At 38.9% G+C, this 122656-nt stretch overlaps 1 protein-coding gene across 1 annotated transcript; it reads right to left on the bottom strand.

Moving 5' to 3' along the window:
• Positions 1-37239: 37239 nt before the first annotated feature.
• Positions 37240-119373, bottom strand: LOC126075019 (prostaglandin-E(2) 9-reductase-like). Its single transcript, XM_049882083.1, has 9 exons — positions 119232-119373; positions 83442-83609; positions 81737-81853; positions 81035-81112; positions 78148-78270; positions 64875-64984; positions 63119-63284; positions 46820-46902; positions 37240-37436 (listed from the first exon to the last, which is right to left on the bottom strand). Exons 1-9 carry the CDS (start codon positions 119313-119315, stop codon positions 37394-37396), a joined length of 972 nt encoding a protein of 323 aa, XP_049738040.1. The 5' UTR covers positions 119316-119373; the 3' UTR covers positions 37240-37393.
• Positions 119374-122656: the final 3283 nt, after the last annotated feature.

Genomic DNA, 122656 nt, shown 5'->3' with positions numbered 1-122656 from the left:
TGCGTGCCAGGGCTGCATCCTTTCACCATACTTGTTCAATCTGTATATCTGTCTGCTGAACAGATAATCCAAGAAGCTGAAGTATATGAAGAAGACGGGGCCTTCAGGATTTTAGGAAGACTCATTAACAGAGATATGCAGATGACACAACCTTGCTTCCTGAAAATGACAGGGACTTGAAGCACTTACTGATGAAGATCAAAGGCCACAGTCTTCTGTATGGATTGCACCTCAAGATAAAGAAAACAAAAATCCTCACAACTGGACCAGTAAGCAACTACATGATAAAAAAAAAAAAAAATTGCAGTTGTCAAGGATTTCATTTTCCTTGGATCCACAATCAATACCCATGGAAGCAGCAGTCAAGATATTAAACAACAGATTGCATTGGGCAAATGTGCTGCAAGAGACCTTTCTATAGTGTTGAAAAGCAAAGATGTCACTTTAAGCACTAAGGTGCACCTGACCCAAGCCAAGGTGTTTTCATTGCCTCATATGCATGTGAAAGCCGGACAATGAACAATGAATAAGGAATACAGAAGAAGAATTGAAGCCTTTGAATTATGGTGTTGGTGAAAACTATTGAATAGACTATGGACTGTCAGAAAAACGAACAAATCTGTCTTGGAAGAGGTACAGCCAGAATGCTCATTAGAAGCAAGGATGGCGAGATTATGTCTTACACACTTTGTGATTGTGAGGATGGGGCACCACTGGGCAGTGTTTCCTTCTGTTGTGCATTGGGTTGATATGGGTTGGAAATGACTTGTACGTACCTAACAACAACAGTGCTGTTGGAACAAAAAAAATACCACAAGTGGGTGGCTTCAAAAAACAACAAAATTTTTTTTTTGTTACTATTCTGGAGGTTAAACATTCAAATCAGGGTTTCAACCACGTCAATTCTTTCTCTAGGCCTCTGTGCTAGTTTCCTGTGTCTGCACGGGATCCTTGGTGTTCCTTTGCTTGTACAGTCTTCCTCACATGTCTTCTCCCTGTGTGTGTCTCTATGTCTATTTTTGTTTGTTTGTTTGCTGTTGTTTGTTTTTCTTTGGTGAGAAAACATGCATAGTGGATTTACCTATCCATCTGTTATTCTTAGGATTTTTTTTTCTCCATTTATATTTTTAAATTTTTGTATAGTTTATTTTGTTATTATTTTATATATACAGCAAAACATACACCTATCCAACAATTTCTACACGTAACATTCAGTGATCTTGATTACATTCTTGGGGTTGTGCAATCATTCTCTCCCTCCTTTCCTGAGTAGTTCCTGCCCCATTTGCATAAACTCATTTCCCCATTATGGTTATTATCTAATCTTTCAATTTTCTGTTGTCAGTTTGACCCCACATAGATAGATCTTGGAAGAGCATAATGCTCAAGGCAGACATTTTTTACTAGTTAAGCTAAACTGTCATTTATTTTTAAGAAGAATTCAAGGGATATTTTTGTTTTCAGGTTTAATATTCTCAGTGCAATAGTTTCAGGGTTTTATCTAGCCTCCATGGCTCCATTAAGACTGGATTCCATGAGAATTTGAAAGCCTGTTCTGCATTTTTCCCCTCTCCCCGCCCCCCCCCTGCCTTTTGATCAGGATCCTTCCATAGAATTTTTGATCAAAATATTCAGTAATCATAGCCAGGCACCATCCAGTTCTTCAGGTCTCATGGCAAAGGAGGCAGTTGTTCATGGAGGCGGTTAGCGACACATTTTATTTCTTTCTCCTATTTCTGAATCCTTCAGCTGTTGCTCCAGATGAATAGAGACCAATTGTTGGGCCTTGGATGGCCACCTGCAAGCTTTTAAGACCTCAAGCACTATGAAATGAGCTAGGAGGTAGAACAGAATCCCTACACATGTTATTAGGCCAATTAACGGTGGTGCCCCAGGAAACCATGACCTGAAACCTCCAAACCAAGGAACCAAATTTCATAAGGTGTAGAGTTGTACATAGTAGCTTCTGCAGCTACTCCTTTTTTTTTTTTTTTTTGTCATCCTTGTAAACATATCTATCACACAACATTTTGCAGGTGTCCAACGTATTGACAGCAATTCATCAGCTGTGCAAACCTACCCTTAAGCAATGTGATTTTACCATCACTGTAAACCAAAACTCAGTGCTACATATGTAAAAACTGCATTTGTCCCTCCCACCGACCCCTAGTAATCACTCAGAGATTTTGGTCTCTACATTTACCTGTTCTAGTCTTTGTGTATATGAGGTCTATTATTAGTTTTTTGAGGAACTGCCACCCTGTTTCCCACAACGGCTGTATCATTTTGCATTCCACCAGCAATGGTGAAGGATTCCAATTTCCTTACATCTTCCCTAACATTTTTCATTTTCTGTCTTGTTAGTTTCAGCAATCCAGTGGGACTTTAAGTGTATCTTATTGTGGTTTTGACTCGGACCTAACTAATGGCTTATGAAATCAAGCATCTTTTCGTGCGTTTGGTGGCCATTCGAATGTTGTCTTTGGTGAAGTGTCTGTTCCAATCCTTTGCCTCTTTTATGATTGCCTTGTCTTTTTTGTTGTTAAGTTGTTGAAGTTTTAGATATATTTTGATTATTACATTCTTATTGGATATATGGTTTCCAAAGATATACTCTCATTCGACAGCTTGTCTTTTCATCTTTTTCATGAAGTTTTTGGATGAAGAAAAGTTTTTAATTTTTATGAGGTTCCATTTATCTCTTGTCTTTCCATTTCTGTCTTTTGTTCTTTGAGTTTTTCTTATTATATTAGATAATTCATTGTGAAAATGTAGGCCCAATCACCTTGCTCCTGCATTTTCTTCTAATAATTTTATGGTTTAAGTTCCCACATTTAGGTCTTTAATCCATTTTGAATTTATTTTTGTGTATGGTGTGAGGCATGGATCTTGTTTTATTTTATTGTATGTGGAAATCCAATTTTCCGAACACCACTTTTGAAAAGACTCTACTTTCCCAACTAATGAATTCAACACCCTGTCAAAATCATTTGCCTACATATGTGTAGGTTTATATTTGTACTCTCAATCCTATTTCATTGGTCTATGTGCCTATTGTTAACCAGTACCAGGGTGTTGTGATTACTGTAGCTGTATAATGTTTTTGATTTCTTTCTTTTGATTTCTTGACTGCTGCTTCCATGGCTGTTGATTGTGGATCCAAGTCAAATGAAATCCTTGACAACTTCAATCTTTTCTCCATTTATCATGATGTTGCTCATTGGTCCTGTTGTGAGGATTTTTGTTTTCTTTATGTTGAGGTGTAATCCATACTGAAGGCTGTGGTCTTTGATCTTCATTAGTAAGAAGTCATCTTCACTTTCAGCAAGCAAGGTTGTGTCAGCTGCATAATGCAGGTTGTTAATGAGCCTTCTTCCAATCCTGATGCCCCATTCTTCTTCATATAGTCCAGCTTCTCGGATTATTTGTTCAGCATACAGATTAAATAGGTATGGTGAAAGAATACAACCATGACGCACACCTTCCCTGAATTTAAACCAATCAGTATCCCCTAGTTCTGTCCAAACAACTGCCTCTTGATCTATGTAAAGGTTCCTCATGAGCACAATTAAGTGTTCTGGAATTCCCATTCTTTGCAGTGTTATCCATAGTTTGTCATGATCCACACAGTCAAATGCCTTTGCGTAATCAATAAAACACAGGTAAACATCTTTCTGGTATTCTCTGCTTTCAGCCAGGATCCATCTGACATCAGCAATGATATCCCTGGTTCCACGTCCTCTTCTGAAACTGGCCTGGATTTCTGGCAGTTCCCTGTTGATATACTGCTGCAGCCAGTTTTGAATGATCTCCAGCAGAATTTTGCTTGCGTGTGATATTAATGATATTGTTCTATAATTTCCACATTTGTTTGGATCACCTTTTTTGGGAATAGGCATAAACATGGATCTCTTCCAATCAGTTGGCCAGGAAGCTGTCTTCCATATTTCTTGGCATAGACGAGTGAGCACCTCCAGCGCTGCATCTGTTTGTTGAAACATCTCAATTGATATTCCATCAATTCCTGGAGCCTTGTTTTTCGCCAATGCCTTCAGAGCAGCTTGGACTTCTTCCTTCAGTACCATCGGTTCCTGATCATATGCCACCTCTTGAAATGGTTGAATATCGACTAATTCTTTTTGGTATAATGACTCTGTGTATTCCTTCCATCTTCTTTTGATGCTTCCTGCATCATTTAATATTTTCCCTATGGAATCCTTCACTATTGCAACTTGAGGCTTGAATTTTTTCTTCAGTTCTTTCAGCTTGAGAAACACCGAGCGTGTTCTTCCCTCTTGGTTTTCCATCTCCAGCTCTTTGCACATGTCATTATAATACTTTATTTTGTCTTCTCGAAAGGCCCTTTGAAATCTTCTGTTTAGTTCTTTTACTTCATGAATTCTTCCTTTTGTTTTAGCTGCTCAACGCTCAAGAGCAAGTTTCAGAGTCTCCTCTGACATCCACCTTGGTCTTTTCTTTCTTTTCTGTCTTTTCAGTGACATCTTGGTTTCTTCATGGATGATGTCCTTGATGTCGTTCCACAACTCGTCTGGTGTTCAGTCACTAGTGTTCAATGTGTCAAATCTATTCTTGAGATGGTCTCTAAATTCAGGTGGAATATACTCAAGGTCATATTTTGGCTCTTGTGGACTTGCTCTGATTTTCTTCAGTTTCAGCTTGAACTTGCATATGAGCAATAGATGGTCTGTTCCACAGTCGGCCCCTGGCCTTGTTCTGACTGATGATATTGAGCTTTTCCGTCGTCTCTTTCCACAGATGTAGTCAATTTGATTTCTGTGTGTTCCGTCTGGCGAGGTCCATGTTTATCGTCGCCGTTTATGTTGGTGAAGGAAGGTATTTGCAACGAAGAAGTCGTTGGTCTTGCAAAATTCTATCGTTCTATCTCCGATTTGTTTCTATCACCAAGGCCATATTTTCCAACTACTTACTTACTTTGGACATGTTGTCAGGAGGGATCAGTCCCTGGAGAAGGACGTCATGCTTGGCAGAGTACCGGGTCAGCAGAAAAGAGGAAGACCCTCAAAGAGGTGCATTGACACAGTGGCTGCAACAATGAGCTCAAGCATAACAACGATTGTAAGGATGGCGCAGGACCAGGCAGTGTTTCTTTCTGTTGTGCATGGGGTCGCTACGAGTCGGAACCGACTCGATGGCACCTAACAACAACAACAACAAACAATATGCTTTAAAGTCAAGAAGAGTGTGTCCTCCTGTGTTGTATTTCTCTTTCAACATTGCCTTAGCTGTTTGGAGTCTTACCATTCATATAAATTTGAAGATTGGTGTTTCCATTTCTGTAAAAAAGGTTGATAGAATTTTGATTGGGATTTTGTTGAATATAATTATAGATCGCATTGAATAGTATTGACATCTTAACAATAGTAAACCTTCCAGTCCTTGAATATGGAACATCTTTTCATTTATTTAAGTCTTCTTTAATATCTTTCAGCAGTGTTTTATAATTTTCATTGTATACGTCCTTTATATCTCTGGCTACATTTATTCCTAAGTTTTTTTTTTTTTTATGGTATCCTCTTAGATGGTATTGTGAGTAGAATCATTTCCTTAATTTCCTTTTCATATTTCTCATTGCTGCTGTCTAGAAACCCAACTGATTTTTGTTTGTTGACTTTGTATGCTGCAACTTTCCACAATTCCTCTATTGTTGTTATTGTCGTTAGGTGCGGTCCAGTCAGTTCCATCTCCTAGTGAACTTATGCACAACAGAATGAAACACTGTCTGATCCTGTGCCATCCTCACAATTGTTGCTATGCTTTAGCCCATTGTTGCAGCCACTGTGTCCATCCATCTCACTAAGGGTCTTTCTCTTTTTTGTTGTCTGTCTACTTTACCAAGCATGATGCCCTTCTCCAGGGACTGGCCCCTTCTGATAACACGTCCAAAGTACGTGAGACAAAGTCTTGCCGTCCTTGCTTCTAAGGAGCATTCTGGTTGTACTTCTTTCAAGACAAATTTGTTCATTCTTTCGGAAGTCCATGGTAGGTTCAATATTCTTCACCAACACCACAATTCAATGGCATCAATTCTTCTTCAGTTTTCATTATTCATTGTCCAGCTTTCATATGCATATGAGGTGATTGAAAACACCATGGCTTGGTTCAGGCACACCTTAGTCCTCAAGGTGATATCTTGCCTTTTCAACACTTTAAAGAAGTCTTTTGCAGCTGATTTGCCCAGTGCAATCCATCCTTTGATTTCTTTCTTTCTTTTTTTCTTTATTGTGTTTCAAGTAAAGTTTACAAACCAAGTCAGTCTCTCATACAAAAAGTTATTCACACCTTGCTATGTACCCCTAGCTGCTCTCCACCTAATGTGACAGCACACTCCTCTTCTCCACCCTGTACTCTCCATGTCATTTAATCAGTTCCTGTCCCCCTCGGCCTTCTCATTTCCCCTCCAGACAGGAGCTGTCCACATAGTTTCATGTGTCTTCTTGAACCAAGAAGCTCACTCCTCACCAGTATCATTTTCCGTCTTATAGCCCAGTCGAATCCCTGTCTGAAGAGTTAGCTTTGGGAATGGTTCCAGTCTTGGGATAACAGAAGGTTAGGGGCCCATGACCTCAGGGTTCCTCCAGTCTCAGTCAGACCATTAAGTCTGGTCTTTCTACAAGAATTTGAGGTGTGCATCTCACTGTTCTCCTCCTCCATCAGGGATTCTCTGTTGTGTTTTCTGTCTGGGCAACCGTTGGTTGTAGCAGGGCACCATCTAGTTCTTCCAGTCTCAGGCTGATGGAGTCTCTGGTTTATGTGGCCCTTTCTGTCTCTTGGGCTCATATTTTCTTGTGTCTGTGATGTTCTTCATTCTCCTTTGCTCTGGCTGTTTGTGACCAATTGATGCATGTTAGATGGCCACTTGCTAGTGTTTAAGACCCCAGATGCCACTCACCAAAATGGAACGTATAAAGTTTTCTTAATACATTTTTTATGCTGATTGACATAGGTTCCCCTGAAACCATGGTCCCCAAACCTTCATCCCTGCTACTCTGGCCTTTGAAGCCTTTGGTGGTATTTAACAAACTTGTTATCTTTTGGTTTAGTCCAGTTGTCCTGACCTTTCCTGTATTGTGTGTTGTCTTTCCCTTTACCTAAAATAGTTCTTGTCTACTATCTAATCAGTGAGTACCCCTTTCCCTCCTTCCCCACCCTTGTAACCTTCAAAGAGTATATTCTTTTGTGTTGAAACTTTATCTTGTGTTCTTATAATTGTGGTCTCATACAATATTTGTCCTTTTGCAACTGACTAATTTCACATTGACGGCAGTGGGTTTTTAGTGGGTTAATTTCACTCAGCATAATATCTTCCAGATTTCTCCATGTTATGAAATGTTTCATGGATTCATCATTGCTCTTTGTCGATGCATAGTATTCCTCTGTGTGAATATACCATAACTTATTTATCCATTCATCTGTTGATGGGCAACTTGGTTGCTTCCAACTTTTTGCTATTGCAAACAGTGCGGCAAAGAACACGGGAGTGCATATATCTGTTTGTGTAAAGGCTCTTATTTCTCTAGATTATATTCCAAGGAGTGAAATTCATCTCTTCTGACAAGCTGCGACATTGATGGAAACAGGAAGAAAAATTAATGCCCAGAATAATCTGTAGCTGACCACATATCAGACCAGAAGCCCTGAGTGAAGCCTGTCTACCTTCTCATTTTATCCATGTAATAGCTGTGGCCTGGTGAAACTGGGACCCCAGTGAGTCCCCCAGAGTCATACAGGAAGTGGGGATGTGAAAACCCAGGTTGGCTCCCACTAAATCTGGGGTTGTTTTCATTTGAATCTTGAACTCCAAGACCCCTATCCTTACGACTGCTGATGCCAAATCCCAGGACAGGGATGAAGTGGCCATCATTTAGTTTCACACAATGACCTTTGAGATTCATCTTCTGTCATTCTCCTGACTAAGCAGAGCCTGTTTTCTTCCCTCTGCTTTCCTCAGAGATACGAGCAACAGGAATGCAACACTCCAACTGCCCTTGTCAGCTGTTATTTAGTAGCATATAGGAGTGGCCAAGGTCAAAGCAGTATTCCATGGAGTACAGACATACTTGTCCCCACTTGACTAATTTTATTTTCAAAGAGAATTCTTAATTGTTCTATAAATGGGTAATATCTTAGGTTAATAAGTTTAGTCTTCAGATCTACCACATATTATCTTAAATTATTAGAAGATATTCGCTGAGTAAGTACCGACCGTGTTAGATTAGAAACCTCTATATACTAGGTCTCTCTCCATTTTTTTTTTTTTGCTGCTACTTATGCCCCTTCTTGACTGTGTACCATTCAAAGCATTTCAATATCCCAGACCACACACACACACACCCCACTACACACACATTCACGAAATTTAAACATATGGTTCATTAGCTATTTTCAAAACACGGACTCTCAATAAAGAATCAAAAGTAGAAACTAAAAGAAAAACTATTTTAATTTTCCTGTCTACAAAGTTATATTTCTTTCTGCTTTCTCTATTCTGCAATAAGAATATCCAGTCTTGGCAAGCCTTCAACAAAAAAAGGCAGTCTGGCATGGTGCTTTCTGAATTGTGAATGATTAACATCATTTTGCTTCCTGGAGTATAAATGATTAACATCATTCTGCAAATGCAATCAGAGCCCTAGAGTTTGCTTCTATCTTTCACCCAGTTATGTAGCTTCTAGAAAAGTATCATAAAGTAGCCAAAAGTGAAGACAAATATTGTATAGAACTTATGATCTTGCTCTGCAATATTCACAAAATAAGAAAACTGGAAACAATTGAAATTGCTATGAATTTGGGGGAATGCTAGGATGCACTGACATAAGGGAATATTGTGGAGCCAATAAAAATGAAAACTATAAATTTGTATTTAGGAGGAATTTAAAAATATAGAACAAACAGATATTAATGTGTTGATAGAAAAACAGTATATATTGTGCATATTGAATAATGTCATATGGTGACATACTGTGAATTAATGGGAGGTCAAAGCCCCAAACTGTTAACAGCAATTATACCCAAATGTAGGACGCTTTGTGATTTTTTATTCTCCTGTGGATACTGTCAGAGTTTTGTATAATTATTATGTGTCACATTTTTGGCTACCAAAAGTGTTTACTTGTAAAGAGAGAAAATCTCTACACCAGAATATCTGAACACAAGGGAGTTTCCTGGTAGACGCCCAAAGCTCTAAACTTTATCTCATACTACCTTTGTTCACCTGACACAGACCTCACTTACTGATCTTTTGCCATAATTGAACTTCTGATTATCACCTCTGATTTATAAAATTTGGCTTTCAGAAGTTTCTTAGCATTGACCTGTGGTGGACTAGAGACTGTCACCATCTCTTTTCTCTCTTGAACTGAGAATTCTTTTGACAGCCTTTGGTTTTAGGGTTTGAACATATCCAGATCCTGGTGTCTTTCAACTGGCCTAGCTGGGTGTACCAGAGTTGGTCAACATCTCTGTTGGAATGGATCTGGCCTTAAAACCAAAATTTCCTGCTTCATCATTCCACACCTAGCAATTCCTGGATGTCTCCCTACCTTCACTAGTGGCCTCTGCTTCTGCTCCGATTTCTATGTGACTTGAATTTCCTATAGAGTACATCACCAATAACTGTAGAGATTCTGTGTATAGGCTGATCCTTAGTTCTATGAGCAGCTGTCATGAAATGTCTTGGCTATTTATCCACTTTCTGCGATTCTCTCCTGTCCCCCATTTCAGAGATAAAATCCCCTCCTCCATCCCTGCCATGTTTCCAGGAGAAATGAAAACTTAGAGCAGGGATTATAAACTCTGCAGGCTTAAGGGGTAGCTCGAAGGCCAATTTAAAGCACTGCATTAGTGAAAATACTAATTAATATGTTTCACCAAACAGATGCAGCACTTGATTTATGCAGTGCTCGTCTATGCCATGAAATTTGGTTGACAACTACCTGGCCAATCAACTGAAAGAGATCCATATTTGTGCCCATTCCAAAGAAAAGTGATCCAACAGAATGCAGAAAGTATTGAAAAATATCATCAATTTCACAGGCAATTAAAATTTGTTTGAAGATGATTCAAAAATGGTTTTAGCAGTACATTGACAGAGACCTGCCAGAATTCAAGCCAGATTCGGAAGAGAACGTGGAACATGTGATACCCATTGTTGATGTCAGATGGATCTTGGCTGAAAGCAGAGAATATCAGAAAGATGTTTACCTGTGTTTTATTAACTATGCAAAGGCATTTGACCATGTGAATCGTAACAAATTATGGATAACATTGCGAAAAATTGGAATTCCAGAATACTTGATAGTGCTCATGAGGAACCTGTATTTAGACCAAGAAACAGTAGCTTGATGAGAACAAGGTAATACTGCACGGTTTAAAGTCAAGAAAAGTGAGTGTCAAGGCTGCGTCCTTTCACCATACTTATTCAATCTTTACATTGAGCAAATAATTCGAGAAGCTGTAGTATTTGAAGAAGACTGGGACATCGGGATTGGAGCAAGACTCATTAACATCCTGAGATATGCAGATGACACAACCTTGCTTGCTGAAAATGAAGAGGGCTTGAAGCAAAGACTGATGAAGATCAAAGACCACAGCATTCGGTATGGATTATACCTCAACGTAAAGAAAACAAAAATCCTCACAACTGGACCAGTAAGCAGCATCATGATAAAAGGAGAAAATATTGAAAACATAAAGGATTTCATTTTCCTTGGATCCACAATCAACACCTATGGGAGCAGTAGTCAAGAAATCAGATGACGTATTGTGCAAATGTGCAACAAGAGCCCACTTTATGGTGTTGAAAAGCAAAGATGGCACTTTAAAGACTAAGGCTGCACCTGACCCAAGCCATGGTGTTTGCATTGCCTCATATGCGTGTGAAAGCCAGTCAATGTATAAGGAAGCCCGAAGAAGAATTGATTGAAGCCTTTGAATTATGATGTTGGTGAAGAATACTGAATATACTACGGGCTGCCAGAAGAACGACCAAATCTGTCTCCCTAAACATGTTATTAGGCCAATTAACTGGCATGTCTCATGAAACCATGTCCTGAAACCTCCAAACCAAGGAGTTTGGTTGAGGTATATTGGTGTGCACAGCCACCTCAGCACCTACTCTTTTTTTTTTTTTTTCATCCTGCTTATAAATATATGTATCACACAACTTTTGCCAAATCAGGTTTCTGTAGGTATACAACTTATTAATAGCAATTAATCAGCTGTGCAAACTTACCTTTATGCAATATGATTTTACCATTACAGTAAAACAAAATTCAGTTCTACGTGGGCAATATTTTACCCAGCCTGATGTCCTCAAGCTACATCCATATTGCAGTACACATTAAGATTTCATTTCTCTTACTGATCGAGCAGCATTCTTTATGTATCTAGCACATTTTCTTTATACCTACATCCGTTGATGGACATTAAGTTTGTTTCTACCTTTTGGCTATAGTGAATAGTGTTACAATGAGCATTGGTGTGCAAGTATCCATTTGAGTCTCTGCTCAAGTCTTTTGAGTATATACCTAGAAGTAGAGCTGCTGTTTTGTATGGTAGTTCTATTTTTAGTTTTTTTGTGGAACTGCCACCCTGTTTTCTACAATGGCTGTACCATTTTGCATTTCCACCTGCAAGTTAAGGGTTCCAATTTCCTCACATCCTTGCCAACATTTTTTGATATCTGTCTTTTTAATCTTATCCTTCCAGTGTGAGTATAGTGTCTAATTGTGTTGATTTGTATTTCTCTTATGACTAATGAAATTGAGCATCTTTTCATGTGTTTGGTGGCCATTTGAATGTCCTCCTTGGTGAAGTGTCTTGTCTATTCCAGCCCTTTGCCTATTTTATGATAGGGTATTTGTCTTTTTATTGTTAAGTTGTTGAAGTTTTCTATGTGTTTTAATCATTAGGGTCTTATTGGATATGTGGTTTCTAAAGATATACTCTCATTCCATAGCTTGTCTTTTCACTTTTTTTTGTAAAGTCTTCTGATGAACAAAAGTTTTTAATTTTTATAAGGTCCCATTTATTTCTTTTCTTTCTATTTTTTGTCTTTTGTTCTTTGTGTTTTTGTTATTATATTAGATAATTCATTGTTAAAAGCTAGGCCCAATCATCTTGCCCCTGCAATTTCTTCTACTAATTTTATGGTTTAAGTTTGCACATTTAGGTCATTAATCCATTTTGAATTTATTTTTGTGTATGGTGTGAGGCATGGATCCTGTTTTATTTTACTGTACATGGAAATCCAATTTTCCCAGCACCATTTTTGAAGAGACTCTTTCCCATCGCATGGATTTAGCACCCTTGTCAAAATCATTTGACCATGCCTGTGTAGGTTTATACTTGGACTCTCAGTCCTATTCTATTGGTCTATGTGCCTATTGTTAACCAGTACCAGGTTGTTTTGATGACTATAGCTGTATAATATGTTTTAAAATCAAGAAGAGTCCTCCTATGTTGTGTTTCTCTTTGAACATTGCTTTAGCTATTTGGAGTCTTACCATTCCATATAAAGTTGAAGACTAGTTTTTCCATTTCTGTAAAGAAGGCTGATGTAATTTGATTGGCATTGCATTGAATCTATAGATCACTTTGAGCAGTGCTGATCTCTTAAAAATAGTAAGTCCTCCAATCCTTGAACATGGAACATCTTTCCATTTATTTAAGTCTTTAATCTCTTTCAGCAGTGTTTTATAATTTTCATTGTATAGATCCTTCATATCTCTTTCTAAATTTGTTCCTAAGTATTTTATTCTCTTAGATACTATTTGAGTGGAAGCATTTCCTTAAATTACTTTTCAGATTTCTCACTGCTGGTGTATAGAAACCCAACTAATTTTTGTTTGTTGACCTTGTACCATGCAACTTTGCCAAATTCCTGTATTAACTCTAGAATTTTCTTGTGGACTTTTTGGGCTTTTCTGTATATAAGATCATGTCATCTGCAAATAGAGATAATTTTACTTCTTGTTTTCCATTCTGAATAGATTTTATTTTTCTTTTCTTATTGCCTTGGCTAGGACTTCCAATACAATATTGAATACAAGTGGTGAGAGCAGGCACCCTTGTCTTGTTCCCAATTTCAAACGGAAAGATCTCAGTCTTTCTTCCTTAAGTATAGTGGTGACTGTTGACTTTTCATGTATGCCCCAAATCATATTTAGGGTTTTCAATCTTCTTGAGGGATTTCATCAGGAAAGGGTGTTGGGTATTATCAAATGTTTTTTGTTCATCCATAAAGATGAGCATGTGGTTCATTTCCTTTGTTCTAATTGATGTGGGGTATTACATAGTTTGATATTCTAAAGTTGAACCATCCCTTTATTCCTGGAATAAATCCACTTTGTCAGGTTGTATGACTCTTAATATGCTGTTGGACTCTATTTGCCACTATTTTTTGAGGATTTTTTGCATCTATATTCATAATAGATAGTGGCCTTTAGTTTTCTTTTCTTGTGTTATCTTTGACTCATTTTGGCATCAGGATTAGGTTTGCTTCATAGGATGTATTGGGGAGTATTATTTCCTTCTCTATATTTTGGAAGAGTTTAAGCAGGATTGGTGTCAGTTCTTCTTTAAATGTTTGGTAAAATTCTGTGAAGCCACCTGGTCCAGGATTTTTGGTTTTTTGTAGGGAGGGTTTTGATCACTGATTCAGTCTCTTCACTTGTTAGGTCTGTTCAGACATTCTATTTCCTCTTGACATAGTTTGGATAGAAAACCCTGGTGGTGTAGTGGTTAAGTGCTACGGCTGCTAACCAAAGGGTCGGCAGTTCGAATCCACCAGGCACTCCTTGGAAACTCTATGGTTCTACTCTGTCATATAGGGTTGCTATGAGTTGGAATCGACTCGATGGCACTGGGTTTGGTTTTGGTTTGGTAGTTTGGGTAGGTTGTTTACTTCTAAGAATTTGTCTGTTTCATCTAGGTTATCCAGTTGGTTACTGTACAGTTGTTCATAATATTCTATCATAATTCACTGTATTTCTGTTGGGTCAGTAGTAATATCTCCTCTTTTGTTTCTTCTTTTGGTTATTTGCATGTTTTATTCTTTGTCAGTCTAGCTAATGATTTGTCAATTTTATTGATCTTTTCAAAGAAACAACTTCTGGATTTGTTGATTCTCTCTATTATTTATCTGTTTTCAGTTGTATTTATTTCAGCTCTGATCGTTGTTATTTCCTTTCTCTGGTAAATTTAAGCTTAGTTTTGTATTCTTCCTCTAGTTCCCAAAGTTGTTAAGTTAGGCTGTTGATTTGAGATCTTCTTTTTCATGCAGGCATTTAATGTTATAAGTTTCCATATGCAGAGCTCCCATTAGTATTTTTTGTGGGGCCAGTCTGGTGGATATGAACTCTCTCAGGTTCTACTTGTCTTGGAAAATTTTAATTTAACCTTCATTGTTGAAGGACAGTTTCACATGGTATGGTATTTTTGGTTGACAGTTTTTTTCCTTCAGCACTTTAAATACATCCTTTGTATTTGCATTCCAATATTTCTGAGGAGAAATCACACAATCTTATTGGGATTCCATTGTATGTGACTATTTGCTTCTCTGTCACTGCTTTCAGGATTTTCTTTACTCTTACTTTTAGAGAGCCTAACTATGATGTGTCTTGGTGTAGATCTCTGAGTTTATCTTGCGTGGGGTTCTTTGAGATTCTTGGTTCTGTAGACTCATGTCCTTCACCAGATTGGGGAAATTTTCTGTCATCATTTCTTCACATATTCTTTCTGTCTCTTTCTTTCTCTCATCGCCTTTTGGATTTCTCGTGATGTGTACAATAGTTATCTTGTAATTTCATTTAACTGTGCTCAGATTTCTTGAGCTTCAGTTCTTGTTGCTCTTCAGCCTCTGTATTTTTTACTATTTTATCCTCTAATTTGCGGATTCTTCTGCCTCATTAAGTATGTTGTTAAATTGTTTCATTCTGTTTCTCTTTTCTGTTATTGTCCCACTGAGTTGCAATATTTTGTTTTGGTTTCTTTTTATCTCTTATTTTGATCTTCACTTTGTTTTCCTAGTTTCTTTTATATCTTTGTCTATCTTATCCCTTAACTTTAATTATGTTTAACATCATTGTATTATATTTGTATTTTTTTATTCATTATTGGAACTTCTATAGATGCAGTTTCAGTCTCTTCAACATGTTCATTTGGATGGGCCATCATTTCTCTTTTCTTTGTGTGTCACGTATTTGTTTCAGGGTGTGGCATTGGTATTTTTGAGGAGGTTAACTTTCTCAGTTCTCCACAGAATTTGGTGTTCTTACCCATAATATTTTCTGCAAAAAATCTTAGAATGATGGAGCATTCATCCTTTCCTGGGGCCACCTCAACAGTTCACAGTAGTTGGTGGTCCACGTGGTTGGGTGGGGTAGAAAAGTGACAAATGGAGAAATAATTTTCTTGCTATATGCCACTCATTCTTTTTTTTTTAATAATTTTTATTGAGCTTTAAGTGAACGTTTAAAAATCAAGTCAGTCTGTCACATATAAGCTTATATATACCTTACTCCATACTCCCACTTACTCTCCCCCCTTCCAGTCTCTCCTTTCTTGACATTTTTGCCAGTCTCTAACCCTCTCTACCCTCCTATCTCCCTCCAGACAGGAGATGCCAACACAGTCTCAAGTGTCCACCTGACACAAGTAGCTCACTCTTCATCAGCATCTCTCTCCAACCCATTGTCCAGTCCCTTCCATGTCTGATGAGTTGTCTTCGGGAATGGTTCCTGCCCTGGGCCAACAAGGTTTGGGGACCATGACCAACGGGATTCCTCTAGTCTCAGTCAGACCATTAAGTCTGGTCTTTTTAAGAGAATTTGGGGTCTGCATCCCGCTGATCTCCTGCTCCCTCACGGGTTCTCTGTTGTGCTCCCTGTCAGGGCAGTCATCGGTTGTGGCTGGGCACCATCTAGTTCTTCTGGTCTCAGGATGATGTAGGTCTCTGGTTCATGTGGCCCTTTCTGTCTCTTGGGCTCATAGTTATCGTGTGACCTTGGTGTTCTTCATTCTCCTTTGATCCAGGTGGGTTGAGACCAATTGATGCATCTTAGATGGCCGCTTGTTAGCATTTAAAACCCCAGATGCCACATTTCAAAGTGGGATGCAGAATGTTTTCATAATAGAATTATTTTGCCAATTGACTTAGAAGTCCCCTTAAGCCATATTCCCCAAACCCCCGCCCTTGCTCCGCTGACGTTTGAGCATTCAGTTTATCCCGGAAACTTCTTTGCTTTTGGTTCAGTCCAGTTGTGCTGACCTCCCCTGTATTCAGTGTTGTCATTCCCTTCACCAAAAGTAGTTCTTATCTACAGTCTAATCAGTAAATAACCTTCTCCCACCCTCTCTCCCTCCCCCCTCTCGTAACCACAAAAGTATGTGTTCTTCTCACTTTATACTATTTCTCAAGATCTTGTAATAGTGGTCTTATACAATATATGTCCTTTTGCCTCTGACTAATTTCCCTCAGCATAATGCCTTCCAGGTTCCTCCATGTTATAAAATGTTTCACAGATTCGTCACTGTTCTTTATCGATGCGTAGTATTCCATTGTGTGAATATACCACAATTTATTTAACCATTCATCCATTGATGGACACCTTGGTTGCTTCTAGCTTTTTGCTGTTGTAAACAGAGCTGCAATGCACACGGGTGTGCATATTTCTGTTCGTGTGAAGGCTCTTCTTTCTCTAGGGTATATTCCGAGGAGTGGGATTTCTGGGTTGTATGGTAGTTCTATTTCTAACTTTTTAAGAAAATGCCAGATAGATTTCCAAAGTGGTTGTACCATTTGACATTCCCACCAGCAGTGTATAAGAGTTCCAATCTCTCTGCAGCCTCTCCAACATTTATTATTTTGTGTTTTTTGGATTAATGCCAGCCTTGTTGGAGTGAGATGGAATCTCATCATAGTTTTAATTTGCATTTCTCTAATGGCTAATGATCGAGAGCATTTTCTCACGTATCTGTTAGCTGCCTGAATATCTGCTTTAGTGAAGTGTGTGTTCATATCCTTTGTCCACTTCTTGATTGGGTTGCTTGTCTTTTTGTGGTTGAGTTTTAACAGAATCATATAGATTTTAGAGATGAGGTGCTGGTTGGATATGTCATAGCTGAAAATTCTTTCCCAATCTATCGGTGGTCTTTTTACTCTTTTGGTGAAGTCTTTAGATGAGCATAGGTGTTTGATTTTTAGGAGCTCCCAGTTATCGGGTTTCTCTTCGTCATTTTTGGTAATGTTTTCTATTCTGTTTATGCCTTGTATTAGGGCTCCTAACGTTGTCCCTATTTTTTCTTCCATGATCTTTATCGTTTTAGTCTTTATGTTGAGGTCTTTGATCCACTTGGAGTTAGTTTTTGTGCATGGTGTGAGGTATGGGTCCTGTTTCATTTTTTTGCAAATGGATATCCAATTATGCCAGCACCATTTGTTAAAAAGACTATCTTCTCCCCAATTAACTGACACTGGGCCTTTGTCAAATATCAGCTGCTCATATGTGGATGGATTTATATCTGGGTTCTCAATTCTGTTCCATTGGTCTATGTGCCTGTTGTTGTACCAGTACCAGGCTGTTTTGACTACTGTGGCTGTATAATAGGTTCTAAAATCAGGTAGAGTGAGGCCTCCCACTTTCTTCTTCTTTTTCATTAATGCTTTACTTATCCGAGGCTTCTTTCCCTGCCATATGAAGTTGGTGATTTGTTTCTCCATCACCTTAAAAAATGACATTGGAATTTGGATCGAAAGTGCATTGTATGTATAGATGGCTTTCAGTGGAATAGACATTTTTACTATGTTAAGTCTTCCTATCCTTGAGCAAGGTAAGTTTTTCCACTTAAGTAGGTCCTTTTTAGTTTCTTGCCGTAGTACTTTGTAGTTTTCTTTGTATAGGTCTTTTACATCTTTGGTAAGATTTATTCCTAAGTATTTCATCTTCTTGGTGGCTACTGTGAATGGTATTGATTTGGTGATTTCCTCTTTGATGTTCTTTTTGTTGATGTAGAGGAATCCAAGTGATTTTTGTATGTTTATCTTATAACCTGAGACTCTGCCAAACTCTTCTATTAGTTTCAGTAGTTTCCTGAAGGATTCCTTAGGGTTTTCTGTGTATAAGATCATGTCATCTGCAAATAGGGATAATTTTACTTCCTCCTTGCCAATCCGGATGCCCTTTATTTCTTTGTCTGGCCTAATTGCTCTGGCTAGGACCTCTAGCACAATGTTGAATAAGAGTGGTGGTAAGGGGCACTCTTGTCTGGTTTCCATTCTCAAGGGAAATGCTTTTAGGCTCTCTCCATTTAGAGTGTTGTTGGCTGTTGGCTTTGCATAGATGCCCTTTATTATGTTGAGGAATTTTCCTTGAATTTCTATTTTGCTGAGAGTTTTTATCATAAATGGGTGTTGGACTTTGTCAAATGCCTTTTCTGCCGCAATAGATAAGATCATGTGGTTTTTGTCTTTTGTTTTATTTATATGGTGGATTACATTAATGGTTTTTCTAATATTAAACCAGCCTTGCATAAAAAAAAAAAAAAAAGCATACCTGGTATAAATCCCACTTGGTCGTGGTGGATTATTTTTTTTGATATGTTGTTGAATTCTATTGGCTAGAATTTTGTTGAAGATTTTTGCATCTATGTTCATGAGGGATATAGGTCTATAATTTTCTTTTTTTTGTGATGTCTTTACCTGGTTTGGTATCAGGGAGATGGTGGCTTCATAGAATGAGTTAGGCAGCATTCCGTCATTTTCTATGCTTTGAAATATCTTTAGTAGCAGTGGTGTTAACTCTTTCAAAGTTTTGTAGAATTCTGCAGTAAAGCCGTCCGGGACAGGGCTTTTTTTTTGTTGGGAGTTTTTTGATTACTGTTTCAATCTCTTTTTTTGTTATGGGTCTATTTAGTTGTTCTACTTCTGATTGTGTTAGTTTAGGTAGGTAGTGTTTTTCCAGGAATTCATCCATTTCTTCTAGGTTTGCAAATTTGTTAGAGTACAATTTTTCATAACAATCTGATATGATTTTTTAATTTCAGTTGGGTCTCTTGTGATGTGGCCCATCTCGTTTCTTATTTGGGTTATTTGTTTCCTTTCCTGTATTTCTTTAGTCAGTCTAGCCAATGGTTTATCAATTTTGTTAATTTTTTCAAAGAACCAGCTTTTGGCTTTGTTAATTCTTTCAGTTGTTTTTCTGTTCTCTTTTTTTAATTCATTTAGTTCAGCTCTAATTTTTATTATTTGTTTTCTTCTGGTGCCTGATGGATTCTTTTGTTGCTCACTTTGTATTTGTTCAAGTTGTAGGGACAGTTCTCTGATTTTGGCTCTTTCTTCTTTTTGTATGTGTGCATTTATCGATATAAATTGGCCTCTGAGCACTGCTTTTGCTGTGTCCCAGAGGTTTTGATAGGAAGTATTTTCATTCTCGTTGCATTCTATGAATTTCTTTATTCCCTCCTTAATGTCTTCTATAACCCAGACTTTTTTCAGCAGGGTATTGTTCAGTTTCCAAGTGTTTGATTTCTTTTCCCTAATTTTTCTGTTATTGATTTCCACTTTTATGGCCTTGTGGTCTGAGAAGATGCTTTGTAGTATTTCAATGTTTTGGATTCTGCAAAGGTTTGTTTTATGTCCTAATATGTGGTCTATTCTAGAGAATCTTCCATGTGCGCTAGAAAAAAAAAAAGTATACTTTGCAGCAGTTGGGTGGAGAGTTTTGTTTAAGTCAATGAGATCAAGTTGGTTGATTGTAGTAATTAGGTCTTCCGTGTCTCTATTGAGCTTCTTACTGGATGTCCTGTCCTTCTCTGAGAGTGGTGTGTTGTTCTCCTACTAAAATTGTGGAGGTGTCTATCTCACTTTTCAGTTCTGTTAAAATTTGTTTTATGTATCTTGCAGCCCTGTCATTGGGTGCATAAATATTTAATATGGTTATATCTTCCTGGTGAATTGTCCCTTTTATCATTATGTAGTGTCCTTCTTTATCCTTTGTGATGGATTTAACTTTAAAGTCTATTTTGTCAGAAATTAATATTGCTACTCCTGCTGTTTTTTGCTTATTGTTTGCTTGATATATTTTTTTCCATCCTTTGAGTTTTAGTTTGTCTGTGTCTCTAAGTCTAAGGTGTGTCTCTTGTAGGCAGTGTATAGACGGGTCGTTTTTCTTTATCCAGTCTGAGACTCTCTGTCACTTTATTGGTGCGTTTAGTCCATTTACATTCAGCGTAATTATAGATAAGTATGTGTTTAGTGTTGTCATTTTGATGCCTTTTTATGTGTGTTGTTGACAATTTCATTTTTCCACTTACTTTTTTGTGCTGAGACGTTTTTTCTTTGTAACTTGTGTGTTCCTCATTTTCATAGTATTTGACTTTATGCTTGCTGAGTTGTTACATTTTTCTTGGTTTTTATTTTGAGTTATGGAATTGTTATACCTCTTTGTGGTTACCTTTTTTTTTTTTTTGTGGTTACCTTAATATTTACCCCTATTTTTCTAAGTAAAAACCTAACTTGTATTGTCCTATATCGCCTTGTATCCCTGTCCATATGGCAGTTCTATGCCACCTATATTTAGTCCCTTTTTTTGATTATTGTGATCGTTTACATATTGACTTCAATGATTCCCTGTTTTGAGAGTTTTATTCTATTTTTTTTTAATTAATCTAATTTGTTTTTGTGATTTACCTATTTGAGTTGATATCAGGGTGCTCTGTTCTGTGAGCTTGTGTTGTGCTGGTATCTGATATTATTGGTTTTCTTACCAATTTCCTTTAGTATTTCTTGTAGTTTTGGTTTGGTTTTTGCAAATTCTCTAAGCTTGTGTTTATCTGTAAATGTTTTAATTTCGCCTTCATATTTCAGAGAGAGTTTTGCTGGATATATGATCCTTGGTTGGCAGTTTTTCTCCTTCAGTGCTCTGTATATGTCATCCCATTGCCTTCTTGCCTGCATGGTTTCTGCTGAGTAGTCTGAACTTATTCTTATTGATTCTCCATTGTAGGAGACCTTTCTTTTATCCCTGGCTGCTTTTAAAATTTTCTCTTTATCTTTGGTTTTGGCAAGTTTGATGATAATATGTCTTGGTGATTTTCTTTTTGGATCAATCTTAAATGGAGTTTGATAAGAATCTTGGATAGATATCCTTTCGTCTTTCATGATGTTAGGGAAGTTTTCTGCCAACAGATCTTCAACTATTCTCTCTGTGTTTTCTGTTGTCCCTCCCTGTCCTGGGACTCCAATCACACACAAGTTATTCTTCTTGATAGAGTCCCACATGATTCTTAGGGTTTCTTCATTTTTTTTATTCTTTTATCTGATTTTTTTTTCAGCTATATTGGTGTTAATTCCCTGGTCCTCCAGATCTCCCAGCCTGCATTCTAATTGCTCGAGTCTGCTCCTCTGACTTCCTATTGCGTTGTCTAATTCTGTAATTTTATTGTTAATCTTTTGGATTTCTGAATGCTGTCTCTCTATGGATTCTTGCAGCTTATTAATTTTTCTACTATGTTCTAGAATAATATTTTTGAGTTCCTCAACTGCTTTATCAGTGTTTTTCTTGGCTTTTTCTGTAGATTGCCTTATTTCATTTCTGAGGTCATCCCTGATGTCTTGAAGCATTCTGTAAATTAGTTTTTTATATTCTGCATCTGGCAATTCCAGGATTGTATCTTCATTTGGGAAAGATTTTGATTCTTTAGTTTGGGGAGTTGTAGAAGCAATCATGGTCTGCTTCTTTATGTGGTTTGATATTGACTGCTGTCTCCGAGCCATCACTAAGATATTGTAGTGATTTATTCTATATTTGCTCACTGAGTCTTATCTTTTTTTGTTTTCTTTCAATATATGTAGATGGGCTACTAGATTGTGCTGTCTTGAGTGTTGTAGCCCTTGACTCACTTATGTCCTGTTACCAGCTGGTTTGGGCTGTTACCAGATATATAAGCCTGAGTCCATTCACTATTCTTGAGTAGAATCTGATTTTGGGTCATCAAGTGTTTGATGCAGACTGTCACCTATCCACCTAGAGAAGTAGTGGTGATAGTTGTGTGCACTAGATTCTAGTAGCAGCTGGGGTTCACATGCCAGGGCGGGGGGGGGCAGGATGCTGACAGGCTTCCCCCAAGTATCAGTAAGGTAGGTGTGTCTCTATTCCTAAAGCACCTTGGAGGGTGGGCTCTGCAGCTGTACCTTAGGCCCCCAATGCAAGTACCTCTACAGATTGGTAGGTGTCACCCTCCTTAGACCCCTAAGGCAGGAGGCTAGGTGGTCTGGGGGGAGCTTCAACCCTCAGTTCCCTGTTGTGGGTCAGTGAGGGCTCTGTTGAATACGCAGAGATATTAGACCTGGGAAACTTGTCTTTCCAGTAAATCCGCTAAAACAATTGCAGTCAGATCCCTATCAGAAATGCCTTTGCATTATAATAGCCGTCTTGTTCCCTGTAGGGATGAAAGCCCTAGACTGTGGATCACATATGCTTGGCTGGAGCTGGTTCTGTGTTTTTAGTCCAATTAGAGAAGGATTTTTGGTCCCTGGGTTTTTTGTAGTTGCTTCTCTCAGGCCAGGAGAATGGGTTAGGAAAAGACAAAAACAAAATGAAAGAAAGAAAAACCGCAGAGCGGTTTACTTTCTGGCTCAGGAAATTCCAATGTTAATGAAGCCGCCTGGGAAGGGGAGGGGAGGGTTCAGATATATAGGAGAGAGTAACACCCCGGAATATAGACAAAGTTACTTATCTTGCTTGGGATGACTGTTTTATCTGAGATTCCCAAGGGATGCGTCGACTGTGTGCACTGGCTGGGTAGAGATTGCCCCAAGGGTCAGGCCCGTGCTTGCGCTGTCTCAGAAGCCGCAGTTAGTTCCTCAGCTCCCAGTCCAAAGCCCGGTGCCAAGGTTCCCCGGCAGGGACGCTGCACTCCCAGCTCCAAAACCAGCCGCTGCCTCCCAGTGACTTCTCCTCCTGTCAGCTGCGTCACTGCGCTGCCTGCATGCACTGGCTGGGCTTCCCCTGAGGTCAGTTCAGGGGTTTAGGGCTGCGCCCCGTGATTGTGCCCTCTCAGGATGCCGTGCTCAGCTCCCCGTGCCCAGTCCAAAGCCCGGTGCCAAGGTTTCCTGACCGGGATGCTGGCTCCAGGCTCCGAAAACAGTCGCTGCTTCCCTGTGGTTGTTCCTTCTCAGTCTCTGTCACTCAGGTCAACTCTTTAAATCTGTGTTTGTTGGTCAGGGTTCGTAGATTGTCATGTATGTGATTGATTCACTTGGTTTTCTGAGTCTTTGTTGCAAGAGGGATCCGAGGTAGCGTCTACCTAGTCAGCCATCTTGGCCCCTCCTCCTATATGCCACTCATTCTTGATTTGTTGATTCCTGCCTGTCTGCAGTTTCCCCCTACTTTCTTCTGCTTCCCAGTTCAGAGTCACTCAAAGCAATGCACAGTTTCCTCGCTTTATTTCTTGTTGTTTTTTGAAGGGATGGTTGAAATTATGGTCTGTTTATGCCACCATTTCCCAGAATTCCCTATACATATTCTGCTTTTTTTATATGACACCACTCAGAAGTGATTTGGTTTAGGAATCTCCCTACACTTGTATACCCTCTTTAACATAACAGAAGAAAACTATATTTCCAAACAGGGTCATAGTTATAGGTATATAGTTAGAGTGTCAACATTATTTTTTGAGGGGAGATAATTCAGTATATAATGGCCTCCTATCATCAGAAGAACCTTTTCTCATTCTACAGATGATGGTCATAGCCTCTTAGTGAGTGTCTAAAAGAAGTCAAAACATGAACACTAAACTTTAGCATTCAAAATCAATCAGATCAAGGACAGCTGGTAAGTGAACTGAATATTTAGTGTAACTTATTTGCTCAGAAGATTTTGAAGTTGCTCCAGAAAAAGAGGTTGTCTGTACTTTTGGTCTCTAATCAATCTTGTGTGTCTTCCAGAAGGAAACTGCCTAGAGTACAGAACTAGGCTCAGTGGATCAGTTCAAGGCAGTTTATTATTCAATGCTCAGCAAATACCAGGGATGTTAGCATGGTGACACTCTCCCCAAGTCTTCTAAGGTATCTTGATGGGCCTACAGGGTGGCATTGAATAGAATGCATTATGGTTTCATGGAGGAAGCTAAGGCTAAGGGCTCTGTCATTTGGTAGCAGACTGTAAGCAAGTCTATTCCTCTCTCCAGGGGTGTGAGTAGTCTCACAGATGTCACACTGTAGTCATTTTGACCCGTGTAATTGCCTTTATGACTAGCTACAAGAAAGGCTCAGGGTCAGAGGTTAGGTGCTGAAGTCTGACACAATCAGCAAGGACAGGCTACAAGCTCAAGGGCCAGGGCAGACTACCTCTGTCAACATCTCCCCTAAAACCTACTCTATCAATCTATTTGTTTTCATCCAATATCAGTTTTTACATCATAATAAAAAAAGTGATGTCACACTTAATGTACCACAGCAGATGAGAAGAAAACGGGAAATTTGAAATTCCTTCTCTCTAGAAATGAATTAACATAGGAGCCATTATCCCTTCTGAAAGCATGGAATATCTTTCATTTATATGGATCTTCATTTCATGTATTTCATGACAGTTTTGTAGTTTTCCTTATATAGACCCTGTACAGTTTTGTTTATAAGTCATTCATTTTTTGAATGTTAATTCAGAGGGCATTGTTGTCTTAATTTCAAATTTCAATCGTTCAATGCTAGCAAACAAAACCAACTGACTTCTACATATTAATCTTTTATCCTGCAACATTGCTATCATTACTTTGATGTTCTAAGAATATGTTTGTCAAATATTTGCTATTTTATAGATAATCATGTCATCTTTGAACAGTTTATTTCTTCTTTTCAATTTTATACCTTTTTAAACAATTATTTTGTTTTAAAAAAATTTATTGTGCTAATCGACTCAACAGCAGTGGGTTTGGTTTTTTTTGGTTAACATATATACAATAAATCATGTGCCATCTGAATTTTTTTTCAATGTACAATTCGGTGACATTAATTACATTCACCATGTTGTGCAATCATCACAAGTATCCATTTTTAATGTTTGTCATCACTCTAAATAGAAACTCAGTACCTCTTAAGTAGTAACTTCTTATTTCCCTCTTTCTCCAGCCCATGATAACCACTAATAAACTTTAGTCTGTATGTATTTTCCTCTCTATAAAAGATTCTCATATAATATTTGTCCCATCGTGTCTGACTTATTTCACACAGCATAAATTTCATCCATGTCTTAGCATATATCAGAACTTGATTTCTCTTTGTGGCAGAATAATAAATATCCCATTGTATGTATATGCTACCTTTTGTTTATCCATTCATCTGTTGATGGACACTGGGTTGTTTCTACCTTTTGGCTACTGTGAATAATGCCACAAATTTAGTGGCTTACAGTAACAGAAATTTATTCTTTTGGAGACTAGAAATCTGAATTCAGGTCATTGCAAGGGCACACTCTTTCTCTGAAGGTTCTAGGGAAAGATCTTTCTTGTCTCTTCCAGCTTCTGTTAGCTCCAAGTGTTCCTTGGCTTGTGCCAGCAAACTCCAATCTCTATCACCTTCTTCACGTGACCCACTTCTTTTTTTTTTTTTTTTTTGCATCTGTTTGTCTTGTCTCTTCTCTTCTTAATGGAACACCTGTCATACCTGTCATGTTGTGTTAGGGCCCACTCTACTCCAGTATGATCTCATGCTAACTAATTACATCTGCAAAGACTCTATTTCTAAATAAAGTCACATTCACAGGAACCCAGGGTTAGGACTTCAACATCTTTTGGGGGACACAATTCAGCCCATGATATGAATCAAGTGCATGAAGGGCGAGAAAAATAAGTTATTTCATTGGTTAATTTTTCATCCCTAGCCTCCAAGAAGAGCAAGTCCTCTGAAGAGCATTCCCATCCTGCCTTCATTTTCTCTTTCTTCCCTCAATAACTGTGACAATGGAGTGTGGTAGGTTGGGGTGGAAGACTTTTTGGTCCCCCAGGTCTTTCAAGATGGTTTGGCAAAATAAGAAGGGGAATCAGCCTATGTAATATATGCTCTTTAGACTGTCATTTTGAAAAAGGAGAGATGGCTACAGCAGTAATTTTTAGTTTTTTCCAACAGTACGTCATGCTCAAATGTGCAATACTCTTGCAGGCATGCTCAGATTTTGAAGTTCAAGCTGAAGTGGAGACCACATCAGCTACAGGTGCCATGATGCCTAGTATTCTAGTGAAAACTTATCTTATTCCAGAAACTGGACTGCAGTGTACCAAAATGTCAATAGCCTGTTGAGAAACACTACACTAGTATTGTAGATTGAATTGTGTCACCCCAAAAATGCGTGTATCAATTTGGCTGGGCCATGATTCCCAGGATTTTGTGATTGTCCACCATTTTGTCACATGATATGATTTTACTATATGTTGTAAATCCTGCTTCTGTGATGTTAATGAGCGGACATGGCAGCAGTTTAGTTAGTGAGGCAGGACTTAATCTACAAGATTGGATTGTGTCTTGAGGCAATCTCTTTTGAGATATAAAAGAGAGAAGTCAGCAGAGAGACAGGAGGACCTCATACCACCAAGAAAGCAGTGTTGGGAGCAGAGGGTGTCGTTTGGACCTGGTATCCCTGCACAGAGAAGCTCCTAGTCTGGGAAAAGTTTTATGAGAAGGCCGATGGAGAAAGAAAACATTCCCCTGGAGCTGACACCCTGAATTTGGATTTTAGCCTATTTTACTGTGAGGAAATAAACTTCTGTTTGTTAAAGCCATCCATTTGTAGTATTTCTGTTACAGTAGCACTAGACGACTAAGACTGCAGGTAAAAATTTTAATTTCAGGAGTCATAAATGGGTCTGTGTGAGTTCCTGAATCAGGGAGGTTTAGGATTGTACTCTTGGATGTGGTTCTTTTATCCAAAAAGGACATGATTTTATGAGCTTATGAAATTCATTGTCTGTGATCTAGAGCCCTCACCACCTGGATTTCCTAATAATATTTTGAGGAAACGTAGAAGTCACCTTCTCCCTCTTTCCCGTTAGTCACCTCCCTCACCATCCACCTCCCCTTTCTTCTGCTTCAAAAGAGGTTTTAAGTCACTTAGGTTTTGAGGTCATTTAGGTCTCAGTCAGGTAGGTGAATGTGTGACTTCCAGGTTAAGATGGCCTCGTTGTTCGTTTTGTTATTAGGTGCTATTGAGTCGATTTCAACTCACAGGGACACCATGTGAGAGGAGTAGAACTCCTCATTGGGTTTTCTAGGCTGTAATCTTTATGGGAGCTGATTGCCAACCTTCCAGTTAGCTGCTGAGTGCTTAACCATTGGACCACCAGGGATCCTTAAGATGGTATTAGGCTAGTGTATTTGTTTTAGAGGGATGTCCTAACAAATTACCAAAAACTGAGTGCTTAAAATAAGAAATTTATTCTCTGACAGTTCTGGAGGCTGGAAGTCTGAATTCAGGTTTTTGGCAGGACCATGCTTTGTCTGAAGGCTCTAGGGGCAGTGCCTTCCTTGTGTATTGAAGTTTCTGGTAGTCTCAGGTGTTGGTAGGCTTGTGACAGCACACCTCCAATGTCTGCCTTGCCGTCACATAGTAGTCTTCCTTCTGCATCTGTGTCTGTTTCTCTTCTCCTCTTTTTCTAAGGACACCACTCACACAGAGATAAGAGCACACCGCAGTGAAATCACCTGAACTAATTACATCTACAATTTTGAAATAATGTCGCATCCACAGGTCATGGAGTTAAGAGTTTAACATAATTTTTTGGGGGGGGACAATTAACCCAGAACGGTAACGGATCTTGATAAATAATACCCCCCTCCCCGGCTTTTCATTTGAACTGTGGTGTTGGCAAAGAATATTGAATATACCATGTCCTTCCAAAGAATTAACGGATGAGTTTTAGAATAAATACAATCAGAACGGTCCTTAGAAGCAAAGATGGTGAGACTTTGGCTCTCTTACTTTAAATGCGTCGTGAGGAAAGACCAATCAGTAGAAAAGGACATCATGGTTATTAGAGTGTCAGGGAAAAGGAGAGAATCCTCAGTGAGATGGACTTACATAATAGCCAAAGCAATGGACTCAAACATAGCAACAATCATGAAGATGTGAGAAGGTGCCACATTTCATTCTGTTATCCATAAGGTCACTGTGAATCAGAGCCAACTTGATGGCACTGTTATGGATTGAATTGTGTCTCCCCCAAATGAGTGTCAATTTGTCTAGGCCAAGATTCGGAGTATTGTGTGATTGTCCATCATTTTGCCATCTGATATGATTTTCCTATGTGTTGTAAATCCTGCCTCTTTTTTATGATTTTTTTTTTTTATGATATTAATGAACCAAGATTAGAGGCAGTTATGTTAATGAGGCAGGACTCAATCTACAGGATTAGATTGTATCTTGAGCCAGTCTCTTTTGAGATGCAATAGAAAGAAGCTAGCAGAGAGACAGGGGGACCTCATCCCACCAAGAACGAAGAACCAGAAAGGGACCTGGGATCTCTGTTCTAAGAAGCTCCTAGACTAAGGAAAGATTGATGACAAGGACTTTCTACCAGAGCCAATAGAGACTGAAAGCCTTTAGCTGGAGCTGATGCTCTGAGTTCAGACGGCAGTGGGTCAGTGGGTAGAGCCTCTTAAACTGTGAAAGAATAAATTCCTGTTTGTTAAAGCCATCCACTTGTGTTATTTCTGTTATAGCCCCGCTAGATAACTAAAAACAGGCACTTAACAACAAGTTTTCATTAGGGAGAATAATGAGTCATGGATAATGGTGATGTTATACCCGCATGTTACAAACAAAGGTTCATAGCTAATTGTTTAAAAGAATTTGGGTAAAATTTTCTGTAAGAGCAAATCTAATTTTACTTGACTGAGAAACACTTAGTCATCTATGTATACCTCAGCCTTTAAAAGTACAGACATCAGATTGAGGAAGCACATGTTCTATGAACTTTCCTAGAATTCCTCAGTGGAATTATATTGATTGTCTGATAGTATATTCCCTGATAATGCTCTCTTTATTACTTACCTTCCTCTTTCTGTCTTACTTCCTCATCCTTTTCTGGTGTTTTCTGGCATTATCTCTTGAATAAACTACTTCACTTGAATTCTTATCTCAGAGTGTGTTTCTGGGACAACCCAAACTAGAACAGGCATTTTTGCAACAACTGGAGACATTGCCAAGGGGACTATAGCCTAGGAAATACTATTGTATTCTTGAATGTGATAATGGTATTGTAGTTATGTCTTTGCTCTAGGGAGACTCATGCTGAAGCAGATAGGGACAAAGTGTGATTTTATAACTTATTTTCAGGTAGTTTATCTGGAAAAATGGAGAGAGAAAAAATATAGTGACATATTTACAAGGGTAAATCCAAGTGAAGAGTATATGGGCATTCATATTAGCCTGCTTTCAAAGTTCTGATAAATTTGAAATATTTCCAAATAAAAAGTTGGGAAAAGATGCAAAAGTTTCAATGGGTCTTGAACACAAAATTTACTTGTGGGGGGAAAAAAAAACTAGAGCTAACAGCCTGCCCAAGGTCACATGGCCAAAAAAGGAAAAAAAGCGTGGGAAGAAATGAGGGAGCATGCAGTTGCTTCTCTATGTATTTTTTAGGTGGGGAAATTTCTTGAACATGACTGATTTAAGCCTGAAGTGACTCAACTAAATAATTGGGCTGGTTAAACCTGAATTGGCCTGACTGAGCTTTCCACTGTGGGACAAAAATAGGGCTCATGAAGGAGGGTAATGCAGATAGAAGAGCTAATAGTGACAGCCCTGCACAAAGGGAAGAGACTGAATAGTGAACACAGTTACATAAAGAGTGAATCCTAAATATTTGGGGCTATTTCGTGATCAGTTCTGAATTTGTCTGACAGAATAGCCCCCCTCTTTTTTTTTTTTTAATTTTTATTGTGCTTTAAGTGAAAATTTACAAATCAAGTCAGTCTCTTATACAAAAATTTATATACACTTTGCCATATACTCTTAATTGCTCTCCCCCTAATGAGACAGCACGCTCCTTCCCTCCACTCTCTATTTAGTGTCCATTTGGCCAGCTTCCGGCCCCCTCCACCCTCTCATCTCCCCTCCAGACAGGAGATGCCAACAAAGTCTCACGTGTCTACTTGATCCTAGAAGCTCATTCTTCACCAGTATAGTTTTCTATCCCATAATCCAGTCTAATCCCTGTCTGAAGAGTTGGCTTTGGGAATGGTTCCTGTCTTGGGCTAACAGAAGGTCTGGGACCATGACTTCTGGGTTCATTCTAGTCTCAGTCAGGCCATTAAGTCTGGTCTTTCTATGAGAATTTGGGGTCTGCATCCCATTGCTCTCCTGCTCCCTCAGGGATTCTCTGTTGTGTTCCCTGTCAGGTCAGTCATCGGTTGTAGCCAGGCATCATGTAGCTCTTCTGGTCTCAGTCTAATGTAGTCTCTGGTTTATGTGGTCCCTTCTGTCTCTTGGGCTTATAATTACCGTGTGTCTTTGGTGTTCTTTATTCTCCTTTGCTGCAGGTGGGTTGAGATGCATTGATGCTTCTTAGATGGCCGCTTACTAGTGTTTAAGACCCCAAATGCCACTCTCCAAAGTGGGATGCAGAATGTTTTCTTAATAGATTTTATTATGCTAATTGACTTAGATGTCCCCTGAAACCATGGTCCCCAAACCCCTGCCCCTGCTACGCTGGCCTTCAAAGTGTTCAGTTTATTCAGGAAACTTCTTTGCTTTTGGTTTAGTCCAGTTGTCCCGACCTCTCCTGTATTGTGTGTTGTCTTTCCCTTCACCTAAAATAAAACTTCTCTACTATCTAATCAGTGAAAACCCCTCACCCTCCCTCCCTCCCTACCTCCCCCCATCCCTCTCATAACCATCAAATAATATTTTCTTCTCTGTTTAAACTATTTCTCCAGTTGTTATAATAGTGGTCTCATACAATATTTGTTCTTTTGCAACTGACTAATTTCACTCAGCATAATGCCTTCCAGATTCTTCCATGTTATGAAATGTTTCACGGGTTCATCATTGTTCTTCATCAATCTGTAGTAGTCCATTGTGTAAATATGCCATAATTTATTTATCCATTCATCCATTGATGGGTACCTTGGTTGCTTCTATCTTTTTGCTATTGTAAACAGAGCTGCAATGAACATGGGTGTGCGTATATATCTGTACACATAGAGGCTCTGATTTCTCTAGGATATATTTCAAGGAGCGGGATGGCAGGGTCTTACGGTAGTGCTATTTCTGGTTTTTTAAGGAAGCACCAAATCGATTTCCAAAGTGAATTACCATTTTACATTCCCACCAACAGTGTATAAGTGTTCTTGTCTCTCCACAACCTCTCCAATATTTATTATTTTGTGTTTTTTGGATTAATAAACAGCCTTGTTGGAGTGAGATGGAATCTCATTGTAGTTTTGAATTGCATTTCTGTAATGGCTAATGATCATGAGCATTTTCTTACATATCTGTTAGCTACCTGATTGTCTTCTTTAATGAAGTGCCCATTCATATTCTTTGCCCATTTTGAATTGGGTTGTCTTTTTGTAATTGAGTTTTTACAGTATCATGTCGATTTTAGAGATCAGATGTTAATCAGAAATGTCATAAGTAAAAACTTTCTCCCAGTCTGTAGGTAATCTTTTTACTCTTTTGGTGAAGTCTTTGGATGAGCATAGGTGTTTGATTTTTCAGAGCTCCCAGTTATCTGGTTTCTCTTCTGCATTGTTTAGTAATGTTTTGTATACTGTTTATGCCATGTATTAAGGCTCCTAGCACTGTCCCTATTTTTTCTTCCATAATCTTTATCATATTAGATTTTATATTTCAGTATTTAATCCATTTTGAGTCTGTTATTGTGCATGAAGTGAGGTATGGGTCTTCTTTCATTTTTTTGCAGATGGATATCCAGTTATGCCAGCATCATTTGTTAAAAAGACTGTGTTTTCCCCATTTAATTGACTTTGGGCCTTTGTCAAATATCAGCTGCTCATATGTGAGTGGATTTATGTCTGGGTTCTCAATTCTGTTCCATCGATCTATGTGTCTGTTGTTGTACCAGTACCAGGCTGTTTTGACTACTGTGGTGGTATAATATGTTCTAAAATCTGGTAGTGAGGCCTCCCACTTTGTTCTTCTTTTTCAGTAATGCTTTTCTTATCCGGGGCCTCTTTCCTTTCCTTATGAAGTTGGTGATTCGTTTCTCCATCTCATTAAAAAATGTCATTGGAATTTGGGTGGGAATTGCATTGTATCTATAGATTGCTCTTGGTAGAATAGATGTTTTTACGATGTTAAGTCTTCCTATCCATGAGCAAGGTATGTTTTTCCACTTATGTAGGTCTCTTTTGGTACAAGACACTATAACTAGTGTCTTGTAGTTTACTTTGTATAGGTCTTTTACATCTGTAGTAAAATTTATTCCTAAGTATTTTATCTTCTTGGGGGCTACTGTAAATGGTGCTGATTTGGTGATTTCCTCTTCGATGCTCTTTTTGTTGGTGTAGAGGAATCCAACTGATTTTTGTGTGTTTATCTTGTGTCCTTGTACTCTGCTGAAGTCTTCTATTAGTTTCTTTAGTTTTTTGTGTATAAGATCATGTCATCTGCAAATAGAGATACTTTTACTGATTCCTTACCAATTTATGGTCAGAGAAGATGTTTTGTAATATTTCGATGTTTTGAATTCTGCTAAGGCTTGCTTCATGACCTAATATGTGGTCTATTCTAGAGAATGTTCCATGTGCACTAGAAAAGAAAGTATATTTGGCTGCTGTTGGGTGGAGCGTTCTGTATACATCTATGAGGTCAGTTTGGTCAATTGTGGCATTTAGATCTGTGTCTTTATTGAGCTTCTTTCTGGCTATCTTGTCCTTCACCGTAAGTGGTGTGTTGAAGTCTCCTACCATAACTGTGAAGCTGTCTATCTCACTTTTCAATGCTGTTAGAGTTCATTTTATGTATCTTGCAGCACCGTCATTGGGTGCATAAATATTATTGTGGTTATATCCTTCTGGTCCCTTAAATCATTATATAGTGTCCTTCCTTCTCCTTTGTGGTAGATTAAACTTTAAAGTCTATTTTCAGAAATTAATTTTGCCACTTCTGCTCTTTTTTAATTGTTTGCGTGATATATTTTTTCCCGTCCTTTTTTTTTTGAGTTTTAGCTTGTTTGTGCCTCTAAGTTTAAGGTATGTCTCTTGTAGGCAGCACATAGAAGGATCATACTTTTTAATCCATTCTGCCACTCTCTATTTATTGGTGCATTTAGTCCATTTACATTCAGCATAATTATGGATAGGCATGAGTTTGGTGCTGTCATTTTGGTGTCTTTATTTTGTGTGTTGTTGACAGTTTCTTTTTCCCACTTAATTTTTTGTACTGAGTAGTTTATCTTTATATATTGTCTTCTTACTCATTGTTGTCGATATTTTTTCTGCTGAGTATTTTTTTTCTTGTATTTTATTTTGATGAGTAGGATAATCTCCTTTCTGCTTACCTTAACATTTACCCCTAATTTTCTAAGTTTAAACCTAGCTTTTATTTCCTTATATCATCTTGTCTTCCTCTCCTATGAAAGGTCTATGACTGCATTTCTCAGTCCCTCTTTATTGTTTTAATGTTGTCTTCTTTTACATAATAACATCACTGTTCCCCTGTTTTGAGCTTTTTTTATCTTGATTTATTTTTTGTGATTTCCCTGTCTGAGTTGGCATCTGATTGCTCTGTCCAGCGTTCTAGTCTTGGGTTGATACCTAATATTATTGATTTTCTAACCAAAGAACTCCTTTTAGTATTTCTTGTAGCTTTGGTTTGGTTTTTATTAATTCCCTAAACTTCTGTTTATTTGGAAATGTCCTAATTTCACCTTCATATTTGAGAGACAATTTTGCTGGATATATGATTCTTGGCTGGCATTTTTTTTTCTTCAATGCTTTATATAAGTCATCCCATTGCCTTCTTGCCTGTGTGATTTCTGCCAAGTAGTCCAAGCTTATTCTTATTGACTGTCCTTTGTAGGTGACTTTTCATTTATCCCTAGCTGCTCTTAAAATTCTCTTTTTATGTTTGGTTTGATTATAATATTTCTTGGTTGCTTTCTTTTAAAATCTGCCTCATGTGGAGTTCGATGAGCTTCTTGGATAGATATCTTCTCATCTTTCACAATATCAGGGGAGTTTTCTGCCAACAAATCTTCACCAATTCTATCCATATTTTCTGTTATCCCTCCCTGTTCTGGTAGTCCAATCACTCGTAGGTTATTTCTCTTGATAGGGTACCACATGATTCTTAGGGTTTCTTCATTTTTAAAAAATTCTTTTATCTGATTTTTCTTTAAATATATTGGTGCCAAGCACTTTATTTCAAGCTCACCAGTTCTGCCTTCCACTTGTTCAATTCTGCTCCTCTGATTTTCTATTGCGTTGTCTAATTCTGTAATTTTATTGTTAATCTTCTGAGTTTCTGATTGCTGTCTCTCTATGGTTTCTTGCAGCTTATTAAATTTTTCGTTATGCTCTTGAATAACATTTTTAATTTCTTCAACTGCTTTATCTGTGTGTTCCTTTACCTGTTCAGTGTATTGCCTGATCTCCTTCCTAATCTCCTTTCTCATGTCTAATAGTTCTGTGTATTAATCTTTTGAATTCTGCATCTGGTAATTCCAGGAAGCAACCTTCATCCAGAAGATCCCTTGATTCTTTGTATTGAAAGCTTATTGAAGTGATCATGGTCTGTTTCTTTATGTGACTTGATAGACCTGATATTGATGGCTGTCTCCTAGCCATTTGTAAGTTATTGTATTTATTTTATGTTTGCTTACTGGGTCTTAGCTTCTTGCTTTGTTTTGTTTTGATATGCCCAGATGGGTTGCTTGATTGAGATTGCTTTATTATTTTCACCTTTGAAGCTCTGACATCCTGTCACCAGATGGCTAGAGCTGTTATCAGGTATATCAGTGTAGGAGTCCATTTACTTTTATGAATTCAGCTCAGGTATCCAAGTGGTACAGGCTTTGTCCTACAGTCTTAGAGGGGCAGGGGTGATTGGTGTAGGTACCGGTGTCTGGTTGCAGCAGGGGTTCACAATCTAAACAAGGCAGGGGGCTAAGAACCATCCCCAAGTGCCTGTGAGGAAAGCATGTCGCTGTTCCCTAGTGTATACATGTGGGTGGGTTCTGCAGAAGGATCATGGCCAACGAGTGCTTTTGGTTGTAAGGACTGGGAGGTACCAGTTATCCTTGGACCCCTGTCATGGGTGCCTGGGTGACCTGGGTGGAGACACTAGTCCTTAGGCCCCTAATGTGGGTAGGTGAGGACCCTGTTTAATAGGCAAAGCAGTGTCAAATATCAAACACTCACCTCTCTACCACACAGCTGAAATGGTTGGAGTCTGCCAACAAGGGCCTATTCTCCTGAAATAGGCCCACACAAGTCCACACAGGGGCGAAAGGTATTCAAAGTCCATGGACCGTTTGTGCCTGGAGAGGAGCCGCTTCTGTCCTGAGCTCCCCCAGTTAATAGAGCTGGCAAATTATCTTTTCCTCCAATTGTGAATTTAATTCCTTCTCTGAGGCCAGGAGACAGGCCCAGGGTGCTCTAGAGGGCCTATCTCAGGCCCAGGGAAATCAACAGCCACTGAATCTGGCTTGGGGGTGGGGGCACAAAAAAATACACGCAAGTACTTAGCTTTTGCCAAGATCGCTGTTCTGCTTCGGTTCCTGAGGTGTGAACAGGCTGTGTGGCTGGCTGCTTCTCCCTGTGGAATCTGAGCCTTACGCCACCACCGGCCTGTCACAGCTGCTCCCAGGAATGGTGCCTGAGGGATCCCGGCAATTCAGGTCGAGTAAATCCTCGCCATTTCTGAACCGTCTGTCCCTCCCCCTGCTGCTCAGTCTGTTTTCTAACTTTGCCTTTGATGTTCAGGGCTTTTCGCTTGTCAAAAATATGATTGTTTCACTTGTTTTTTCAGGTCTTTGTTGTAAGAGGGATTGCCAGAAGCATCTGGCTTTTCTGTCATCTTCGCCCTGTCTCCCCAGGATAGCCTCTTGAGTTTTATGTCTTTTCCTTATCTCTTTTCTGCTTTAATTAGACCTTGACTCATGCGTCCTGATCTTTCTAGGAGAGCAGCTACAGGGGCTTTTAATTAATTGACTAAGACAACATCCAATGGCCTTAGAAAGCCCAGGTGATGTGACAGACAAATGTGACCATGAGAAGCAGCAACAGTTACAATCTTAAGTGTTGGGAAATATACCCCGGTCCTGAACAAGTGAATGTCTCAAAGGACATTGTCCCAAGTTTTCAACAAAGCATCCGAAATGAAAATTCAGTTCTTAATGATTAGATGATTAAATTTGCACCCCTAAAATTAAAGAAAATAAAGGTATATTTTTGTGAAATGTGTTCCTGAATGTTAACAAATTTTGTTAGCATTATGCTATTTTGCGTACACTGTTTTTAAAGGATGTCTGAAAATGTAGGAGAACTGGATTTATTAAATGTATTACCTATTTTATTATTGGTTTTACATAAAATATTGAAACTCTTAGGACTATTTTGTGTTTTGTATTCATAAGTCCACCTTGCATTGTGTTTCAAACATTTCAGAGGGTCAAGTATATCAAATAAATAATATTTCTTACAACCTAAGATAACTTAAGAAATACAGTGTTAAATGTTCAGGGAATTAGATTTGTCAGTTGTTTCTTTGATTTCCTGCAAACCTGAGTTCTACCCGTCTAAGCCCACTGTTTCCATTCCAACCTCCCTGGTCAACCCTGCCAGAGTGATCTCTTGTTCTCAATTTCCTGGAGCTCTGATCCTCTGCACTGCTCGGTGGGAGCACTTGTGTTGTTAATCTTCCTTTCAGCATGTGCCTCACCATCTCAACTATAGACAATGAGTTTTCCTAGATCTCAAAAGGCTAAGGAATCACTGACTGATGCATAGCTGCCATTTACTACTTTTCTAGAAGCTGAGAATTCCTCCCTGAGTACCATCTCAAGAATGTCTATAGCTTCCAACTTTCTCCCACTGCCTCCAAACTTCTGGACCAATCAAAGCTTTGGACCTGAAAGATACAAGGAAATGAGTTATGTAAATAATAGAGACCAGAATGGATAAGAATCTTTAGGGGGAAAAAATCTTTATTCTTTTTCCCAAAAAGACAAGGATTTAGTGCTTTCCCTTGCTGAACTAGAGACACAACTCTAGCTAAGTATGAGTTCCTAAGCAGCATGGATTCAACCAGAGGTGCTGTGTCTCATCCCCAGCATCTGAGACGTTTCCTGCAACCTATTCGGTTGCAGGGGCTGCTGGACGGAGTCATGACAAAGGCCTTTAATACTCTTCAGAAAATGGATAATCAGGGTGGCCAATACCACTAGAATGAGAAAGAAAAATGAATAATGTAGATTCAGAGACTAGTGCAATAACATCAGAGGTTTCTAAGAAGCTGGCATTAGTATGCAAGTTGAATGTTTTATTTCCTGGCTGCTTGTAAAGCCCACCTTTCATACTTTCATAAGCATGTCTTTATAATAAATGTTTCTATAAAATAATAATTAAACAATTAAAATTATATTCCCATGCCTGAAACTTAGCACACAGATGCAAATCTACAAATATATTGCCCTCCCTTAGATACATTTGTCAAGAAAGCAAAGAGATGTGCTATGTGTTTTCATTTGAATTCTCAGCGAAAGCATAAATTGATTCTGCCTTGTTTTGAACAGGGATTAAGTCCAGGTTTATGCTTAACATAAATTAATATTTTAGGGCAATACAGATTGTAGATAGCAATTTTACTCCACTTCACTAATTCATCCATTTCCTATCATATGTCACCTATGGCATTATTCAGGAATGGATATAATGACATACTTAAGATATGGTACTGTCTCCAAGGAGCTTCCTATATAGTGAGATCCCTGTGCATAATAACAACAGAAAGTATAAAGTGGTAGAAAATGATTAATTGCAATTTAAATATTTAATTAATGATTGGAATTACTGATTGCTTCCCACTTTTTCTTTACATCATTTCTTTGTTTTTTCCCTAATTTTCACTATGCTGATAAAAATATTACCAGCGATAATAATATACCTACTCATTCTTGAATACTAATGATGTGTCATTGTGCTAGTCCCTTTTCATGTATGATCACATTACTTCTATTATAAGTGAAAACCCCTACAGTAGAGGGGAACACTTTAAAAACCTCATTTATAATGAATGTCCTTTCTCAGAATCCTATAATTTAGAGCATGTAGGAATAGTAAAGAATTTTGTGGGCTAAAAATGGTCTCCAACATTGAGGTTTTGTCTCCACACTCTTTTCTTGGATTTTTTTGTTAATTTTTATTATGCTTTAAGTGAAAGTTTACAAATCAAGTCAGTCTGTCATATAAAAACTTGTATACACACCTTGCTACATACTCCCAGTTGCTCTCGCCCTAATGAGACAGCCTGATCCCTCCCTCCACTCTCTCTTTTCGAGTCCATTTTTCCAGGTTCTAACCCCCTCTAACCTCTCATCTCGCCTTCTGGCAGATGCCAACATAGTCTCAAGTGTCCAACTGATCCAAGAAGCTCACTCCTCACCAGCATCCCTCTCCATCCCATTGTCCACTACAATACCTGTCTGAAGAGTTGGCTTTGGGAATGGTTCCTGTCCTGGGCCAAAAGAAGATCTGCGTGCCATGACTACCGGAGTCCTTCTAGTATCAGTCAGACCATTAAGTCTGGTCTTTTTACAAGAATTTGGGGCCTGCATCCCACTGCTGTCCTGCTCCCTCAGGGGTTCTCTGTTGTGTTCCCTGTCAGGGCAGTCATCAATTGTAGCTGGGCATCATCTAGTTCTTCTGGTCTCAGGCTGATGTAGTCTCTGGTTTATGTGGCCCTTTCTGTCTCTTGGGCTCGTAATTACCTTGTGTCCTTGGAGTTCTTCATTCTCCTTTGATCCAGGTAGGTTGAGACTAATTGATGCATCTTAGATGGCTGCTTGCTAGTGTTTAAGACCCCAGATGCCACTCTCCAAAGTGGGATGCAGAATGTTTTCTTAATAGATTTTATTACGCCAATTGACTTAGATGTCCCCTGAAACCATGGTCTCCAAACCCCTGCCCCTGCTACTCTGTCTGGCCTTTGAAGCATTCAGTTTATTCAGGAAACTTCTTTGCTTTTGGTTTAGTCCAGTTGTGTCGACCTCTCCTATATTGTGTGTTGTCTTTTCCTTCACCTAAAATAAAACTTCTCTACTATCTAATTAGTGAAAACCCCTCTCCCTCCCTCCCTCCCATCCCCCCTCCCTCCCTCCATCGGCCTTCTCATAACCATCAAAGTATATTTTCTTCTCTGTTTAAACTATTTCTCCAGTTGTTATAATAGTGGTCTCATACAATATTTGTCCTTTTGCAACTGACTAATTTCACTCAGCATTATGCCTTCCAGATTCCCCCATGTTATGAAATGTTTCACAGATTCATCACTGTTCTTCATCGATGCGTAGTATTCCATTGTGTGAATATACCGTAATTTATTTATGCATTCATGTGATGATGGGCACCTTGGTTGCTTCCATGTTTTTGCTATTGTAAACAGTGCTGCAATAAACATGGGTGTGGATATATCTGTTCGTGTAAAGACTCTTATTTCTCTAGGATATATTCAATGAGTGGGGTTGCTGGACTGTATGGTAGTTCTACTTCTACCTTTTTAGGGAAGCACCAAATCATTTTCCAGAGTGGTTGTACCATTTTACCTTCCCACCAGCAATGTATAAGTGTTCCAGTCTCTCTACAGCCTCTCCAACATTTATTGTTTTTTGTTTTTTGGATTAATGACAACCTTGTTGGAGTGGGAAACCCTCTTCATGTAGCGCTTAAGTGCTACAGCTGCTATACAAACGTTCGGCAGTTTGAATCCGCCAGGCGCTCCTTGGAAACTCTATGGGGCAGTTCTACTTTGTTGTATAGGGTCACTATGAGTTGAATCAACTCGACAGCACTGGGTTTGGTTTTTTTGTCGTTGTCCTAGTGAGATGGAATCTCATTGTAGTTTTGAATTACATTTCTCTAATGGCTAATGATCATGAGCATTTCCTCAATTATCTGGTAGCTACCTGAATGTCTTCTTTAGTGAAGTGTCTGTTCATATCTTTTGCCCATTTTTTACCTGGGTTATTTGCCTTTTTGTAGTTGAGTTTTTGCAGTATCATGTAGATTTTAGAGAGCAGATGCTGATCGGAAATGTCAGAGCTAAAAATTTTTTCCCAGTCTGTAGGTAGTCTTTTTACTCTTCTGGTGAAGTCTTTGGATGAGCATAGGTGTTTGATTTTTAGGAGCTCCCAGTTATCTAGTTTTTCTTCTGCATTCTTAGTAATGTTTTGTATAGTGTTTATGCCATGTATTAGAGCTCCTAATGTTGTCCCTATTTTTTCATCCATGGTCTTTATCGTTTTACATTTTATATTTAAATCTTTGATCCATTTTGAGTTCGTTTTTGTGCATGGCATGAGGTCTGGGTCCTGTTTCACTTTTTTGCAGATGGACATCCAGTTATGCCAGGACCATTTGTTAAAAAGTCTGTCCTTTCCCCATTTAACTGCTTTGAGGACTTTGTCAAATATCAACTGCTCATATGTGGATGGATTTATGTCTGGATTCTCAATTCTGTTCCATTGGTCTATGTATCTGTTGTACCAGTACCAGGCTGTTTTGACTACTGTGGTGGTATAATAGGTTCTAAAATCAGGTAGAGTAACGCCTCCCACTTTGTTCTTCTTTTTCAGTTATGCTTTACTTATCCAGGGCATCTTGCCCTTCCATATGAAGTTGGTGATTTTTTTCTCCATCTCATTAAAAAATGTTGTTGGAATTTGGATCGGTCTTGCATTAAATATATAGATCGCTTTTGGTAGAATAGACATTTTATAATGTTAAGTCTTCATATCCATGAGCAAGGTATGTTTTTCCACTTAAGTCAGTCTGTTTGGGTTTCTTGCTGAAGTGTTTTGTAGTTTTCTTTGCATAAGTCTTTACCTCTCTGATAAGATTTATTCCTAAGTATTTTATCTTCTTGGCGGCTACTGTAAATGATATTGATTTGGTGGTCTCCTCTTCAAAGTTCCTTTTGTTGGTGTAAAGGAATCCAGCTGATTTTTGTATGTTTATCTTGTATCCTGATACTCTGCTGAACTCTTCTGTTAGTTTCAGTAGTTTTCTTGAGGATTCCTTAGGGTTTTCTGTGTATAAGATCATATGATTTGAAAATGGAGATACTTTTACTTCTTCCTTGCCAATCTGGATGCCCCTTATTTCTTTATCTACCCTAATTGCTCTGGCTAGGACCTCCAACACAATGTTGAATAAGAGCGGTGATAAAGGGCATCCTGTTCTGGTTCCCGATCTCAAGGGGAATGCTTTCAGGCTCTCTCCATTTAGGATGATGTTGGCTGTTTGCTTTGTATAAATGCCCTTTATTTTGTTGAGGAATTTTCCTTCTAGTCTTATTTTGCTGAGAGTTTTTATCATGAATGGTTGCTGGACTTTGTTAAATGCCTTTCCTACATCAATTGGTAAAATCACGCGATTCTTGTCTTTTATTTATATGATGGATTACATTAAGTGTTTTTCTAATGTTGAACTATCCCTGCATACCTGGTATGAATCCCATGTGGTCATGGTGAATTATTTTTTTGATATGTTTTTGAATTCTATTGGCTAGAATTTTGTTGAGGATTTTTGCATCTAAGTTCATGAGGGATATTGGCCTGTAACTTTCTTTTTTTGTGGCATTGTTACCTGGTTTTGGTATCAGGGTTATGCTGGCTTCGTAGAATGAGTTTGGGAGTATTCCATCCTTTTCTATGCTCTGAAATACCTTTAGTAGTAGTGGTGTTTACTCTTCTTTGAAAGTTTGGTAAAACTCTGCAGTGAAGCTGTCCGGGCCAGAGATTTTTGTTGTTGCTGCTGGGAGTTTTTTGATTACCTTTTCAATCTCTTCTTTTGTATTGGGTCTATTTAGTTGTTCTACCTCTGTTTGTGTTAGTTTAGGTATGTAATGTGTTTCTAGGAATTCATCCATGCCTTCTAGGTTTTCAAATTTGTTAGAGTACAATTTTTCACAGTAATCTGATATGATTCTTTTAATTTCAGTTGTGTCTGTTGTAATATCGCCCATCTCATTTCTTATTCGGGTTATTTGCTTCCTCTCCTGTTTTTCTTTTGTCAGTTTGGCCAGTGGTTTATCAATTTTGTTGATTTTTTCAAAGAACCTCCTTTAGGTCTTGTTAACTCTTTCAATTGTTTTTCTGTTTTCTATTTCATTTAGTTCTGCTCTAATTTTTATTATTTGTTTTCTTCTGGTGCCTGAGGGTTTCTTTGTTGCTCTCTTTCTATTTGTTCAGGTTGTAGGGATAATTCTTTGATTTTGGACCTTTCTTCTTTTTGTATGTGTGCATTTATTGATATAAATTGACCTCTGAGCACTGCTTTCTCTGTGTCCCAAAGGTTCTGATAGGAAGTGTTTTCATTCTCACTGGATTCTATGAATTTCTTTATTCCATCCTTAATGTCTTGTATAATCCAGTCTTTTTTGAGCAGGGCATTGTTCATTTTCCAAGTGTTTGATTTCTTTTCCCTGCTTTTCCTGTTATTGATCTCCACTTGTATGGCCTTCTGGTCAGAGAAGATGCTTTGTAATATTTCAGTGTTTTGGATTCTGCTAAGGCTTGCTTTATGACCTAATATGTGTCTATTCTAAAGAATGTTCCATGTGCATTTGAAAAGAAGGTATGCTTGGTTGCTGTTGGGTGGAGTGTTCTGTATAGGTCTATGAGATCAATTTGTTTGATTGTGGCATTTATATATTCCGTGTCTTTATTGAGCTTCTTTCTGGATATCCTGTCCTTCACTGAAAGTTGTGTGTTGAAGTCTCCTACTATTATTGTGGAGCTATCTCACTTTTCAATGCTGATCGGGTTTGTTTTATGTATCTTGCAGCCCTGTCATTGGGTGTGTAAATATTTAATACGGTTATATCTTCTTGGTCTAAAAAAAAACCCTTAAATCATTATATAGTGTCCTTCCTTATCCTTTATGATGGATTTAACTTTGAAGTCTATTTTGTCAGAAATTAACATTGCCACTCCTGCTCTTTTTTGATTGTTGTTTGCTTGAAATATTTTTTTCGTCCTTTGAGTTTTAGTTTGTGTCTGTAAATGTAAGGTGTGTTTCTTGTAGGCAGCATATAGTCGGATCATATTTTTTAATCCATTCTGCTACTCTCTGTCTCTTTACTGGTGCCTTTACATTCAGGATAATTATGGATAGGTATGAATTTAATACTATCATTTTGATGTCTTTTTTTTGTGTTATTGACAGTTTCTTTTTCGTGTTTAATTTTATGTGCAGAGTAGATTATCTTTATATATCGTGCTTTCCTCATATTTGTTGCTGCTGATTTTGTTTCTGCTGAGTCTCTATTTTTTTCTTGTATTTTATTTTGATGGGTAAGATAGTTTGTCTTCTTTATGATTACCTTATTATTTACCCATATTTTTCTAAACTTAAACCTAACTTTTATTTCTTTGTATCGCCTTGTCTTCCCGTCCATATGGAAGATCTAAGACTACATTTCTTAGCCCCTTTTTATTGTTTTAAAATTGTCTTTTTTTTACATAATAAAATATCTGTTTCCCTGTGTTGAGTGTTTTTTTATCTTGATTTATTTTTGTCATTTTCCAGTCTGGTTTGACTTCTGATTGCTTGCCTAGTATTCTAGTCTTGGGTTGATACCTGATATTGTTGATTTTGTAACCAAAGAACTCCCTTTAGTATTTCTTGTAGTTTTGGTTTGGTTTTTATGAATTCTCTAAACTTCTGTTTATCTGGAAGTATCCTAATTCCACCTTCATATTTGAGAGACAGCTTTGCTGGATGTAAGATTCTTGACTGGCTATTTTTTTCCTTCAATTTTCTGTATAGGTCATCCCATTGCCTTTTTGTTTGTATGTTTTCTGCCAAGTAGTCTGAGCTTATTCTTATTGACTCTCCTTTGTAGGCAACTTTTCATTTATTCCTACTGCTCTTAAAATCCTCACTTTATCTTTGGTTTTGGCGAGTTTGATTATAATATGTCTTGGTGAGTTTCTTTTAAAATCTAACTCATGTGGAGTTCGATGAGCATCTTGGATAGATATCTTCTCATCTTTCACGATATCAGGGAAGTTTTCTGCCAACAAATCTTCAACAATTCTCTTCGTATTTTCTGTTATCCCTCCCTGTTCTGGTAGTCCAATCACTCGTAGGTTATTTCTCTTGATAGAGTCCCACATAACTCTTAAGGCTTCTTCATTTTTTAAAATTCTTCTATCTGATTTTACTTGTAATATATTAGTGCCAAGTGCTTTATCTTCAAGTTTAGAAATTCTGCCTTCCACTTGCTCAATTCTGCTCCTCTAGCTTTCTATTGAGTTGTCTACTTCTGTAATTTTATTGTTAATCTTCTAAATTGCTGATTGTTGTCTTCTTTGGATTTTTCCTGCTTATTAAATTTTGCATTATGTTCTTGAATAATCTTTTTAATTTCTTCAATTGCTTAACTGCATGTTCCTTGGCTTATTATGCGTATTTCCTCATTTCCTTCCTGATGTCTTGAAGGGTTCTGTATATTAATCTTTTGTATTCTGCCTCTGGTAATTCCAGGAAGGCACTTTCATCCATAAGATCCCTTGATTCTTTCTTTTGAGATCTTGTTGAGGAAGTCATGGTCTGTTTCCTTATGTGACTTGATATTGAGTGTTGTCTCTGAGCCATTTATAGGTTATCGTATTAGTTTGTTTTATCTTTGTTTAGTGTGTCATAGTTTCTTGCTTTGTTTTCTTTTGATATGCCCCAATGGGTTGCTTGAGTGAGCTAACTTGATTATTTTCACCTTTGGAGCTCTGACATCCTGTCCCAGATGGCTAGAACTGTTATCAAGTATATTAGTCTAGGAGTCCATTCACTTGTCTTGTATGAATTCAGCTCAGGTGTCCAGGTAGCTGATCATCAAGTGTGTGGTACAGGCTCTGTCCTACAGTCTTAGAGGGCCAGGGGTGATTGGTGTAGGTACCAGTATCTGATTGCAGCAGGAGGTCACACTCTGAACAAGGCATTTCTCTGAGGAAAGCATGGCCCTGTTCCCTAGATTGTACAGGTGGGTGAGTTCTTCAGATGGAGTATAAAAAAATAGGCACCCAATATTTTTGGTTGTAAGAACTGGGGGGTACCAGTTATCCTTGGACCCCGTCACGGGTGGCTGGGTGACCTGAGCGGAGCCACCAGCCCTTGAGGCCCTGATGTGGGTAGGTAAGGAATCTGCTTAATAGGCAAAGCAATGTCAAATATCAAACACCCACCTCTCCGCCACAGAGCTGAAATGGTTGGAGTCTGCCAACGAGGGCCTATTCCCCTGAAATAGGCCCACACAGTTCCATGCAGAGGGTAAAGGTACTCAAAGCCCATGGACCGTTTATGCCTGGACAGGAGCCGCTTCTATCCTGAGCTCTCCCAGTTAGTGGAGCTGGCAAATTATCTTTTCCCCCAGTTGCAAATTTATTCTTTCTCCAAGGCCTTGAGGATGGGTCTAAGTGCTCAACAGGGCCTATTTGAGGCCCAGGGAAATCAGCTGCTGAAGCCATCTTGGGGAGGGGTGCAGTAAAATATACGCAAGTACTTAGGTTTTCCCAAGAGCCCCATCTTTCTCTCATTCCAGAGGTGTGAGTAGGCTGTGTGGCTGGCTGCTTCTCCCTGAGGAAACTGTGGCCGAACACTAGTACCAGCCCACTGCCGCCACTCCTGGGAATGGTGCCTGAGGTCTCCCCCTGATTCAGGTCCAGCATCTTCTCTCCACTTTTGAACCTTTTCTTCCTCACCCTGCCCCTCAGTTCATTTTCTAAGCTTGCCTTTGATGTTCAGGGCTCCTACTTGTCATAAATATATTCGTTTCACTTGTTTTTTATATCTTTGTTGTAAGAGGGCTTGTCAGAAGTGTCTGTCCATCCTGCCATCTTGGTTCCACCTCTCTTTTCTTGGTTTTAATCTCTCTTCTCTTAGTCTTCTTCATCCTTTGCATTGAGAGTTTTGTATTTCAGAAAATCAAAGCCACAGGTTCTTATACAAAGGCCATTCTTTCAGGAATTGAGTGCAGTGTTTGGGTCCCGAACAAACATGAGATGAAATAGTAGGCAGAGATTCAAAAACTATTAAGTCCTAAAATTTACAAGGTCTAGTGGAGATGATGAAAAATTCTGACTTGGACCAGAGAGTTGCTGGCAATGCCTTTTATTGGGCAGGTTTGAGGAGTTGAGCAGGTTTGGGAGAAGACAATGACAAAAATTGTTTTGGACACGTTTCATTAAGGGATATCTCTAATACTCACTTTGAGTATTAGAGATAAGAGGCCTACACGGAAGAGGTAAAACCATCAGTGATTTTGATTTTCTCTGTAAAATACATGGAGTGAGGAGAGCAGAGTATGGGTGAATGTTCAAGCTGACCCTGGGTCCCTTACACACTTTAGCTGATTCAGTGAATAGATCTTTGAGGTGAAGCTAGTCTGAGAGTTTTGGGTAAGCTCATATCTCATCCCTTCCTAAAACTGGCCAATATCTTTCTGGTACTGACGTAAATTTTAACAGCTCTCCTACTTTCCTCAGCTGAAAATTAATTGAGGCAAATAGCTTTAGCAACAATACTTGCTATTCAGTGAACAATACTTACAATGCAAGGGTAAAATAGCGAACATTGCGGTTTAGGCCATCTAGGACTTTCATGTCTTCTGAAGCCAACTGGAATTCAAAAACCTATCAAAAGAAAGAAAAAAAATTTAAATTACTTTCAGATTATATAATTTCCAATCTTGGAAAATCCAAGTGAATCTTCACTATAACCGACAATATGGCTAGGTACAAAAATGAATGAACAAAAATCAGTGAATTTTCCAAATACTAACAAACACCAGTTAGAAACTAAAATAGAAGAAAAGATTTCATTGATACTAGGCTACTAAGAAGTATCAATGACTCTAGATTATTGGTAAGACATTTGTATTCTAGATGGTAGAAAATTAATCTGAGAAAAATTCAAGCTCCTTCCACTCAGTGAAATTTCTAGGGATCCAGTGGTGTGGGACAAGTCAAGACATTCCTTCTAAAATGAAGAATAAATTGTTACATATAACTAAAAAGGAGGGACAATGCCTGATGGTCCTCTTTGGATTTTGGAGGCAACTTATCCCTTATTTGGTTGTGCTTCTCTGGCCTATTTACCAAGTGCCTGGAAAAACTGCTAGTTTTGAGTGGTGCCCAGAAGAACAGAAGGTGTGCCACAAGGCCAGGCTGCTGTGCAAGTCAGTCTTCCACCTGGGCCATGTGATCTGGTTAATTCAATCATTCTTGAAGTGTCAGTGGCAGATAGAGATACTCTTTGGAGTCTTTGGCAGGCCTCTGTTAGTGAATCACTAATTTTGGAGACAGGTTCTGCCATTTTCTGCAGATGACTACTCTCCTTTTGAGAAGTAGCTTTTGTCTTGTTTTGAGCCATAGTAGAGAGTGAGTACTTAACCATGGGCCATCAAGTCACCATGTGGCCTGTATAGGCAGGATTCTGTGGAGCAAAACCAGTGCAATGTATACATATACAGAGAGATTTCTATCAAGGAAATGGCTCACATAGTTACGGAGGCTAGTGGCTCCAAATCATCAGCAGTTTCGAGGCTTTTCATGACTCACAACGCTCTAACGGTTGATGGACACAAAATCAGCAAGTGAGACAGAAGGGTGCTGGCTTACAGGGATTCAGGAGCTAGCAAATCCTGAAATCTGCAAGTCAGACGTCTGGCTGCTGGCTCACGTCACATGAACTGGAGGTTAGAGGATGATGAGTTGGACACTGGATCCAAGGAAGGTGAGCTTTGCGAGAATATTTATATATTTTGGATGCAGGCACCTCTCACGAAACTCTCCTTCTGAGTCATTGGCTACTCACAACAGATCATATTGTGGATGGTGATTACATCATATATTGCAACCCACTGAGAATTATGGACCAGCCATGTTGACACATAACCTTAACTATCCCATGGCCTGAGCTTCCCATAATGAACTGGGTTTTGTCTGACCAACAGAGTCATAAAATCAGATGTGCACCTCACCAGTCCATCATTAAACGGAAGTGGTAAATAGGAGATCAGGCTGAGCAGGACCTGAAGATGCAAATATGTGATGTGAGGAAGTTGCTAAAATCCTCATCATCCCCAGTCCTGTCACATTATCCTCCTTCTGCCAGTCTGCACCTAAGGCCTCCTGAGGGGATGATGGGGGAAGAGAATTCTTGCTTCTGGTTTATAATGTTTCTTCATGAACCACTCAAAAGTGGACAGTGGCAGCAATTCAGCCCCCTTTCTGGGGCCTCCCTGAAGGACAATGGTGTAGGGACATCCCCCCAACAGGCAGAACTTCAAGCAATGTACATGTTTATTTTTCTTGGAAGGAGAGATAGCCAGATGTGCAATTGTATACTGATTCCTGGGCTGTGACCAATGATTTGGCTGGATGGTGAGGACCTTGGGAGGAACACAATTGGGAAATTGGTGACAAGGAGGTATGGGGAAGAGCCATGTGGATAGACTTCTCTGAATGGGACCAAGAGGTGAAGATGTCTGTGTCTCATGTGAATGCTCACTGTCTTAGTTATCTAGTGCTGCTATAACACAGCTACCAGAGGTGTATGGATTTAACAAACAGAAATTTATTCTCTCACAGTCTAGGAGGCTAGAAGTTCAAATTCAGGGTGCCAGCTCCAGGGGAAGGGTTTCTCTCTGTGTTGGCTCTGGAGGAAGGTCCCTGTCATCAATCTTCCCCTAGTCTAGAAGCTTCTCTGAGGAGGGACACCAGATCCAAAGCACATACTCTGCTCTTGGTTCTTCACTCTTGGTGATAGGAGGCCCCCTGTCTCTCTGCAGTTTCTCGGTTTTATAACTGAAAAGAGATTGACTCAAGATACAACCTGACCTTGTGGTTGAGTCCTGCCTCATTAACATAACTACCTCTAATCCTGCCTCATTAACTTCATAGAGGTAGGATGTACAACACATAGGAAAACCACATCAGATGATGAAATGGTGGACAATCAATCAATACTGGGAATCATGGCCTAGGCAAGTTGACACACATTTCTGGGGGACACAATTCAATCCATGACACTCACCAAATGATAACCTCATCAGAGGAGGGTTTTTACAACCAAGTGGATAATATGACGTGTTTTGTAGATATGACTCAGTCTCTTTCTCCAGCCACACCTGTCATCGCCCAATGGGCTCATGCAGAAAGTGGCCATGATGTAGATGGAAGTTATGCATGGGCTCAGCAACAGGGACTTCGAACCACCAAGGCCTACTTGGCTACAGTCACTACCTAGTGCCCAATCTGCCAGCAGCAGAGACCCACACTGAGTCCCTGATATGGCACTATTGCTAGAGACAATCAGCCAGCAACCTGGTGGCAGGTAGATTACATTGAACAAATTCCATCATGGAAACAGCAGCATTTTATTCTTACTGGAATAGACATTTACTGTGGATATGGATTTACCTTCCCTGCACGCAGTGCTTCTGCCAAAATTACCATCTGTGTACTTACAGAATGCGTTATCTCCCACCATGGTTCCCACACAGCATTTCCTTGAATCAAGGAACTCATTTCACAGCAAATAAAGTTCAGCAATTGGCCTCTGCTCATAAAATTCACTGGTTCTACCATGTTCCCCATCATCCTGAACCAGCTGGCTTGATAGAACAATAGAATGGTTTTCTAAAGACACAATTACAGCACCAGCTAAGTGGCAGTATCTTGCAGGTTTGGGGCAAACTTCTCCAGGAGACTGTATATGCTTTAAACCAGCATGCGATATATGATGTTGTTTCTCCCATAGCCAGGATTCATGAGTCCAGGGACCAAGGGTTGGAAATGGGAGTGGCATCATTCACTATTACCTCTAGTAACCCACTCACAAAATTTTTGCTTTCTGTCTCTGTGACCTTATATATACCTGTGTGTGTATTATACATACATATATATGTATATATATATATTGCTTGATAAAGTAAAGGGTCAGTGAAAAAGAGGAAAACCCTGAACAAGATGGATTGATACAGTGGCTGCAACAATGGGCTCAAACATAACAACAATAGTGAGAATGGCGCAGGACTAGGCAGTGTTCTGTTGTGTTGTAGTGTCACTGTGGACTGGAACTGGCTCGATGGCACCTAACAATAACATACATGTATCGAATATATTTGTTTTCTCCCCTCCCTTATTCTATTACTTATTATAAATTGTAAGATATAAACGGGGCTAGTGTGTTTTTGGTTGTATGCATGTCGGTTGTGTCATATAATGTGCAAGTGTGACTTTATAATTGTCTTTATTTAGACATGTTTTAAGGTTTAAAGTGATGTGTACAGCTGCCAGGTTGACAAGGGATGGACTTTGACAGTTATTTGTCAACTTGGCTAGGCCATGATTTCTCAGTGACTCTTAGTTTTTTTCAGATATTATATAATAATCATCCATTTTGTGATCTGCTATGAATAGCCAATTGGTTTAAAGGGGAGTTTTCTTGAGGGTGTGACTTGCATCCAATATATATAGATGTTCTGCCAAATCTCATTCTCTCTGGATCTCACATCTGAATTGTCATCTCTGACCTCCAGAGCCTACCACCTCATTTTGGATTCACCAGCTCCTGCAGCCCTATGAGCCAGAAGCCTACCTCCTGACCTGTAGATTTTGGTTCCACAGCCCATGTGAGCACTTGAGTAAAGAGAAGTTGCCAGCCTTCTGCTTACCCTTGGATTTGGGACTTGCCAGCCTCCACAATTGCATGAAGTTTTTCCTTGTAATAAATCTCTCTATATATTTATATATATGCTTCACTGGTTTTATGCTTCTAGAGTACCCAACTTAAGACAGGAAGTGTCTCCAGGAGCCTGACATAATTCTTTTCTGGGTTCTGGAGAGCCACACCTTCATCCATGGTGTCAAAGGACACCACAAACAAAATTAAGAAGAAAATGAGGAGGTCTCAGGTAAAACTAACTAAACATATGTGGAAATGCTAAACATATGTGGAAATAAGTCATCATAAAAGAGAACCTGTTGGTATAAAAGACAGCAAAAAAAAAAAAACCACTAGGATTATTAATATTGGCATTTATGGACTATAAATTAATTGTGTTGCTATATTTAAAAAATATTCACACAAGAAACTACATAATGATTAATAAAATTGTTAAAACAATTATACAGAATTTTTAGACATAAAAATTTGACATTAAAAACACAAAGGACAGTTTTATTAGTATATTAGGAGTGGCCAAAAAAACTCATGAAAAGATACTTGTGATCATTAGCCATTTAAAAAAACAAAAAACCAAACTCATTGCCATCGAGTCTATTCGGACTCTTAGCAACCCTACAGGACAGAGTAAAAGTGCCCCATTGGGTTTCCAAGGAGTGAATGTTGTATTTGAACTGCCGACATTTTGTTTAGCAGCCTGAACTCTTAACCACACCAGCCATTAGAGAGATGCAAATAAAAATTACAATGAGTTGTCATCTGTCATGGATTGAATTATGTCCCCCCAAAAACGTGTGTATCAACTTGGTTAGGCCAAGATTCCCAGTATTGTATGGTTGTCCTCCATATTGTGATTGTAATTTTATTTTGAGAGGATTAGGGTGGGATTATAACACCATCCTCACTCAGGTCACCTCCCTGATCCAAGGAAAAGGGAGTTTCCCTGGGGTGTGGCCTACACCACCTTTTATCTCTCAAGAGAGAAAAGGAAAGGGAAGCAAGCAGAGAGTCAGGGACCTCATACCACCAAGAAAGCAGCACCAGTAACAGAGCGCACCTTTTGGACTGGGGATCCCTGTGCCTGAGAAGTTCCTTGACCAGGGGAAGATTGAGGTTAAGAACCTCGCTCCAGACCCAACAGAGGGAGAAAGCCTCCCCCTGGAGCCGACGCCCTGAATTTGGACTTGTAACCTAGTAGATTGTGAGAAAATAAATTTCTCTTTGTTAAAGCCATCCATTTGTGGTATTTCTGTTACAGCAGCACTAGATGACTGAGACAGAATTTGGTAGAGAGAGTGGGGTGCTGTTCTAAGAGATACCTAATTTGTGGAAGTGGTTCTGAAACTGCGAATGGATAAAGGAGCAGCAGCTACATAGGGCCAGCAGCAGCACAGAACCTGCAGCGGCAGACAGGCAGTAGCAGCAGCAAACCAGCAGCAGCAGCAGAACCAGGAGTCCAACATGAGACAGTGCTGGAGCCGACCCACGGAATGAGAGAGCTGAGTGCCTGTGTGCAGGAGGCTTTCTGAAGGAGTGGGGTGCCTCCAGGCAGTTATTAGTGGAGTTATAGAGCTTTGGAACACTTGCCCCAGAAGGGCAGATGCAGATGTGAGGCCTGAGGAGCTGAGAGGCCAAGAAATCAGGGAGCAGAAGCTGAAGAGACAACACAAGAAGCCAAGCTGCCTCAGTCTCAAAAGGTATGGCCATGACCTCAGGGGTTTCAAAGGCTGGAGCCACAGCCTCTGGTGTTTCTAAAGGTGGAGTTGCCACTCAGATGGACTAGGAGAATGGTGCGCCTAAAGCCAAGGGAGCAGAGTTGTTGTCCCAGGGGGCTTAGAAGGTAGAGCTGAAGCCCAGGTCCAAGGGGCCTCCACTCAGAATCCAGGGAGTGTGGCCAATGCCTAAAGTCTGGAGGGCAGGGCGATTGTATAAATTGTCTCAGAGAACAGGGAATTATTTCAAAGCCTTCAGGGCTAATGTAATGTGTTCTACTGACTTGCTTCGTGCCTGTGACGCCTTCTTTCCTTCCATTTTCTCCCGTTTGTAATGGAAATGTCTAGCTTGTGCCTGTTCTGCTATTGTACACTTGGAAGCAGATAACTTGTGTTCTAGATTTCACAGATGAAGAGGAATTTTTAAATTTTGGACTTGGACTTGATTTAAGACTTTTGCTGTGCTATGATGGGATAAATATGTTTTGCATGTTGCAAAATGTGATGGGGGGCTAAAGTGTGGAATGTCATGGATTGAATGGTCCCCCTAAAAATGTGTGTATCAACTTGGTTAGGCCATGATTCCCAGTATTGTATGGTTATCCTCCATTTTGTGATTGTAATTTTATGTTGAGAGGATTAGGGTGGGATTGCAACACCACCCTCACTCAGGTCACCTCCCTGATCCAAGGTAAAGGGAGTTTCCCTGGGGTGTGGCCTGCACCACCTTTTATCTCTCAAGTGAGAAAAGGAAAGGGAAGCAAGCAGAGAGTTGGTGATTTCATACCACCAAGAAAGCAGCACCAGGAGCAGAGCAGGTCCCTTGGACCAGGGGTCCCTGCACCTGAGAAGCTCCTTGACCAGGGAAAGATTGAGGATAAGGACCTTCTTCCAGACCAGACAGAGAGAGAAAGCCTTCCCCTGGAGCCGACGCCCTGAATTTGGACTTGTAACCTACTAGATTGTGAGAAAATTAGTTTTTCTTTGTTAAAGCCATCCACTTATGATATTTCTGTTATGGCAGCACTAGATGACTAAGACACCATCCCACTCCTGCAAAAATGCCACTGTTAAAACCAAGCAACAAACAAACAGAAAACAACAAATGCTGGCAAAGATTTGAGGGATTAGAACACTTAACCAGTGCTGGCCTGATTGTAATATGATAAAAACCACTTTCTAAAGAAGGTAGAAATAGAAATACTTTATGATGCAGCAATCCTACTCCTAGGTATATTCTCTAGAGATCTAATAAAAGAGACATGGACAGACATGTGCACACCTACATTCAATACAGAAATATTCACAATAGCAAAAAGATGGAAATGATGTAATTGTCCAACAATGGATGAATGGGTAAACAAAATGTGGTACATACATACTTTGGAATAGTACACAGCCATAAAGAATAATAATGAGTCCTCTTATATTGTATATCATAGATGAATATGAAGGACGTTATGCTGATTAATATAAGCCAATCAGAAAGGACAAATACTGTATAATTGCTTTTCATAAGAAGACAGGAATACATATATGTATATATAGAGAGAAACCAATGCTCATTGGTGGTTACCAGAGATGAGTGGAGACAGTGGATGAGTGGGATAGTGAGAACCATTTTCAAGATAGTAGACAATTGTTATTTTTGGTGATGGTAAAGGTAGCATTGAATGTGGGTGAAGTGCACACAGCTTGACAAAGGTAAATGATGTCACTGAAGTGCACAAGAGAAAAAGAAGCTTTTGGTAAAGGATATGACAAATACATTTTTGCAACAGCAAACAAAAAATACCTGTGTGATTACACAAACATGTATATAGGCATATATGTGTATCAGTGTGAACATGTGGGTATATATGCATGTGTGCACAGATATATCTATAGGCATATGTACATACAAGTATGTGTGTGCATGAATGTATACTCATATATATAATAGACCACATAGGGGACACAGTTACAAATACTCCTTAGACATAAAGAAACACCTCTTATAATTAGTTTTCTCAGTTTGAAGGCTTAGGACCATAGTCTCGTGGGACAGCTCAGTTAATTGTCATAATATACGTTATAAAGTGTTTGTTCTATATCACAACGTGGTAAGTAGTTTCTGGGGTCTGAAAAGCTTGCGAGCTACCATCTAAGATATGTCTATTGGTCTCTACTTGCCTGGAAGAAAAAGGAAAGAAGGAAACCAAAGACTCATAGAAAAAAACTAGTCTATTTTTTTTTTTATAGGCCTAATAGCCTATATGAACCATAGCCTCATCTACCCTGTGACCAGAACTGGATGGTTGCTGGCTACCACTACCGACCATTCTGATCAGGGCCAAAATAGATGGCTCCTGATAGAACGGGAGGAAAATGTGGAAAAGAACTTAAGTTCTTAAAAAGTCCAGACTTACTGGACCTGTTGACACTAGAAGACTCTCCAAGATTATCAACCTGAGATACTCTAAACTTTAAACCAAAATTATCCCTTGAGGTTAACTTTTAGCTAAATAACAGATTGGCTTATAAAATAAAGAATACCAATTATAGGAAATGAGCTCTTTTTAAAAGTGTATGAAATCAAATGCTCAAAGATTATGCTAAAGCAAAGACGAGAAAGTAACGGGGCAGGGAAACTAGAGTTCTGGAAATGGTACGAACAGAATGAATGAGAATGATGACACATTGTGAAAATCTCTCCAATATGAGTGAATAATTTGCGTAGAAATTGTTAAATGGGAACCTAATTTGCGGTCTTCCACTTTGCTCTTCTTGTTCCCTAATGCTTTACTTATCCGGGGCCTCGTCACTTTCCATACGAAGTTGGTGATCTGTTTCTCCAGCTCATTAAAAAATGTCATTGGAATTTGGGTTGGGATTGCATTATACGTCTAGGTTGCTTTGGGTAGAATAGGCTTTTTCACAGTGTTGAGTCTTCCTATCCATAAGCATGGTATATTTTCCACATATGTTGGTCTCTTGGTTTCTTGCAGTAGTGTCTTGTAATTTTCTTTGTACAGGACTTTTACATCTCTGATTAGGTTTATTACTAAGTGCTTTTTCCTCTGGGGGCTATTGCAAATGGTATTAATTTGGTGATTTCCTCTTTCAACTTTGTTGGTATAGAAGAATCCAACTGATTTCTGTGTGTTTATCTTGTATCCTGATACTCAGCTGAAATCTTCTGTTAGTTCCAGTAGTTTTCTTGTAGATCTTTGGGGTGTTCTGTGTGTAAGATCATATCATATGCTAATAGGGATACTTTTACTTCTTCCTTACCAATTTGGATATACTTTATTTCTTTCTCTGGCCTTATTACTCTAGCTAGGATCTCCAGCACAATATTGAATAAGAGTGATGATAAAGAGCGTCCTTGTCTGGTTCCAGTTCTCAAGTGGAATGCTTTCAGACTCTTCATTTAGAATTACGTTGGCTGTTGGCTTTGTATAAATGTCCTTTATTATGTGGAAGAATTTCCCTTCTATACTTATTTTGCTGAGAGTTTTTATCAGGAATGTGTGTGGGACTTTGTCAAATGACTTTTCTGCATCAATTGATAAGATCATGTGGTTCTTACTTTTGTTTAATTTATGTGATGGATTACATTGATTGTTTTTCTATTGTTGAACCATCTCTGCATACCCGATATGAATCCAATTGGTCATGATGAATTTTTTTTTTGATATGTTGTTGAATTCTATTGGCTAGAATTTTGTTGAGGATTTTTGCATCTATGTTCATGAGGAATATTGGTCTGTAATTTTCTTTTTTGGGGGTGTCTATCTGCTTTGGTAACCCTGGTGCCATAGTGGCTAAGAGCTACGGCTGCTAACCAAAAGATCAGCAGTTCGAATCCACCAGGCACTGCTTGAAAACTCTGTGGGGCAGTTCTACTCTGTCCTATAGGGTCGCTGTGAATCAGAATCAACTCAACGGCAATGGGGTTTTTTTGGTTTTATCTGGTTCTGGTATCAGTGTTATGCTGGCTTCATAGAATGAGTTCGGGAGTAGTCCTTCCTTTTCTATGCTCTGAAATACCTTTAGTAGCACTGGTTTAAACTCTTCTCTGAAAGTTTGCTGGAAGTCTCCAGTGAAGCCGTAAGGGCCAGGGATTTTTTTTGGGGGGGAGGGTTTGTTACATCTTCAATCTCTCTTTTGTTATAGGTTTATTTAGTTTTTCTACCTTGGTTAATGATAGTTTAGGTAGGTACAGTGTTTGTAGAAATTTGTCCATTTCCTCTAGGTTTTCAAATTTGTTGGAGTACAGTTTTTCATAGTATTCTGTTAAGATCCTTTTTATTTCAGTTGGCTCTGTTGTGATATCACCCATCTCATTTCTTATTCAGGTTATTCGCCTCCTCTCCCGTTTTTCTTTTGTCAGTTTGGCCAATGGTTTGTCGATTTTGTTGATCTTTTCAAAGAACCAATTTTTGGTCTTGTTGACTTTCAATTGTTTTTCTATTCTCCGTTTCACTTGTTCCTGCTCTAATCTTTATTATTTCATTTCTTCTAGTGCCCGAGGGCTTCTTTTGCTGCTTTTATTTGTTAGGGTTGCAGGGCTAATGTTTTTATTTTGGCTCTTTCTTCTTTTTGGATGTGTGCTCTAAATTGACCTCTGATTACTGCTTTTGCTGTGTCCCAAAGGTTCTGGTAAGAGGTGTTTTCATTCGCACTTGATTCTATGGATTTCTTTATTTCATCCTTGATTTCTTCTATAACCCCGTAGCTTTTGAGCAAGGTGTTGTTCAGTTTCCATGCATTTGGTTTTTTTCCTTGCTCTTTCTGTTATTGATTTCTACTTTCTTGGCTTTATGTTCAGAAAAATTGCTTTGTAATATTTCTGTTTTGGATTCAGATAAGGCTTGCTTTGTGGCCTAATATGTGGTCTATTCTAGAGAATGTCCCATGTGCATTGGAAAAGAGTGTATACTTGGCTGTGCTCAGTGGAGTGTTCTGTATATATCTATGAGGTCAAGTTGATTGATTGTGGCATTTTGATCTTTCGCGTCTTTGTTGAGTTTCTTTCTAGATGTTTGTCCTTCACTGAAACAGGTCTGTTAAAGTTTCCTACTATTATTGTGCAGCCGTCTGTTTCTCTTTTCAATGCTGTTACAGTTTGTTTTATATATATTGGAGCCCCGTCATTGTGTGCATATATATTTACGATTGTTATGTCCTCCTAGTGTATTGACCTTTTAATCATTATATGGTGTCCTTCCTTATCCTTTGTGGTGGATTTTACTTTAAAATCCATTTTGTCAGAAATTAATATTGCCACTCCTGCTCTTTTTTGGTTGTTGTTTGCTTAATATTTTTTTTTTCCATTCTTTGAGTTTTATGTTTGTTTGTGTCTTTGTGTTTAAGGTGTGTCTCTTGTAGGCAGCATATAGACTGATCTTTTTTTTTGTTAATTTTTTTAATCCATTCTGCCACTCTCTGTTTATTGGTGCATTTAGTCCATTTAGATTCACTGTAATTATTGATGTTTATGAGTTTACTGCTGTCATTTTTTTTTTTTTTTTTGGTAGTGTGGGCAGTTTCTTTGTTCGACTTAATTTTCCATGCTGAGTTGTTTTTCTTTATGTAGTTTCCTTTCATTTTTTTCATCTCTTGATTTTGCGTTTACTGAGTCTTTATGTTTTTCTTCTTTTTTATTTTAATGGGTAGCTTTGTTAGTTTCCTTTGTGGTTACCTTAAAATTTACCTCTACTTTTCTAAGTTTAAACCTATCTTTTATTTCTTGATATCACCTTAACTTCCTCTCCATGTGAAAGTTCTATGACTAACTATTTAGTTCTGGTTATCTAGCTGAAGGACTCCCTTCAATATTTCTTGTAATTTTGGTTTGGTTTTTACAAATTCCCTTAACTTCTGTGTATTTGGAAATGCCTTAATTTTGCCATCATGTTTGAGAGATGGAACCCTGGTGGTGTAGTGTTTCAGTGCTACGACTGCTAACTAAAAAGTCAGCAGTTCAAATCCACCAGGAGGTCCTTGGAAACTCTATGGGGGCAGTTCTATTCTGTCCTATAGGGTCACTATGAGTTGGACTCAACTTGATGGCAATGGGTTTGTTTTTTTTTTTTTTTTTTGGTTTATTTAAGGGACAGTTTTGCTGGATATATAATTCTTGACTGGCAATTTTTTTTTTCCTTCAGGGCTTTATATATGTCATCCCAGTGCCTTCTTGCCTGCATGGTTTCTGCTGAGTAGTCACAATTGACTCTTATTGACTCTCCTCTGTATGTGACTTTTCATTTATTCCTAGCTGCTCTTAAGATTCTACCCTTATCTTTGGTTTTGGCAAGGTTGATTATAACATGTCTAAGTGACTTTCTTTTGGGATCTATCCTGTGTGGGGTTTGATGAACTTCTTGGATAGACACCTTCTCATCTTTCACAATATCAGGAAAGTTTTCTGCCAGCAATTCTTCAACATTTCTGTTTTCTGCTATCTCCTGTTCTAATACTCTAATCACTCGTAAGTTTTTCCTCTTGATAATGTCCCACATAAATATTAGAACTTATTCTCAGACCTCTGTTGTGGGTGGCTAGATGAAATGGGTGATATCACTAGCCCTCAGGCCCCTGATGTTGGTGGGTGAGGACCCTGCTTAATGGACAGGGAAGTTTCAAATGTCATGCATCTGCAACTTCCCCTTGGCTGCTGCACTTGAAAATAGGCTTCAGGTATATGCTCTGTTGTTCTTTGATAATGAGGTGCACACAGGTCTAGGCAGGGGAGAAGGGCATTAGAAGTCCATGGTTCCCTTATGCCAGTGCCTCAGCAAAGGGGCAGTGCCTGCCCTGAGTTACCAGTTTTGAGAGCATGGAGATTTTTTATACCCACAAGACAGGTTTGGATGAAGATAGCCCTGAGTTCCTGGCTTAGGGGGCCTGTGGTGTTGAATCAGCCCACACAGGTCTAGGCAGGGGTGGAGGGTGTTAGTAACCCATTGGCCCCTATGCCAGTGCCTAGGCAAAGGGGCAGTGCTTGCCCTGAATTCTCGGTTTAGGGAGCGTGGCAATCTTTTGAAGGTGCAAGACTGGTTTGGGTACCAATAATACTGAGTTCCTGGCTTAGGGGGCATGGTAATTGTTGAATACTGCTCTACGGGTTTCAAAGCAGAGCAGGAAGGGTGGTGGGTGAGGGGAAAGTGGCACATCTATGCTGCAAAAATCTCAGAGCAGGAGGGGGGTTACTTTGACCCTACCCAATAGGTTAGACTTTTACACTTAACTTTCAGAGGTCCAGTGCTGTTTCCCCCTGACTCTGAAGGCATGTGCAGACTCTCCGCTGCCTGGTCTCTCCTAACACAGTGAAATTCTTCCCAAAAGCTACTGCTTGCTTCAGCCTGCATGCACAGGCTCACCCAGCCTGCAGGGTGCTGGCTACCTTGTGACTGGCACTTCTTCACTGCTTCTGAACTGTCTCTCCCTCTTCCTGCAGCTCAGTCTGACTCCACAACTTTGATGATCAGGACTCCTACATTGCCATATACAATTGATTCACCTGGGTTTTTTTGGTCTTTGTTGACAGAGGGCCCTCTGGAAGCCTCTGACTATTCTGCTGTCTTGGCCATCCTTTCCTTATTTTTTTATTTTGAACATAGTAATATGATGCTAAGTTTTTATAAAAGAACAAATGAGCAAGAATAGCCAAGACATTCTTAAAGAAGAAGAAGGAGTGAGGCAATATTTTACCATTCTGTATGACAAGACCTCTTTTTCATTTTTATTAAGAAAATACAGAATGGTAAGTAGGCCAATAGAATAGAAGAGGCCAGACACAGGCTTATGGACATTTGATATATGATAAAGTTGGCAGTGAAGATCTTTGGGCTAATATGGACTTTTAAATAATTGGTTCTGGGACATTCGGACATCCATTTAAAAACGGATATACATATATGTTTGTATTCTTATTTCACATAGTACTACAAATCAGTTCCAAGTGAATTGTAGTCCCAAATTTGGAAGGAAAAACTGCAACACTTTGCAAGACAATATAGAAGGATACTGTCAATATATCATGCAGAAAAGGACATAATTATCTGCTACAAAGGAAAGGTATGGTGAACTTGACTACATTAAGAGTAAGAACTTCTGTTCATGAAAATATACCCCAACAACAATGAAAAAACAAGGCACAATTTATTAATAGAGATATTCAACAAATATATCTAAGTCTGACCAAAGATTATTATCTGGAATATATAAATGTGGTAGATTGATTATAAAAATGCTCTTAATTCTTCATAACTTCCTGTATCCACACCCTTTGCAATGTGACCTATGCAGTTCCTCCCCTTAAAAGGTGATGTCTTTTTCCGCATCCGCTAAATCTGGCCTAGACTTGTTCCGGCCAATAGAATTTGTCAGTAGCATTGATGTGGCAGAACTGAAAAGGCTTCTCATGCATCCACTCACTCTCTTGGAAACTTGCTACTCTACATGTGATGAAGCCTACGTAGATAGCTCAAGAATGAAAACTATGTGAAGGATTGCTGAGGCACACCTGAAGAAGCCCAGCCAGCTCCAGAAGCAGAGCTGCCACATTCCTGCTAGAACTGTTAAGCTCTAAATTGTCAGTTCAACAGTCATGAGTGGAATAAGTGGTTTTTGTATTACCTTCTAAGTTTTGGGGTGTTTTATTACACAGCTATGGCTAATGATGCAGTAAATATCTCCTAGAAGTAAATAAAAAGAAAACCTAATAAAAAGCAAGAAACTTGAGCAGGCATTTTAAAAAGAACTGAGGGAGAACAAATGTACACAAATTAAACTACATTAATATTTAGAGCAGTGAAAAGTAAAGCTAGAATGAGGGCCTATTGGACATCCTTCAAATTGGCAAGAAGGTGAAAGGCTAGTAATATCAAGTGCTGGCTAAAATGAGGAGCAAGGAGGAATGTCCTATGTGGCTCACAGAAGTATAACTAGGTAAAATAAAGTTGGGAAAAGTTCGATATTACTTAATAAATGTGAACCTGCTCATCTCTTATTACCAATCAGTTTCATTCCTGTATCTAGGAATATATTCTATGAATATCCTGCTATGTGTGCACCAGCACATACATACAAAAATGCCCCTGGCAGCCTTATTCAAATGGCAAAAACAAACAAACAATGCAAATGCCCCTAATAGAAGTTGGATAAATAAATTATTACAAGTTAATGAATCATAAGATGATGTAGAAGTAAAAATGAACAAACTACAGCTGCATGCATCACAGGAATGAATCTCACACACTTAATCTTGTCCAAATGAAGCAAGTTACAGAGAAATGCAGTGTGATTCCACTTATATAATGTTTTAAAGCAGGTAGATTAAAAAAGATATTAAGTGATCTACCCTTAAGTAGCAAAACTATGAGAATAGTCAAAGGAACAATTGACTATTACAGGAGTTAGAAGAATGGATTCCCCCATGGAGGGAGAAAAGATCAGTGAGCTTCAGACAGGCGTCATGTGCAATTTCATAACCTGAATGATCCTCAAGTGTTCAGCTTACTGTTACAGTTTTAACTATGGATAACATTTTATACACTCTTATGTTTGTGATGCAGTTCACATTTTAGAAAGCTGTGGCAAGCGAACTGACTCAATTGACACAATTCTCATACTGACAGCTCTTGCTTGACTTGGAAAGAGTGCATGTTCTCAGATCAAAGTTAAATCTTATGTCTCTGAAATCAACATTTAAAAGTAATGGCATACCAGTCTGTGTGGCTTGCAATAATTTTTACAGAACATATATACTTTAATATGCAGGCAATATCTGGGAAGTTACCAGAAAAAGGCCAACAGAGATTGGTATAAAGAAGAAGACTGGGCAATTGGGGACTGAGCTACAGGTTGGGAAGAGACTTAATTTTCCTTCTATATCTTTTATACAATAAAATTAAAATTTTTAATTTTTATTAACCAGGTAACAACATTTTAGGTTTCCCGAGGGATAGGGTCTCTCTCTGTGCTCAGGGAGGAAGAGATTGTTATCAGGACCTTGGTCTTCACAATATAGGGACCCAGCAGGTAAGATGGAGATTATCCATTGTGTGTGGTTAGGTGGACACATATGGGGAGAGTGTGACTCAAAGCCTTCAACTAGTTTCTGGCAAAAGAATCCTAGTGTATTGGAGACTGAAAAATCACCTAATCCAATTACTTCTTTTTAGAAAAAAAAAAAAAAACTATACGCCTTTTGCATAAGTTTACAGACTAAACTTCAGGGAATGTTACAGTTCAAGTCTCAGATTTCTGTCCAATCCTTTTCCATGCAGCCATGTTGCCTCTTCTATTGTACACGAAGGAGAAAAACCCTAGTGAATGCACACATGGCGTATGTGCATGGGAAATCGACATGGCCCTAAGTTGCCTTGAGCCTTACATTGACGGATACCTGCGACAGTTCTGACTTAGTTGCCTGGAAGCCCATCAACCTGCTCATCACCTGCATGTTCTCTTTGATCCTCTTCTCATTGCAACTCTTGGCCAGGACCACGACCCCACGCTGAAGCTGGTAGCGAAGGGCAATCAGGGCTGGGGTTCGCTTGTGCTTTTTAGCCAGGGCACCAAGAACTGGATCATCCAAGAGAACAGGGGAGCTCTGGTCCACCCTGAAAGGAAATGTAGAACACATGAGGCTGAATTTTCAATTTGTCAGGAGCCTTCTGAAACATACTAAGGTGATCCCCTTTAGACCAGTAGTTCTCCCAGTGTGGTCCCTGGACCAGCATCATCTACATTACATGGGAACTTGTTAGAAATGCAACTTCTAGTGCAAATCACCCAGATCTATTGAATCAGAGCTGATGAGGGCCCAGGATTCTGAGTTTTAAAAAACCTTCAGGTCATTTTGATGCTCTCTTTAGTTTGAAAGAAGGATCCCTGGAAGCACTCAGATGCTAACTGGAAGGTTGTCAGTTCAAAGCCCTGTTCCCTGAGAAGATGTGACAGTCAACTCTTGTAAAGATTTATACCCTTGGAAACCCAATGGGGTCTACTGTGTTTTGTAAGGTGGATTATTAGTTGGAATTGACTAGATGACAATGGGCTTAGGTTAAAAATGATGGTTCCAGGCCCTTGGGCTTCCTTCTACTTCTCATTGGCTGTTTTTTCTTCTCTGGGTATAGCCCCAGAGGAAGGGCCATGAAAGTAGGAAGGGAAATGGGATAATTATAGTGTACAATATCTATACAGAAGTTTACAAAATGTTGTCAGATGGTAATTTTTTTCTATCCTCATAGACTTGGAAGTTATTCTTTTCCTAATTTTAGACATAAAATAACTGAAGCTTTTGTAGGATATTAATTGAAACATGTTAATCAGTTAAAAAGTGTCAAAATCATGACATGAGCTTACACCTTTTGTCTCAGTTTCTGAAATATGTACAGATTTTAATGTAGATGTTTATTACTGATGTGGAAACTAAAATTAGAGATCCATATGCCATACCCAGAGATTATAGCCTAATGCCTGGGTCTCACCAGACATAGTTTAAGATAATCAGTAACCTAGCCCTTTTTTTTTTTTTTTTTTTTTTAGCCCTTAGAGATCAGCAACTAGTTTGCTTTAGTTTTGAGTGTAAACTAACATCCTGAGTCCCTATCCCATTTTACAGACACATAGGCACCCAGCCCAGTTGTCTGCATCTCCTCAGCAGGCAGGTCCTCCCTGCCTGCCCACCCTCCACTCCGCACCCACCCCCCCAGCCCTGCCCCTCTCTCAGCTGAGAACTGCAACATTTGTCTTCTTAAGCAAACGACATTTCAGACGAGAAAGCATTTCAAAGGACATTTTAATGAATCTCTGATAAACCGGCTGAAACTGCTTGGACTTCTAGGACTCTCTTTGTTCCTCTCTGACTATACTAACCTTGATGCTGCCACATTTTTTTTGGAACATGCAGTATATGCTGTATACATTGTGTTTTCCCATATCTGTGAATAGTTGATCAAATAGTACATCTTTAGTATTGTTTTTAACTTTATTTCCATTCTCAGAAATTCTTTTACATTGACTATCTAAACCACACACAATGTAAAAGCATTGGGCTGGGTGACGGGGTTATAAAGAAGAATTTCTGCAGTTTCTCTCCCCCATTTATCCATGCAGTCGAGCATTAACACTAGGAAATAGGGTATGGTATATTAAAAATGTTTCTTCAATAATGGTGTTTTAGATAATCTTTCCATTGTCCTCATTACCATCTTTTATCTCGAGTAGATCCCAGAGCACTGTAGGCAACCAGAACAATGTCTTTCGACTTGCAGAAATCCAGCAGTTTGCTCTGGTTGAGATAAGGATGACATTCCACCTATAGAATAAAGCAAGGCGGAAATGGGTCAGATTACATGACAACATGATATTAAAATGTAAGGGAAATGATAAAAGTCAAAGACTCTGGATAAAAACACTATCAATTTGTATTTGAACTAGAAGCACCAACATGACCTAATGTTGGAAAAAATATCTTTTCTCTTTTTCTACTGGAAGAATCAAAAAGAATAATCTTCCATAAAAGAAGTACCTCTATTGCCCAATTCTTGGCTACCATCTTAGTTAACTAGTGCTGCTTTAACAGAAATACCACAAGTGGATGGCTTTAACAAAGAAAAAATTATTTTCTCACAGTCTAGTAGGCTAGAAGTCCAAATTCAGGTATCAGCTCCAGGGGAAGGCTTTCTCTCTCCGTTGGCTCTGAAGGAAGGCCTTCTCATCAATCTTCCCCTGGACTGGGACATTCTCCAAGCTGGAACTGTGAGTCCAAAGGACGCGCTCTCCTCCTGGGGTGCTTTCTTGGTGGCATGAGGTCCCCCATCTATCTGCTCCCTTCTCTCTCTTATATCTCAAAAGCAATAGGCTCAAGTCAGAATCCAATCTTACAGATTGAGCCTTGTCTCATTAACATAACTGCCACCTATTCCACCCCATTAACATCATTAACACATAGGAAAATCACATCAGATGACAAAATGGTAGACAATCACTCTATACTGGGAATCATGGTCTAGCCAAATTGACACACATAATTTTGGGGGACACAATTCAACCCATGTCAGCTACCAGATACCATTAACTGCCACAGGAAAGAAGGGTAATTCTGGATCTGGGAGGGGGAAAGAACTTTTTAGCTTTCGACATCAAATTGTGCCAGATAGCATGAAAGTACTCCAAGACTTATGAATGCATGTTCAAAGAATAAAGGAAACAGTTTGGTGGGTAGACTGGAGCATCAAAAGGAGTAAAGACTACATTGAATAAATAAAAATCTCTAAACCCTTATGAATTAGAGACATACAAAGAGGAGGAGAGTGAGAACAATTTATCCCTAGTGAAGATGATTATTACTGTATTTTTTCCTCTAAATATTGATAATTTAAAGGTAAGAATTACATATTTATTCTGTCTTATGAGAAATAATTATAGTTTTTCCTGAGTTGATAATTAATATTTCTAGTTTTATAGAAAAAAGTCAGGTAAGAAAAATATAAAGAATGAGAAAAATAGAACACAATAATTTACAAATCCCATCAAAATAACTGATTTAGGCAAAAACATAAATGGATATTAAACCATTAAGCATAAATTTGTTGGTGAACATGATTTTCTTTGATATGAAATTATCAACCAACATATTATTAGCTGATTGCAAAAGAGAAAACATATGATTACAGATATCTGTCTACAGCCTGCTTAGCCAAGTACAGAAATATAACATCACTAATGGTGAGACCATCTGTCAATATGTGCTTCCTAAACCCATAGATATCAAGTCAATTTTGACTCATAGCAACCCTATAGGACAGAATAGAACTGCCACGTAGAGTTTCTGAGAAGTGGCTGATGGATTTGAACTTCCAAACTTTTTGATTAGCCATACAGCTTTTTAACCATTGTGCTGCCAGGGTTCCATGTATTCCCTCAAAAGAAAAAAGAAAAAAACCACAATCCTGTTGCTGTCCAGTTGATTCTGACTCATAGTTACCCTACAGGACAGAGTAGAGCTGCCCCACAGGGTTTCCAAGGAACTCCTGGTGGATTCAAACTGCAGACCTTTTGGTTAGCAGCCAAATGCTAAACCATTGCACCATCAGTGGTCCAGCAACTTCATAACCTGAATCAAAATAAAGTTGTCCCCTACGTGTCTGTCAGTTTCTCTTACTGTGGCAGCTTGTGTGTTGCTGTGATGCTGGAAGCTATGCCAATGGTATCTCAAATACTAGCAGGGTCATCCAAGGTAGGCAGGTCTCAGCAGAGCTTCTAGACTAATACAGACTAGGAAGAAGGACTTGGCAGTCTACTTCTGAAAAAATTGGCCGACGGAAACCTTATGATTATCAGTGGAATATTATCTGGTATAGTGCTAGAAGAAGAGCCCCTCAGGTTGGAAGGCAATCAAAACACAAATGGGGAAGAGCTTCCCCCTCAAAGTAGAGTTGACATTTGGATAGAGTAGACCTTTTGGGACCTTCATTTGCTGAGGTATCACACGTGCCTCAAATGAAAACAAAGAGCTGCAAATATCCATTAATAATTGGAACATGGAACATATGAGTATGAATCTAGGAAAACTGGAAGTCATCAAAATTGAAATGGCCAAATAAAGATCAATATCCTAAGCATTAGTGAGCTGAAATGGACTGGTATTGGCCATTTTGAATTGGACAGATGGTCAACTATGCCAAGAATGATGAATTGAAGAGGAATGGTGTGGTATTTATTGTCAAAAAGAACATTTCAAGACCTATTCAGAAGTACAACACAATCTGTAATAGGATCATATCCATATACCTACAAAGAAGACCAGTTAAGAAGACTATTATTCAAATTTACGCACCAACCACTAATGCTAAAGATGAAGAAATAGAAGATTTTTACTAACTTCTGCGTTCAGAAATTGAACAAACATGCAATCAAGTTGCATTGACAATTACTGGTGACCGGAACGTGAAATTTGGAAATGAGAAAGAAGGATTGGTAGTTGAAAAATATGGCCTTGGTGACAGAAGTGACACCAGAAATCACATGATAGAATTTTGCAAGACCAAGGACAAACCGAAAACCTTTTTTTTCAACAACATAAATGATGACTGTACATACGGAACCTGCTGCATGGAAAACACAGGAATCAAGCTGACTACATCTGTGAAAAGAGATGATTGAGAAGCTCAACATCCTCAGTCAGAACAAGGCAAGGGTTTGACTGCGGAACAGACCATAAATTGTTCTTACGCAAGTTCAAGTTGAAAGCGAAGAAAGCAAGTACACGAGAGCCAAAAAATGACCTTCAGTATAACTCACCTGAATTTAGAGACCATCTCAAGAATAGATTTGACACGTAGAACACTAATGATCGAAGACCAGATGAGTTGTAGAAGGACATCATACATGAAAAAAGCAAAAGGTCATTAGAAAGACAGGAAAGAGAGAAAATACCAAAATGGATGTCAGGAGAGACTCTGAAACTTGCTCTTGAACTAGGGTAGCTTAATGGAAACAGAAGAAATGATGAAGAAAAACAGCTGAACAGAAGATTTCAATGTGCAGTTTTGCAAGAGAAGGTAAAGTGTTCTAATGAAATGTGCAAAGACCTGGAATTAGAAAACCCAAACTGAAGAATATGCTTGGCATCTCTCAAGCTGAAAGAACTGAAGAAAAAGTTCAAGCCTCGAGGTGCAGTATTGAAGATTCCTAAGGGGAAAATACTGAATGAAACTGGAAGATTAAAAAGAAGATGGAAGGAATGCACAGAGTCACTGTACCAAAAGCACTGTTTGAAGTTCAGCCCTTTCCAGAGGTAGCCTACGATCAACAACTCATGGTACTGAAGGAAGAAGTCCAAACTGCCTGAGGGTGTAGGCCAAAAACAAGTCTCCAGGAATTGACTGAGTATCAGTTGAGATGTTTCAACAAAGAGATGCAGCACTGAAGGTCTATGTCAAGTAATTTGGAAGACTGTTTCCTGGCCAACTGATGGGAAACGATCCACATTTGTGACTGTTCCAAAAAAAGATGATCCAGGAGGCAGGGTCAATATGATGGAGTAGTCAGGTGCTTCTGGTGATCCCTCTTATAACAAAGACCTGAAGAAATAAGTGAAATGATTATATATATGACAAGCTAGGAGCCCTGAATATCAAAGGCAAAGTTAGGAAATTGGGATGAGCAGCAGGGGAATGGAGAGATGGTTCAGAATCGGAGAAGAATTGCCAGACTTGATTTGGTGGTAACCAGTGCCCCTCAGGCACAACCCACTGGAATGATCATGGCAGGGCTGGCAGTAGCATTCTGGACACAGTTTCCTTAGGGAGAGACAGCAAGTGGCACAGTCTACTCACACCTCCGGAACCAGAGAAGAATGGCACTCTTGGCAAAAGCTAAGTACTTGTATATATGTTACCATGTCTCCAGCCCCCAACCCAGCTTCAGTGGTTGTCGATTTCTCTGGGCCTGAGATAGGTCCTGCTGCTTGCCCTGAATCATTCTCCCAGCTGTGGAGAAGGAATAAATTAACAATGGAGGGAAAAGATAGTCTGTGAGCTCCACTAAGCTGGGGATCTTGGACAGAAGTGACTCCCGTCCAGGCACAAAGGGTCCTTGGAGTTTGAATGCCTTTCACCCCAGCATGGACCTGTATGGACCCATTTCAGAAGATTAGGCCCTTGTTACTGCAACAGTGTACGTGCTTGAGACCTGACTTCAACTGTTTCAGCTGTGTGGTGACGAGGTGGGATTTTGATGTTTGACACCACTTTGCCTATTAAACAATGTCCTCACCTACCCACATCAGGGGTCTAATGACTGGTGGCTCTACCCACATCACCTAGCCACCTGTGACAGGGGTTCAAGGATAAGTGGAGCCTCCCAGTCCTTACAACCAAATGCGTTGGGTGCCCATGGTCCAGCTGCAAAACCCACCTACCTGTGTGCTCTAGGGAACAGAGACACACTTTCCTCACAGACACTAGGGGGATGGTTGTCAGCCCCCTGCCTTATTCAGAGCTTGACTCCCTGCTGCAACCAGATACCTGTGCCTACACCAATCACCCCTGCACCTCTAAGACTGTAGGACACAGCATATACCACACACTTGATGAACAACTACTTGGACACCCGAGCTGAATCCTTACAAGAAAATTAATGGACTCCTAAACTCATATACCTGGTAACAGCTCTAGCCATCTGATGACAGGACATTAGAGCTTCAGAGGTGCAAGTAATCAAGCTAGCTCACTCAAGAAGCCTATTTGGGCATATCAAAACAAAAAAAAAAAAAAAGAAGAAGCTAGGATACAGTAAGCAAACATAAAAAAATTAATACAATAACTTATTAATGGCTCAGAGACAACAGTCAATATCAAATCACATAAAGAAGCAGAACACAATTGCTTCAACAAGCTCTCAAAACAATGAATCTTCCGGGTGAAGATGTCTTCCTGGAATAACCAGAAGTAAAATACGAAAGATTAATATACAGAATTATTCAAGAGATCAGGAAGGAGACCAGGCAAAACGCAGAACAAGCCAAGGAACACACAGATAAAGCAGTTGAAGAAATTAAAAAGGTTATTCAAGAACATAATGAAAAATTTAATAGGGTGCAAGAATCCATAGACAGCAATCAGAAGTTCAGAAGTTTAACAATAAAATTCAGAATTATTATAAACTCAGATGAGCAGAATTGAGGAAATGGAAGTCAGAATCAGTGAGATTGAAGATAAAACACTTGGCATCAATATATTTGAAGAAAAACCAGATAAGAGAATTTTAAAAATGAAGAAACCCTGGGAATCACGTGGTACTCTGTCAAGAGAAAAAAACCTATGAGTGATTGGGGTACCAAAACAGGGAGAGATGACAGAAAATACGGAGAGAGTTGTTGAAGATTTTTTGGCAGAAAACTTCTCTGATATCGTGAAAAATGAGACAATATCTATCCAAGTTGCTCACTGAACCCCACATAAGACAGATCTCAAAAGAAAGCCACCAAAGCGTATTATAATCCAACTTGCCAAAACCAAAGATAGAGAGAAAACTTTAAGAGTGGCTAGGGATAAACAAAAAGTCACCTACAAAGGAGAGTCAATAAGAATAAGCTCGGAGTACTTGGTAGAACCTATGCAGCCAAGAAGGCAATGGGATGACTTATATAAAGCACTGAAGGAAAAAAAGATTGCCAGCCAAGAGTCATATATCCAGCAAAACTGTCTCTCAAATATGAAGGCGAAATTAGGACATTCCCAGATAAACAGGAGTTTAGGGAATTTGTAAAAACCAAACCAAAACTACAAGAAATACTAAAGGGAGTTCTTTGGTTAGAAAATTAATAATATCAGATATCAATCCAAGATTAGAACACATGACAGAGCAATGAGATATATAACCCAGATAGGGAAATAACAAAAATAAATCAAGATTAAAAAAATGCTCAAAACAGGGAAACAGCGATGCCATTATGTACAAGATGATAACATTAAAACAATAAAGAGGGACTGAAAAATGTAGTCATAGATCTTTCATATGGACAGGAAGTCAAAAAGATATAAAAGTTTCGGTTAAACTTAGAAAAAAAAGGTAAATATGAAGGTAACCACAAGGGACATTAACAATCCTACACATCAAAATAAAGTACAAGAAAAACACAAACACTTGGTAAAAAAAAAAAAAATCAACAACTAATAAGAGGAAAAGACTATGTATAAAGATAAATTACTCAGCACAAAAAAATTAAGAGGAAAAAAGAAACTGTCCAAAACACACGAAAAAAATATATCAAAATGACAGCACTAAACACGAACCTATCCATAATTAAGCCTAATGTAAATAGACTAAGTGCACCAATAAAGAGACAGAGAGTGGCAGAATGGATTAAAAAACAGGATCTGTCGATATGCTGTCTACAAGAGACACATCTTAGACTTAGAGACACAAACGAACAAAAACTTAAAGGATGGAAAAAATTATATATCAAGCAAACAACAATCAAAAAAGAGCAGGAGTGGCAACATTTAAAAAAAAACTTCAAAGTTAAATCCATCACAAAGGATAAGGGAGGACACTATATAATCATTAAAGGGACAATAGACCAGGAGGATATAACCATATTAAATATTTATGCACCCAATGACAGAGCTTCAAGATACATAAAAGAAACTCTAACACCATGGAAAAGTGCATATCTCTGATACCAAAACCAGGTAAAGATGCCAAAAAAAAAAAAGAAAAGAAAATTACAAACCAATAACCCTCATGAATTTAGATGCAAAAATCCTCAACAAAATCTTAGCCAATAGAATTCAACAACATATCAAAAAAATAATTCACCATGACAAAGTGGGATTCATACCTGGTATGCATGGATGGTGTAACATTAGAAAAAGAACCAATGTAATACATCAGATGAATAAAACAAAAGGACACATGATCTTACCAATTGATGCAGAAAAGGCATTTGACAAAGTCCAACACCTATTCATGATTAAAACTCTCGGCAAAAGGAATAGAAGGGAAGTTCTTCAACATAATAAAGGGCATATATACAAAGCCAACAGCCCAACATCATCCTAAATGGAGAGAGTCTGAAAGCATTCATTCCCCTTGGGAACGGGAACCAGCCAAGGATGCCCTTTATCACGACTCTTATTCAACCTTGTGCTGGAGGTCCTAGGCACAGCAAATAGGCTAGATAAAGAAATAAAGGGCATCCAAATTTGTAAGGAGGAAGTAAAAGTATCTGTGTTTGCAGATGACATAATCTTGTACAGAGAAAACCTTAAAGAATCTATAAGAAAATTACAGAAACTAAGAGAAGAGTTCAGCAGAGTATCAGGATTCAAGATAAACGTACAAAAATCAGTTGGATTCCTCTACACCAACAAAGAGAACGCTGAAGAGAAAATCACCAAATCAATACCATTTACAATACACCCTAGAAGATAAAATACTTAGGAATAAATCTAACCAGAGATGTAAAAGACCTATACAAAGAAAACTACAGGACACTACTGTAAGAAACCAAAAGAGACCTATCTAAGTGGAAAAACATACCTTGCTCATGGATAGGAAGACTCAACATTGTGAAAATGTCTATTCTATCCAAAGTGATCTATAGATACAATGCAACCCAAATTCCAAAGACATTTTTTAATGAGATAGAGAAACAAATCACCAACTTCATATGGAAGGGAAAGAGGCCCTGGATAAGTAAAAGCATTGCTGAAAAAGAACAAAGTAGGAAGCCTTACTCTACCTGATTTTAGAACATATTATACTGCCATAGTAGTCAAAACAGCCTGGTACTGGTACAACAACTGACACAAAGACCAATGAAACAGAATTCAGAATCCAGACATAAGTCTATCCACATATGAGCAGCTGATATTTGACAGAGGCCCAAAGTCAGTTAAATGGGGAAAAGACAGTCTCTTTAACAAGCTGGCATAACTGTATATTCATCTGCAAAAAAGTGAAAAAGACCCGTATCTCATACCATGCACAAAAACTAACTCAAAATGATCAAAGACCTGAATATAAAATATAAAACAATAAAGATCATGGAAGAAAAAATAGGGACAATCGTAGGAGCCTTAATGCATGTCATAAACAGTATAAAAACATTACTAACAATGCACAAACACCAGAAGAGAAACTAGATAACTGGGAGCTCCTAAAAATCAAATACCTATCCTCATCCAAAGACTTCATCGGGAGAGCAAAAAGATTCTCTACACACTGGGAAAGAGTTTTTATCTATGACTTTTCCCATCAGCATCTGAGCTCTAAAATCTACATGATACTGCAAAAAGTCAACAACAAAAAGACAAATAACCCTATTAAAAAATGGGCAAAGGATATGAACAGACACTTCACCAAAGAAGACATTCAGGCAGCTAACAGATAACTGAGGAAATTCTCAAGATATTTAGCCATTACAGAAACACAAATTAAAACTACAATGAGATACCATCTCAATCCAACAAGGCTAGCATTAATCCAAACAACACAAAATAATAAATGTTGGAGAGGTTGTGGAGAGACTGGAACACTTATACTCTGCTAGTGGGAATGTAAAATGGTACAACCACTTTGGAAATTAATTTAGTGCTTCCATAAAAAGGCAGAAATAGATGTACCATATAATCAAGCAATCCCACTCCTTGGAATATATCCTAGAGAAATAAAAGCCTTTACACAAACAGATATATGCACACCCATGTTCATTACAGCACTGTTTACAATACCAAAAAGATGGAAGCAGCCAAGGTGCCCATCAACGGATGAATGGATAAGGAAATGATGGTATATTCACGCAATAGAATTCTATGCATTGATAAAGAACAATGATGAATCCATGAAACATTTCATAACATGGAGGAACCTGGAAGGCATTATGCTGTGTGAAATTAGTCAGTTGCAAAATGACAAATATTGTATAACACGACTATTATAAGAACTCAAGAAATAATTTAAGCAAAGAAGAAAATATTTTTTGATGGTTGCAAGGGTGGGGAAGGAGGGAGGGAGGGAGAGGGGTATTCACTAATTAGATAGTAGAGAAGAACTATTTTAGGTGAAGAGAAAGACAATGCACAATACAGGGGAGGTTAGCACAAATGGACTAAACCAAAAGCAAAGTTTCCTGAATAAAGCACATGGTTCAAAGGTCAGACTAGCAGGGGCAGGGTCTGGGGACCATGGTTTCATGGGACATCTAGGTCAATTGGCACAATAAAAATATTAAGGAAACATTAGGCATCCCACTTTGGTAAGTGGCATCTGGGGTTTTAAACAATAGCAAGTGGCTATCTAAGATGCATCAGTTGGTCTCAACCCACCTGAAGCAAAGAATAGAGAATACCAAAGACACAAGGTAATTATGAACCCAAGAGACAGAAAGGGCCACATAAATCAGAGACTACATCACCCTGAGACCAGAGGAACTAGATGGTGCTCAGCTACAACTGATGACTGCCCTGACAGGGAATACAACAGAGAATCCCTGATAGAGCAGGAGTGCAGTGAGATGCAGACTTCAAATTCTAGTAAAAGGACCACATTTAATCATCTGACCAAGGCTAGAAGGACCCCGGAGATCATGGTCCCCAGCTCTTCTGTTAGCCCAAGGCTGAAAACATTTCCAAAGCCAACTCTTCAGACAGGAATTGGACTGGACTATTAGACAGAAAATGGTACTGGTGAGGAGTGAGCTTCTTGGCTCAAGTAGACACATGAGACTATGTGGGCAGCTCTTGTCTGGAGGGGAGATGAAAAGGCAGAGGGGGATAGAAGCTGGCTGAATGGACATGACGAATACAGGGAGAACAAAAGGAGTGTGCTGACTCATTAGGAGGAGAGCAACTAGGAGTACAAAGCAAGGTGTATATAAATTTTTTATGAGAGACTGATTTGATTTGTAAACTTTCACTTAAAGCACAATAAAAAAAAGAAAGAAAAACAAAGGCGATCCAACAGAATGCAGAAATTATTGAACAATATCACTGATATCACACACAAATAAAATTTTGCTGAAGATCATTCAAATACAGTTGCAGCAGTACATTGACTGGGAACTTCCAGAAGTTCAAGCCAGGTTCAGAAGAGGATGTGGAATGTGTGATAACATTGATGATTTCACATGGATCTTGGCCGAAAGCAGAGAATACCAGAAAGATGTTTACCTGTGTTTTATTGACTATACAAAGGAATTCAACTGTGTGGATCGTAACAAATTATGTAAAACATTGCAAAGGATGGGAACTCCAGAACACTTAACTGTGGTCACGAGGAACCTGTACTTAGACCAACAGGCAGTACTTAGTCAAAGAGAACGAGGGGATACTGCATGGTTTAAAGTCAAGAAAGGTGTGTGTCAAAGTTGAATCCATTTACCATACTTATTCAATCTGTATGCTGAGCAAATAATTTGAGACGGTGGAATATGAAGAAGAATGTGGCATCAGAATAGGACAAGATTATCAATCTGTGATATGCAGATAAAAGAACCTTGCTTCCTGAAAGTGAAGAGGATTTGAAGCACTTACTGATGAAGATGAAAAACTACAGCCTTCAGTATGAATTGCACCTCAATGTAAAGAAAACAAAAATCCTCACAACTGGGGCAATAAGCAATATCATGATAAACAGAGAAAATACTGATGTTGTCAGGGATTTCATTTTACTTGGATCCACAGTCGACACCTAGTCAAGAAATTAAACACATATTGCATTGTGCAAATCTGCTGCAAATGACCTCTTTAAAGTGTTAAAAAGCAAAGATGACACCTTGAAGAGTAACATGCACCTGATCCAATCATGGTATTTTCAATCACTTCAGGTGCTTGCAAAAGTTGGACAGTGAATAAAGAAGACCAAAGGAGAGTTGATACCTTGGAATTACGGTGTTGGTGAAGAAGAATGATTTTACCACAGACCACCACAAGAATGAAGAAACCTGTCTTGGAAGAAGTACAGCCAGAATGCTTCTTAGAATCAAGGATGGTGAGACTTTGTTTCATGTACTTTGGATGCCTTATTAGGAGGATCAGTCCCTGGAGGAGGACATCATGCTCAGTAGAGTAGATGGTCAGTGAAAAAGAGGAAGATGCTCAACAAAATGGATTAACTGAGTGGCTGCAAAAATGAGATCAAACATACCAATGATCTTGAGGATGGCACAAGGCCAGGCAGTATTTAATTTTGTTGTACGTAGAGTGTCTATGAGTCAGAACCTACTCACCAACACCTAACAACAACAACGTCTTCAGACCTAACTTCTAGTTTACACAAACTGGGACTAGAGAAACATGCTTGCTAATATCACAAGAAAATAATATGATAAATTTGGAATATTTGATTAGTTGTTTAGATATTATGGGATACAAAAGAGCTGAGAAACTGTTGCAAATTAAGAGAGCTTGAGAAATATAACACAGAGTAATATGAGCCACAATTGGATCCCAGTTAAAAGATGTATAAAAGATTTTTTGGGGATAAAATGAGGAAATGTGAATATGAACTGGATATTAGATAATATTAGAAAATTATCATCAGCTTGCTTGGATACAGCAATGAAATATAAGTTTCTTTGACAATATCTTCATCTTTATAAGATGTATACTTAGGTATTGTTATGGATTGAACTGTGTCTCCCCACCCCCAAAATAAGTGTTGAAATCCTAAAGGCTGTGCTTGTAAGTTTGACCCTGTTTAGAAATAAGGTTACTTTTTGTTACATTACTAAGTCAGTCTTATTAATTTTTAAAAACTTAAAATAGACACAGACACACAACTGGGGAAGAGGAAGACAGATAACAGAGACAAATGCATCTACAAGACCAGGAACCTCAAGAATTACAACAGCTACTAGACTCTGTCGAGGGCACTGGGTTGGTTGGGTACGAGACTCTGTAGAAACCCTGGTGGCATAGTGGTTAAATGCTATGGCTGCTAACCAAAAGGTCGGCAGTTTGAATCTGCCAGGCGCTCCTTGGAAGCTCTATGGGGCCATTCCACTCTGTCCTATAGGGTCGCTATGAGTCGGAATTGACTCAACAGCAGTGTTTTTTTTTTTTTTTTAACTAGACTCTGAAATAGAAAAGGAAGGACTGCCCCCTACAGGTGTGACCAAATTTCAATTTTTAGCCTCCTGGAGGGTGAGAAAATACATTTCTGTTCTTTATGGCTACCCACTTTTGATATTTCTATCACAGCAGCACATGGCAACCAAGACAAGTATGTAGGTGCCAAATGTCATATCTACAACTTCCTTTCAAAATGTTCAGTAAAACAGAAATATTTGAGCAGCTAATATAATGGTACACATCAAGGAGAACAACACAGTGATTTAGTCAGTCCCTATTTCTATCCCATTAGATTGCTAAATGTTCCTTAGAGTTGATTTCCTCTACCTTTATCATTATTGTAAACTAGTAACTTCATCCCTTTAACCTGGAGGACTTCAATAGTTTCTGGTTATCATTTGTGCACGTATGCTTCATAGGTAAAAAAAAAAACTCTGAAAATAGAGATATATAAAAAAAATAATAAAAAATTCATGCATCCAAACCACACACAAAACCTTAACCCCTATCTGCTCCTATCAATACCCTTCTACACAGAGGTTCTGTTGTTGTTAGGTGCCATCGAGTCGGTTCCGACTCATAGCGACCCTGCGTATAGCAGAATGAAATACCTCCCAGTCCTGTGCCATCCTCAAAATCATTGTTATGCTTGAGCCCATTAATATTGCCACTGTGTTAATCTATCTCGTTGAGGGTCTTGCCTTCTTTCACTGGCCCTCTACTTTACCAAGCATGATGTCATTCTCCAGCGACTGATACTAGAGAGGTTCTACTCTCTAGAAACTTCTAGTTCAAAAAGGTAAGATGAATAGGAGGAGAGGATATCAGACATAATTATGGAAAAGAAGGATGTGAAGAACAGAAAACAGAAGCAGCCCTGGTAGACTGATGGGCTCACCTGGTTGCAGACAGGCTTATACTTGAGCCCTGGCTTATTCAGGATCATCTCCAGCTGCCTGCGGTTAAAGTTGGACACTCCAATGGACGTGACCAACCCTGCATCCTTGCACTTCTCCAGGGCCTGAGGAGGAATGGATTGTGAGGAAAAATTTGTGTGATCTGGCCATAGAACAAATGGAAGATAGAGCCCTGTTACCAGAAACAACTGTCTAGAAATGACCATGAAAGTGACTGGCATTGATTGTCTTAAAGAGCAAATGTAATACAGAGATAATTGGAAGAAGATGATGACAACAAAAATAGAATTAGTGCTTCATACTTAGGAAAATATGGCACACTGTCCTCAGATTTCTCTTTCTTTCTCTGTGTCATATTCCAGTAAGGCTCTCTTCCATGCTCATGTATCAGAAAACCACAAGTTAGGGTCATGAATTTCTAAAACCAATTGTGCATATTCCCTTTGGCCCCTGAGTAGCCTTCAACACCGCTGATTTGTTTTTCCCTTGAGACACTATTTTCATGTGGCTTTTAAACACTGATCTCTCTTAAGTCTCCTCTTAATTCCAAGGCTGCTCCTCTTGGTAGTCTCATTATCTGCTGACCTCTAGTATTGAATGGTTCCAGGGCTTGGTCCTGAGATATCATTGCTTCTTTACCTCATGCCACTCCCAAATGATTTTAAATACTATCTACATGATTAAGGCTCAAAAATTGATATCTCTATCCTAGACTTGTCCCAATACCTATATATCAATAGACTCCCAGATTCAACTGCTTACTCATCATCACTATAGATATCTGATTAGGCAACATAGACTGAACATGTCAAAAACTGAGCTTCTAGTCTTATTTCCACCCATTTCTCCTGAAGTTTTCATCTCAGTCAAAGCAAACACCACCAGCAATTTGTTCAGGACAAGGAACTGAGACCGAAACTAGTGCTGTCTTTGTTTCACATACCTCATCCAATCCTTCAAAGTGTCTTGTCATTACACTTCTTAGAATTGGTCCAGAATCCACCTAATTCTTATAAACTTCACACTTTTATCCCATCATTTCTCATTTGAGTTATTTCATGAACCTCCTCTCTGGCCTAATTAACCCCTCTAATTTATCATCCATACAGCATTTGGACACATGCTGAACAGTAGACTTCCTGTGACGATAGAAACAGTGCATATTTACACTATACAATATGGTAGCCACTAGCTATATGTAGCTATTGAAATATGTGACTGAGGAACTGATTTTAAATTTTATTGATTTATAATTAATTAAAAATTATACACTCATATGTGGCTAGTGTTTAACCTATTAGTGCAAATATAGAATGATCCTTTTACAAAGTAAATCAGATTAAACTCCTCTAATGATTTTAAAACTCACACTGACTCAAAGCCAAAGTCACTCCTATGAGGCCTGCCATGATCTGACCTCCATTTGCCCTCTGAGGTCATCTCCTCCCTCTCTTTTTTCTTCCAGCTGTATGAGAGACTTTGGTGTTCCCTGGACACGAAGACACTCTACCTCTTAAACGGCTTTTCACTTGGTGTCCTCTCTGCCTATATACTCCTAGAAATGCCATGGGTCACACATTACAGCAGATATTGGTTCAATTGTCCTCATATCAATGGAGCTTTCCCTTAGAAACTTTTGTTATATAAATACCCACACCCATCTCCTTCTCTCAGATCACTCTCCAGCACTCAAACTATAATCGCTTTATTTTTTTTCCATGGACTTATCACCATCTGACAAATTATACGGTTACCTTTCTACTTTTTAATCTTTTTATGGTTAGCTTTTTTGCATGTCTTCTCACTTAGCTAGATGGTCTATGAGGGCAGGTACTTTTGTTTCACTGTGTCACCACCCCACCAAAATAGTTTCTTCATAATTTTTTTATTAATAAATGAATATCATACTTCTAAGTCTATGTAAGGTAGATGAAATATAGCAAGGTTGTCAGAATGTCTTCAGCTAGATTCTAGAAGGAAGTAGGGTAGGAAATGGTAAAATATAAATTAATTTATCACACAGCACACCAAATTGTAAGTTTGGCACCAGGCAGGGAGTCAGAGCCATGAGAATACCTATGGGTAAGATCTTATTTCCTGTCATGACAGTTGAAGAGAGTTATTTGTCAGATGCAGAGCATGGGGCGCTAGAGGGAGAGTAAGGTATTGGGAGTTATTGAGTTAACATTACATGTTGTTCTGGTTGGTTAACCTTATTAATGAAAGCCTGTGCCAGAGGTGACGCTGCTACCTAGTTTATGGCGGAAGATATTCCAGGATTCACATCTATTAAACAAAAAAAGATATTTTAGAAAAATTTAATTTCAGGCCCTCAAAGCCCATGAAAAAGGCCATGAAAGTTACATGTATCTTATTCTCATTTTCAGGGTTGCTTTACGGTGGAGATAGGACTGTACTTGATGTTGCAAATATCTACACTTTTCTGAAATTTGGTCTCATCAGTCTAGGGAACACATGATTAGAAAAAAAAGGTTATATCAATATAACTTCAAATTTATCATTCAGTTTCCTGTACACTTCTAAGCCAGATGGAAAAATTTTTCCTTTTCACCTTCCAAGAGTAGCTTTACTGACTTACAGTGCCAATAACCATGGAATTGTGTCAACTTCCTTTCAGAAGGAAGGTCACATTCTGATATGACAAGGAAATTGCTCTTTAAGGAATAAGAGGAATTCTAGAGGTTCAAGGGAACTTTGAGATCATTTATGCAATTCCTGATGGTAAAGAAGAGAAAAGCGAGGCCCAGGACTACATATGTGCTTTCTTAAGTTCACAAAAGTGTAAATGTGAACCAAGTTCCCCCTCTCCTGGCTTTCTCATCTTTGATTTCTGCTCCAAGCACTCACCTCCCATGTGGCACAGAGATTCACTGTGTCAAACACTATTTTTCCATCTTCATCTGTTGGTAGCATCTCCTCCCCTGGCTGGAATAAAAGCGGTCATTAGAATGATGTCACAAAATATTGTCTGCACCCTTAGCCATGCTGTGTGGTACATCTAGGGCTGGGACACTAAGCCCCAAGCGGTAGGTACAGCAACACTGTAGATGCTAATATTCGCAAAGTGTTTTGTGCATAGAGTTGTAATGAAAGCCTTTTAAAAGACAGGCTTCTCATAATCTATTATCTACGACACATCTATTATACATTTGAATAAATGTCATTTACGTATGTATTAATGGGGACTTATATTTGATTTATATAATTTGCTGCCTAGTATATTTTGTTTTTTATCAAATGCTTCTCTTTCACCTGGAAAGGCAATAAGTCACATGTCCTTAATTTTTATAACAATGGATTGCAATATAAGCCCAGACTGAGCTTTAACTGTGCAATCAGAGTTCCTTATCCCTCTAAACACATGATGGTCTGAAGGTAGGCACATGAACTAAACAGGGTAAATCTGGAAACATCAATTATTATTTTGGATCTGTCCCCAGTGCAATAATCCATATGCCCTCCAAAGAAAAACTTAATTCAATATCCATGCAAGATGATGGTCATACTGACAGTGAAAGTGAAATAGGTTTAATTATGCAAACTGCTAACCTTCAGAGCTGCTGGGAAGTGAATAATGTAGAGATCAACATAGTCCAGCTGAAGTTTTTTCAGTGACTTTTCCAAGGCTGGCCGAACCAACTCTGGTCGAAGGAAAGTGACCCAAAGCTGCAGAGATTAAGAAGGGAGTTGTGTTTGATTAATAATTTTAGGCAATTTAATGAAGAGATATAGAAACAGATGACATAGTGACTGTGACTTGTTCAGCAAATTCAAAGTTGAAATTTGTTCGCCAATGTCAGTGATATTAAGCTAAACTTGTCCATTAACGTAGAGAGAACAAATACGAACCTGGACGGTAATCAGTAAGAATAGAAGTAATCTTTAGGTTTTATTCAGACTCTTAGTCATTTATTGCGATACTTTAAAATATGTAGGATTCATTTTGAAATGAAATGGGAAAAAAATGATCAATATATCTAAACAAGATGGGAACTTTGCTCTGTGAAAACAGCTTAAAGGAATGGGATTTCTTGCATGTATTGAATACAGTGGAGGACACTGAAAAACAGCTGTGCTGGGAGGGTCCCATTACACATAATAGACAAAGAGAGGATCTCTACCCATTTTGTAACATTTTGTTTAATGTTTACCTCCTGGAAAGTTGTTGTCTTGCTTCTCCTAATATTTAGATATTTTTCTGCTGGTTGAAAACTAGATGACCACACGGGCAAAAACTCCCATTCTTCTTGGGTTTCCCTTTTATCTAATCTGCTCACATAAATGCTATTACTTGTTTGCATATGTTGTCAGCACATCTACTGAACAATAGAAGGAAATGACTCAAGAGCTAATAACCATTATTAACAATTTATGCCAATAGTCTGGATTATGTTTAATAAAGTATACAAAGCAATTTCACAAACTTTCTCTAATTCTATCCTCAATTTGACACTATGATAGAAGAATTAGTAATCCTTTCTTGTAGATAACAGAAAGAAAAAATGTGTTGAACATGTTAATATGTGCTGGGCACAATTCAAGAAAAGCTAGCTATCAGGCAGTCCCCAGGTTACTTAGGGACAACTCATACTTGCCCTTTAATGTTAGGTAAATTTGCCTTCACTTTGAAATGATTGAACCAACCTCTACTTGCAACAAGTTCTTCATCACAATCACCTTCACTTGTTGCATGTTCAGCTTTTAAATCATTGAAAAGACTTGGAGCCTTTTCTTGCACTAAAGTAAGTCTACATAAGAACCTTATGTACCTGTTCCGACTGCCTACAAATTCTTAATACCACACCTCTGAATGGGTCTCCTTAGCAACCTAGAGATTGCCTGTATCTTATTTAATATTGAAATAGCTTTCTTAATATTGTTCTCTGTATTGGCATAGGTGAGACCTGAAATTCAAAATGTTAAGAAATTTTACAGGTCACACTGATAGTAAGAAAAGCTGTAATTTGATATAGATCTATGTGAGTCTATCATTCATGCAAAATCACAGTGCTTTAGACTGAGGCTCAGAAAATAAAATACTTTAAAATCACAAAATTTAAACATAGCAATGGTTAGAAAGCCATCTCCACTCTCTTCTTTTGATACTAGTTTTATCGGGTAAATATGTGTGAATAAAAGATGTAGAAATATGTGTAACTCACCAAACCACTCAACCAATCATATAACCAATTTCCATACACAATCACTTCATAAATGTGCACACACACACACACACCCCCCAAATACACAGCACCTTTGAAGTGTAGAATATGTCTTCTCTCTTTACAATACCATCAGAAATCTTGCTTCGGATGGCTCGCCCAACTTCCTCTTCATTATCATATATATAAGCTGAATCAATATGACGAAACCCAGCATCAATAGCTAATTTAGTTGCCTCCTCAGCTTTAACCATAGGCGCCTAAGGAAAAACAAAAGACAGTGTTCAGGGATCTACTTGATTGAGAGGTAGTTGGTGCCACAAGCACTGATCTTCACCAGAATGAACCATTCCCTCATGTCTTGTGTTAGTTCTGAATGTAAGATACCCACCAGTTTGCTTGGAGCTTTTCTAGTTTTAGAAATGAAGTTGGGCATACCAGGAATCCCTTCAGTTCAAGGGAAACTTAGGTAGTTTTTCATTGGCATCGGAAGTCCTCAATACCACACCTAGGTCAGGGATTGGCTAAATAACTCACAGTAAATGGTTGTTTTCATGATTTATTGAAGTGAAGTGACAAAAGCAAAAATCTGCAAAGGGACAAGGTAAAGTACAGGGGAAAGCATGCCCGAGCTTCCAAGAGTTTCTAATGGAGTCACAGAATACACCTGAATCCTCCAGGACGGGATTTTGACAACACGTGGGGAATGTTGTCTGATGGGAAGCTCACTAGAGACTCAATGCCCAAGCTTTTTACTGGGGGCTGGTTCACGCAGGCACTGTCTCCCTAGCACATACCAAAATATCAGACAACCAGAAGGAAAGCAACTATTCCTAATTGTTTGCTTAAGCTCATTGTGCAGGGAGTTTAGAAACAAAAAGCCCTTATCGAGAAGAGAATGATGGGATTCCTCCTGAAATCCTATTTCTGGATGCCAGTCAGGGTCAACCTTGAAAGCAAAATTTAGGGAAGCAAAAAATTAGGGAAGAGATGTAATAATAGTGAAATTGAAAATTATCGGTTTGTCTACTAAAAATTGGAAAACGATTTTAGAGTGTACTTGATACAGGACAAAAAGAAAAACAAAATGCTTTTCATGTGTTTTTGCATGTTTCAGAAGCTTTGTTTTTCAACCTAATCACCAGGAGCTAGTGCCTTAATGCCTTCTGACACCCCCTAGCCATGCTCTTTCCTTAGATGTACCTACATGAGGATGTCACCAAGTCTGAAATTTCAGAGTTGTCCTTAAACTTTCTCTCTGCCTCATCCTCCTTTGCGATACTAAGTAGACAATACCTGTCACTTGACCTTCATAATGTTTCTTGAATACTTCCTTCTATATTACAGATGAGAAAAGTGAGACCCAAAAGTTCAGCCACTAGTCCTTTGTCACACAACTGAGTAGTCTGAAAGACAAATTTGGAATGCAGATTATCTGGTTTCCAATCCAGTGACCTCGCCACTTTGCTTCCTCTCGTGTTAGGGGACCGACTCTACCTATTTGTTTCAAATCTAAGGTATATTAACAAGGACCAAGAATTCAAGACTTGGTCTTTTAAGATTGTAGAATTTCCCCTAAAAAGTTGTCATCTGTCCTTCCAGAATGAGTTTTCCAGCAGTGAGAGACACACGAGGGAAACTAGGATCAGTCCAGGTGCATCATTTATTTCCTGGCACTCAGCATGAAAACTGAAATGTCCCGGACAATCTGCTGCAGAGATTGGGGAAGTAGCTCCTAAAGCATGCAGTGCAGCCAGCTATAAGGGGCTCCCAAGTGTGAAAAGAAAAAGAAAACAAACAAACAAACAACACAAAACAGAGCAAAACAAAACAAGCAAAAAAAAAAAGGCCCCAGGGATCCCACCAGGGTAGTGTCATGAGTGGGGGGAGTGGTTCCCCAGTCAAACGGGGCTTCACAGCCTTTCAAGAAGCAGCAAAGATGGCACACAGAGCCAGGTGTTCGAGAGAAAGGAAGGGGAGGTGGTGGGAGACATGGAAGGAACTAAAGGGGATGGAAACACCAGCTCAGGGATTGGCCAAGCTGGCTGGGTCAGAGTAGTTGCCTTCCAGCCAAGAGACTGCAGCTGGTGGGAAGCAGAGCTGATGGAAAGGGGAGGAGAATAAGGGTAGGGTTTGGAAAGCATATATTGCTCGCTACTGGGTGCTCTGTCTCCTGCTCAGAACTTCCTGAAGCTGCTTTCCCATACTCCCTGTTGGCTGATCTGCAGTGTGGGTGAGGCAAATCCACGTGGTACACACAATGCACTTCCCAGCCAGAGCTACCGTAAGCAGCGAGGAAGCTTGGAGATAGTGCAGCGGAGAGAGAATAGGAGATAGGAAAGAATGTATCACTGGTTACGGGGTGCTCTGTCTCCTGCTGGGAGCTGCGTGAAACTGCTTTCCTGTGCTGTCTGCCAGTCCTCGACAGGAGTCCAGATAGTAAATCCGTGCTGCGTTAGCTGATAAGCTCCCTCTGCATGTATCTCTCCTCACTGTCTTCTGTCAGTTTCTTATTCCATTTGAGGTTTGGTTGAGTTCTTTATCTTCATTTGACACTTTGGGTTTCAGGAATGACGTTTGTTTCTGTTTTACTTAGTTTTTTGGGTCTTTGCTGTGGAGGGACAGCGTGGTTCTCCTGTCTATGGCGCCATGTTGGCCGGAAGTCCCATTTCCCCACTTTCGTGTTTCGCCTCTACCCCGTATTTCACAGATACAATCCCCTGGTCTGTCACTGCCATGTTTTCCGGAGAAATTAAATCTTGGAGAAGGAATTACAGATTCTCAGGGCTTTAGGTGTAGCTTAGAGGTCAATTTAAAGCACAGAATAAGTGAAAACATCAGATGACACACATTGTTACAACAATGACTAGAACCTTTACTGGAAATGGATTTATATTAATCTTGAAGGAAAATTCTCAGATTCTCAAAAGATAAATGCTTAAGGACTCATCTGTGACTAAAATGCATTACAAACATCAGTTGGGTATTCATCCAACCTGGGCTTCAGTGAGAGCGATTTCACCATATGATTGTCTTGATCACCCCACTGTGCTACCTCTGAGAACTAGAAATGTTTTCCCTAGATTAAAAAAAGAAAAATCCCAACCACAAATTCAGGTGGGTAAGAAGTAAAGTAGCATATCATCAGGAACTAATGGTATTGAAAGAAGCAGCCCTACCCAAACTGAATACATTGATGAAAAACAATTCTCAGGGAATTGACTGAATACCAAGATATTTCACAAAGGACTTCCAGGCCACATGGCTCCATAGATAGAAGCACCATGCCATCCCTCTACAGCAAAGACCCAAAAAACTAAGAAAAAAGAGACAAACATCATTCATGGAACCTGAAGTGTCAAACGAAGAGATAAAGAACTCAGCCAAAAACCGAATGGAAAAAGAAACTGACAGAGAACTGAAAGAGAGGAGTGATACTTGCCAAGGTTCTTTCCAGCTAAGGCAGCACGGATTCTCCATCTTGGACTCCTGTCAGAGATCAGCTGATAGGGAGCAGTGGAAAGTAGCTTCACTGAGCTCCCATCAGGAGAGAGAGCAGCACCCTGTAACCAGTGATACATGCTTTCTCAACCCCCATCCTCTTCCTGCTGCTCTACCTCTGAGCTTCCTGGCTGGCTGTGATGGCTCAGCGGACTGGGAAGTGCAGCATCTGTGCGCTTGGATTCACCCCATCCGCATTGCAGATCAGCGGACATGGCATATGGGAAAACAGCTTCATGAAGTTTCCAGCAGGAAATAGAACACCCAGTAACAAGCAATATATGCTTTCCTAACCCCCACCCTTCTTCCCCTCCCCCTTTGGCCTCTTCTGCTTCCCACCGGCTGCAGACTCTCAGCGAGGAGGCAACTGTTTCCACCCCAGGCTGCTTGGATTCACCCTGTCCACACTGGCCGGGTCCCCGAGCTGCTGTAGATTCTTTCTGTCTCTTTTGGTTTCTTCCGTGCCTCCTGCCACCTCCCCGTCCTTTCTCTAAAACACTTGTCTCTGTATGCCATCTTTGCTTCTTCTTGAAAGGCTTTGAAGCCCCGCTCAACTGTGGATTCACTCCCCTGGACCGCGATACCATGCTGGTGGGATCCCTGGTTTTCTTTTCCTTTTTTTTTTTTCTTTTCTGCCTGTTTTGTTCTTGGGAGCCCCTTCTAGCCGGGCTGCACTGCACAGCTTAGTACCATTCCCCGTTCTGTGCAGCTGCGTAGGTGGGATCCCTGGGGGCATTTCTGTTCTTTTTTCTGTCTCTCCTTTTTCCCTTTCTGTCTTTCTTCATTTCTCAGATTTCATCTGTCTATACTTACCTTCTTTTCCAGTCTCCTGAATACCTGGTGCTGTGTGACATCTGTAACCCCTCTAGCCAGGCTGTACTGTGCAACCTGGGAAACTTCCCCAGTCTTTGTAGCCGTGGGACCCCCAGGGGGCTTTTATTTTCTACCTTTTTTTCCAAATTTTTATCTAGTTATTTTTCTCTTTTCCCATTTTTTTTTCTTTTTAATTCCCTCCATTTCTTGGGATCTCTGATCTCCACTCCAAAGCAAAGCTCCCTTTGCACTCTTTTGTTATTGGATGTGTTTTTTTTTTTCCATTGTTTGTTTTTGGCTCCTATTTTTCTCTCCTCTTTCCCATACCCATACTAGCTTCATACATCACAACCTCCCCCTCTGTCCTGCCTACCTGCACCAGGCACTGAACATCACACCTCCAAGCAGCAGTGGCATGGCCTACCATAACCCATCTGGCATGAATTCCTAGTCCACCCTGCCGGCCCTACTACGTGCCACAAACAACCCATCCCAGCCCCTCCCCTTCAGCTGGACCTGCTCTGCAGCACCATAGGTGAGTGAATGGTGACTGAATGACCCCATTGGACAAGGAGGTGAAAAGTATTGTGACAACAGACGAGCAAACAACAAGAATGCACAGCACACCTGCTCAGACATAACCAAAAAAAAAAAAAAAAGGCAGAACAAAACAAACAAATCTACAATCAAGAAATGAATAAAATGACTACTGAATGTCCCGAAGACAGCAGACAATACCAAAGCCTATAAACAAACAAACAAACAAACAGGAAAGGATGGTTTCAGTAGGTATCCAAAATAAAACATCAGGTGATTTCCCAAGAGAAGAGGCACTAGAACTACCTGATGAGGAATTCAAATCTCTAACATTCAGAGATATCCAGGAGATGAAGCAAAAAGCAGACAAAAATGAGGTAAAAATAAATTTATGGAAAAGGCAGACAAATTCATGGTAAATACAGACAAAAAAATGGAAGAATTCAGGAAAATAATGCAGGAACAAAATGCCAAAATAAATTCACAACTAGAAATGATACAAAAACAACAGTTAGAAAGCCAAAAGGTAAACAAGATTTCAGAAGTGGACAGTGTCATAGAAGGACTAAGGAGCAGATTTGAAATAATGGAAGACTGGATCAGTGAAATTGAAGACAAGCACTTGCATACAACACAGTTTGTGGAAAAATCAGAAAAAAAAAATGAGGAAACCCTGATAATTTTGTGGAATACAATCAAAAGCAAAAATGTGAGAGTGATCAGAGTTCCAGAACAGGGAGAGAAAATGGAAAACACAGAGAGAATCATAGAAGAATTGCTGACAGAAAACTTTTCTAATATCATGAATGATGAAAAGCTGACCACCCAAGAAACTCGGTGAACCCATACAGGACAGATCCCAAATGAAAAACACCAAGGCATATCAGAATCACACATGCTAAAACCAAAGACAAAGAAAAAATCCTGTGAGCAGCTTGAGAAAAACAAAAAGTCACATACAGAGGAGGAACAATAAGACAAAAGTTCTGATTATTCAGCAGAAACCTTGCAGGCGAGAAGGCAATAGGATGACATATATAAAACCTTGAAAGAAAAACATTGCCAACCATGAATAATATATCCTGCAAAACTTTCATTCAAATATGATGGTGAAATTAGAATACTTCCAGATAAACAGAAATTAAGGGAATATGTAATAACCAAACCAAATCTACAAGAATTATTAAAGGAACTTCTTCAGTTCAATAACAAACAACATCAGACCACAGCCTGAATCTAGGATGCAAGATTGTACCAGCCAGTTACCAACATAGGAAATGAACTCTCAAGAACTATCCAAAACCAAAAGAATTGCAACAGGGAACCAGAGAGGTTAATCTGTAAATGACAACAATGTCAGAACAATGAAAGAAGGAATAAATGGTGTAGGTGTAGAACTTTCTAACGGAGGGGAAGACAAGGCAATACAAGTAATAATAGACTGGTTCAGACCTAGGAAGATAAGGTAAAATTCAAGGTAACCACAAAGAAAGTTAACAACCCTACTCATCAAAGTAAAGAAGAAAAACATAAAGTCTCAATAAAAACAAAATCTACAAAAACAAAAGAAATGAAAAAGAAATCCATGAACAAAGGGAATTCAGCACCGGAGAGTAACAGGAAGAAGGAAAATGTAGCACCACAAAAAAAGCACTAAAAAATGACAGCAATAAACTCACACCTATCAATAATTACACTGAACGTAAATGGCCTAAATAGACCCTTAAAGAGACACACAGAATGGATACAAAAACAGGATCCATCAATATGCTGTCTAAAAGAGAAACACCTTGGAGACAAATACACAAATTGATTAAAAATCAAAGGATGGAAAAAATAAATCAAGAAAATAACTACCAAAAAACAGCAGGAGTGGAAATACTAATCTCAGATAAAATTTACTTTAAAACGAAATCCACCATAAAAGACAAAGAAGGGCACTATATAATGTTTAAAGGGACCATCCATCATAAAGACTGAACCATAATAAACATCTATGCACCCGATGACAGGGCTCCAAAATACATAAAACAAACTCTAACAGAACTGAAAAGAGAAATTGACAGTCCCACAATAATAGTAAGAGACTTCAACACACCACTTTTGGTAAAGGACAGAACATCTAGAAAGAACCTCAACAAAGATACAGAAGAGCTAAAGGGCACAATAAGCCAACTTGACCTCCTGGACATATATATATAACACTCCACCCAACAGCTGCAAAGTACACATTCTTTTCCAATGCACATAGAATGTTCTCCAGAATAGATCACTTCTTAGGTCACATAGGAACCCTCAACAAAATCCAAAACATTGAGATAATACAAAGTATCTTCTCTGATCACAATGCTATGAAAGTAAAAATTAACAGTAAGAGTAAAGAAAAAAAAAATTACTTGGAAAGTAAATAACACCCTGCTTAAAAACCATGGGGTAATAGAAGTCATCAGAGATGGAATTAAAAAATTCCTGGAATCAGATGAGAATGAAAACACCAAAACCTTTGGGACACAGCAAAAGCAGTCCTCAGAGGTCAATTTATACAATAGATGCAAACATCAAAAAAGAAGAAACAGACAAAATCAGAATATTAGCTACACAACTTGAACAAATAGAGAACAGCAAAAGAAGCCCACAGCCACCAGAAGAAAGGAAATAATTCAAGATCAGGACAGAAAAAAATGAAATAGAAAATAGAAAAACAATAGAATCAAAAAAACCAAAGTCAGTTCTTTGAAAGAATCAACAAAATCGATAAACTACAGACTAAACTGACAAAAGAACAACACAAGAAGATGAAGATAAACCAAATAAGAAATGAAATGGGAGACATTACAACAGATCCAGCTGAAATAAAAAGGATTATAACAGTATTATGTAAAACTATACTCCAGGAGGCGGAGCCAAGATGGCAGAAAAGACAGACTCTTCAGGTGAGCCCTCTTTACAACAAAGACCCAAAAAAACACAAGTGAAACGAGTATATTTATGACAATCTAGGAGCCCTGAACATCAAAGGCAAGCTTAGAAAACAAACTGAGGGGAGGGGGGAGAAGAGACGGTTCGGAAGCAGAGAGGACTTACAAGACCTGAATTGCAGGGAGCCCTCAGGCACCACTCCCGGAGCAGCAGTGGTGGGCTGGTACTAGTATTCGGCCACAGTTTCCTCAGGGGGAAGCAGCCAGCCACACAGCCTACTCAACTTTGGAACCAGAGAAGAACGGCGTGCCGGTAAAACCTAAGTACCTGTGTATATTTTACCACGCCTCCCCCCGCCCCCAAGTCAGCCTCAGCAGCTGAATTGTCTGGGCCTGAGATAGGCCCTGTTGAACACCTAGAGCCATCCTCCTGGTCTTGGAGAAGGAAAAAATTGCATTTGGGGGAATAGAAAATTTGCCAGCTCCACCAACCTGGGAAGCTGAGGACAGAAGCGGCTCCTGTCCAGGCATAAATGGTCCATGGACTTTGAGTACATTTTCCCTATGCAAGGTCCTGTGTGGGCCTATTTCAGGAGAATAGGCCCTTGTTGGCAGACTCCAACCATTTCAGCTGTGTGGTAGAGAGTTGCGTGTTTGATCTCTGACATTGCTTTACCTTTTAAACAGGATCCTCACCTAACCACATAAGGGGCCCAAGAACTAGTAGCTCTACACAGGTCACCCAGCCACCGGAAACAGGGGTCCAAAGATAACTGCTACGTCCCAGTCCTTACAACCAAAAACATCAGGTGCCCATGGTCCGTCTGCAGAACACACCCACCTGTACACGCTAAGGAACAGGGCCATGCTTTCCTCAGAGACACATGGGGGACAATTCTCAGCCCCCTGCCTTGTTCAGAGTATGACCCTCTGCTGCAACCAGGTACCAGTACCTACACCAACCACCTCTGCCCCTCTAAGACTGTAAGACAGAGCCTGTACCACACACTTAATGATCAGCTACCTGGACACCTGAGCTGAATTCAAACAAGAAAAGTTAATGGACTACTAGACTGATATACATGATAACAGCTCTGCCCTTCTGGGGACGGGACGTTAGAACTCCAAAGGCTATAATAATCAAGCTAGCTCATTCAAGCAACCCATTTGGGTATATCAAAACAAAACAAAGCAAGAAGCTACAACACAGTAAGCAAACACAAAATAAACTAATACAATAACTTATAGGTGGCTTGGAGACAACAGTCAATATTAAGTCACATGAAGAAAGAGACCATGATCACCTCAACAAGCTCTCAAAACAAAGAATCCAGGGGTCTTCTAGATGAAAGTGCCTTCCTGGAATTAACAGAGGCAAAATACAGAAGATTAATAAACAGAAACCTTCAAGACATCAGGAAGGAAATGAGGCAATATGCAGAACAAGCCAAGGAACACACAGATAAAGCAATTGAAGAAATTACAAAGATTATTCAGGAACATAATGAAAATTTTAATAAGCTGGAAAAATCCACAGACAGACAGCAATCAGCAACTCAGAAGATTAATAATAAAATTACAGAAGTAGACAACTCAATAGAAAGTCAGAGGAGCAGAACCGAGCAAGTAGAAGCCAGAATTTTGGAACTTGATGACCAATCACTTGAAAACTAACATATCTGAAGAAAAATCAGGTAAAAGAATTTTAAAAAAATGAAGAAAACTTAAAAATCATGCGGGACTCTATCAAGAGAAAAAACCTACGAGTGATTGGAGTACCAGAACAGGGAGGGATAACAGAAAATACAGAAAGAATTGTTGAAGATTTGTTGGCAGACAACTTCCCTGATATTGTGAAAGATGAGAAGATATCTATCCAAGATGCTCATCGAACTCCACATAAGGTAGATGTTAAAAGAAAGTCACCAAGACATGTTATAATCAAACTTGCCAAAACCAAAGGTAAAGAGAAAATGTTAAAAGCAGCCAGGGGTAAAAGAAAAGTCACCTACAAAGGAGAATGAATAAGTTCAGACTACTCAGCAGAAACTATGCAGGCAAGAAGGCAATAAGCTGACATACAGAGAGCACTGAAGGAGAAAAACTGCCAGCCAAGAATCATACATCCAGCAAAACTCTCTCTCAAATTCAAAGGTGAAATTAAAACATTTACAGATAAACACAAGCTTAGAGAATTTGCAAAAACCAAACCAAGGCTACAAGAATTACTAAGGGAAATTCTTTGGTCAAAAAATCAATAATATCAGATACCAACATGAGGTCACAGAACAGAACATCCTGATATCAACTCAAATAGGGAAATCAAAAAAACAAAATAAGATTAATTTAAGAAAGAAAAAAATGCTCAAAACAGGAAATCATTGAAGTCATTATGTAAAAGATTACAATAATCAAAAAAGAGGGACTAAATACTGGAGGCAGATCTTCCATATGGAGAGGAAAACAAGGCGATATAGGATGATACAAGTTAGGTTTTTACTTAGAAAAATACTGGTAAATATTAAGATAACCACAAAGAGGTCTAACAATTCCATAAAACCAAGACTGGGAAAAACTTTTTAGCTATGACATTTCTGATCAGTGCCTGATCTCTAAAATCTACATGATACTGCAAAAAGACAAATAACCCAATTAAAAAATGGGCAAAAGATATGAACAGACAGTTCACTAAAGAAGACATTCAGGTAGCTAACAGATATATGAGGAAATGTTCACCATCATTAGCCATTAGAGAAATGCAGATCAAAACTACAATGAGATTTCATCTCACTCCAACAAGGGTGGCATTAACCCAAAAAACACAAAATATTAAATGTTGGAGAGGCTGTGGAGAGATTGAAACACTTATACACTTCTGGTGGGAATGTCAAATGGTACAACCACTTTGGAAATCGATTTGGTGCTTCCTTAAAAAGCTAGAAATAGAACTACCATATGATCCAGCAATCCCACTCCTTGGAATATATCCTAGAGAAATAAGAGCCTTTACATGAACAGATATATGCACACCCATGTTTATTGCAGCACTGTTTACAATAGCAAAAAGATGGAAACAACCAAGGTGCCCATCAATGGATGAATGGATGAATAAATTATGGTATATTCACACAATGGAATACTACACATTGATAAAGAACAGTGAGGAACCTGTGAAACATTTCGTAACATGGAGAAACCTGGAAGGCATTATGCTGAGTGAAATTAGTCTGTTGCAAAAGGACAAATATTGTATAAGACCACTATTATGAGAACTTGAGAAATAATTTAAACTGAGAAGAAAACATTATTTATGGTTACGAGGGGAGAGGGAAGAAAGGTGGGAGAGGAGCATTCACTAATTAGACAGTAGAAAAGAACTACTTTAGGTGAAGGGAAAGACAGCACACAATACAGGGGAGGTCAGCACAATTGGACTAAACCAAAAGCAAAGAAGTTTCCTGAATAAACTGAATGCTTTGAAGGCCAGCGTAGCAGGGGCAGGGGTCTGGGGACCATGGTTTCAGGGGACATCTAAGTCAATTGGCATAATAAAATCTATTAAGAATACATTCTGCATCCTACTTTGAAGTGTGGCATCTGGGGTCTTAAATGCTAGCAAGCAGCCATCTAAGATGCATCAATTGGTCTCAACCCACCTGGGTCAAAGGAGAATGAAGAACACCAAGGACACAAGGTGATTACAAGCCCAAGAGACAGAAAGGGCCACATGAACCAGACACTACATCATCCTGAGACCAGAAGAACTAGATGGTGCCCAGCTATAACCAATGATTGCCCTGACAGGGAACACAACAGAGAACCCCTGAGGGAGCAAGAGAGCAGTGGGATGCAGACCCCAAATTCTCATAAGACCAGACTTAATGGTCTGAATGAGACTGGAAGGACCCCGGTGGTCATGGCCCCCAGACCTTCTGTTGGCCCAGGACAGGAACCATTCCCGAAGCCAGCTCTTCAGACATGGATTGGACTGGACAATGGGTTGGAGAAGGATGCTGGTGAGGAGTGAGCTTCTTGGATCAGGAGGACACTTGAGACTATGTTGGCATCTCCTGCCTGGAAGGGAGATGAGAGGGTGGAGGGGGTTAGAAGCTGGGGAAATGGACACAAAAAGAGAGAGTGGAGGGAGAGAGCAGGCTGTGTCATTAGGGAGAGAGTAATTGGGAGTGCGTAGCAAGGTGTATATGGGTTTTTGTGTGAGAGACTGACTTGATTTGTAAACTTTCACTTAAAGCACAATAAAAATTATTAAAATTAAAACCAAGAAAAACATAACAACTCAGCAAAAATTAATTCAACTACTATGAAAATGAGGAACACAATTTACAAAAAAACTTCTCAGCAAAAAAAAGTAAGTGGAAAAATGAAATTGTCAACAACACACACAAAAAGTCATCAAAATGACATCACTAAACTCTTATCTATATTTACGCTGAGTGTAAATGAACTAAATGTACCAATAAAGACAGAAACTCTCACACTGGATAAAAAAACACAATCCGTCTATATGCTGCCTACAAGAGACACACCTTAGACTTGGAGACACAAACAAACTAAAACTTGAAGAATGGAAAAAATATATCAAGCAAACAACTATCAAAAAAGAGCAGGAGTGGCAATATTAATTTCTGACAAAATAGACTTTAAAGTTAAATCCACCACAAAGGATAAAGAAGGACACTACATAATGATTACAGGGACAATCTATCAGGGGGATATAACCATATTAAATATGTATGCACCCAATGACAGGGCTGCAAGATACATAAAACAAACTTTAACAGAATTGAAAAGTGAGATAGACATCTCCACAATTATAGTAGGAGACTTCAAAACACCACTTTCGGAGAAGGATAGGACTTCCAGTAAGAAGCTCAATAGAGACATGGAAGATCTAATTGCTACAATCAACCGACTTGACCTCATATATTTATACAGAACACTCCACCCAACAGCTGCAAAGTATACTTTTTGTGCACTTGGAACATTCTCTAGAATAGATCACATATTAGGTCATAAAACAAACCTTTGCAGAATCCAAAACATCGAAATATTACAAGGCATCTTCTCAGACCACAAGGCCATAAAAGGGGAAATCAATAACAGAAAAATCAGGGAAAAGAAATCAAATACTTGGAAAATGAACAATACCCTGCTCAAAACAGACTGGGTTATAGAAGAAATTAAGGAGGGAATAAAGAAATTCATAGAATCCAATGAGAATGAAAACACTTCCTATAAAAACCTCTGGGACACAGCAAAAGCATTGCTCAGAGGTCAATTTATATCGATAAATGCACACATGCATAAAGAAGAAAGAGCCAAAATCAGAGAACTGTCCCTACAACTTGAACAAATAGAAAGCGAGCAACAAAAGAATCCGTCAGGTACCAGATGAAAACAAATAATAAAAATTAGAGCAGAATTAAATGAATTAGAGAACAGAAAAACAATTGAAAGAATTAACAAAGCCAAAAGCTGGTTCTTTGAAAAATTGATAAACCATTGGCCAGACTGACTAAAGAAATACAGGAAAGGAAACAAATAACCCGAGTAAGAAATGGGATGGGCCATATCACAACAGACCCAACTGAAATTGAAAGAATCATATCAGATTACCATGAAAAATTGTACTCTAACAAACTTGAAAACCTAGAAGAAATGGATGAATTCCTAGAAACACACTACCTATCTAAACTAACACATTCAGAAGTAGAACAACTAAATAGACCCATAACAAGAGAAGATATTAATAAGGTAATCAAAAAACTCCCAACAAAAAAAAAGCCCTGGCCCAGAGGGCTTCACTGCAGAGTTCTACCAAACTTTCAGAGAAGAGTTCACACCACTACTACTAAAGGTATTTCAAAGTATAGAAAATGATAGAATACTACCTAACTCATTCTATGAAGCCACCATATCCCTGATACCCAAACCAGGTAAAGACATCACAAAAAAAGAAAATTACAGACCTATATCCCTCATGAACATAGATGCAAAAATCCTCAACAAAATTCTAGCCAATATGATTCTTTCAATTTCAGTTGGGTCTGTTGTGATATGGCCCATCCCATTTCTTGCTCGGGTTATTTGTTTCCTTTCCTGTATTTCTTTAGTCAGTCTGGCCAATGGTTTATCAATTTTTCAAAGAACCAGCTTTTGGCTTTGTTAATTCTTTCAATTGTTTTTCTGTTCTCTAATTCATTTAATTCAACAACATATCAAAAAAATAATCCACCATGAGCAAGTGGGATTTATACCAGGTATGCAAGGCTGGTTTAATATTAGAAAAACCATTGATGTAATCCACCACATAAATAAAACAAAAGACAAAAACCACGTGATCGTATCAATTGATGCAGAAAAGGCATTCTACAAAGTCCAACACCCATTCATGATAAAAACTCTCAGCAAAATAGGAATTGAAGGAAAATTCCTCAACATAATAAAGGGCATCTATACCTTTTTTTTTTTTATACAAAGCCAACAGCCAACATCATCCTAAATGGAGAGACCCTTGAGAACGGGAAACAGACAAGGACGCCCTTTATCACCACTCTTATTCAACATTGTGCTAGAGGTTCCTAGCCAGAGCAATTAGGCTAGACAAAGAAATAAAGCGCATCCGGATTGGCAAGGAAGAAGTAAAATTATCTCTATTTGCAGATGACATGATGTTATACACAGAAAACCCTAAGAAATCCTCCAGAAAACTACTGAAACTAATAGAAGAGTTCGGCAGAGTCTCAGGTTACAAGATAAACATACAAAAATCACTTGGATTCCTCTACATCCACAAAAAGAACATCGAAGAGGAAATCACCAAATCAATACCATTCACACTAGCCCCCAAGAAGATAAAATACTTAGGAATAAATCTTACCAAAGATGTAAAAGACCTATACAAAGAAAACTACAAAGTACTAGTGCAAGAAACTAAAACGGACCTACACAAGTGGAAAAACATACCTTGCTCATGGATAGGAAGACTTAACAAAGTAAAAATGTCTATTCTACCAAAAGCCATCTGTACATACAATGCAATTCCGATCCAAATTCCAATGACATTTTTTAAAGTGATGGAGAAACAAATCACCAACTTCATATGGAAGGGAAAGAAGCCTCGGATAAGTAAAGCATTACTGAAAAAGAAGAAGAAAGTGGGAGGCCTCACTCTACCTGATTTTAGAACCTATTATACAGCCACAGTAGTCAAAACAGCCTGGTATTGGTACAACAACAGGCACATAGACCAATGGAACAGAATTGAGAACCCAGATATAAATCCATCCACATATGAGCAGCTGATATTTGACAAAGGCCCAGTGTCAGTTAATTGGGGAGAAGATAGTCTTTTTAACAAATGGTGCTGGCATAACTGGATATCCATTTGCAAAAAAAATGAAACAGGACCCGTACCTCCCACCATGCACAAAAACTAACTCCAAGTGGATCAAAGACCTAAACATAAAGACTAAAACGATAAGGATCATGGAAGGAAAAATAGGGGCAACATTAGGAGCCCTAATACAAGGCATAAACAGAATACAAAACATTACTAAAAATGATGAAGAGAAACCAGATAACTGGGAGCTCCTAAAAATCAAACACCTATGCTCATCTAAAGACTTCACCAAAAGAGTAAAAAGACCACCTACAGATTGGGAAAAAATTTTCAGCTATGACATCTGTGACCAGCGCCTGATCTCTAAAATCTATATGATTCTGTTAAAACTCAACCACAAAAAGACAAACAACCCAATCAAAAAGTGGACAAAGGATATGAACACGCACTTCACTAAAGAAGATATTCAGGCAGCTAACAGACACATGAGAAAATGCTCTCGATCAATAGCCATTAGAGAAATGCAAATTAAAACTACGATGAGATTCCATCTTGCTCCAACAAGGCTGGCATTAATCCAAAAAACACAAAAGAGTAAATGTTGGAGAGGCTGTGGAGAGATTGGAACACTTACACACTGCTGGTGGGAATGTAAAATGGTACAACCACTTTGGAAATCAATCTGGTGTTTCCTTAAAAAGCTGGAAATAGAACTACCGTACAACCCAGAAATCCCACTCCTTGGTATATATCCTAGAGAAATAAGAGCCTTTACACGAACAGATACATGGACACCCTTGTTAATTGCAGCACTGTTTACAATAGCAAAAAGTTGGAAGCAACCAAGGTTTCCATCAACAGACGAATGGATAAATAAATTATGGTATATTCACACAGTGGAATACTGCACATCGATAAAGAATGATGAATCTGTGAAACATTTCATAACATGGAGGAACCTGGAAGGCATTATGCTGAGTGAAATTAGTCACAGGCAAAAGGACAAATATTGTATAAGACCACTATTATGAGATCTTGAGAAATAGTTTAAACTGAGAAGAACACATACTTTTGTGGTTACAAGAGGGGGGAGGGAGGGGGTGTGAGAGAGTTATTTACTGATTAGATAGTAGATAAGAACTACTTTAGGTGAAGGGAAGGACAACACTCAATACAGGGGAGGTCAGCACAACTGCACTGGACCAAAAGCAAAGAAGTTTCTGGGATACACTGAATGCTTTTCAGGTCAGCAGAGCAAGGGCGGGTTTGGGGACTATGGGGTCAGGGGACATCTAAGTCAATTGGCAAATAAATTCCATTATGAAAACATTCTGCATCTCACTTTGAAGTGTGGCGTCTGTCTTAAACGCTAACAAGTGGCCATCTAAGATGCATCAATTGGTCTCAACCCACCTGGATCAAAGGAGAATGAAGAACACCAAGGTCACAAAGTAATTATGAGCCTAAGACACAGAAAGGGCCACATGAACTAGAGACTACATCACCCTGAGACCAGAAGAACTAGATGGTTCCTGCCTATGACCTGCCCTGACAGGGAGCACAACAGAGAACCCCTGAGGGAGCAGGATATCGTGGGATGCAGACCCCAAATTCTCATAAGAAGACCAAACTTAATGGTCTGATTAAGACTAGAAGAATCCCGGTGGTCAGGGTCCCCAAACATTCTGTCGGCCCAGGACAGGAACGATTCCCAAAACCAACTCATCAGACAAGGATTGGAATGGACAATGGGTTGGAGAGAGATGCTGATGAGGAGTGAGCTACTTGCATCAGGTGGACACTTGAGACTATGTTGGCATCTCCTGTTTGGAGGGGAGATGGGAGGGTAGAGAGGGTTAGAAACTGGCAAAATGGTCATGAAAGGAGAGATTGGAAGGAGGGAGCCGACTGACTCATTAGGGGGAGAGTAAGCAGGAGTATGTAGTAAGGTGTATATAAGTTTATATGTGAGACACTGACTCAGTTTGTAAACATTCACTTAAAGCACGATAAAAAATATTTTTTTAAAAAAGGCAGAAAAAACATTTAGAAAAATATGTTTAAATAATGAGGTAACCACAAAGGAGACAAACTTGTATTTTACACATCAAAATAAAATACAAGAAAAAAATAGAGACTGAGCAGAAACAAAATCAACAATGAGGAATATGAGGAAAGGATGATACATAGAGATAATCTACTCAGCACATAAGATTAATTGGGAAAAAGAAAGTGTTAACAACGCACAAAAATAGACATCAAAATAATAGCACTAAATTCATAAAAAAAAAATTCATACCTATCCATAATTACTCTGAATGTAAATGGACTAAATGCACCAATAAAGAGACAGAGAGTGGCAGAATGGTTTAAAAAACGCAATCTGTCTATATGCTGCCTACAAGAGACACACCTTCGACTTAGAGACATAAACAAACTAAAACTCAAAGGATGGAAAAAAATATATCAAGCAAACAATCAAAAAACAGCAGGAGTAGCAATATTAATTTCTGACAAAATAGACTTTAAAATTAAATCCATCATAAAGGATAAGGAAGGACACTATATAATGATTAAAGGGACAATATACCAAGAAGATATCGAAGGCAGTGGGTTTTATACCAAGAAGATATAACCATATTAAATATTTATGCATCCAATGACAGGGCTGCAAGATACATAAAACAAACTCTATCAACACTGAAAAGTGAGATAGACAGCTCCAGTATAATAGTAGAAGACTTCAGCACACCACTTTCGGTGAAGGACAGGACATCCGGAAAGAAGCTCAATAAAGACACAGAAGATATACATGACACAATCAAACAACTTGACCTCATAGACATATACAGAACACTCTGCCCAACAGCAACCAAGTATACTTTCTTTTCTAGTGCACATGGAACATTATCTAGAAGAGACCACATATTAGGTCATAAAGCAAGCCTTAGCAGAATCCAAAACATTGAAATATTACAAAGCGTCTTCTCTGACCATAAGGCCATAAAAGTGGAAATCAATAACAGAAAAAGCAGGGAAAAGAAATCAAACACTTGGAAGCTGAACAATACCCTGCTCAAAAAAGACTGGATTATACAAGACATTAAGGATGGAATAAAGAAATTCATAGAATCCAATGAGAATAAAAACACTTCCTATCAGAACCTTTGGGATACAGCGAAAGCAGTGCTCAAAGGTCAGTTTACATCAATAAATGGACACATATAAAAAGAAGAAAGGTCCAAAATCAAAGAATTATCCCTACAGCTTGAACAAATAGAAAGAGAACAACAAAAGAAACCCTCAGGCACCAGAAGAAAGCAAATAATAAAAATTAGAGCAGAGCTAAATGAAACAGAAAAACAATTGAAGGAGTTCATGAGACCAAAAGCTGCTTATTTGAAAAAATCAACAAAATTGATAAACCATTGGCCAAACTGACAAAAGAAAAACAGGAGAGGAAGCAAATAACCCAAATAAGAAATGACATGGGTGATATTACAACAGATCCAACTGAAATTAAAAGAATCATATCAGATTATTATGAAAAATTGTACTCTAATAAATTTGAAAACCTAGAAGAAATGGATGATTTCCTAGAAACACTACCTAACTAAACTGACACAAACAGAGGTAAAACCACTAAATAGATCTGTAACAAAAGAAGAGATTGAAAAGGTAATAAAAAAAAATTCCCAACAAAAAAAAAGCCCTGGCCCGGACAGCTTCACTGCAGAGTTCTACCAAAGTTTCAGAGAAGAGTTAACACCGCTACTACTAAAGGTATTTCAGAGCATAGAAAAGGGCAGAATACTTGCAAACTCATTCTATGAAGCCACCATATCCCTGAAACCAAAACCAGGTAAAGACACCACAAAAAAGGAAAATTACAGACCTATATCCCTCATGAACTTTGATGCTAAAATTCTCAAGAAAACTCTAGCAAATAGAATTCAACAATATATCAAAAAAATAATTCACCATGAGCAAGTGGGATTCATACCAGCTATGCAGGGATGGTTCGACGTTAAAAAAACAATTAATGTAAGCCATCACATAAATAAAACAAAAGACAAGAATCACATGATTTTAATCAATTGATGCAGAAAAAGACTTTTGACAAAGTTCAACACTCATTCATGATAAAAACTCTCAGCAAAATAGGAATTGAAGGAAAATTCCTCAACACAATAAAGGGCATTTACACAAAGCCAACAGCCAACATCATCCTAAATGGAGAGAGTCTGAAAGCATTTCCCTTGAGAACGGGAACCAGACAAGCATGCCTTTTATCACTGCTCTTACTCAGCATTGTGCTAGAGTTCCTACCCAGAGCAATTAGGCTAGATAAAGAAATAAAAGGCACTCAGATTGGCAAAGAAGAAGTAAAATTATCTCTATTTGCAGATGACATGATCTTATACACAGAAAACCCTAAGGAATCCTCAAGAAAACTACTGAAACTAAAAGAAGAAAGAGTTCAGCAAAGTATCGGGATACAAGATAAACATACAAAAATCAGTTTGATTCCTCTACACCAACAAAAAGACCATCAAAGAGGAAACCACTAAATACAATACCATTTACAGTAGCCCCCAGAGAGATAAAATACTTAGGAATAAATCTTACCAGAGATGTAAAAGACTTATACAAAGAAAACTACAACACACTTCTGCAAGAAACCAAAAGAGACCTACATAACTGGGAAAACATTCCTTGCTCATGCATAGGAAGACTTAACATTATAAAAATGTCTATTCTACCAAAAGTGCTCTCTACGTTTAATGCAATTACAATGCAAATTCCAATGACATTCTTTAATGAGATGGAGAAAAAAATCACCAACTTCATATGGAAGGGAAAGAGGCCCTGGATAAGAAAAGCATTACTGAAAAAGAAGAACAAAGTGGAAGGCCTTACTCTATCTGATTTTAGAACCTATTATACCGCCACAGTAGTCTAAACAGCCTGGTACTGGTAGAACAACAGATACATGGACCAGTTGAACAGAATTGAGAATCCAGACATAAATCCATCCACATATGAGCAGTTGATAATTGACAAAGGCCCCAAAACAGTTAAATGGGGAAAAGACAGTCTTTTTAACAAACGGTGCTGGCATAACTGGATATCCATCTGCAAAAAAGAAGAAACAAGACCCATACCTCACACCATGCACAAAAACGAGCTCAAAAGGGATGAAAGACCTAAATATAAAATCTAAAATGGTAAAGATCATGGAAGAAAGAATAAGGACAACGCTAGGATACCTAATACATGGCATAAAGAGTATACAAAATACTAATAACAATGCAGAAGAAAAACTAGATAACTGGGAGTTCCTAAAAATCGAACACCTATGCTCATCCAAAGACTTTGCCAAAAGAGTAAAAAGACTACCTGCAGACTGGGAAAAAGTTTTTAGCTATGACATTTCTGATCAGCGCCTGATCTCTAAAATCTACATGATACTGCAAAAACTCAACTACGAAAAGACAAATAACCCAATTAAAAAATGGGCAAAAGATATGAACAGACACTTCAGTAAAGAAGACATTCAGGTAGCTAACAGATACATGAGGAAATGCTCACAAATTATTAGCCATTAGAGAAAGGCAGATCAAAACTACAATGAGATTTCATCTCACTCCAACACTGTTGGCATTAATCCAAAAAACACAAAATTATAAATGTTGGACAGGCTGTGGAGAGATTGAACACTTATACACTGCTGGTGGGAATGTTAGATGGTACAACCACTTTGGAAATCGATTTGGTGCTTCCTTAAAAAGCTAGAAATAGAACTACCATAGGACCCAGCAATCCCACTCCTTGGAATATATCCTAGAGAAATAAGAGCCTTTACACGAACAGATATATGCAAACTCATGTTTACTGCAGCACTGTTTACAATAGCAAAAAGATGGAAGCAACCAAGGTGTCCATCAATGGATGAATGGATAAATAAATTATGGTATATTCACACAATAGAATACTATGCATCGAGAAAGAACAGTGATGAATCTGTGAAGCATTTCAAAACTCGGAGAAATCTGGAAGGCGTTATGCTGAATGAAATTAGACAGTTGTAAAAGGACAAATATTGTCTAAGACCACTACTATAAGAACTCAAGGAATGGTTTAAATAGAGAAGAAAATATTCTTTGATGGTTATGAGAGTGGTGAGGGAAAGAGGGTGGGATAAAGGTATTCACTAATTACAGAGTAGATAAGAACTATTTTAGGTGAAGGGAAAGACAACACATAATACAGGTGAGGTCAGCACAACTGGACTAAACCAAAAGCAAAGAAGCTTCCTGAACAAACTGAATGCTTCAAAGGCCAGCATACCAGGGGTGGGGGTTTGGGGACCATGGTTTCAGGGGACATCTAAGTCAATTGGCATAATAAAATCTGTTAAAAAAACATTCTGCATCCCACTTTGGAGAGTGGTGTCTGGGGCCTTAAATGCTAGCAAGAGGCCATCTAAGACGCAGCAATTGGTCTCAACCCACCTGGAACAAAGGAGAATGAAGAACACCAAGGACACAAGGTAATTTCAAGCCCAAGAGACAAAAAGGGCCACATAAACCAGAGACTACATCAGCCTGATACCAGAAGAACTAGATGCTGCCTGCCTACAACCAATGACTGCCCTGAGAGGGAACACAACAGAGAACCCCTGAGGGAGCAGGAGAACAGTGGGATGCAGACCCCAAATTCTTGTAAAAAGACCAGACTTAATGGCCTGACTGAGACTAAAAGGGCCCCAGTGGTCATGGCCCCCAGACCTTCTGTTGGCCCAGGACAGGAACCATTCCCAAAGCCAACTCTTCAGACAGGGGTTGGACTGGACTATGGGTTGGAGAGAGATGCTGGTGTGGAGTGAGCTACTTGGATCAGGTGGACACTTGAGACTATGCTGGCATCTCCTGCCTGGAGGGGAGATGAGAGGGTAGAGGGGGTAGAAGCTGATGAAATGGACAATAAAAGAGAGAGTGGAGGGAGAGAGCAGACTGTGTCATTAGGGGGAGAGCAATTGGGAGTATGTAGCAAGGCGTATATAAGTTTTGTGTGAGAGACTGATCTGTTTTGTAAACTTTCACTTAAAGCAAAATTAAAATAAAAAAAAAACTGTAGAACAAATTTGAAAATGTAGAGGAAATGAAGAAATTTCTAGAAACACATTACCTACCCAAACAAAGACAAAGTGATGCTGAAAATCTGAACAGACCCATAACAAGATAAGTGATTGAAAAGGTAAGTAAAAAAAAAAAAAAAAAAACTTCCACCAAAAAAAATGCCCTGGCCCAGATTGCTTCACTGGAGAATTATACCAAACATTCAGAGAAGAGCTTACACCATACTTCTCAAACTATTTCAGAACATAGAAAAGGAATTGATACTTCCAAATTCATTTTATGAAGCCAACATAACTTTGATACCAAAACCAGGCAAAGATACCACAAAAAAGAAAATTACAGACCAATATCTCTCATGAATATACATGCAAAAACTCTCAACAAAATTCTAGCCAATAGAATTCAAGATCATATCAAAAAAATACTACACCATGACCAAGTAGGATTCATATCAGGTATGCAAGGATGGCTCAACATTAGAAAACCAATCAATGTAATCCATCAAATAAATAAAAAGAAAGAAAAGAATCACATGATCATCTTAATAGATGCAGAAAGGGTATTCAACAGAGTCCATCATCCATTTCTGGTAAAAACTCTCAATAAAATAGGTATAGAAGTAAAATTTCTGAACATAGTAAATGGCATCTATGCAAAACCAACGGATAATATCATTCTGAAAGGAGAGAGGCTAAAAACATCCCCCTTGAGAACAGGAACAAGGCAAGGATGCCCTTTATTACCACTCCTATTTAACACTGTGTTGGAAGTCCTAGCTAGAGCAATAAGGCAAGAAACAGAAATAAAGGGCATCCAAATTGGCATTGAAGAAGTTAAATTGTCCCTATTTGCAGATGATATGATACTATACATACAAAACCCAAAAGACTCCTTGAGAAAACTACTGGAACTAATAGTAAGATTCAGCAAATCAGCAGGATACAAGTTAAACATACAAAAATCAGTTGGATTCCTATACACCAATAAAGAGAAGGATGAAAAGGAAATCAGGAAAACCATACCATTTATAATAAAAGCCCCCCAAAATAAAATACTTGGGAATAAATCTAACCATGGATGTAATAGACCTATACAAAGAAATCGAGAAAACACTACTGCAAAAAATCAAAACAGATCTACATAAATGGAAAAACATACCATGCTCATGGAATGTAGACTCAACATTGTGAAAATGACAATCCTACCCAAAGCGATTTACAAATACAATGCAATCCCGATCCAAATACCAACATTCTTTAAAGAGATGGAAAAACTTATCATTAATTTTATATGAAAAGGGAAGAAGGCCCAAATAAGTAAAGCACTACTGAAGAAGAATAAAGTAGGAGGACTCTCACTACCTGATCTCAGAACCTACTATACAGCTACAGTAGTCAAAACAGCCTGGTACTGGTATGACAACAGATACATTGACCAATGGAACAGAATTGAGAACCCAGATGTAAATCCATCCACCTATGGTCACCTGATCTTCAACATGTGCCCAAAAAAAAAGTTTTTTTTTTTTTTTTTTTGTGCCCAAAGTCCATTAAATGGGGAAAAGACAGTCTTTTTAACAAATGATGCTGGACAAACTGGATGTCCATCTGCAAAAAAATGAAACAGGACCCATGCCTCACACCATATACAAAAACTAACTCAAAATGGATTAAAGACCTAAACATAAAGCCAAAAACTATGAAGTTCATACAGGAAAAAATAGGATCAACACTTGAGGCCCTAATACACGGCATTAACATGATACAAACCACAACCAACAACAAAAAAGCTTCAGAGGATAAGCTACATCTTCTAAAAATTAAACACTTATGCTCATCAAAAGACTTCACCAAAAAAGTAAAAAGAGAACCTACAGACTGGAAAAAAATTTTTTTGACTGTTACAAATCAGGCAATGGTGTAATCTCTAAAATCTACAGTAAATCCAACACCTCTACAACAAAAAGACAAATAATCCAATAAAAAAAATGGGTAAAGGAAATGAACAGACACTTCACCAAAGAAGACATTCAAGCGGCCAACAGACACATGAGGAAATGCTGATGATCTGCAGCCATCAGACAAAATGCAAATTGAAACCACAATGAGATACCATTTCACCCCTGCATTGCTGGCATGAATCAATAAAACAGCAAGTATTACATGTTGGAGAGGCTGTGGGGAGATCAGAACTCTTATGCACTGCTGGTGGGAATGAAAAATGATATAACCATTTTGGAAAATGATATGGTACTTCCTTAGAAAGCTAGGAAGAGAAATACAGTAGATCCAGCAATTCCACTCCTAGGAATATATCCTAGAGAAGTGAGTCATCACAAGGACAGACATAGGCACACCCATGTTCATTGCAGTGTTGTTCACAATAGCAAGAAGATGGAAACAGCCTAGATGCCCATCAACAGAAGAATGGGTAAACAAACTGCGGTATATATACTCAATGGAGTATTGCACAACCATAAAGAACAGTGATGAATCTGTGAAGCATTTCATAACATGGATGAATCTGGAGGACATTATGCTGAGTGAAATAAGTCAATTACAAAAGGACAAATCCTATATGAAACCACTACTCTAAATACTCATGAAAACGTTTACATACAAAAAGAATCAATCTTTGATGGTTATGAAGGAGAGGAAGGGTGGGGATGGAAAAACACTTAATAGACAAAAGATAAGTGGAGACTTTGGTAAAGGGTAATAAGTACACAATACCGGGGAAGCCAGCACAACCTGTACAAGGCAAGATCATGGAAGCTCCATAGACATATCCAAACTCCCTGAGGGACCAGTTGCTGGGATGAGGGCTATGGGGACCATGATCTCAAGGAATTTCTAGCTCAATTGGCATAATATAGTTTATAAAGAAAATGTTCTACATTCTATTTTGATGAGTGGTGTCTAGGGTCTTAAAAGCCTGTGAGCAGCCATCTAGGATACTCCACTGGTCTTACCCTTTCCGGAGCAAGGAAGAGTGAACAAAATTAAAGATACAAGGGAAAGATTAGTCCAAAGGACTAATGGACCACACCTACCATGGCCTCCACCAGATTGAGTCCAGAACAACGAGATGGTGTCCGGCTACCACCACTAACCGCTCTGACAGGGGTCACAATAGAGGGTCCCAGACAGAGCTGGAGAAAAACGTAGAACAAAATTCTGACTAAAAAGAAAGACCAGACTTGCTGGCCTGACAGAGACTAGAGAAACGCTGAGAGTATGGCCCCCGGTCACTCTTTCAGCTCAGTAATGAGGTCACTCCTGAGGTTCAACTTGCAGCCGAATTGAACAGGCCCATGGAACAAAAGAAGAGTAAAGGGGCGCACCAGCCCTGGGGCAGGGACTGGAAGGCAGGATGAAATAGGAAAGCTGGTAATAAGAAACACAAGGTTGAGAAGGCAGAGTGCTGACATGTCATGGGTTTGTTAACCAGTGTCATAGAACAACGTGTGTACTAACTGATAGGAAACTAGTTTGTTCTGTAAACTTCATCTAAAATACAATAAAAACAAACAAACAAATAAATAAGATATTTTACCAAACGGATGCAGAACTGGAGTTGGTCACTCGACTATGCCATGAAATTTGGAAGACAGCTACTTGGCCAATCAAATGGAAGAGATCCATATTTGTGCCCATTCCAAAGAAAACTGGTCCAATAGAATGCAGAAATTATCTAACAATATCACTAATATCACATGCACATAAAAATTTGGCCGAAGATGATTAAAAAATGGTTGTACCAGGGAACTGCCAGATTTCAAGCCATATTCAGAAGAGAATGTAGAATATAGGGTATTATTGCTGATGTCAGAACTCTCTTGGCTGAATGTAGAGACAACCAGAAAGGTGTTTACCTGTATTGTATTGACTATGCAAAGGCATTTGACTGTGCGAATCATAACAAATTATGGATAACATTGCAAAGTCTGAGAATTCCAGAGCAGTTGATTGTGCACATGAGGACTTTGTACTCAGATCAATAGGCAGTCATTCGAACAGAACAAGGGAATACCATATGGTTTAAAGTTAGGAAAGGTGTGTGTCAGGGCTGCATCGTTTCACCATGCTTGTTCAATCTGTACCCTGAGCAAGTAACCTGAGAAGCTGGAGTATATGAAGAAGACTGGGGCATCAGGATTGGCGGAAGACCCATTAACAACCTATATTATGCAGACGACACAACCTTGCTTGCTTAAAGTGAAGGGAACATAAAGTGCTTACTAATTAAATTCAAAGACCACAGACTTCAGTATGGATTACACCTCAACATAAAGAAAACAAAAATCCTCACAACTGGACCAGTAAGCAACATCATGATGAAAGAGAAAGTATTGAAGTTGTAAAGGATTTCATTTTCCTCGGATCCACAATCAACACCCATGGAAGCAGCAGTCAAGATATCAAACAACATATAGCAGTGGGCATAGGTGCTGCAAGAGACCTCTTTACAGTGTTGAAAGCAAAGATGTCACTTTAAGGATTAAGGTGCACCTGACTCAAGCCATGGTGTTTTCATCACCTCATATGCACATGAAACCTGGGCAATGAATAAGGAAGACGGAAGAAGAATTGAAGCTTTTGGATTATGGCGTTGGTGAAGAATATTGAATATACTATGGACTGCCAGAAGAACGAACAAATCTATCTTGAAAGAAGTACAGCCAGAATGTGCATTAGAAGCAAGGATGGCAAGACTATGTTTCACATACTTGGAACATGTTATCAGAAGGGACCACTCCTTGGATAAGACATCACGCTTCCTAAAGTAGAGGGTAGCAAAAAAGAGAGGAAGACCCTCACGGAGATGCGTCTACACAGTACAAACAATGGGCTCAAACATAACAATGATTGTGAGGATGGGGCACCACTGGACAGTGTTATATTCTGCTGTACATAGGGTAGCTCTGGGTCGGAAACGGCTTGATGGCACCTAACAACAACAACAGTGCTGTTGGAACAAATAAATACCACAAGTGGGTGGCTTCAAAGAAAAACAAAAAAATTTTTTGTTACTATTCTGGGGGTTAAACGTTCAAATGAGAGTTTCAGCCATGTCAGTTCTTTCTCTAGGCCTCCCTGCTAGTTTCCTGTGTCTGCACGGGATCCTTGGTGTTCCTTTGCTTGTACAGTCTTCCTCACATGTCTTCTCCCTGTGTGTGTCTCTATGTCTATTCGGTTTTTTGTTGTTGTTTGTTTGCTTTTATTCTTTAGGGAGAAAACATGTATAATGGAGTTACCTATGTATCTATTATTATTAGGATTTTTTTCTCCATTTGTATCTTTTTAATTTTTGTATGATTTATCTTGTTATTATTTCATATATACAGCAAAACATACACCTATCCAATACTTTCTACGTGTAAAATTCAGTGACATTGATTACATTCTTGGAGTTGTGCAACCATTCTCTCTCTCCTTTCCTGAGTTGTTCCTGCCCCATTAACATAAACTCATTTCCCTTTTATGAGTCTTATCTTTCAATTTTCTGTTGTCAGTTTGATCCCATATGCATAGATCTTGGAAGAGCATAATGCTCAAGGCAGACATTCTTTACTAGTAAAGCTAAACTGTTGTTTAGTTTTAAGAAGACTTCAAGGGATATTTTTGTTTTAAGGTTTAATATTGCCAGGGCAATAGTTTCAGGTTTTCATCCAGCCTCCATGGCTCCATAAGGACCGTATTCCATGAGAATTTGAATTGTATTCTGCATATCCCCACCCCCTTTTTGATCAAGATTTTTCCACAGAAGTTTTGATCAAAATGTTCGGTAATGATAACCAAGCACCATCCAGTTCTTCTGGCCTCATGGCAAAGGAGGTAGTTGTTCACGGAGGCAGTTAGCAAAGACATTTTATTTCTTCCTTCTGTTTGAGAATCCTTCCTCTGTTTCTCCAGACACATAGAGACCAATTGTTGTGCCTTGGATGGCCACCAGCAAGCTTTTAAGGTCTCAAGCACTATGAAATGAACTAGGCGGTGGAACAGAACCCCTAAACACGTTATTAGGACAATTAACTGTGATGTTACATGAAACCATGGCCTAAAACCTCCAAATGGAGGAATCAAATTCCATAAGATGTATGGCTGTACATAGCAGCCTCAGCAGCTGTTTTTTGTTTTTTCTGTCATCCTTGTAAATATATCTATCCAAAACTTCTTGTAGGTGTTCAACTTATTGATAGCAATTAATCAGCTGTGCAAACCTACCCTTAAGCAATGTGATTTTAGCATCACCTTAAACCAAAACTCAGAGCTACATATGCAATAACTGCATTTTCCCCTCCCACCGTCCCCTAATAATCGCTAATAAACTTGGGTATCTATATGTTTGTCTGTTCTTGCCCTTTTATACGTGAGGTCTGTTAGTTTTTTGAGGAACTGCCACCCTGTTTCCCAGAATGGCTGTACCATTTTGCACTTCCACCAGCAATGGTTAAGGATTCCAATTTCCTCCCATCATGTCTAACATTTTTTATTTTCTGTCTTGTTAATTTTAGTAATCCAGGGGGAGTTCAATGGTACCTCATTGTGGTTTTGATTTGCACCTGACTGATAGCTAATGAAATTGAGCACCTTTTTGTGTATTTGGTGGTCATTTGAATGTCCTCTTCAGTGAAGTATCTATTCCAACCCTTTGTCTGTTTTATGATTGGGTTATATGTATTTTTTTGTACTTAAGTTTTTGAAGTTTTATATATATTTTGGTTATTAGATTCTTATTGGATGTATGGTTTTTCAAAGATATACTGTCATTCAATATCTTGTGTTTTCACTTTTTTTGTCAAGTCTTTTGATGAACAAAAGTTAATTTTTACAAGGTTCCACTTAATTCATTTTTTTTCTTTTTTTTTTGTCTTTTGCTCTTTGTGTTTTTTGTTATTATAGTAGATAATTCATTTTTAAAAGCTAGGCCCAATCATCTTGCCCCTGCATGCTCTTCTAATAATTTTATGTTTAAGTTCACACATTCAGGTCCTTAATCCATTTTGAACTTCTTTGTGTATGGTGTGAGTCATGGATCCTGTTTTATTTTATTGTATGTGAAAATCCAATTTTCCCAACACCATTTTTGAAGAGACTCTATTTTCCCATCAAATAAATTCAACACTCTGTCAAAATCATTTGACCACAGATGTGTAGGCTTATATTTGAGCTCTCAATTCTATTTCATTGGCCTATGTGCCTATTGCTTACCAGTACCAGGCTGTTTTGATTACTGTAGCTGTAAATTATGTTTTAAAATCAGGAAGAGTGAGTCCTCCTCTGCTGTATTTCTCTCCAACATTGCTTTAGCTGTTTGACACCTTATCATTTGATATAAAGTTGAAGATTGGTGTTCCCATTTCTGTAAAAAAGGCTGACGGAATTTTGATTGGGATTGAGTTGAATCTGTAGATCCCTTTGAGCAGTACTAACATCTGAACAACTGTAAATCTTCCAATCCTTGAAAATGGAAAATCTTTCCATTTATTTAAGTCTTCTTTAATCTATCTCAGCAGTGCTTTATAATTGTCATTGTATAAGTCCTTCATATCTCTGGCTACGTTTATTCCTAAATATGTTATTCTCTTAGATGCTATTGTGAGTGGACTCATTTCTTTAATTTCATTTTCAGATTTCTCGTTACTGCTGTCTAGAAACCCAACTAGTTTTGGTTTGTTGACCTTGTACCCTCCAGCTTTACCAAATTCCTCCATTGTTGTCGTTGTCAGATGCCGTCGAGTTGGTTCCAACTTCTAGTGACCCTATGCACAACAGAACAAAACACTGCTTGGTCCTGCACCATCCTCACAATTCTTGCTATGCTTGAGCTCATCATTGTAGCCACTGAGTCAGTCCATCTCATTGAGGGTCTTCCTCTTTTTCACTGACCACCTACTTTACTAAGCATGATGCCTTTCTCCAGAGCCTGATCCCTTCTGATAACGTGTCCAAAGTATGTGAGACAAAGTCTAGCCGTACTTGCTTCTAAGGAGCATTCTGGTTGTACTCCTTTCAAGACAAATTTGCTCATTCTTTGGCAGTACATGGTATATTCAATATTCTTAGCCAACACCACAATTCAAAAGCATCAGTTCTTCTTTGGTCTTTCTTATGCATTGTCCAGCTTTCCCATGGATATGAGGCATTGAAAACACTAAGGCACACCTTAGTCCTCAAAGTAACATCTTTGCTTTTCGACAGTTTAAAGAAGTCCTTTGCAACCGATTTGTCCAATGCAATGCATCCTTTGATTTCTTTCTTTTTTTTATTGTGCTTTCAGCAAGTTTACTAATGAAGTCAGTCTCTCATACAAAAACTTGTACACACATTGCTAAGCACCCCTAGCTGCTCTCCCCCTAAAGTGAAAGAACACTCCCCCACTCTACCCTGTATTCCCCACGTCATTCATACAGCTCCTGTCCCACTCTGCCTTCTCATCTCACCTCCAGGCAAGAGCTGCCCACATAGTCTTACGTGTCTACTTGACCCAAGAAGCTCACTCGTCACCAGTATCATTTTCTGTCTTATAAGTCCAGTCCAATCCCTCTCTGAAGAGTTGGTTTCGGAAAAGATTCCAGTCTTGGGCTAACAGAGGGTCTGGGGGCCATGACTCCTGGGATCCCTCCAGTCTCAGTCAGACCATTAAGTTGGTGTTTTTACAAGAATTTGAGCTCTGCATCCCACTGTCCTCCTGCTCCATCAGGAATTCTCTGTTGTGTTTCCTATCAGGGTAGTCATTGGTGGTAGCAGTGCACCACCCAGAACTTCCAGAATAAGGATGATGGAGTCTATGGTGTATGTGGCCCTTTCTGTCTTTTGGGATCATATTTATCTTGTGTCTTTTGTGTTCTTCATTCTCCTTTGCTCCAGCTGGGTTGCGACTTACTGATGCTTCTTAGATGGCCACTTACTAGCGCCAAAGACCTTAGATGCCACTCAGCAAAGTGGGATGCATAAAAAAAAAAAAAGTGGGATGCATAACGTTTCCTTAATGCATTTTGTTATGCCAATTGACCTAGATGTCCCCTGAAACCATGTTTCCCAGACCCCTGTCCCTGCTACTCTGGCCTTCAAAGTGTTCAGTTGTATTTAGGGAACTTCTTTGCTTTTGGTTTATTCCAGTTGTGCTGAACTCCCCTGTGTTGTGTGTTGTCTTTTCCTTTACCTAAAATAGTTCTTGTCTACTATCTAATTAATGAATACACCCCTTCTTCAACCTTGTTTGCTGAAAGTGAAGAGGACTTGAAGCACTTACTAATGAAGATCAAAGACCAGAGCCTTCAGTACAGCTTGCACCTCAACATAAAGGAAAGGAAAATCCTCACAACTGGACCAATGAGCAACATCATGATAAACAGAGAAAAGATTGAAGTTGTCAAGGACTTTATTTTACTTGGATCCACAATCTACAGCCATGGAAGCAGCAGTCAAGAAATCAAAAGATGCGTTGCATTGGTAAATCTGCTGCAAAAGACCTCTTTAAAGTGTTGAAGAGCAAAGATGTCACCTTGAAGACTAAGGTGCACCTGACCCAAGCCATGGTATTTTCAATTGCATCATATGCATATGAAAGTTGGACAATAAATAAGGAAGACCGAAGAATTGATGCCTTTGAATTGTGGTATTGCCGAAGAATATCGAATATACCATGGACTACCAAAAGAACGAACAAATCTGTCTCAGAAGAAGTACAACCAGAATGCTCTTTAGAAGCAAGGATGACGAGACTGCGTCTTACATACTTTGGACATATTGTCAGAAGGGATCAGCCCCTGGAGAAGAACATCATGCTTGGCAGAGTACAGGGTCAGTGGAAAAGAGGAAGACCCTCAATGAGGTGAATTGACACAGTGGCTGCAACAATGAGCTCAAGCATAACAATGATTGTAAGGATGGCTTAGGACAGGGCAGTGTTTCATTCTGTTGTGCATAGGGTCGCTATGAGTCGGAACCGACTCGACGGCACCTAACAACAACAACAACCTCTTCCTCCCTCCCCACCCATGTAACCATCAAAGGATATTTTCCTTTGTGCTTAAACTTTTTCTTGAGTTCTTGTAATAGTGGTCTCATACAATATTTTTCCTTTTGCAACTGACTAATTTCACTCAGCATAATGCCTTCCAGATTCCTCTATGTTATGCAGTGCTTCAGGGATTCATCATTGTTCAGAATCATTGTGTAGTATTCCATTATGTAAATATACTATAATTTATTTATCCATTCATCCGTTGATGGGTAACTTGGTTGCTTCCAACTTTTTGCTATTGCAAACACTGCTGCAATGAACATGGGTGTGCATATATCTGTTCATGTAAAGGCTCTTATTTCTCTAGGATATATTCCAAGGAGTGAGATTGTTGGATCCTATGGTAGTTCTATTTCTAGCTTTTTAAGGAAGCCCCAGATTGATTTCCAAAGTGATTGTACCATTTTACATCCCCACCTGCAGTGTATAAGTGTTCCAGTTTCTCCACATCGTCTGCAACACCTATTATTTTGTGCTTTTTGGATTAATGCCAGCTTTGTTGGGGTGAGATGGTATCTCATTTTAGTTTTAATTTGCATCTCTCCAATCGACTCGACAGCACCGGGTACTGGGTTTTAATGGCTAATAATCGTAAACATTTCCTCATGTATCTGTTAGCTGCCTGAATATCTTCTTAGGTGAAGTGCCTGTTCATATCCTTTGCCCATTTTTTAATTGGGTCATTTGTCTTTTTGTTGTTGAGTTTTTGCAGTATTATGTAGATTTTGGAGATCAGATGCTGATCGGATTTGTTATAGCCAAAAACTTTTTCCCAGTCTGTAGGTAGTCTTTTTACTCTTTTGTTGAAGTCTTTGGATGATCGTGTTTGATTTTTAGGAGCTCCCAGTTATCTAGTTTCTCTTCTCGTGTTTGGGCATTGTTAGTAATATTTTGTATACTGTTTATACCATGTATTAGGGCTCCTAGATTTTCCTATTTTTTTCCTCCATGATCTTTATTGTTTTAGATTTTATACGTAGGTTTTGATCCATTTTGAGTTAGTTTTTGTGCGTGGTGTGAGCTATGGATCTTGTTTAATTTTTTTACAGAAGGATATCCAGTTATGCCAGCACCATTTGTTAAAGGGACTGTCTTTTCCCCATTTAACAGACTTTGAGCTTTTGTCAAATATCAGCTGCTCATATGTGGATGGATTTATGTCTGGATTCTCGATTCTGTCCCATTGGTCTATGTATCTACTGTTGTGCCAGTACTATGCTGTTTTGACTACTGTGGCAGTATAATACATTCTGAAATCAGGTGGTGTGAGGCCTCCCACTTTTTTCTTGTTTTTCAGTACTGCTTTAATTATCAAAAAAATCTTCCCCTTCCAAATGAAGTTGGTGATTTGTTTCTCCAACTCATTTAAAAAAGTTATTTGATGGTTACAACGGTGAGGAGAGTGGAGGAAAATTCACTAACTAGATGGTAGACAAGAACCATGTTCTGTGAAGGGAAATACAGGGGAAGTCAGCACAACTGGACCAAAGCAAAAGCTAAGAAGTTTCCTGAACACATCTAAACACTTTGAGAGACTAAGTAGCTGGGGCTGGGGCCTGGGGCTGTAGTTTTGGGGGGCATGTAGGTCAACTGGCATAACAAAGTTTATTAAGAAAATATTCTGCATCCCACTTTGGTGAGTTTCCTCTGGGGTCTTAAAAGCTTGCAAGTGGCCATCTAAGATGCATCAATTGGTCCCATCCCACTTGGAGCAAAGGAGAAGAACACCAAAGACACAAGAAAAATATTAGCCTATGAGACTAAAGAACCACATAAACTAGCCTGAGACCAGAAGAACTAGATGGGGCCCAGTTACCACCAGTGAATGCCCTGGCAGGAAACACAACAGAGAGCCATGGACGGAGCTGGAAAAAAGTGCAGAGCAAAGCTCAAATTCACATAAAAAGACCAGACGTAATTTTCTGACAGAAGCTGGAAGAACTCCCAAAGCTATGGCCCCTAGATGCTCTTTTAACCCAGCACTGAAACCATTCCTGAAGCCCATTTCTCAGACAAAGGTTAGACAGGACTATAACAAAAAATAATACACATGAGGAGTGTGCTTCTTAGTTCAATCAGATACACAAGACCACATGGGTGGCTCCTGTCTGGAGGCTGGTTGAGAAGGCAGAAAGGGACAGTAACTAATTGAATGGGGAACCTGGGGTGGAAAGGGAGAGTATGCTGTCACATTGTGGGGATTGAGACTAATGTCACAAAACAATATGTGCATAAATTTTTGTATGAGAAATTAACATAAGTTATAAGCTTTCACCTAAAACACACACACACAAAAAGTGCATAGTCTAGGATATAGATCCATAGATAGGAAAGAAACTGTAGACTTAAGGGATTAGTAAAGTAGGTGTCTGGGCTGATAATCAAGGCCAATTAAATTAGAGAAGATGTGATAATAGTGGAATGTAAACTCACTGGTTTGTCTACTAAAAGCTGAACACCAATATTAGAGTGCTTTTGATAAAGGACAAAAAGAAAAATGAAAAAAAAAATACTTTTCATGTCTTTTTAAGTATTTAGGAAGCTTTGTTTCTCAACCTAATCACCGGGAACTACAGACCCAGTCCTTGCTGCCCTCTGAGGGCCCCCAGCCACGCTCCTTCCTTAGGTATAACTGCAGGAGGAAGTTACCAAGTCTGAAGCCTCAGGGCTGTCCTTGCACCTTCCCTCTCCCTCATCTTCCTTTGCACTACTGAGTAGTCAATACCTGTCACTTATCCTTCATAATGTCTTTTGAATATTTCCTTCTATATTACAGATGAGAAAAGAGAGACACAAAAGTTCAGTCAGTAGTCCCTTGTCACACAGCTAAGTGGTCTGAAAGACAAATTTGGAATGCAAACTATCTGGTTTCTAGTCTAGTGACTTGTCCCCTTTGCTCTTTCTCCTATGAGGGGACAAACTCTACCTATTTGTTTCAAATCTAATGTGCTTTAACAAGGACCAGGAATTGAAGAGTTGGTCTTTTAGGACTGTACCATTTCCCCTAAAAAGGTGTCATCTTTCCTTCCAGGATGAGTTTCCCAGCAGTGAGAGACATATGAAGGAAAGTAGGCTCAGTCCAGGCACACAATTTGTTGCCCAGTGCTCAGCACCAAAACTCAAATTATCCCCCACAACTCATCATGCACCTTCATTTCCAGGACCTTTTACCTGGAATATTACTGTGCCTTATGTCTCCTTGGTAGGAGGAAAGATTTCTTGGTTTATAGAACTCTACACAGAAACCCCTCCCATTGCAATCAGTCTCAGTGCAAGGCAGCTGGCAGGCAGTGCTCTTGATCACTAGGTTTATCTCTTCTGATAAACTGTGACATCTATGGAAAAACCAATGCCCAGAATAACCTGTAGATGAGCACACATCAGACCCAGAAGCACTGAGTGAAGCCTGTCTACCTTCTACTTTATCCGTGGAATAGCTGTAGCCTGGTGGAACTGAGACCTCAGTGAATCCCCCAGAGTCACTCAGGAACTGGGAATGTGACAACTCAGGTCAGCTCCCACTCATCCTGGGGCTGTTTTCATTTGAATTTTCAACTCCAAGACCACTATCCTTACCTCTGCTGATGCATAGGTGCCAAATCCCAGGACAGGAATGAAGTGACCATCACTTAGTTTCACACGTTGATGTTTGAGATCCATCTTCTGTCACTGTCCTGACTAAGTGGAACCTGTTTTCTTTAGTCTGCTTTCCCAGAGAGACGAGCAACAGGAACGCAACACTCCAATTTCCCTGGTCAATTGTTACTTAAAGGTTATGTAGGAGGGGCCAAGATTAAAGAAGTATTCCAAGGAGTGAGTCAGAATTGACTCCATGGCAATGGGTTTTTCTTTTTTTTTTTTTCATGTTTTGGAGTAGAAATAGAATTGCCCTTGCATGACTAATTGCCTTTTTTTAAAGAGAATTCTTAATTGTTCCATAATGATAAATTCTTAGTTATTCTATAACAATTAATATCTTGGGTTTGTAAGTTTTCTCTTCAGATCTACCACACATTATCCTAAATTATTAGAAGGTATTTGCTGAGTAAGTAGAAACCTCCATATGCTAACTCTCGCTTATTTTTTGCTGATAGTGATGCCCCTTCGTGATGGTGCACCATTGGAAACATTAAAATATCTTAGACCACACACACACACACACATGCAATTTAAACAAATGAGTCATGAGCTATTTTTAAAACGTTGAGTTTCAATAATCAAAAGCAGAAATTAAAAGAAAAATTATCATTTTAATTTTCCCATCTACAAAGTTATATCTGTTTCTGCTTCCTTTGTTCTGCAATAAGAATATCCTGACTTCACAAGGCTTCGACTGAAAAAGACAGTCTGGCATGGTGCTTTCTGAATTATAAATAATTAACATCATTTTGCTTCCAGGAGAATGAGTGATTAACATAATTTTGCAATATGCAGCCAGAGCTCTAGAGTGGCTTTCTATCTTTTACCCAGTGTCATAGGTTCTAGAAAAGTATCACAGAGTAGTCAAAAATGTTATATAGAACTATACATATTGTATGGAACTTATGATCTTGCTCTGCAGTGTTTACAAAAGAAAAAAAACTGGAATCGTCTGAAATTGCTATGAATTTGGGGGAATGCTAGGATGCACTGATATCAGGGAATATCATGAAGCCATTAAAAATGAAAAATATAAATACTGTATTTAGGAAGAATTAAAAAATATAGAACAAAAGGATATTAATGTGTTGATTAGAAAAGCAGAATATGTATTGTGCATATAGAATAAAGTTGTATGGTAGCATAATGTGAATTAATGGGAGGGCAATGCCCCAAACTGTTAACAGCAATTATATCTGAATGTAGGACCATGTGTGATTTTTTATTCTCCTGTGGATACTGTCAAAGTCTTGTATAATTATTATGTATCACATTTTTAGTTTCAAAAAACAGTGTTTACTTGTAAAGAGAGAAATTATCTACCCCAGAACAACTGAATACAAGGGAGTTTCCTGGCAGATGCCCAACTCTCTGAACTTTTATCTCACACTACCTTTGTTTACCTGACACAGACCTCACTTGCTGCTCTAAGTGATAATTAAACTTCTGATTATTACCTCTAATTTATAAAATTTTAATTTCAGCAGCATAGCCAAGATGGCAGAATAGACAGACGCTTCCAGTGAGCTTTCTTACAACAAAGACTTGAGAAAACAAGTGAAACAAGTATATTTATGACAAGCTAGGAGCCCTGAACATCAAAGGCAAGGTAGAAAATGAACTGAGGGGCAGGGGGAGGAAGAGATGGTTCAGAAGCAGAGAGGAGTTACCGGACCTGATTTGTGGGAAGCCCTCAGGCAACATTCCCAGGAGCGGTGGCGGTGGGCTGGTACTAGCATTCAGCCACAGTTTCCTCAGGGAGAAGCGGCCAGCCACACAGCCTACTCACACCTCCAGAACCAGAGAAGAATGGCGCTCTCGGCAAAAGCTAAGAACTTGTGTATATTTTCTGGAAACCCTGCTGGTTAGTGGTTAAGTGCTACGGCTGCTAACCAAAGTGTCGGCAGTTCGAATCCGCCAGGCGCTCCTCAGAAACTCTATGGGGCAGTTCTACTCCGTCCTATAGGGTTGCTATGAGTCGGAATCGACTCGAAGGCACTGGGCTTGGGCTTGTGTATATTTTACCGTGCCCTCCCACCCCCAAGCTGCCTTTAGAGGCTGAATTCCCTGGGCCTGAGATAGGCACTGTCGAGCACCTAGAGCCATCTAAGATGCATCAATTGGCCTCAACCCACCTGGAACAAAGAAGAATGAAGAACACCAAGGACACAAGGTAATTATAAGCCCAAGAGACAGAAAGGGCCACATAAACCAGAGACTACATCACCCTGAGACCAGAAGAACTAGACGGTACCTGGCTATAATTGAAGACTGCCCTGACAGGGAACACAACAGAGAACCCTGAGGGAGCAGGAGAGCAGTGGGATGCAGACCCCAAATTCTCATAAAAAGACCGGACTTAATGGTCTGACTGAAACTAAAAGGACCCCAGTGGTCATGGCCCCCAGGCCTTCTGTTGGCCCAGGACAGGAACCATTCCCAAAGCCAACTCTTCAGACAGGGATTGGACTGGACAAGGGGATGGAGAGGGATACTGGTGAGGAGTGAGCTTTTTGGATCAGGTGGACACTTGAGACTATGTTGGCATCTCCTGCCTGGAGGGGAGATGAGAGGGCAGAGGGGTTTAGAAGCTGGCAAAATGGACATGAAAAGAGAGAGTGGAGGGAGGGAGCAGGCTGTCTCATTAGGAGAAGAGCAATTGGGAGTATGTAGCAAGATGTATACAAGTTTTTGTGTGAAAGACTGATTGATTTGTAAACTTTCACTTAAAGCACAATAATTTTTTTTTTTAATTACCTAAAATGAAAAAAAAAAAATTGAATTTCAGAAGTCTCCTTGCATTGCCCTGGGCTGGACTTCCTGGACTCTGCCACCAAATGTTTTCTCTCTTGAACGTTGAGAATTTTTTTTGACAGCCTTTGGATTTAAGGTTTGAAGAGATCCAGATCCTGGTGCCTCCCAGCTGGCCTACCTGGGTGTACCAAATTTGGTCAAAGTCTCTGTTGAAATGGTCTGGTCTTAGCATCAGAATTACCTGCTTCCCCATACCATACCTAGCAATTCTGGGATGTCTCTCAACAACCTTCAGTAGTGGGCTCTGCTTCTCCTAAGATTTCTATGTGACTTGAATTTTCTATAGACTGCATCACAAATACCTGTAGTGATTGTGTGTGTAGGGTGAGCCTTAGTTCTATGAGCAACTGTCATGAAGTGTCTTGGCTATTTCCCCAATTTTGGTGTTTCTCCCCTGCCCCTGTTTCAGAAATACAATCCCCTCCTCCAGCACTGCCATGATTCCAGGAGAAACAAAATCTTGGAGCAAGAAATATAAACTCTCGGGGATTAAAGTGTAGCTTGAAGACCAAGTAAAACACTGCATTAGAGAAAATATCAGATGACAC

Source organism: Elephas maximus, chromosome 4 (assembly GCF_024166365.1).
Source record: "Elephas maximus indicus isolate mEleMax1 chromosome 4, mEleMax1 primary haplotype, whole genome shotgun sequence".
Taxonomy (NCBI): Eukaryota; Metazoa; Chordata; class Mammalia; order Proboscidea; family Elephantidae; genus Elephas; species Elephas maximus.
Note: the sequence above shows the minus strand (reverse complement) of the source record. Positions and strands in the feature narration are given on the sequence as shown.

Bases quoted from the DNA above. Each gene is read 5' to 3' on its own strand.
- LOC126075019 (XM_049882083.1), bottom strand. From the start codon at position 119,315: ATGGATCTCAAACATCAACGTGTGAAACTAAGTGATGGTCACTTCATT. The intron at 64,985-78,147 runs GTGAGCCCATCA...TTTATTCTATAG, and splicing joins ATAAGCCTGTCTGCAACCAG to GTGGAATGTCATCCTTATCT. The intron at 37,437-46,819 runs GTAAGTATTGTT...TTCTCATTCTAG, and splicing joins CGCTATTTTACCCTTGCATT to TGGTATTGGCCACCCTGATT.